Consider the following 144,179-nt stretch of genomic DNA (forward strand, 5'->3'; position numbering starts at 1 on the left):
TAAAACAGGGAAATGATTCTTCCAACTTTGCTGTTTGTATTCAATATTGTTTTGGGTATTCAAAGTCCTTTGCTGTTCCATATTAATTCAAGGATTGCTTTTCCACTTTTATAAAAAGGGATAAGGGAATTCTGATAGGGATTCCAACGAATCTATAGATCACTTTGTGTAGAATTGTCATCTTATCAGTAATAATTCTTCCAATCCATAAACAAATGTGTACTTCCATTTTTTAGCTCTTCTTTGATTTCTTTCAGCAATGTTGTAGTTTTCAGTGTGCAAGTCTTTAACCTTGAATAAATTCATTCTTAGGTATTTTATTATTTTGGATGCTATTGTGATTGGATATTTTTAAGTACCTTGCTTGTGTATAAAAACACAACTGATTTTTGAATGTTGATATTGAACTCTATAACTGTAAAATTTATTGTCTCCAATATTTATTTTGTGGATTCTTCAGGAATTTATCTTTCTTTAATGTTTTTAATTTATTTTTGAGAGAGAGAGAGAGAGAGAGAGAGAGAAGTAGAGAGAGAGGGATACACAGAATCCGAAGCAGACTCCAGGTTCTGAGCTGCCAGCACAGAGCCTGACGTGGGGCTCGAACTCATGAAATGTGAGATCATGACCTGAGCTGAAGCTGGATGGTTAATGGATGCAGCCACCTAAGTGCCCCTTCAGGAATTTCTGTATATGGGATCATGTCATCTGTGAATAGAGTTTTGCTTTCTCCTTTCCGATGTAGATGCCTTCTTTGTTATTTTTCTTACGTAATTGCTCTGACTAGTCCTTCCAGTAAAATGTTGAATAGCAGTGGTGAAAGCAGACATCCTTGTTCTGTTGATGATTTTAGGAAAAACATTTTGGTCTTTTATCATAATGTTAGCTGTGTTTACCATAAATGTGCTTTATCATGTTGAGGAAGTTATCTTGTCTTCCTAGTTTGCCAAGTATTTTTATTGTGAAAAATACTTTTTTTGAATGCTCATACTGCATTAACTGAAGTGATCATATGTCTTTTTACTTCACTCTCTTAATATAGTATATTACACGATTGGTTTTCTTATGTTGAATCACTCATACATTCCTGGGGTAAATCCCACTGAGTCATAGTGTATAATATTTTAAAAATGCTGTTGAACTCAGTTTGCTGGTATTTTGTATCTATATTTGGATTTTTTGTATCATATTCATAAGGGATATTGGTGTGTAGTTTTCTCTTCTTATGATGTCTTAGTCTGATTTTAGTATCAGGCAATACAGTACTCATAGAATGCAAGTTAGGAAATGTTTCTACCTCGTCTGTTTTCTGGAAAAGTTGAAAAAGATAGGTTCTAATTCTTCTTTAAATGTTTAGTAGAATTACAGGGCTCCTGGGTGGCTCAATCAGTTAGGCATTCAATTCTTGATTTCCATTCAGGTCATGATCTCATGGTTGGTGAGATCGATTCCCACATTGGGCTCTGTGCTGACAGCATGGAGCCTGCATGGGATTCCCTCTCTCCCTCTCTCACTGCCCCCTGCCCCATTTGTGCACATGCTCTCTCTCTCTCTGTCTCTCTGTCTCTCTGTCTCTCTCTGTCTCTCAAAACAAAAACTTGGAAAAAAAAAAAAAGCTTAGTAAATGTTTAGTAGAATTAACCCGTGAAGCCAGCTAGGCTGGACTTTTCTTTGTTGAGAGGTTTTTGATAACTGATTCAATTTCTTTACTTATTACAGATGTTGTTCGATTTTCTATTTCTTTTGAGTTGGTTTTGATGATTTATGTGTTACTGGGAATTTGACCATTTAACCTAGATTATATAAATTTTTTTGGTGTGTAATTAGTTGTTCATAGTACTTCTGTATAATCCTTTGTATTTCTGTAGCATCACTACTAATATCCTCATGTTCATTCCTGATTTTATTTATTTGCATCTTCTTTCTTATTTTCTCTGTCAACCTAGCTAAATGTTTGTCAATTTTGTTGATCTTTTCTGAGATCCAACTTTTGTTTTATTGCTCTTTCTGTTATTTTTCTATTATCTATTTTATTTATCCTCACACTGATCTTCTGTCTTTCCTTCCGTTAGCTTAGGTTTTAGATTGTTCTTTTCTTTCTACTTCTTTAGGGTATAAAATTAGGTTGTTGATCTGAGATCTTTAATCTTTTTCAATGAAAACGGTATTAACTGGTATAAATTTCCTTTGAGGACTGCTTTCTCTGTGTCCCATAAGTTTTGGTATGTTGTGCTTTTACTGTCATTTCTTTCTAAGCATTTTCTGATTTTCCTGTGATTTTTTTTCTCTGACTCATTGTGTGTGCTGTTTAATTTCCATATATTGTTAATTTCCATATATTTGTTTAATCTCCATATATTTGTTAATTGTTAATTTGTTTAATTTCCATATATTTGTTAATGATTTTTAACTTCACTCTGTTAAAAATGAAGATACTTTCTATGACTGAAAAGATACTTTCTATGACTTCGGTATTTTTCAGTATATTGAAACTTGTTTTGTAGACCAGCATATGGTCTCTTCTGGATAATGTTTGATATGTACATGAGAAGAATGTATGTTCTGATGTTGTTGGGTATAGTCTTCTAAATATGTTCATTAGGTCTAATTGGCTTATGGTGTTAAGTTAGTTCTTTCCTTATTGATCTTCTGTCCAGAAGTTCTATCTATTATTGGAAGTAGGGTATTGAAATCGTCAACTATTATTTTAGAACTGTCAGTTCTGTGTCCTTCCATTTTGTTAGTGTTCATTTCATACATTTGAGGGCTCTTTTGTTTGGCGTTTACATATTTTTAATTGTTATATCTTTTAGATGAATTATGCCTTTTCTGAGTATATAATGTCTTTTTTATTTCTTGTAACAGTTTTTGAGTTAAAGTGTATGTTGCCTGATATTAGTAAAAGCTACTAGCTCTCTCTCTCTCTCTCTCTCTTTTTTTTTTTTTTTTTTTTTTTTGCTATTTGTATGGAATATCTTTTTCTATCATTTCACTTTTAACATCTTTGGGTTTTTGGATCTAAAGGGAGTCTCTTACAGACAGTATATAGTTAAATCATGTTTTTTTTTTTTTTAATCCATTCTGCCAATCTTTATTTTTTGATCCACTTACATTTAATCCATTTTACATTTAAAATAATTACTGATAATGAAGAACTTACTTTTCTCATTTTGGTACTTGTTTTTAAAAATTTTTTTTTGTTAATGTTTATTCATTTTTGAGACAGAGAAAGACAGAGCATGAGTGGGGGAGGGGCAAAGAGAGAGGGAGACAGAATCCAAAGCAGTGTCCACGCTCTGAGCTGTCAGCACAGAGCCCGACGGGGGGCTCGAACTCATGGACCACGAGATCATGACCTGAGCCAAAGCCGGACACTTAACTGATGGAGCCACCCAGGTGCCCCGGTACTTGTTTTTAATAAGTGTTATGCCTTTGTGTTGTTTGTTTCTTAAGGATAGTTTCTAGTAATTTTATCCATTAATGAGTATACTTTAATGTTTTTTTCATGTTTTTTGTGAACTGTATGTTTTGGATATTATGACGTGGTAATTCTAGAATTTTTTTTTCTTCTTAAGTGTTTGTTTTTGTTTCCATCTGTTCACAGTAGCTGTAGTTTTGTTTAGTGACTTTTCTAAACACTTTTTATAATGTCTCTGTTCTTCATCATGTGTGGTCTCTGAAGTCTTTGTTTCTTTAGTCACTGTTTTGACAGATATTTCTTTGAACACAAGAATGGACAAGAAAGAGTGAAGAGGAGGAGGAGGTGGAGGTGAAGGAGGAGGAGGAGGAATTAAGAAAAAAATTTCTCCCATATTTTGTAGATTGGCTGTATGCTGAGATATGCCTTTCAACACTTAGACCATTTAGAACTCTGCATTGCCCTTCACTTTCTGCTTGGACTAATCCTAGAGACCAATAAGTTGACAGCTTAGAGTCTTCTCAAGTCTTTTCAGTGTGTGTCCTGCCTCGGGCATGTGCATGACTTTATAAATCCCCATATATAGGGGGAATATATAGATTTCCCATATTTTCTTCACAGGCTTTCATCACTCAGTTGTACTGCCTCAATTGTAATCTTTTGCCCTAGGCAGCTGCCAGTGGTTCATTTGTCTTAGGATTTTTCCTTCCCGAGTGAGGTCTGGTTTGGACAAAACAAAGACAAGTGCCTCACCTTGGTCCTTTAGTGAGCTCCCAGACAGAGTTAAACATATTCTGTGTTAATAAGCCAGATATGCTCCTCAGAGGTCCACAGTGGCTGGTGTCTTCACAACTGCCATTGAGTTGGGAGGAAGATGGAAAAAGAAGAAATAAAAATGTCACAAAGCTTTCCTACCTCATGTGACTGTTTTCTTGATTCAGAGTTAATTACTATTTTTCAGAGTTCTGACAAAGTTAATTCTGACAGCTTTTGCATGATTTTTTTTTGATGCTTCTTTGGAGGGATGGGCCCTTAGAGCAGCCTACTCTGCTGTTTTCAGTGTCATCACATATTTGGCATTGTTTTTAACATACGTGAAATATTTAACTTTGATAATAATAATATGCTACTAAATCAGAACACTCATTTTATTTTTTTAGCAAATGATTAGCCTCTTTACATGTTTAATCTATTTGGGCCTAAACCGAGCATAGTAAAATACTGAATGCAAAGGACACAAATACCTTTCTGCAGTCTTTCCATATCTGGTTTTATTTTTTTCTGGAATAGCCAGTAATTCAGGTAATTTACTATTTCCCTACTGTAGATGGGTAACACACCAAAAGCAAATTTATTCCTTTAAATGTTTGTCTTTTTTTCCCCTATAAGTTAAATATGGGAGATGTTTTTAATTTAACCAGAGATTTTTCACTTGTTACTCAGTCCATCAGGTAAACATTTGTGCATTAGAAGATGATATAAACAGCTAAACATCATTAAGCACAAATAACAACGATGATAATTGAAACAATTTCTTTTATAGGACTTCACTAAGTGAATTATGTGATGACGAAGATGACAATGTCATCTTGGCATGTAAACAACTAAGTGTAGCAATCAAGACAAAAAAGACATTGGCAATGTTAATCTTTACCTAAGTACTGGGATGCTGGAAAACAGAGATGGTCAAGAAATTTTACCACCATTTTGAGTTTCAGAAAATGGCTTTCTAATAGAACCATTCTTCCTCATCCCACTTAGCTAAGACTTACAGATGACCTCCTGTTTACCTATAACAATCCTACACCCACCCACCCATCAAATTCCTTTCCTTGCCTCATAAATGGTTAACTGAACTGTTTTCCTCTAGTGACCAATCTGGACAAGATACATACTAACTTGACTAAACTTTACTCAGGTTTCTGCCTTCCCACAGGTCCCCGACTTTAATCCGCCCTTTGTCTCCTGCTGAAAATTTACTGGAAGCATTCACTGTTCCAAATCAACTGTCTAATCTCAGATCAATGACGGGCTATGTAACCAAAGACATTCCCAGATGAATTGTCCAGCCACACCACAAATTCATCCCATCCCCCCATACCTGATTCTTTCTAGCCTTGTTTATTCACCCTTAGAAATTAAAAATCCTTTTTCTGGCTACCCTTGAGACTCCTGTAAATCTCGTGGTCAGAGCATTCTCTCTATTGCAGTCTCTTTCCCTACTGCAGCTCCTCTTTCCAATTATTGCACTAGTCCTTTTGATAAAATCCCTCCCTATCTAAGTCTAGATTTGTATTTGATTTGGCAGCACAATGTTGTACTAGAGAAATAAAAGGTATTACCTAGCTGAAGTGTAAATTCCACAATTTATTGAACTAATTACAGAAATATATCCTAGCAAGGAAAATTTGTATTTAAATATCTAAATTCTCAGTAAGAATTCTAACATTTTTCTTATTAAAAATTGTATGTGAAAAACATTTTATCTGGAAGAATAGCCATACTAAATGACTCAAACAATGACTACCTTTGATGGAAATGTTAATGATATTTTTTAAAGATAAAAATCAAAGCCAATTTAAAATGATATAACGTCATACACCATAGCAGTAAGTTTAAATCTTGAAAATGGTTTCAGAAGTCTAATTATTCTTAAATGTTTTATGTTGTGCCCAGTTACTGTGTTCTAAACGTCCTATATCATTTTGCTTGTAAGAAAACAGGTTCTGAGAACATTTTTCATTTCTCCTGAGACTGGTAGAGACAGATATATAGGAACTGGGTTACAGGGTATTGCAAAACAAATTCCATGTGGAGTAAAGCACTCCTATCAATTTCACCAGTTCATCTAGATTTATTGCATGTGTCCTCATTCTCCTTGTTTGACTTCATTAACTGCAGCTTCCTGTGATCTTGGATTTGTGTTTTCTGTTGTGTATAATGGGAGCCCTCTGTTATGGACTCACCCATCTCTGTTTCTGCTTTTATTCTTGGCTGTATTGTGGCATCAATCTAGATTCTCTCCCAGATGTGATCTCAGTGAGTATTTCTCCTTTGCTGCTCCTAATTTACTGAGTTTTCAGACACATGAGAGGCCAGGCTTTACTGATGGTACAAAGCACATAACTTCCAAATGACTTTGGTGCAGATGTGAAGAAGGGATGATAAAAACAATGAACAATGGCTTTTCTGACGTTGCATGGGCAAATAATAGGTTTCTTAGGCACTAATATTAAAAAAAATTAGCTAAACTGCCTTTACCAGAATGATTGTCAAATACACAGACACACACGTACTCACACACACATACAAGCATACACCCAATTTACATCCAAGTCTCTTATGTATCTAAGCCTGACGAACATCTATCGGGTTGCATTTTGCTGTTTCATATCTTCATTTTCTTTTACATAAAGGCAGCTTTAGATGTTTACTCTGGGTTTATTGCATTTGTACAGAAGTCTTGAAAATTTCTCTGAGGGGGATGGCCACACACTGTGTTTTCTTTTCCCTAAGAATGCTAAAGGACAGTTGTAAGCAGACTCTTGCTCTAGGGAATTGAAAGTTCACATTTAAATAAAATATATTTCAACGAAAAAAATTTTTATTTTTCCATTATACACAATTTAATAAATCGCTGATTTGGATAATAAGTACAAATCTAGCCTCCTATACTTTTATCAATAGATTCTTCTTTGGCTCAGAATGATTTTAAAGATAGCAGAGAAAATATGATTCTACAGTTTTGCTACAATGCTTCTAACAATACAAATTTATCACAAACTCTATATTTTGACAAGTCTGTAGAGAGGAGTGTGCAGTCCTGCAAATCCATCTCTTGATTTAGTAATCTTCAGCATCACCAGCACAGATGGCGAGCAGAGCTTTCTCATAATGCCCTGAAGCAAAGTTCTGAAAACAAACAAACAAACAATGTATTTGAAAGAAAATGTCTTAGTATTTCTAAAAAAGAAGCGTCAGTCCTCTGAACTATAGTCAGAAAGATCCATGGGCCATTAGTGTTTCCAAAATTGTTGTCTTTTTTCATCTAAAGATTTAATATGTCCTGAGAACTATCCCAGTGGAAGTTATTGAAAAATAATACCATGGTTATAGGCAATAGAACAGGGTTTCTATAAAGTTGATTTAACCCTGATGTGTATTTATAAAAAGAATAACTTACAGTAGAATTAAATCTCCTCAACTTTAGGAAGAGGTGTCCTAATATTATTGTTATAAATCAGTTTAGAGTCTTGGAGGGTAAACTGGCAATATGTTTCCAAAGACTTAAAAATGTTTATACTCATTAATGCAGTAATTCCACTTCAAGAAATATATTCTAAGGAAATAATGATTAATTATTGATGAACACAAAAATTTACATTCAAAAATATAGACAACTTTATGTATGATAGTGAAAAAGTAAAAAGCAATATTTAATAATGTGGGGTAGTTTATGTATTTTATAACTTATACAGTGGGATACCATAATTCAATGAAAGTATTCCTTTATGTAGTAAAGCATATTAATGTTTACATATGTTTTTAAAAAGACAGAACCTACAACATTTCATTACTGGTTATCTGTGGTAGAGAATAAGGCAATTTTTATCTTCTTTTTATGGTCTTCTATAGTTTCTAAGTGTTTCAAAACAATAATAGCAATAAATAAATGGAATCATAAAAACTAAGTTAAAAATCAACTATCATATTAACATTCTCTCACACAAAGTCATGTAATAATAATTCACTGCTTTAAGTGCACGTAGTAGTGTTACATTAATTATATGTAAATAACAGTAGACTTTGAGGTGGCTGTGGCTAATTGCAGTAGTTTATTTGTTTAGAAAATGTATTAGGACAGGCAGTTCTCAAAGTTTAGGATATTGAAGGTAGGGGCAAGGAGAGTTTTATCAGAACCAAGGAATAAAATTCCTCTTAACTGTTGCATCAAGTCCTCCATTTGGAAACCAATTTGGCCACAAAAGGCCTAGAGGGCCATCTGGGTTTTTGTGGTCCTTTGGTCCTTGGGCTGTTATGTTGCTTCTGGATCACTCTTTTAATAAACTAAAAAGCTATTTTATGCAATTGAACATTTCAGTGTAAAACAATTTGTATAAGGAACAACATCTAGCTGTGTGCAAAGCAGAAGTGAAGATACATGCTCAGGGCCCTGTGCCTGGTTTAATGCTCTCCTGGTGCCATCCTCAAATTCTTTATAAGTTTTTGAAAGAGGAGTCAGACACTTGAATTGCAGATTGGGTGCCCCAAAGTACCTATCTAGAGCCCTATATAGTCTAATAATTCTTTGCTAGGTTTTATCAAAATCCAGACTAAAGTTTAGACATATCAGGATGAAGAAATGGACTTGTTCACTTCTGAATCATTGCTGCTTTGCCCCTTAAGGGGTAAAGAGATGGGTGTGTACACAAAGAATTTTATGTTACTACCAACGTTAAATTCCTCCAAATTACCAGTTTATGGGATTGGACTGTCCGCCCTGCCTTCTATAACAATATGGGAAGAGAGCTGAATTGACCTAAGAAACCTCTTCACAATTAGTGTGGTCTTTTTGTAAAATGTATTTTTCCTGATACTGATCATGCTTCAAAATTTAACTGATAAAGCACAATTACACAAGTAGGGATGAATAACAATTTTTGTTCAAAACACATCAAAGAGAAATAAATTCTGTTACTGAGGTAAAGGGATTTTCTCATTCAGCACCTGTCGGTGCACTAAAGGCTGTCTGATGTAAAAAAGTAGATTATCTTTGTTAGAATAGTTAAATTTTTATTTTATTATTATTTTTTTTAATATTTATTTATTTTTTAGAGAGAAGTGCAAGTGGGGGAAGGGGCAGAAAGAGAGGGAGACAGAAGATCTAAAGCAGGCTCTGTGCTGATGGCAGAGAGCCTTATGTAGGGCTCGAACTCCGGAACCATGAGATCATGACCTGGGCTGAAATCAGACACTTAACCAACTGATCCACCCATGTGCCTTATTAAATTTTTAGATTCTAATGAAGTTGTTTATATTAAAGCTCTTATTTCAGTTTCAAAAGGGACAAAATATGGGTCAAAATAAATCATGTGTAGATTTACCTTAATGTCATGAAATAGGGATTTTCCGTATCTCTCTTTGTATCGTTTCCTGATGGTCATCAGGTCTATTTCACTTCTGGCAATTAGAATCCTGATTACGGTTTTATTATGGAAACCAAAGTCCTAGAAGATAGAGAAAAGGAGGGAAAAAATTAGAAAATGGTAAAAGTTAATCTGTCTAATATAGACTCATCCTCTTTTCTGTGACTATTTATTCCTCCTGTGATCCTCGAACGCTGGCATTGCGATCTGGGAAGTGCCCGAGTCATACTCCCAGTGTCCTCTGTGACTTCTCCCTCTCTCTTACTGTGTGCATACCGTGAAGCAGTCTACCTATTTGACTTCTTTCATTTGCTTTACTAATTTATTTTGTTGAAGTATACTTGACATACTATTGCCTATAGGTTCCAGATGTACATCATAGTGATTCAGTATTTTATACATTACAAGATGATCCCCCAAATCTAATTTTTTACCATACAGTTTTTTGCCATATAGTTATTACAATATTACTGACTATATTCCCTATGCTGTGTGTTACATCACCATGATTTATTTATCTTATAACTGGAAGTTTGTGTCTCTTAATCCTCTTCAGCTATTTTGCCTATTCCCCCACCCCTCTCCTTCTGTGACCAAGTTTGTTTCCTGTACCTGTCTGTTTCTGTTTTGTTTATTCATTTGTCTTGTTTTTTAGATTCTACACATAAATGAAATAATATGGTATTTGTCTTTCTCTGTCTGACTTATTTAGCATAATACCCTCTAGGTCCACCCATGTTGTTGCAAATGGCAAGATTTCATTCTTTTTTATGGCTGAGTAATATTCCAGTGTGTGTGTGTGTGTGTGTGTGTGTGTGTGTGTGTGTGTGACACATTCTTTATTGATGGACACATAGGTTGTTTCTTGGCTATTGTACATAATATTACAATGAACATAGGGGTGCATATATCTCTTCAAATTGGTGTTTTTGTTTGCTTTTGAATAAATACTAAGAAATGGAATCGCTAGATTGTATAGTAGTTCTATTTTTAATTTTTTGAGGAAACTCCGTACTATTTTCCACATTGGCCGCGCCAATATACATTCCTACCAACAGCGTATGAGAATTCTCTTTTCTTTACATCCTTGCCAATCACTTGTTATTTTTTGTCTTTTGACAGGTGTGAGGTGATATCTCCTGTGATTTTGATTTGCATTTCCCTAATGATTAGTAATACTGAGCACCTTTTCATGTGCCTGGTGGCCATCTGTATGTTGCTTCCAGTGGGACTGCTGGAGCTGGTGTGTGGGTGAGAGGCCCAAGGCATGCTGGGCAGCTCTAGCAGGCTGGGTAGAGCACCTGCACCCTGTTCATGTCTCTGTTGTCAAGGTGGAGGGGGAAGATGAAACCTGGTGCTCGTTCACACCTCTGACCCTGGAGAAAGTTCCAGCAGTTCCTTGCCTATTTGGTGACTACTTTAAGGTTAATGGATGAATTTCCTTTACTTATAGTCTAGTTGCCCTTTAAACTGCTGTTTCTTCACTGTGCCAAGGGCAGGTCAGTCTGTGCATGGGCCCCTCAGTGATTTCCCTTCCTACTAAGGTCTTTGTGTCAGGATTACTATGTTTCCAACTCTCCCATCTTTCTCTATGTTGTGAGAAACATTATCGTTTGTTGTGCAGAAGCTGTTCAGCTTTCAGTTCTTCAAGAGGAACTGCTCTCTGTGTAGGTGTAGATTTGGTGTGTTGGTGGGAGGAGGTGAGTTCAGGGTCTTCCTACATCACCATCTTGGGACCCCTTTCTATTTTGCTTCTTAAATGCCTTGTGATTTCTATTTCCATTGCCACTCCCTTGATGCTGGCCCTTATCATTTCACCCTGATTCTGCAATAGTTCCTTTCTTTAACAGCCAACTTTTACACTGTCTCCCTCACACTGCATTATGAAATGCAAATCTGATCATGTACTCTTTCTAGGTGAAAATTCTTCTAGGCCAGGGAGGCAGGTGGGTTTTGAATTCTGTTAGATGAACATTGGTATGTCTGAGTAAGACAGCAATTGCATCTTTATTTTATAGTCTATTATTAAAAATCGTAAAAATAAAAATTCCAAATATTTGAAATATTTGCCGAATTTAACTCAAATACTGAAAAATACAAAAATCAACTTCTGTATACTAGCTCCAGAAGGAATATTGCTTGACAAACCAATTTCGATTTGTCTTTTCAAATGGAGTAATGGGGACATCCAGTGGCCAGTGAGCATAATTTTTTTGAGCATAATAAAATTTTTAATGTCTGAATGTTTTGGGAATAGACCTGCCGAATAAATTTTCATAATTTGATGTGATTCAATTAAGTGATTTTACCCAAGTTTCCATATTTCAGTTGTATATCATTCATTAGAGTGTACTGGAGAAAAATCTCTGTAGATGTTCTTTGATTAACAGTAGTATAAACAGCTTTGGCCAATATTTTACACTCGAGGTTATCATATATCAACAACTCAATTATTCGAATATACAATCTTCTTCTTTACCTCCAAACCAGTTGTGAGTACACATATCTTTATTTTTGCATTGAAAGACACACAGAAGGAATAGGATTTTTATTCATTATGAGAATAAGTAGCCCTCTTCTTGGGCAAATTTGGAATCAGAGTAATTGTGCTTCTTTTCCCATGGTCATTCACAAGTGAAACTTCATTCTGGTTTTGGGGAAGGACACTATTGAAATTGTTCAATAGCATTGCCTGATACATTATTTAATTTTTTAAAAATCAAATAAACCTTTTCTGCTTGGAAATAGAATAAAATAGGGGAAGGCCATGAACATTAATCTTCCTTCTGTGTTCTGAGGATACACAGGTTCTTGTACGTAAATAAAAAATACTCTTTACACAAGATATATAATAGAAGTATTCTTGAATATTATATTATCCCAACATGCTAGCTACTTTTAATGAACTTGTCTGTAAAAATTACTTTGGTGATAAAACACTATTAAAATTGTTGTATTGCTGACTTAAAAAAATAATTTTCACTGAATTTTTGAAGCCATGATACATATGCAATGATTCGTATCAGAACTTTTCTTTTTCAAAATATGGGTCACACACGTTATGAATAAAGTGTGCATTGTCTCATGCATTTAAGTGTTTGTTTCTTTAAAAACAAATGCACCAAAAGATGTGTGATTGACTATCACACTAAACTATGAAAGCCATTCTCATTTAATTATAAAATAGATTTAGAGTTTATTATTGTCTAGCCATCTCTTTTTAAGTGTTTTTTAAGATAGCACTTTATGTTTAAAAATAATTACTAACATTATTTTGTGTTTTATTAAAACACTGAATTCTATTTTTGAACCGTATGCAAATATATTCATTTCAAACAAGAAATGCTCAAGTGAAAAAATGTATTATACACCAGAATGAGACCCACCAAAGAAATAATGCTCTGCTTTCTATACAAATTGAGTTACCTGAGAAGTATGACTCCTTGGGGCCTATCTCCCCCATGTGCTTTAGTTAGTGATTTGAGAAGGTAAACATGGTTTCTGGAGAAATTTTAAAAAATACGTGGGTCATACTTACATGGATTGCATTATATAGCCTATAAGCAAAGTAGGATGGTTTGTCTCGAACACATAGAACTAGAAAAAATCAGAGAGAAAAAAAGAAAGTTTGAGAGTGACAGTATGTATTTTCTTCAGAATTTGGGAAACAATGAGAATACTTCTTTCTTTTTCTGTTAAAGTCCTGGAAGAGTGATACTTTTTGAATTCTCTGTGGGATCCCTCATTGTACATTGCAGTAAAATTTCCACATTTAGAATACTGGTAAAACCATAACACATAGAAAAATATAAACCAACAATATTATAATGATTCATTCAGATTTTCATTTAGTCTATCTCTACCTCTTGGAGATCTGTAGTTCCTTTGCATAGCCTAGAGAAGAAAAATGTGTGCTCTTTATTTGAAGATTAAATAGATCACTATTACAGATTTTTATTATTGTATAATTCAATGTGCAGTTGGCTCATTTTCCCAAACACTATTTTTTTAAATGTTTATTTATTTGTTTTGAGAGAGAGAGAGAGAGAGGAGAGAGTGAGCAGGGGAGGGGCAGGGAGAGAGGGAGAGAGAGAATTCCAAGCAGGCTCTGCATTGTTAGCACAGAGCCTGATGCAGGGTTCAATCTCATGACCTTGAGATCATGATCTTCACTGAAATCAAGAGTGGGATGCTGAACCAACTGAGCTACCCAGGTGCCCCTTCCCAAACGCTATTTTTAATCCTTGGTAGACCTGTGAGTAGGCCTGAAGTCTCTTAAAGAAAAACTGGATGGGCCATAAGGGACCTATACCAGTGTTAGGAGTCATCTAATCAAAGCATTATGGCATTAGAACTACCAAGAGCCTAGTGAACAATTGTCCTTGATAGAAGTCAATTGATGATCATTGACAGTCAATAATGTCTATTTGAGTAAGTGAATAAATTAATGAATAAGTAGCGTATGTGAGGCTTTAACTTTTAGGCAAAATAAGATAATCACAACAGTGTTTTCTCTATAATTCAAACGCTAATTTTAGGTTGTGAGACCATGCCTTCATCTTTTACCTTTATTTATAACTGTGAACCTCCTAGCACTCCCGAGTCATTGCTAGAATGTGGGCACTTTAAAGACAGGGGCTTTTGTTGTGGCTTTTGTTATTTCACTGTTCCATTTGTAGTGCCTAAATCAATGGCCAGAATGGTAGATAACTCAGTAAATGTTTATTGAATAAATGAATGAATCAGTTACATTGTTTTCTGGTATTTCTCATGTCCAGTATTTCTTCTCACTCACTGCTGTGTTTGTGGTGTGGTCTACAGTGGAAAAAGAGCTATCCTGAAACTCAGATGACATGAAGTCCTAGTCATAACTTTGTTGCTCATTAGTTGGCAGACTTTGAGACCATACTAACGTCCTTGGGCCTTGTTTGTTCCATGAATTGTAATAAGATACACGGTAATTAAATTATGTTGAGACTTAGCCAAAATAAAAGCACCCTATCCCCAGAAACACATACAAATATTCATATATTGTATACTATTTCAAGGATTTCATAGAACCCACCAAATCTTTTCATGGAACCCTAGCTTCAAACTCCTTTCCAAGCTAAGCTATACACATTCTGTTACCTATCATCTTCAATGCCCATGAATATATATCTGTGCCGTTCTAGGAATGGAAAATCAGACTGTCCATTTATTCAACAAATACAAGTGATTACTTGATGTGTTCTTTATGAGGATATTTTACAAACACCCTCCATTTGTAGGTCCTGCAATGTGTGTTGTCAAGTCACAGCACAGCACAAGGTACAACATGGGTAATTTAATAGTAGTTGTTAGGAACAGCTACTACTGTTTACCTCTCTGTGGGAAGATATCTTTTCTTTGGAAAGAGCTGGAGGTATGTCTCTCTCACAATAGCCTGCAGAAGTCACTACTAAGTAACAACTTGGTAAATCTTTTTTTTTTTTTTATGGTAGAACTTACCCCTAAAGGCAAAATATTAGAGACAGTGACAAAAAATTATTTTCCTCTTGGAAAAAAGAAAGCCATATTGCTAGGATTTATCTGCTCCTTAAAAAGGGAATGGAAGTCAGTAATGAATTGAAAGGTGTGAGATCCCAATTACCTGAGAGAATATCTGAGAATTCGGTGTTTCCTAGTATGAAAGTTGAACCAGTTACTAGGGAAGGGTATTAGTTCATTAAGTTATCAACTTGCCATGTTAGTGCATTGCGTCAATAGCTAATGTACCTTTCCTGTATAGAATTAACATCCTTACTAAATAATTAAATTCAGGGGAAAGTGACTCAATGAAGAGCATATTCATGCATCTTTAATTCAATCAGAGCTAATTAGCATTTATTCTGGGATAAAAGGTCTGCTGTACACCAAATAAATTATTACTTACCAATTGCAACTAGCAACTCTTGGAAGTATCCATCATAACATTCATTAATGGCATCTACTAGGTCTTGCCCAGAAATATTTTGAAATTCCTGGAAAACTTCAACAAATTGATAAAATTCAAAGGAGAGTTTATACATATTATAAATTTACAACATACATATTGATTAGATTGCTATAAATAGTGAAAGTAAATAAAATATAAAGGTGCAGGTTGAGTGGGAGTAGGCTGTCTTTTACAAATTTTCAGAGTGTTTTATACAAGTAGAAACAAATTAATAAATAAAAGGAACAGAAAGGTATAGAAGTCAAATAAAGTGCCAGCTAATATTAATGCACCTTTAAGACCCATATGGCAGCTTTGCATAGATCATGACATTAATAATAATCTCCTTGACTTGTAATGGACTAAACTATGTTCACTATAGTCTCTTCAGGACAACACATAAAATGCCTAATAGGAAATAGCTAATATATTTGAGTAAATTCTCCATCAAAAACAGAGATTATTTTAAAAGATTCAGTACTTAAAGATTATATAATTCAGTTATTAGAAAAAATAAAATTATAAGAGAACTTAATTCCTTAGTAATGTCATTAGATGAGACAGATCTGTATAAACATAATTCAAAATAAGCACTTTTGTCATAGCTATATGAAACATTTCCCTTTTCTTTCTGCCAGTTAACAACTTGCTTTTTATTACACAGTCAGTTAAGTAGCTGAAAAGGAACTTGATTAACAATTACCCAGCCATAGTTGTTGATAACTTTTGTTGCACAGGATCATTTGCAGCATGGTTTTGTGTTCCCCTGTCTTCTGTTGACAGGCTTCCCACAGGACCTGAAACATCATACAGCTAGGAAATAGCACCACAACCACCTCAGACATTTTAACAAAGGTTTTCCATAGTCATTTTGAGATCTGGTTCTAGTTACCATTGCATCCTGAGCAGCCATTGCAGGATCTGTGTATCCTTCTTCTCTGTTTCCCTGCAAAATAAGCACAGGTTTTCCTTTGTAAATTTTCTTAATTAACGGTCCATATAGGATTATTAGGACAAAAATCTTTGATAATTCCTGAGAAAATTCTATCATTATTTGGAGTCTACATTTGTTGAACGCTATATGAAATATCGGTCTTTTTTAAAAAAATGTGGCGTTTTTAAATGTTTATTTATTTATTTTGAGGAGGGGTAGAGAGAGAGGGAGAGAAAATCCCAAGCAGGCTCCACACTGTCAGCACAGAGACCTACACAGGGCTCCATCTCATGAACCATGAGACCATGACCTGAGCTGAAATCAAGAGTTGGATGCTTAACTGACTGAGCCACTCAGGCACCCCTAAAAATGTAGGCTTCATTTTGTCTTTGCACTGGTGGTAATCTTTAAAAGATGTTAAAATGCTTTTCACTCTTCCAGCTCTCTGTGCAGAGTCTTCTTCCCATCAAACTGGGCATCCAAGGTCTGGCAGTGGGCAGTACAGGTGGATTTAACATTATTAGAGTGAAAGAATGAGTATGAATATTCAGTCTCTGACCTGTAAAATAGGATATATATGACAATAAAATAATGATTAAATCCAAATTTTGTGTAGTAAGAATGTTTTGCAAATTTGTTTCATGCCCAGCACTACCACCCCTTTATGACCAAGGCAATTGAAGAGATGTCCATCACAAACAGGCAGGAAAGATGGCTAGCCAGTGCAGCAGCCTCTGGTCCCCAAGAATTATGATGGAAAGAAGGGAGAAAGAATTAGGAGAGATATGTATGAGACAGTTCATTTAACCTTTCCCTTGGTTTGAGATCTGGAGGGAAGGCTTTCTTTTTCTTTTTCTTTTTTTTTTTTAATTAAAAAAATTTTTTTCAACTATGCTGAGAGAACAGTGAAAATAGGGTGGCTTTTGCTCCTATCTTCTGTTTGAATTTTGGAAATGGCCACATTGTAATGAACTCAGGGATATAACAAGATGGGGCAGAGGAAAATCGAAATACAACTCTCTTGAATTAATATCAATCCCTAAATAGGATTAATGGACTACTTATCTGCTCCTGATGGAGAAAATTTCTCATCTGGATCAAATTTCTTACCTGTTCTTGATGGAGGAACTTGTATGCTAGTTGAGAACCTGGCTGGGGAGGCTGACAGATACAGTTGTTTTATAACCATGGCAGAGACAGATTGTTCTAGTAGCCAAGAGCTATAAGGTGGACTATACTGGTGGATTGTGTGGGACCTAGAATTTAGGGGGATTATTCAGCTCCAGTGAGAACAAAGCTGAGGCTAAACCATCATAGAAGGTTACTTGGCTCTGATCAAACTGAGACAGAAAAAGGATCATAAATTGACCAGCTGCATGGTTTGGCAGCTAATGTTGAGAAATGCTCGTATCCTGGACATCTACATCTCATAGGCTACATGTCCAAAGTTGCCCGGAACCACCATTCCATAGCCAAGATGAGCAAGGATGGAGGAAGTATCTTCATGATCTGAGGACACTATCACTCTCATAAAGATATCTCTTAAAACACACACACATGCTTCTCCACCAAATGCTCTCTTGGTGAGAAGGAGAAGGGATGGCCAGAAATCTGACAGTTGAGTATTTAACTTAATAACTGTGTAAATAATATTGAACATGGACTCACATTAACTGTTCAAAGTATTGTATGGATTAAATTTGCTATGTTAATATAATTAAATATTAGGTTTCCTTGCTAACCAAAAGCTGGAGGTATATGAGAAAGATCAATTTATTCGTAAATAAATACACTATACACTTTAGTGAGTCAATGTGTAACCCTGGAAAATTTAATATGTTTTATCACAACTTAGAAGTTGTATCAACTAGAATTATCCAGCTAAGGAAAAGTTGATACAAACTTATCATACACATTTCTTCTGCCTCATTTCATTTGCCTAAAATATTAGGTGACTAAGACTGCATATGTGTAACTCTTACTTAAAAAATTTGTGTATTATTATTATTATTATTATTATTATTATTATTTTTAGAGAAAGAACGCAAGCAGGGGACAGGGGTAGAGGGAGAGAGAGAGAATTTTGGGATCCATTCTGGGGCTTGATCCCATGACCCTGGGATCATTACCTGAGCCCGAGTCACCCAGGCACCCCAAAAATCTGTGTATTTTTGTAAGCAAGTGTGTACATATGGGCAAGGAATATAAGACAACGCTTGAGTGTGAACATAATTTTATTAAGTGGTAGAATTATGGGAGTTATTTTGCCTTCATATTGCAGAAGTTTTAAGGTGCAGGGATCTTGGGGTTGTATAGTTTTGTCTCTTATCTTAAAGATAAAAAATAAATAGGCTTACAGGTACTAAATGAATTCCTCAAGGTCTTATTATTAAGAAAAATATGATTATTTGATTTCAGTGCCATTTCTGGCCTGAGATTTGGTTACTATACTCTTCCCTTAGCCGAAAGAACTCATTATTTTTAGATAATATCCTCTGGCCAGTCTCTTATGGCTTTAATTTACCCAAGCAATAAATGACTGAAAGCAATAAATGTGCTATATCTTCTATGAACATATGTTGTTTCTTTAACAATATAAACTTATCATGGAAATTCATAGTCCTCATCTTATATGACCTATCAGTAGGATTTGATGCACTTACTCTCTCTCCTTGCTATGCTTTCATCACTGGACTTGCAGGATCCTGCCCTCTCTTTTTCCTTCTGTTCTATTTCATTGGTTACTCCTTCTCAATTTTACATATTAATCCCCTTTTACTTTTCAGTCTCTTAATACTGGAGTAGTATTAAGAGTAGTACTTAAAGTACTTAAAATACTACTTAAAGTAGTATTAAGTAGTACTTAAAACTGTAGTACACAGTTTTTGGTCTTTGTCTGTGTCTATAATCCTTCCCTTGTTAATCTTAACCATTCATGTGGTTTGTATGCTATCTGCTTTGTAGTGATACCCAATTTTACATCTCTAGCTCAGATCTATCACCCAAATGTCAGATGCGTATATTCTAAATGCCAAGTGAACATCTTCACTTGGTTTTCTAATATACATATTAGACTCAACATGTTCAAATCTATCTTCTGGTCTCCCTCTAACTCAAAGACCTCTTACATCCACGAGATCTTCCACATCTCATTTTATAAAACTTCATAATTTCATAATTCCTCTTGCTAAGACTAAAAACTGAGCAATATTTTATTCCTTCTTTTTTTTTTATAAAGTTTATTTATTTTTGAGAGAGAGAAAGAGAGAGAGAGAAAACACAAGTGGGGGAGGCAGAGAGAGAGGGAGACACAGAGTCTGAATCAGCCTCCAGGCTCTGAGCTGTCATGCTGAGCCTGACATGGGGCTCAAACCCACAAACTCTGAGATCATGACCTGTGCTAAAGTTGGATGCTTAACCAACTGAGCCACCTAGGCACCCCTTATTCTTTCTGTTTTACTTTTAAATCCTCTACCCAATTCCTGAGGAAGTAATATGGACACTACCTTCAAAACACATGCAGAATCTGGGCACTTTTCATCACTGCCAGTGTTCTCCTATGAGTCCAAGTTAACATTATATCTTGACTTTGTTGATCATACAGTATCCTTACAGGCTTGTTTCTATTCTGTCTCCCTACTTTTTTTTCTCAACACAGCATCTAGTGTGAATATTTTAAAGCATAAGATCATAATATTCCTTTTCTCAAAACCCAGAAATGATTTACCTTTCCCCATTTCATTCAGAGCAAAAGCCAAAGTCCTTAGAGTGGCTACAGGTTTGACCTAATTTCATCACCTGTTACTTGTCTGACATTACCTACCACTACTATAGTACATTCCTTTGCTTGCTCAGATAGCACCAGCTGGCTCCTTGCTATTCTTTACAACCATCAGCCATTCCCTTGCCTTAGAACTTTTCTCTAACTTTTTCCCTTTGCCTGTATTGCCCTATTATAGCCATTCATTTGCTAACTCATTCTTTTCAAATGTTTGCTCATATCTCATCTTCTCGAGGACATTTACCCTGACCAACCTATATAATATTGCAGCCTACCTACTATGCCCAGCCCAACAGTTTCTATCCCCATTATCCTACTCTGTCATATCTTTCATCACTTTCTAACATTCTATATAATGTACCTGTTCATTATGTTCACTAGATTTCTCTTTAATTGTTCCTATTCCCCCACTACAATGTAAGCTTCTTAAGGACTGATGTGGTCTTTGTCTCTATTGTTCATTGACAATTCCCAATTGTTTAGAACCATGCTTGGCACATTGTAGGTACTTGACAAATGCTAACTGAATCAATACTAAATGAGTGGAGGAAAGATAAAGAAGTAGCTTTTAGATAGCACAATTCAAAGATCAGTTATATTACTATAGCTTTGTAATATAACTTGAAGTCTGGAATTGTGATATCTCCACTTTTATTTTTCTTTTTCAAGATTGCTTTGACTATTCGGGGTCTTTCGTGGTTGCATACAAATTTTAGGATTATTTATTCTAGCTTTGTGGAAAAGCTGTTGGTATTTTAATAGGTATTGAATTAAATCTGTAGACTGCTTTGGGTTGTATAGACATTTTAACAACATTTGTTCTTCCAACCCATAAGCATGCAACGTCTTTCCATTTGTTTGTGTCATCTTCAATTTCATCAATGTATTATACTTTTCAGAGTATAGGTCTTTCACCTCTTTGGTTAAATTTATTCCTAAGTGTTTTATTATTTTTGGTGTAGTTGTAAATAAGATTATTTTCTTAATTTCTCTTTCTGATGCTTCATTGTTAGTTGTGTGGAAATGCAACAGATTTCTGTAGATCAGTGGAACAGAATAGAAAGCCCAGAAATAAACCCACAATTGTATTATAATATATCTAAAATATATTATTATAAATATATATTCCTGAGAAAATGGAAAGAAAAGCAAAACTAAAATTTTGGGACTACATCAAAATAAAAAGCTTCTGCACAGCAAAGGAAATAACCACCACAACTAAAAGATCACCTACTGAATGGGAGAAGATATTTGCAAATGATATATCCAATAAATGGTTAGTATCCAAAATATGTAAAGAACTTAAACAACTCAACACCAAAAAACACAAATAACCAAATTAAAAAATGGGCAGAAGACCTGCACAGACATTTCTCCAAAGAACAAATCCTGTTAGCCAATAGACAAATGAAAAGATGCTCACCATCACTGATCATCAGGGAAATACAAATCAAAACCACAATGAGATATCACCTCACACCAGTCAGAATGATTAAATTGAACAACACAAGAAACAACCAGTGTTGGTCAGGATGTGGAGAAAAAGGAAACCTTGTGCACTGTTTTTGGGAGTGCAAACGGGTGCAGCAACTGTGGAAGACATAGTGGTTCCTCAAAAATTTAAAAATAGGGCTATCCTATGATCCAGTAATCACATTACTGACAATTTACCCAAAGAATATGAAGACACTAATTCAAAGGGATATATGCACCCCTATGTTTACTGCAGCATTATCTACAATAGCCAAGATACAGAAGCAGCCCAAGCGTCCATCAATAGGTGAATGGATCCTGAAGGTGTGGTATATATATAATAGAATATTATCTAGGCATAAAAAAGAATGATATCTTACCATTTGCAACAACATGGATGGATCTAGGGAGTATTATGCTAAGAGAAATAAGCCAGTCAGAGAAAAACAAATACCATTATGATTTCACTCATATGTGGAATTTAAGAGACAAAACAAATGAACAAAAAAAAAAAAAAAAATAAAGAGACAAACCAAAAAACAGTTACCAGAAGGTATGTTGGGGTAATGGGTGAATTAGGTGAAGGGATTACGAGGATACATATCTTGATGAGCACTGAGTCAACATATGAAATTGTTGAATCACCATATTGTACAGCTGAAGCTAGCATAACACTGTGTGTTAACTACACTGGAATTAAAATAAAGAATAAAAAAAGATCAGTTAGAAGATGTAGGAAGACTTTCCAGATCACTGAAGTGTTCTTAGTGATTTCCAATCAAACTATATAGCTAAGTAAACACCTACGCTTACAAAGTTTGTGGTAAATATTTAAGAATTTTCTGCAGTTCTGGGTATATGAAATATTTTTTGAAACATAGGATTTTTGACATTAAACTTGAAATGGTGCTTGTCTGTTTACTTCTTCGTGCCGTTAATTACCCAAAGCACTTTAAACAGACTGGTAGATTAAAAAAAATATGAATACAGTAAGTTTGTGATTTAGTTTTTTCCACCAAGGCAGAGTCAAGCTGATTTCATCATGTAAAAAGCCTAAGACAGCAGCATGGTGTGTGTAATTGATGGAAATGTCAAAGAAATGGCATCAGTGAGTATAGAATTTGGGTTAGGGGCAAAGTAAAACTGTGAAAAGAAGAAATTAAGGGACTTAAAATCTAGCTGAAAATATTTGGACAAGGTAATTTGAATACAGATGATCACTGAAAACTCATGGCAATACATCCCCTGTGGTCGGTCTCACTGTACCAGTTTGAGAAACCATTGTAAGGAAAATCCAGACAGCCAAGCATCCAATTGGGTAGTTTCCATTCTTTCTGTGAAAACATTTATCATCTCCAGTGTGATTTGCATATGCTGATTAATTAATCTCCAAGTGATTATTTTTTTTTAATTATTTGACAGATAATTAGATCTCCTGTAAATCTAGTTTAATAAAAGCATGCACGAAGTGTTGAAAGTCCATTTAATGATTGGCATTCGTTTTCAACAAGATGTTCTGGCTGAGTTGTTTCCTTATTAGAAATATCCCTTTTGGAAAATACTTTAAAGATTAAGTAAAAAATCTCTCCCAGGAAATATGACAATAATTTTCAACACTTTCATTTCATGAATACCTTAAGGCTCCTATGCTCCAATTCCCTCAATCTCTATTAATTCACAAAAAGAGGTGTGCTTAATTTTCATGATGTTAAAAAGATGAAAGCCATGGACAGTCTTTAGTTTGATTCTGAAAATAAAAATGTAGAGGGAAGTAGTGGTTGTAATTTCAACAATTGAAGAATTTTAAAGTACATGTATTGGGAGGGAGTTAAAAGAAGAATGGGTTCACATTCCTTAAATTACAAAGTAAATCTCTCTAATCTGAATCTCAAGAAGGTTAAATAATAAATATAAGGACATAGAACTGATTTATGATAGAGCCAAGTGGAAAAGAAATATAGAGTGTTGCACAGAGTATATCTATCTATCTATCTATCTATCATCTATCTATCGCCTATCATCTACCTATCATCTGTCTGTCATTTATATATACACCGAGAAAGGGAGATTGAGAAAGAGAAAGAGAAAGACAGAGACAGACCGACCGACAGACACACACACACACACACACACACACACACACACACACACAGAGTGAGAGAGAGAATAATGGTCCTGACTACAGGGTGAAAGATATTTGTTTACACTGAAACAGCCGTCAGTTATCTGGTCAAAACTCACCAGCTCTAAATTGCACAACTCTTTAGGAAGAAATTCCATTTCTTTTTTGTAAAATGTCTGGACAAATTCTCTCTGAAGTGGTGTACATCCCAGATAATGGTCAGAAGTGATAAACTTTTTCAGTTCCCTAATTCACTTTTTATCCTTTCCCAACCTTCTACATTACTGATCCAAATGCTAAATCAGAAGCTCCCGACTGAACAGCCACTGATGTAGAAGTCAGGAGTCAATGGAAAATCTTCAAAGTATTTAAAAATCTAAGAGAAATTATATATTTTATTAAACAGTGTGAATTGCCATGAGACTTCTGGCCTTCAAAAAAGCTATTATTAAAGAAGATTGTACTAAGATATATCTTTATGTTTATTACTTCCATTTTCTATGTAATGTAATGTAAGTAATTTTTATGAAATCCATATTATTTTATACCTATAAAGTGTGTTTTACATTTTAAGAGAAATATACTGTGAAACCTTATAAGTATATAATCTTTAAGTAAACTAATTTTCCTTGGCTTATAAAATTTAAGTCTCTATTCACCCTCATTTTTTGATATTGTCTGTTGGAAGGAAAACTACTACACAGAAAAGCTATTTCAAAGTTAAACACACACACATAATTTCATGTTTGAACTCTGGAAAATGAAATTAGGAAGTAATACTTTATACTATAAAGTCATAATCCAAATTAGGTAAAATCCCATGGTGACATAAATCAGTGTGTTGTTTTAAAATATGTGTGTCTATGTAGATAATATTATTATACATACAAGTACACATATATACTTTATCAATAATAAAGCATTATTGTTTAATTTCAGGAAAAAGGAAGTGTGATTATGAATAAGATTGATTGCCCTATTACAATGAGAAAACACTGTTCACTGACTTTTTCCTCCATGACTTATTTTCTGTCATGCTAAATTTTCAGAATGGTGTGTTTTATTTTTTCCTGGAATATAAGAATCTTTGCTTTAAAAAAATATACACTGCAATCTTGATTATGAGATGTCGGTACTTTTAAGTGGCTTACAGTTCAACCACTGAAGAGGTACAGAAATTTTAAGAGGTCATTTGCATATCGGTCACTGACATTTTGTCAAGTAGAAGTAGAACTGGAGTGGAGTCAGATGGGGTTGGAGTTAGGAGAAATTAGATTTAAACAAGGCAGGGATCGTGCACTTAGTCCTATTTCCATATTGGCTTTCTCATTCAGTATATGTGTAATGGTAATCTCTCTGAGCCGCAGTTTGCTCATCCCTGCAAGGAGGGGTTATAGCCATTGATTGGGTTCCTTGGAAAGCTGACTCTGAGATGGAGATCAGCACATCGTGCTTATTATGGAGTGTGCTTGGGAGCAACACTCATGGAAGGGAGAAGAAAGAAGCAGGATTCAGCAGCAGAAGCTCGACTGTGATATAGCTCTAATGGAATGCAACGTTATCCTAATAACATACATTTGTTTCTTACTAGAGAATGTATATTTTTCTTTAACAAGTTTTTTAAATTTTTTTAAATGTTTTTTATTTATTTTTGAGAGAGACAGAGAGAGGGAGATTGGCAGGTGAGGGGAAGGGAGAGAGAGAGAGAGGGGGAGACATAGAATCTGAAGCAGGTTCCAGGCTTCTGGCTGTCAGTGCAGAGCCCAATGTGGGGCTCAAACTCAGAGACTGTGAGATCATGACCTGACCCGCAGTTGGACACTTAACCTACTGAACTACCTAGGCACCCAAAGAATGTATATTTTTCTTTAATAAATTGAAATAAATTTCTATTTGGATGTTAAGAAAATAAACACTTGTTTGATATTAAGATGGAACTCATCGGTTTACAATGGAACTCTTGGCTTTCCTCTATTAGGGGCAATGGCTATGCCAATATGAATTTCTGACTGGAAACTGTTGTTTTAATTTATATTTTGCAGCCTCACTAGTTGAAAGTTTAAACTGTTTTTTTTTTTTAACATTTATTTATTTTTGAGAGACAGAGAGAGACAGAGTATGAGCAGGGGAGGGCAGAGAGAGAGGGACATACAGAATCCTAAGCAGGCTCCAGGCTCCGAGCTGTCAGCACAGAGCCTGACATGGGGCTTGAACCCACAGACTGTGAGATCATGACCTGAGCTGAAGTCAGATGCTTAACCGACTGAGCCACCCAGGTGCCCCTCATTAGTTGAAAATTTAAAAAAATAATGATCCTTTTAAACTGAGAGAATGTTTTGTTTTGTTCTGTTTTTGTTCTTTAGGTGTTTAGTTTTTATTTAAATTCCAGTTAGTTAAGACACAGTGTAACATTAGCTTTAGGTGCAAAACACAACGATTTATTTATTTTTTAATTTTTGTTAATGTTTATTTATTTTTGAGGCAGAGAGAGACAGAGCATGAACGGGGGAGGTGTCAGAGAGAGAGGGAGACACAGAATCTGAAGCAGGCTCCAGGCTCTGAGCTGTCAGCACAGAGCCCGATGCGGGGCTCGAACCCACGAACCGTGAGATCATGACCTGAGCCGAAGTCGGACGCCCAACCGACTGAGCCACCCACGTGCCCCAAAACACAACGATTTAATACCTCCATTTGACACCCGTGGTCATCACAAGTGCCGTCCTTAATCCCCATCACCTATCCAACCCATCCCTCCACCCACCTCCCCTCTGGTAACTGTCAGGCAAACCAAGTTACAGACTTAAAAAAAATTTTTTTTAAGTTTGTTTGTTTGTTTATTTATTTTTGAGAGAGAGACAGAGAGAGTGAAGGGGGAGGGGCAGAGAAAGAGAGGGAGAGAGAGAACCTCAAGCAGGCTCCACACCGTCAGCATGGAGCCTGAGGTGGGGCTCAAACTCACAAACCATGCGATCATGTCCTGAGGCAAACGAAGAGTCAGACGCTTAACTGACTGAGACACCCACGCGCCCCAAGTTACAGACTCTTAACTACAGAGAGAATGTTTTAATTAAAATTAGTCTTATGACATTTAAGAGTTAGGAAATATTCAATTGACATGCTGTCAACAGAGATCATTTTTTAAATTAATCATTATTATTAACACTTTTCCCCATAATGACTTCAACCTCTCTCACAGGTTAAAATAAGTTTATTTCTTCAACAGTTTACACAGAAGTGTATAGCTGAACTATGAAAAGACAAACTATCACTATCCATTGATGTTATAATCCTAGAGATCTGAACCTCAAACCAGGACTTGATTAACTGAGGTTGGTGATACGGGCAGTTTTATGACTGTGCAGCAAAACCATGCAAATCCAAATCACACCAAAGGAAAACCAAATACAATGAAGCAAATTTGTGACTTTATCTTTAAAAATTGAAAATTTTAATTTAATTGAAAAGTCAGTGGATATGACTGGTACATACCACCTTTCTCATGTGAACAGTTTGAAGAAATCCAATCAGTCCAAAACAGCCATCTCTCCTCAATTCGGGGCAGTTAATATCTGGCTTCCTCAGCAGTGTTTTCCTTCGGATTTTTTTATTCCTAATTCAAAACTGATAGTAACTTGGACACACACACCCACATAAAAGGACAAAAAAGAATTAAAATCCACGTTGCCTGGCAATGACTGGATAGTTAGTGTTCCTATCTAGTACTTTTATTCATTCTTTAATCCAATCATATAAAATGTGTGTGAAGCACAATATGAAGGTTTTAAACACAGTAAACACATATTAGGGGAAACTACACCTCTTGTGTTTGATTGGATCTGTTAACCCACCCCAAATAAGGAAGACAGCAAAAGGACATAATAAGAAAGGAAGGAAAATGAAGTAATTTAAACTTGCACACTGCTATTGATATTTTAGAGGAAAAAGTTATTATTAATAGTCATTTCCTCACTTTAACTATTTTTGCATACAGACTAGTTCTAGACAGGGTAGAGATAATTCTCAATGCTTATCTTGGGTGATGTAACACAATAATTTCAGAAACAGAGACAAAGCTGTCCATTTTTTAAAAAACAAAGCTTTGTAGAAGTAAAAAAAAATTAGAAATCTCTGTAAGGTAAATATTTGAATTTGTAATTTTTGGGGAAAAAAAGTCAGCATATGACTATGGGTCTATTTTCCTGAAGAGCTGGGGAATACTCTGTCTTTTTTTCCTAACCTGAAGTTTCCTTGTTTCCTTTTATTTTTTTAAACTTAGCTGGGACATCAAGAATTCTAACTGCTTTCTCTGTTGGAAGATGGCCAGTAAGACAATCTGAATAATAAAAGAGAGGGATTGTTGATAGCTTTTTCTTGCCTAAATACATGTCCCTTGCCTCCTGCTGGGTTTTCTCATGGTTTTTTGTCTCACTTCAGCGTATATTCAGGGTACATCTGATTGATTTGATCAGTACAAACTCAATGAGAATGGAATTAAGAAATTAAAGAGATGATAAGAAGGGGAAACTAGTTTTTATTCTTAATAAGTTAGATTCTCTTAATTTAAGTCACAAGCGAGGCTCTCACTATGTTTCTTTCCACTTGTTGTGGTAAATTAGCATGACACGTGCAACTTAATTTTTTCCTACTTACATGGAGATGATAATAGATAAAGTCTTCCCAGTCATCTCTCATTCTGCCAGAAATTTCCCTGTGGCTCTCTATTGCTTACAGGAACCTCGTCAACCTGGCAATGCCAGCCAGCAATTTAATCAGACAATTTTTCCTATTTAGCAGGAGTCCTTCGAGTGAGCCAGCATGCTCAAGCAAGACGTTTCTACTTACCCTGAACCACCTCCTTCCTCTTCCCCAGGTGTGCAAATGATGTTCCTTTTCTAGAATTCTCATAGACCTATTGTATATTAAGCCTCATTTTTTACTGCAGCAAACATTGAACTTTATTCACTCAGACTTTTAAAAGAATTTGTTCTTTGTAGCATTTATTTCCAAAAAGTCTGACTTGCTTTTTATGTACCATATACTGAGCCTAGTTCTAAAACTGTAAACTGTAAACTCATGATTGGGAAACTACTGGGAAAGGCGGATATGCAAACACATCTCACATTATGTGGTAACACTGAATAAAAATACATAAGACAGGCTTAGAGGAGAGCAATTCCTGTGAAGTAGAAGAAGACTTTGAAGGGTATGTTCAATCAGAGGCCTGATGGGAAACGATTATTCCCACACTAGTTTTCACACCAGCATTTTTGAAATTTGCTTTGTTGGAAAACAATCAAGCAATCAATCAATGAAACACAGGTAAATGTTGGACAATATTTTTTAACACACACATGCTTTATGTATGCCAAAAACAAAAGAGAAGGAATAAAAGATTAAAATAGAGCTGGGTTTTTGTTTTTCTCATATGAATTAATTATACATGTTAAGATTAGTTATATAGAAATTAAAAATACTGCTAATATGTTCAGATTAACATTGTATAATATGTATATAGTATATAGTGTGATGAACGTCATCATTCTACGAGTTAGATTAGAAGTAGGGCCAAGAAACTTTCACACAGTGATCTTTCAAAAGATCACTTAAAATGGTGATATGTCAAAAAACATAAAGCTTGGATAAAAATGTAAAGACATTTACTTTTAAAGTACTTATAAGAAATAATGCAGAACATTTTTATTTGTTTTTTTGTTTATATATTGCTCTCCTTTTGAAAATTCTCTTTGTGCCCAATATAGTCATCCTCATAGACTTCCTGCTTATTGCCAAGTATATCTTCATCCTTCCATCTTCTGTTGCTCACTGGCCTGTCTTGGTTTCAGTTTTCAAGTCTCATTTTCACACTGATAGGTGATCACCAAACTTATTTCATCTTCTTTGAGGACAAAAAAACAGACTATAAGGGGAATTAGCTGATGGAGGTCTAGCCAATGAAATGTGAGCAAAAGTGATAGATATCACAGTGAGGTCCATAAAAGTTCCCATGAACAATCCTCCACCCTCTTTCTGCTTCTGTAGATTGTGGATTGGAATGATGAAATTAGAAGCAAGATGTGAAGATGGATTAGCCACTAGATGGAAAAAGAATGAGCCTCTGAATCACTTTTTTTTTTTTTTTTTTTCTTTCAACGTTTTTTATTTATTTTTGGGACAGAGAGAGACAGAGCATGAACGGGGGAGGGGCAGAGAGAGAGGGAGGTCTGAATCACTTTTTGGAGGAGAGCTGTAAGCTGATCAAGAGAGCCCGTTCTGGTCTTCATGTGAGTTTGATAACTGTCATTTACTGTATGCTTTTGGCCATGTATTACAAGAAAGAGATGAGCTCAGCAAATAATTGCCTGGTTTGCAAGCTGAAATAAAAGAGGTAGAGAGAAAGTCCAGATATTTGGTGTCCCTAACAGTTAAAAGGGGGAACCACTGATTCCAAGCAATGTAAGCTGGGACCTGAAGAAGATTTGAAAAGCAAACACCTGTTAAGACTCAGCCCTGCAGCATGTATCTGACTAAATATGTTATCTGAGAGGACTTCCAAGGAACTGGCTTTTAGTTGTGAAAAACAAGAGGCATGGTCAGGGAGAGTGCAAGGATGCAAAGAAATAGGTCTAGGAAAGAAGTTCTGGTATGGCTAAGTGGTATACAGTATTCACTGGAATCAATTACATTAGACTTCTTCCAAGTTTCTTAGAGATTTACATTTCCCAAAACATCGTAAATCCAGATTAAAGAAAAGTGTGCTACTCAAGCTGCAAACAAACTGTTAGATGTCTACATTTGCCAAAACTGAAATGTGAAAGAGATATAAGCCTCACGGAGGATATACTCCACAGCACCACTTCAGATAAACCTGAACAGGACAAAGGGCAAGGAAGAACATCTCAGAGTTTGGCAATAGTGGCCATAAAATGTTGAGGCTAAAAAAATTTCCAGGAACTCATAAAAGCAATTGAAACCAGAGTGGCTCAGAGAAAAGGAAGAAAGGACATTCCATGGTCCATCCCATATTTTCATCTGATGATTCTGACTCCCCTCCTGAGTGTGTGGGGCCTTGGACTCCTGAAGGACCTCAGGCAGCATTCTTACCCTACTCTTCTCCCTCTTGGGTCTTTCTCCATCTTTCTACATATCATTCTTCCACCTTTATTCCCTAGAAGGGCTATCATTTATTCTTTTATCATTAAAGACAATGGAATTTTTTCTTAATTTTACATCCCCATGTAAAAAAGCCTATCTACCTACAGTTCTTGGTGAAATTTTATGCTAGCTACTGACTACTCAGTTATGTTCTTGACATAAAGAGAGAAGTTTCGGGATTTTAGAAATGCTTGCTTCATTACACACACACACACACACACACACACACACACACACACACACACACTCATATGACGTAAAACCAAGCCAAAATACTGGTTCCTAAGACACTTTTTCCAGTTTGGACATCTAGCTCTTCTTTTGTTAGTAAAGAACTGAATATTGATTCTCTTTACGTTCCTGAGTGCCTTTGCTGAATTGGATGACAGATTATATAAGACAAAGGTTAATTATATCTAAAAATATTATTATTGTTACAATGCTAATGTGTGGGATGTTTTTAAGAAATATTAATTGGATAGAAATAATACCATTTAGTCAGTAGATAAAAATAAAATGTGTCAAGTTTTAACTTGAAGCAGTATTCCTTTGTGTTCATGTATAATACCACGGAATTTTCTGAGGTAGAGCTGAGGATCAGATGCTGGCATGTGTGAGTCTATAGAAATAAATTCAAATTCTGGATTTCTACTTATTAGCTCTTTAGACAGAGAGCTAGAACCTAGTAGGTTTTGTTTGACATCTTTTATTTATAAAATGCTTATAAGAATATTTATATTACAGTATTTTGTAGTTATTAAGTGAGAAACATGCTACTACTAGGCTATACTAGGACCTCAGAAGTTAGTATGCACCCAACCTGTTTAGTAGCTTTAAAAAAATAGAAATAGGGGCGCCTGGGTGGCTGGGTCGGTTAAGCGTCCGACTTCAGCTCAGGTCATGATCTCACGGTCCGTGGGTTCGAGCCCCGCGTCGGGCTCTGTGCTGACAGCTCAGAGCCTGGAGCCCGTTTCAGATTCTGTGTCTCCCTCCCTCTCTGCCCCTCCCCCGTTCATGCTCTGTCTCTCTCTGTCTCAAAAATAAATAAACGTTAAAAAAATTTTTTTTAAAATAAAAAAATAGAAATAGAATTATAATTTCTCATTAGAATTATAATTGTAACTAATATTTTAAATCTTTTAACTACCTTATAAGGTATAAGTACTTATGTATATTTCTATAATCATAACATCTTATATGTAGTAGATTTTTTTGAGAATAGAAATGGTATATTATTCATATTTGTTTATTTCTATATCCAAATCAAGTTTCTATTATAGTGGTTGGAATTTAGCTGGCATTAAGTAAACATTATTATACAGAATTTATTGTTAAACTGGAGTTTTCTGTTCTATTTTTTGAAAAGGAAACATATATTTTTTAATAATGCAAAATGGTGTGAATTTTTGAATTTCATACCTGGACCAGGTTCATGAGAGTATCCCTGAAGTGTCCTGAGGTCTCTGAGTAAATGTCCTCTTGAACGTTGCTGTTGTATTCTGGGGAAAAAAACTTCCATGTTAAAGGTATGATTTATTATAGAACCGCATAACAATGTGCTTTGTATAAGTTAATGCTATTGCCCCAGTTGTGGGTGGAAAGCACAGGAAATACAATCGATCTGTTGACATCTCTTTGTCTTGAAGCCAATTTTCTAAACAGTTCTCCAAAGAAATGTGGTAACTAACAGTAGCATAGGCACAGGTCTGTTTTCTTAAAAAAACGATTATCTTTATTCCAAAATTGAAAAACACTATTGAAAGTCATTTCACATTCTCTAATTCTCAAAATTTGCTCTTATGCATTCTATTTCCATAAACTGCTACCCAGCCCAGCACTTTCCCCAGGTGCTCTGTCTCGTTTTAATATGTAAAAAAATGTTTATTTATTTTTGAGAGAGTACAAGCGGGGGAGGAGGAGGGGCAGGCAGAGAGAGTGGGATAGAGATAATCCCAAGGAGGCTCCATACTGTCAGCTCAGAGCCCCAACGCAGGGCTCCAACTCATGAATCTAGAGCTCACCTGGTGAGATCATGAACTGAGCTGAAATCAAGAATCGTATGCTTTGGTTAAGCTTCCGACTTTGGCTCAGGTCATGATCTCACAGCTTGTGGGTTCAAGTCCCATGTTGGGCTGTGTTCCAACTGCTTGGAGCCTGGAGCCTGCTTCCGATTCTGTGTCTCCCTCCCTCTCTGCCCCTCCCCTGCGCACGTTCTGTCTTTTTCTCTCTCTCTCTCAAAAATAAATAAACATTAAAAAATTAAAAAGAATTGGACGCTTAACCAACCGAGCTACGCAAATGCCCCTCATTTTAGTATTTTAAGTGAAGGTTCTTACTTCATTCCCACTGGGAAATACCCCTTGTTTTTGTTCAAATGCAACAGAGCTGACTGTCTAGAATATTTTCTTGATATTCAATGTGAGGCAATACATGAAGCAATGCAATTTAAAGCATTAGCTCTTTTTAAAAAAATAATTAGCTTATCTGCTCTTAAAATGTGTAGAAATTTGATTTTGTGATAGATCACAGTGATGATGAGATTTATGCAAAGTGAACTAGTTACCCATATTTGTAGAATTTGCTAAGTGCTCATTGAACTTAGCCTTATTTCGTCTATATACCTGGTCTCTTCAGGGTAAGCAATAAAATGCTCCTGAACCACAGTGCTGGCATTTACCTGTATTAATGTAAGCACTCACCTCATAGAAACTTGTAGTTCTTTTCCTGGAAACTTTGCTTAACTTGATTGTGCAGAGAATTGTTTCATTTTTGGTAATATAATCATCAGTTTTACTCAGTGAGTTGATTGGTCTTGAGTAAGTGATATATCAAATTTAAGAGTGTCTTACAAAAAAACTTTAAAACACATAAACTGAAATATTTTGTGTGTTATTTGAAAAATATGAAGTTTACGTGTGTGTAAAATATATGCACGTATGTATATTTCCTTACGCAAATAGTAGGCTTCTCGCATCTGGAAAATTTCTCCATTTGTTCTTGAAGCTAAAATATCAATGAGGCAATTCTCTTCAGTGCCTGCTCCCTGTCATACAGAGAAAGAGAGAAATATAAAGGCATTTGTATTGGGAATAATAGTGCATCTTATGTATAATAAAGATTTACAACATTCCTGATATTCTGAGAGATGGCAGAGAGGAAAGAAAGGATGTTTGGGATAAAGATAGGTCCTATTCAGTTCTGGCTCTGCTATTCACTAGCTGCTTGACCCTGAGGAGATATTATTATCTGAAATCCTATTCCTTCATTTAGAATAAAACAACATGGGACTTTCTAAATAATGTGGAAAAAGATGTTTGAACAAGGCTCATGGCACTGATATTTTTGCTGCTAGAATATCATTCTTTGGATAACTGAAATTAGAACCTGGGTCTCCTAGTTTCCTAAAGATACTTCAGGGACCACTCCCTGCCTCTCCCTAAATGTGAAATTTTGTACTATTGGTCTAAACATTAGGCTGGGTGCTTTTTATGGTCTCTTACAGCTATATGGACAGATTTTTTCTCTGATTTTTCTCTGTTGTCATAAAAACAACACATATTCCAGAAAATGTTAGAAATCCTTACCATTCCATGTAATATTGATAAAATGTAACAGTTTATCTAAACAGTAACATATGACTTCCTTCTTATAGTTGTGGTCACATCATTTTGCAAGAGGTAGGAATTGCCATATGCAACTTCAAAAAAGCGATTAGTTGAAATTCATATGAATTTTATACAATGTCTATTCTCATCTGCAAATATGATGGCCAAAATCCAAGTTCCCTTAATTTTTCCCCTTTCCTGTCTCCTGTCACACATTGTTTGCAGACTGCATAATCTGGTCATTGGCAGGAATTGTATTGGAATGACTGCAATGGTTCTGCAGGTGTTTAATATCAGCAGTTGGAAGATGTTAAAAAGCCTTTTGTACCCAATCCCTAGCCAACAAAGTCTCTATCAAATCTGTAGTCAATTTATTTCACGGAAATGACTTTTCTGTAAAGAATTATTATAATTCTTCAGAAGTAAAAGTTTTATACTTTAAATTAAGAAAAAATGTAATATTTATTTATTTATTTTTGGAAGACAGAGAGACAGAGTGGGGGAGAGGCAGAGAGAGGGAGACAGAATCTGAAGCAGGCTCCAGGCTCTGAGCTGGTCAGCACAGGGCCCCGTGTGGGGCTTGAACCCACCAAGTGCGGGATCATGACCTGGGCTAAGTCAGACGCTCAACTGACTGAGCCACCCAGGTGCCCCAAAAAGTTTTATACTTTTGAGCAATAGTTTTTGGAAAGGAGTAACTTGAGGTTACAAAAATAAACAAAGATATCATCTATATTTTGTCTCTGACTCAGTATCCCACTTTTACTTAGTCCAATGTTTACAAATAGTTTGAAGAGGTTCACATGTTTTATAACATTTTTGCTTAATATATGAATGTGTACTAGGGAGAGATAAATATGGACAGCCCTGGAGGCTTATTTTGTTTTTTTGGGTTTTTTTCGTTGTTCAGCATAGAGCTGGGTCAGTGAATCTGAGTTTGTGCAGCAAAAGAATAGGCTGATCCAAGCTCCTGGGCTCTAGAAGCCCTCTCTTCCTAACAGGGTCACTTCACCTGAGCACAGCATCGTCACTGTTTTATTTATTTATTTATTTACTTACTTACTTACTTATTTTTTAACGTATATTTATTTTTGAGAGACACAGACACAGTGCAAGCTGGGGAGGGACAGACACACAGGGAAAGAGGGAGACACAGAATCCGAAGCAGGTTCCAGGCTCTGAGCCGTCCGCACAGTGCCGGTTGCGGGACTCGAACTCGCGAACTCAGAGATCATGACCTGAGCCGAAGTCCAGCCACTTAACTAAGCCACCCAGGCGCCCCTCACTGTTTTGTTTTTGCTCAGATATTCTCTCCCCCACTCCTGATCACATACAGGAACATCACAGGGCAGTTCCCTCTCTACTGAAATATTGCCCTGCACTTGTTACAGGTATATTTTTGTATCAGAATAGTACCTTCATGGCATGCCAGAGTTCATGAGCATCATAAGAAGGTGGCGGGTACATGAGGCCAACCATGACATCTTTGAAGTGATCTGAAAGTTTCTCCTTCAGGTCACCAATTAGGTCCTATGGGTGGAAAAGTAAATACTTTTATTATATCAGGTACTAACTTTACAAGAGAAATGGGATAATTGCAGAAAGTCTACTAAGATGTCCTTTCCTATGTCATTTCACATAGTAAGAAGCCTGGTTTTGCATTACAGGAGTGGATGGACTTGATGGGTTTGAAAGTGTCTTATGTAATCATATCTCTGCATGAGAGGTCATATACATGGACATTCTAGTCATGTAAATACAAAATGATCATCTTTCCCTAATCCCAGCCCCAACTTCTGTGTTGATCTCATTATGAAAATAAGTAAAATTTGAAACTAAAAACATTATAGTTGAGAGTTCTTAGTTTTCTTATATGGAATTAATGAAACATTAGTCCTTAAATAAAATATACATTTTATTTTATCATTGAAGCAGTATCTATTAGCAGGAGTTCATGGTTATACTATTGCCAAAAAGCTGTGTAAATGAATTGAGTAATCTAAGAACTTTCATCAAATAGCCACGGTAATACATTTGTTTAAAATATTGAAAGTTAAACACTTCAGGAGAAAAACAAGCATGCTGAATTTTAGTTCTTGGAATACAGATTATAGAAGTATAAAATTGATCATTTTAATTTTCACTTTTATTTTATTAGTGTAGACTGGCTGTTTAAAAATGTGAATGTTAAATGCATTTTTTGTAGGGTTACAAACATATCTGAAAGATGTTTAAAACTTAACATTTCTTGCTAAAATATATAGAGTATATTCAGTTGTACTTTAAAAATATGCAATATTTTAGTTTTGAGGTGATTCAATAATAGATTCAAGCAAAAGCTGCCAATAAGACATAATAAGCTTTGTTACAATAAAAACAAAATAGTCATAATTTTCATTTTATTTAGTATAATCTGACAACATCATTCCTAGATTGTGGATTTTCTTATTTAGCAAATAAAGCATTTATCCATAAGTTGGTAACCAGTAATGCAGAGAATCTATTGAATTTTTGCTAGGGTCAATGCAATTCATTTAATGAGCAATTAATAAATGCCCAGAGTTGTGTCAGATGCTTGGAGTATATACAAGAAGCATAAGATCTCCCCTTCCGTGAAACTTATATTCAATTTAATTCCCTCATTATGCACCAGTGACTATTTCTAATTTCTTTACCAAATAGTTGTTAAGGTGATGTGAGCCAAGCTTTCTTCTAGGTATTGGGGCTATATCAAAGAATAGAATATATATAAACATATGAGCTTGTGAAACTTATATTCTTATGCACACAAGAGCTCAATAAATTTTTTTGAGTGAAAGATTGCAGTTATTCAATACTGTTTGATTTAATACCATTTCCCAGACATAGTGGTAGGTGCTGGAGAATTGCAACACAGTCTCTGTTTTCAAGGAGATTGATATTCCACAAACCCAGAGGTAACATAAGTAAAAATGTGAGCTAATACATTTTCTAAGGCTTTCAATATCATTTTTCACATTATAAGATCCTAAAGCAGTAGTACAAAACAATTAGATGAATTCAGGTAAGAGATCAGAATGGATTTATAGGATTACAGAACCAAGTTACGTTTAGACAAGGAAGGACATGTAGCACTGTGACAGGAGATGGAGAAGCCATTTGTAAGGTTAACTTTATGTGTCACCTTGGTTGGCCCACAGTGCCCAGATTTTAGGTCGTACATTATTCTAGAGGTTTTGTGTGAACATATCTGGTAGATGAGTAAAGCATTAGTCTCCAAAATATGGGTGGCCCTCATCCAGTTAGTTAAAGGCTTTAATAGAAAAAGGCTAACATTCCCCAAAGAAGGGAGAATTCTGCCTGCAGACTGCCTTTGAAATTGAACTGCCAACTCTTCCCTGAGTCCCCAGCTTGGTGGCCTACCGGACAGATTTTGAGCTTGCCAGTCACCACAATCATGTAAGCTAATTCCTTAAAAAAAATCTCTCTTTAGATTGACAGAGATTACCTTGCTCTCTTTGAACAGTTTTCCATTACTGTTACAAGAAATATTGAGCTCCATGACATTGCTATAAGGTCCTACATGATTTGGACAGTGAGAGAGTGAGTGTGGGAGAGGGACTGAGGGACAGAGAGATACACTCTTTCTTTCTTTCTTTCTTTCTTTCTTTCTTTCTTTCTTTCTTTCTTTCTTTCTTTTCTTTCTTTCATAGGTGGGAGGAGGAAGTGTGGATCCTGATGGAGGGGCGGGCCCAGGATGCGCTGGGATTTGCTGAGTGTCAGGGGTGGCTGGGAGAATGGCAGAGAGAGGCCTGCGGCGCTATGGCCATACCACTCTTCCCAGAGAGAGAGCCCCATCCCGGGAGCTCAGAGTTTTAAAAGAGCCAAGAGCCAATCGGAGATTCCTGAGAGGATAAACACCTGGTGCCCCAGGTGTGGCAGATGCTCTTCCCAGACTTGTCCGGTAGGGAGTCTTACTAATGCCACCTATCAAGCAGGTATGTGCATATATGCATATGCTGTTGGTTCTGTTTCTCTCCAGAACCCTGACTAATCCACATTCAGGAAGGTAAGTCAGTCAGTAAAAGAAAAATGCAGAGCCTGCAGGGGAAATCCTTGTACCTGTATATCGGTGTTTTCCTATGGGGCATGAATAAGTCAATCTGTAGAGACTGAAAGATCCACTTGAGGAGAAGATGGGTATTAAACTAGACTTTATAGCACAGAATTACGTGATAACTGGATCTTGGCTCCTGTGGGAACTCAGGAACCATGGAAGCTTTTGGTGACAAAGGAACTCTAAACCTGTGTCCCATTAATGCAACAAATAATTATGGCTTCTTAAAATGAAGATTTTTTTTTTTCAATGTGCATCATCAAGAGATACAAATCTTGATTAAAATATTAGCTATTTTAGCCTTTCCGGCGGTGACGACCTGCCCACGAGAACATGCCCCTTGCGAAGGACCTCCTGCACCCGTCCCCGGAAGAGGAGAAGAAAACACAAGAAGAAGCTCCTGGTGCAGAGCCCCAACTCCTACTTCATGGACGCGAAGTGCCCAGGGTGCTACAAAATCACCACCGTGTTCAGCCACACGCAGACGGTGGTGCTATGTGTGGACTGCTCCACCGTCCTGTGCCAGCCGACAGGAGGAAAAGCAAGGCTCATAGAAGGATGCTCCTTCAGATTGAAGCAGCACTAAATGCACCCTGAGTCAACATGAGTGGGGAACTATCCCAATAAACAGATTTTGGATTAAAAAAAACTAGCTCTCTAAACTTTAATTTCAACCCCTTACAAATTTAAAATGTAGTATATTTTATATAAAGAGGCCTGTGCCCTTAAAATTATTTCCATAAATAATTTCCCATCATTTTGTTATTTTAAAAATCTAGGATACAATACTTCTTTTCTTAATGGTCTCTTCCAGATTAAAAAAAAATCTTTTAAAAAAGGAATCAAATATTCATGTAGGGGATCTATGAGAGTCTGCAACAGATCGAATAACTTTTTTTATTTAAAAATTACTAAGTAATTTTAATCACTCTTCCTCTTCCTCACCTTCAAGTCAAGTCTACCTTGCACAAGTGTTTTAAGGATGAAGTCAAGTAGGAGTGGGACTAGGGTCTGGACAAGCTACATTCAAACTTCAACTTTGCCCTTAAGATCATGCTTTCTGTCCTAGACATGGAAATAGAGAGTTTAACTCCCTGACTATACTGTCCTGGCCAGGCTTTCTTTGCTTTCTCAATCCTCTGCCTGTTCGCCCTCTCCCATGCCCACCTATAGCTCCTTCCCAGTAATCAAGTCCTGGCTAGTTGGACTAGCACATGATTGAGATGTTTCCTTCAATGTGGCCTGTGATGTACCTCTTCAAGAATTTGTTCTCTCATTACAACACAATTAACTTCAAAACTAACAATAAAAATGTATCTAGAGAATCTGAAATATTTGGAAATTAAAAAATATACTTCGACACGATGTAAGGATCAAATAATACATCATCACAAGGAACTTAGAAAATACTTTCAATTTGATGAAGGTGAAAATGCACATGTTATAATTTGTGGAATGCAGCTAAGATAGTGTTTGACAGTAAATTTCTAGCTTTAAATATTTACATTAGAAGAAAAACATATGAAATGAATGATCCAAGATTCCACATCAAAAAAACAAAAACTAGAAAGGGTAAATTAAATTCAGAATAAGAACAAAGAAAATAATAACAGGATCAGAACCCAATAAAACAAAAAATTGCTAAATACTAGAAACTGTTAATAAAATCAAAATCTGATTCTCTAAAAAGATCAGTAATGCTAATAAAATTTTAATTGGGCTGATTAAGAAAAGAGAGGGGTGCCTGGATAGCTCAGTTGATTAAGTGTTTGACTTTGTCTCAGGTCATGATCTCACGGTTCTTGAGTTCGAGCCCCATGTTGGGCTCTGTGCTGACAGCTCAGAGTCTGGAGCCTGCTTTGCCTTCTGTGTCTCCTCTCTCGCTGCCCCTCCCCTGCTCATGCTCTGTCTCTCTCTCTTTCTCACACACATACACACAAAAATAAACATTAAAACTTTTTTTAAAAAGAGAAAAAAGAAAATACAAAATATCAATATTGGGAATGTAAGAGTGGCTTGTTTTTGGTTTTTTTTTTAAACTTTTTTTAACGTTTATTTATTTTTGAGACAGAGAGAGAGAGCATGAACAGGGGAGGGTCAGAGAAAGAGGGAGACACAGAATCTGAAACAGGCTCCAGGCTCTGAGCTGTCAGCACAGAACCCGACGCAGGGCTTGAACTCATGGACCGCGAGATCATGACCTGGGCCAAAGTCGGACACTTAACCGACTGAGCCACCCAGGCGCCCCTGTAAGAGTGGCTTGTACAAATACTACAGACAAAGGAAAAAAAGAGAAATATTATGAACAATTTAATAACATTAAATTGTATTAATTAATTTATTTGTCTTCGGGAATAGTAATTAGTGATTCATCACTTACATACAACATCCGTGCTCATCCTAACATCCTCCTTAATGTCCCTTGTTCATTTAGTCGATCCCTCCATCCAACACCCCTCCAGTAACCCTCAGGTTATTCTCTGTATTTAAGAGTCTCTTATGGTTCATCTACCTTTCTGTTTTTATCTTATTTTTGCTTCTCTTCTCCTATGTTCATCTGTTTGGCTTCTTAAATTCCACATAAGAATGAAATCATGTGATATCTGTCTTTCTCTGACTTATTTCGCTTAGCATAATATACTCTAGTTCCATCCATGTTGTTGCAAATGGCAGGATTTCATTCTTTTTGATTGCTGAGTAATATTCCATTGTATATATATACCACATCTTCTTTTTCCACTCATCAGTAGATGGACATTTGAATGCCACTAAATTTTAAAACTAGTTGTAATGTGCCAATTTCTTGAAATATACAAATTATCAAAGAAAACTCAAGCAGAACTTTGTACTCAATCTGAATTTCTTTATATTAATTAAAGAAATTAAGTTCATAATTAATCCCACCTTGCCAATCTTTAGACCCCGGTGCAATCACTAATAAAATCCATCAGACATTTAAGGTAGAAATCAAATCAACTCTACACAAAATCTTGTAGCAATGATAGATGAAAGATGACTTCTCAATTTATTTTATGTGGCCAGTATTGCTCTAATCCCGAAATCCAAAAACTTCACATGCAAAGAAAATTGCATGTTGATATCCCTTATGAACACAGATGCAAAAAAAAATGTGGTATATCCAAATTTTATAAATTAAATCCATCAGTATGTATAATATGTCAAAGGAATGATATGTAATGACCAAGTAGGATTTGTCCAAGGAATGCAAGCTCAGTTTACACTTGAAAATCAATAAATACAATTCCTCATTTTAGCAGTATAAGGAGAAAAGCTGCATGATGGTATCAATGGGTGTAGCAAAGGCATTTGAAAAAGGTTAACACATAAACATAAGAGAAACTCTTAGGGAAGAATGAATAGAGGGGATTTTAAATTGATAGAGGGCATTTATAAAAATGAGATGAAGCCTAGTAATGAAAAATGAATGCTCATATCCTAGGACTGAGAACAAGGCAAAGATACCTGCTCTTACTACGTGTATGTTATGCAAGAGGTATATACCTAAAAAGAAAAGCTAAAACTCTAATGCTTGTAGGAGAAAGCATAGGAACAAATCTTTGAGTCGGTGTAGCAAGGAATTCTTGGACAGTACATAAAAGTAACAACCCATAAATGAAAACAAAACAAAACAAAACAAAACAAAACATGATAAATTTGACTTTGTCAAAATAAAAACTTCAATTCTTCTAAGAAGATCACAGGTGTCACTCACATATTTGACAAAAGACTTGTGCCCAGCGGGTATAAAAATTTCTTAAAACTCAATAATAAGAAGACAATCTGATAAAAATACTCACAAGGGATTTGGACTGATACTTAACCAAAAAAAAATAAACAATTGGGGAATAAACCCATAAAATGATGCTTAACATTAGTCATTAGACTAATAGGAATTAAAGCCACAATGAGATAACACTACACGTTCTCTTCAGTGGCTAATATTACAAAGACTGATGATATCAGGTATTAGCAAGGATGTGGATCATTTGGAACTATCATATTAATACTGGTAGGAGTATACCACTTTAGAACTCTTGTAATTTCTAATAAATATAAACTGCATGAAATCCACTCGAAGCATTAACAAATAAATTTAAAGTTTATGAGTTCAGAACATGAATGTTTATGGCAGCTTTATTCATGACAACCCCAATTGGAAATCACCCAAATGTCCTTCAACAGGTGAATGGATAAACAAATATTGGCATATACATATGTGGAATAATACTCAGCAATAAAAAGGAAATGAACCAAGAGTCTTACAACATCTATGGATGTTAAGAACTATGTGCTGAGAAAATGAATCTGGACACAAAAGAGCACATATTACATGATCCTACTTATAAAAGTTCTAGAAAGACAAAGTTAATCTACAAATACAAGAAAAGAGAAGAAATCAGAAGAGATCACAGCTGGTGCTGTGAGCAAGAAGTTAGCAGAAGATGGCCTGCAAAGCGGGGGAAACAAAATTTTGGGGTGTGAGACATGCTCTATATTTTGATAGTGCTTGTGGGGACGTGAGTGAGAACTCATCAAAGTGTACTGAAATGAGTATTTTATATAACTTGTGCCTCAATATTGTGGATTTTAAATTTTATCTTAACATGTTATTTTGGCATCTACAAAAAGAATGTTTTCTAAAGCTCCCATTTATTTAACTCTTTCAAATACATCCTCTAATCTATTTGTGTGTCATACTAGTTAATACCCAGTTTCAAATTGTCATCTTATTTAATAGTTTTTAGCATTGTTTTCCACACTAGAATTATACACCCATCATTAATGCTGGTGCCATAAAACAATGATTCTTTAACTGGGCTGGGGTTGGGGGCCATATGAGAATCCTAGGTGAGAGGAAGAGTTTGAAAAGCTCTTTGGATGAGTAATGTAACAACCTGCCTGAAGGTAGGATGCTTGTTCTTTTATTCCAACTGAACATTACTGAAATGGAGAAAAACAGGACATAATGCAGTTAACTCTAGCTCTCAACAAACATTGAACTGATTTGAAATCTCAATGTTTTAAAAGACACTTTGGATGTCAGTTATTCCAATATGCCTTCTAGTTCAGAGAGAAAAGGTCCTAAGAATGGAGATTTAAACAGAGGAGTGTGGTGATTGTATTAACCACTAAGATTTAATGTTTACTCTCTGTCAGACAGGATTCTGAGTATTAGAATAATTGTAATAACTCATTGCAACAACCCTATGAAATAGGAAGTATAAACATCCCATGATATAGGTGAGAAAATCATGGCACATAGAGCTTAAGTAGCAAGTTTCACGTAGCTAAACAAGTAAGTGATGGAGCCAGGATTTGATATCAGCCATTCTGGCCTTCTTGTCTCCTTTTCCATGTTATGTAGGCCATAGAAAGCCACTAGTGATATATCAGCAAGGTGATGAACATATCATATAGGTGGTAAATGTAGTATTTATGAACTTTTAAATGTAGCGGCAGTGCATTGAAGGTTTAAATGCAAACGGGTCAATGTAATATACTTTTATTGTGAGAAGATATTGGTACTTGGCAGTTGATGGAAAGGTAGAAACATTAGCATTATCTCTTTTATGGGCCTTTCTATAACTCTAAGTGAAGCTGATTATTTCTTTGCCAAAACTTCTCTAGCTTTTCATTTATTATACCAGATTTTCATGACTATATTATATGCATTCATTTCTCGCCAAAGTCTGTCAGGACATGGACTTTCACATAAATTTTACTAAATTCATTTATCTATCTCTATATCTATCTATCTCACAGTACTGAGTATATGATGTTCAGAGTATATGGTATATATAATTTATAAACGAATATATAAACAAGTGCAAGAATAAATGAATGAATGCTCATTCATTTAGAGAAGACCCTATCCTACTGATTATTTGTAAAGGATAAAGTCAATGTTCAAGCTGATAATCACTTGGGTATTGCAGGCAAGTACTTTATTTAATCTTTAGTTACATTTCTTTGATCACCATCCTTCCCAAATATTTATAACAACATCTTCGGTTACTTTACATATTATGCCATCCTATGGTAATACTGAACCCAGATGTACGCATTCCACTGCAAACTGAGATTAGTAGGGCCACTAGATGGCGCTGGCATATCTTTGTTGCGTAACTCAGGTGTGCATACAAGCGAGCACGTGCGTGACATGGCTATCGAAACGGATTGTATAAAAGATGTCAATGAAATTATATAATTTCAGTGAAAGAAACAGTATCAGACATCATATAATGCCATTAGAGTCTACCAGCTCTGGAGGTAAAGTATTTAGGTTTGAATCCTGGCTGTGGAAAGTAGCAGCTGTGAGATTGCAAGTAGGTTACTTAACGTCATTGTGTCTGCTTCCCTATATGTAAAGTGAAAATAACAGCATCTACTCACGGGTAGATCCAAGTATAAAAATATTTAACTCAAGTGAAATCCTTAAATTTTTTTCTGGCACGTATTAGGTACTGAAAAAAATGTCTTTTCTTCAAAAATTATTAAATAATTTGCTGCGGATCAAAATGGCTAATACCAGACTGTCTCCCACTCTTTCCTCTTCCTTTCTGTCTCTCTCTTTCCACATCAGATTTTATCTGTTATATTGTATTTCCCACAACTTTTAATAATATCCAATTGTCAGTAAATTCTATTGTCTCGAAATGGAGGATTTCTTACCACCCCTCACTGCTACAGACCTCATCCAGACCACAATCCCCACTGCCCTGTGTTAATGTAATAACCTCCAAATGAGTTTCCCTTCTGTCTTTGCCCCTGACAGTCTCCCCTCAACACACAGGACAGTGTGATCCTGTAAAAATACAAATCAGATCAGTCACTCCTCTGCTGGAAATGCCCTTTCCCACTCTATACTCCAGGATAAACTACAACTGCTTTTGTGTAGTTGATCTCAGATTAATAACAGATCTATTTCCGCCTCAGGGCCTTTGCTTTTGCCCTTCACTCTTCCTTGAATGTTCTTTCATGTGGCTCACCCTTCCCTGACTTCTTAATGAAGCTTGCCTTTGTCACACTGTTTTAAATTAAACCTGGTTTCCCCAGCACTTGCTATATTTCTTACCAGGCTTTCATTTTTTTTTTTTTTTTTTTTTTTTCCATAGCACTGTTACTTTCTAACATGACACATTTTACTACCCTTTTTTTTTTTTTTTTTTTAAATCTGTCTCACCCAGGTAGAATATAAGCTCCATTATGGCAGGGCTTTTGGTCTTTTTTATTCATGGCTACTTCACCAGCCCCTAAGAATGTGCCTGCTACAGACTAAGAACTTACACAAATTGTTATAAAATGGATAAATGAATGAGGACCACTTATAATTCAAGAATTATTTGTTTGGAGTCATTCTTGGCCATTCAAAGATGAACAAGCCAAAGTCCCTCTCCTCAAGCAGTTTTATTTAGTGGAGGGGCAGAAACACAGAAATTACAATTACTTTGCTATGCAAAATGTGCTAAGTGCTATCGTAGTAGAAATTGTATGATATCATCAGGACATCTGGAAGGAGAGATTACTTTCCGTGGGGAAAATAAATATTGAATAATATGTTTAAATAGTTAAACTTTGCGTGTTCAAAGAGGAGCCTTCAAATAGGTGCTCTAATTAAAGCCTTAAATTCTGGCTTGGAGTTATATAAATAACTTTGTGGATGCAACCTTTGGAGTGTTACTTTCCTCAGCCTGACTGCCTCTGCTTTCGTGTTTGCCAAAGATTTGCCCTAAAGGGACTCTGTGGGAATCACAGCTTGGCCTTGCATTAAGCTAATGACTACTTGCTTTTCAAATTGAGCTGTTCTGTGCTACTGATGAAACTGTAGATTACCCATGGTGCAGCTCTTCTGACCACTCCATTTAAACTAGAAGTGAAATGGCAGTTTCCTCTTCCTTGTTCTTCACGCCTTTACATAATTATGTGTAATCAGGGGCAAGAAGTAGACAGATGACTAACATTTTGCTTGTCTGAATATGCTCAGGGGAACATTTTTATATGCTTTTAACTTATATGCCTTTTACTCTTATCGTAAAAAAGGATACTTGCTCTTTAAACACTCAGTGATGTAAGCCTATATAAAGTGTGCCCAATATTCAATTCTACCTACCCCAATATTCATTGTGTAAATATTCACATGGTTTTATATTATATTATAAAAACATTTATGTAAGCTGCATCATCCTAATAGTAAGTGAATATTCTTTTATAGATGTTTTCATAGTTACTTAATGATTCAATTTTCATTGGAAATTTGAGCTAATTTTTATCTGTTAATGATGATAATGCTTTGGTCTTCTGGAGAAACATAGTATATTAAAGCTAAAACCCTCCCCTCTAAATACCACAATAAAAAAATAACACACACTGTTTTAAGTATGCTTGATTTCAGAATAAAGAAACCCCTGGGTGTAAAATCCAGGGGATAAAATGAAAACCAGAGGATAAGCAAATCAGCTGACCCTTGGAGATGATTTTGCAGGTGACTTGGGAGAATAGAGATTGTTTTTGAGAACTATTTGTTTTGGATTTCAGTGCTCAGTGTGGAACATTATATGAGGACAGGAGAGCATTTATGGGGCCAGTGTAATACAAGGAACTAAGTAAGTCTGAAACCTCTATGAGGTTGGGAACCTCAAAGGATTATACCTTCAGTTAAACTATGAACTAGGAAAAAAAAAAACAGCACTCAACATTGGAAGATGAGCAGAAAGCTCACCTTTCATTGTCTGGGTTAAGAAGAAGGATATTTTCCTTGAGAATCCAAAATAATAGAGCTGTGTCTCCCTTGGGCATGACTTTTAAATTTATTCTACTGTACCCGATGGGCTGAGAACTCCATGAAGAGAAATCATCATGAAAGTTGATCCAGGGCTGGTGATTCTCCTGGGACGCCAGGAAGAAGCAAATGCCAGACAAATCTAGAGAGATTCTCTGACTCTTCAGGGGGGAGAAAAAAAAAAAACCTCACTGCAAAAGATGAGCATCACTTTAAAAGTTCTCACAACAAAAATATCTGGTATGTACTTAGAAGCAATTTTCCAGGAGGACAGACAGTGGACTCTACAAATGGCAGAATTAAAACCCTGTCAATTTGAGACGATTGATAACAATCAGAAAGAACACTATGAAAAAAAATCACACTAAAAAATGGCAAATAAAATTCTAGAAATGAAAAGCTTTTAGAATTTAAAAACACAATATATATGAGGAGTATCTAATAAACAACTGACTTGGAATTAATGAATTGGAAAAATCTAAAAAATTCCACAGAGACAGGCAATAAGTAGATGATATGAATACAAAGTTAAGAGACTTGGAAGACTGAATGGCAAGAACAAGCTTTTGTTTAATAGGATTTATAGCAGGAGAGAATGTGGACAATACCAGGGAGACACTACTTAAAATATCATATAATATGTGAATCTTCAGTTATTTAGATAAAACCTATTTACTAATACCGTGAAACTGCAAAATATTAGGATTTTTTAAAAATTGTTAAAGCAAACAGAGAATTAAAGGTAATCTATAAAGGAAAACTCTTAATGAGAGAATGGATTTCTCAAAAGTTATCAGTGAAGGCTAGGAAAAAATTTAAAATTATATCTACAAAGACCAAAGAAAAAGTGACTAGCATTCAGCCTAGAATTCTATAGCTATCTAAGTTAATATTCAACCATGAAGAAAAAAATAAATAAAGCTCTTCCTAAGGAAAAGAACTGAAATAATTTAATAATTATTTATGATTTTAGAAAAAAAAAACTGCTAAAAAGTGTCCTTTGGAAAAATGACATTGAGGCCAGAAACATGGAGTTAGGTATTAGAAGAAAAATGAAAAAAGAAATAAAAAATTGTGAATATAACTGAAGAAGCATTAACTCGTCAAAAGCATAATGATGATTAATTTGGGGGAGTATAAAGCAAGGTGGAATAAAAATACTCAACAATAATTCCCTGAAAAATTCCCCTAGCTCTTATGTTAATGACAGGCAAAGACTTAAGAGTTGTTACCATGAAGAATCCATTCTTCATGTACTACAGAATCCATTTCAAAGATGGACTCATTAAAAACCATTTCAAAGATTAGCCAACTCCAAACCAGTCAGAAGGACCAAATTCTGTGCCTGCGGCCAGAAAGAAATGTGGCTCTGGCTACTGAGTCCAGAGCGCACAAAGTTGAAACATGGTTTCAGCAGTGATGAATTCCCCACCTGATGTAAAGCTTGTGTAGGCCAAAAACATTGAAGTTCCTTTGATCAAGGTGGACACAGGTGACATACCGAAAATGAACACCTCACTTATTGTTGCAGATCTTTATCCCCTCATGTGCCTTGTCTTTCCTTCCCTTCTACCGTAGCTTCTGTTACTTTCAGGAGAGTAATAATTAGGAGTGGGACCAAGGTCTTCCTGTCCCACTGTGGACTAAAGGGTTCATGACTGTCTGAGTATGTTGGGGGACTTTGGGGAATGGAAGGACTGGACTGAACTTTTTATGAGTTTGTTGGCTATAGCTGCCAAGGTAACCATTCTATGTGGACCCATTGGTTGAATTTGGGTCTCCTCCAAATTCAGTTGATGGGTGTGGGCAAGGTTTGCAGTGGAAAAAGGGAAACTAAAACAACTTATTATTGAGGTCCTTTGGGCTAATGTCACTGTACCGTAATCTATTGTTGAATATGGCTGGAATTTATGTTTATTTGTTTCTCTTGGGAATGCTGATAAGTACCAAAGAGAATGCTCTTGATAAGAAATGAGCCACATATAGTGCTCTACCTATAGCAAATATGGGGAAGGTCTTATAACCCCAATAATTCCTATCTGCTACACAACTCTGTGACAGATGGTCTGCCGATGGGAACCTCTGGCAAGAAAAGGCAGCATCCCAGAGGTGCCTCTTGGCATTTTAAACTTGTCACCTTCTTCATACAACTTCTGGGTATCACTTTTAGAAAGCAGCAGTTGTTGCTTGCTGACTTGCTACTGGATTCTTGTAGAAATTGAATGCCTGATGTATGGAGGCTTGTGACTTTTGTGCCTGATAGTCTCATTTTGATGGGTCAACTGGGACTCAATGACTAGCAAAGTGGGAAGAAATCAGCACGTCTCATCGAACGGAAATGGCATACTGAAGAAAACAGCCCGCCTGGCTCCAGGAGCATCATGAGTTTACATGAAAAAATGGCAGCTATTCCTTTGGGGAAACTTTAACCCTACTCTGCTGCTTGAAACAAGATGCTGAATCAATGCGGACTTCAATCAGTTGCCCTAAGTGTCCTGACCTGGTTTATTGATGGTTCAGCAATAGCTGTGAAGAACCAAAAATGGACAATTTGTGTTCCATGGGCAGAAATCAAGAAGATTTTTTTCATAGTTCTGACCAGTATCATTTGTGATAAACATTTTATCTTTTTACTCACTCTTGGGCTGTTAGGCCTATCTCTTTGGTTTAACACTTGGGAAAGTACAGATCCCACATGAAAAAGCCTCAAAGGTTTCTTTGTGGCTGTAGTCTGTCAAAATAAACTGTGGTTGCTGGTAGGAACTTTTGTGTCACTTGCATAGATTTGCACACTAAGGGCTTTTTCCTTGATGAGACCAACTAGAATCCAGCTACTAATCAAGCCTGTGTTGCCCAGATTATGCTGTTCCTACCTGGATCCATCATCATACTGGACATGACAATACATATACCATCTAAAGCAGGCATGTTGTATTTTGTGTATCTGACACCAAAGTTACCATTGCTTGCCACTGTTGTGAGTCTAGTCAAACTTGATTTGCCTTATTCATTGTGAAGGAAACTATCATTCACAGGGCTTGGCTGATGTATTTCTTCTGACTTGGTCCCCTCTTGAGGTTATTAGAAGTCCTTTTATCTATTGTCACTTTTTCAAGTGATAGCGCTGCTGTCCCTGTTCAATCAGCTGACTCTGGACACAATTATGGTCCTTGAAACTAATCTGTGTCATGTGTTTGACTTTCCAGACTACCTGGTCTAACCATGGTATAGTTTTTATTACAAAAGCCACTCAACAGTAGACTGATAATCAAGGTATTTGATGGATCTTCCATAGTCTCCACCATCCATAGGCTTCTGGTATTGGTGATAACTGATTGATTCAATGAGATTTCTGAGTCTGTTTTCCTTACCTCTTTCTGATGTACATAGTTTAGTAAGGCAGTTGGTCACTGAATACAGTTTTCCCTCCTGAATAATAATCATAATGAAATGGGGGGAGAGGGTTATTGGGATGTTATGATATCATGATCTATCTATCTATCTATCTATCATCTATCATCTATCTTACGTCCCCCATTCCTGGCACAGAGCTCCTAAAACATTGTAATTTCCTGATTGGAGTGAGAGGAGCATCTTTTGTTATTCATAGTAACCCCTTTTCAACCACAATTGAGTTTATGCTAATGAGATGATCTTAGAAGAATGGGGCTAGTTGCCAGAGGAACCAACCATGTGATTATTGGGTTGTAACCCTCAGCCCTACTCCTGATCTCTAGGGACTAGAGAAGGTCTGGAGACTGATTTATTCAACAATGATCAATGAATGATTCGATCAATCGTGCTTGTATAAAGAAGGCTCCATAAGAACTCTAACTAAAGAGGTTTGAGGTGCTTTCAGGTTGACAACCACATCAAGGTGCTGGGAGAGTGACATGCCCAAGGAGGGCATGGAAATTCTGCATCCTTTCCATGTACTTTGCCCTATATATCTCTTCCATTTTGCCATTCCTGAGTTGTGTCCTTTGAAATAAACCAGTAATCATGAGCACAGCACTTTCCTGAGTTCTGTGAGCCATTCTAGCAAATCATCAAACTTGAGGAGGGGCTGTGGGAACTTACACTTTACAGCCAGTCAGTCAGAGTATAGATGACAATCTAGGACTTATGGTTGGCATCTGAGGTGGGGGATAATTTTGTGAGACAGTCCTTGCCCTGTAGGGTGTGTGGTAACCCTGGGTAGTTAGTATTAGAATTGTTTAGTTCGAGGAAAAGAATCCACACATTTGGTGTCAGAAGTGAAGTGTTGAATTGCGTAGAAAGAAACAGGAGTTTTCCTATAATTACGCAGATAAATTTTGAAAATTTGGGATTCTACCCTGACCGTTCTCTGGGCATGATGATTTTTTTCCTCTTAACATTGTCAACCTCAAGGTGTGCTGGTTGGTCTATACTGTGGGTGGTAGCCTAAGCAAAAGTGGGTGAAGAATTTCAAAGAATTCTAGCTCAGCCACCAGAATATCTCTGGACTCTTTAGAGCCTTGGATCATAAGGATAAGTTGAGAACACTGCTTGTGTGACATAGTGTGTTTTTTAAAGTTTTATAAAAATGCCTTTGTCCCTCCCGCACCTGACCCTCCCAAAAGAAAGTTTGGGATGTGAGTTGGAAATAATAATAAAAATGCTGAAGTTACAACTACAAGAAAAGTGACAATTTTGTTTTTTTTTTAAATTTTTAATGTTTATATTTGAGAGAGAGAGAGAGAGAGCGAGCATGAGCGGGGAGGGCCAGAAAGAGACTGAGACAGAATCTGAAGGAGGCTCTAGGCTCTGAGCTGTCAGCACAGAGCCCAATGCCAGGCCTGAACCCATGAGCTGAGAGATCATGACCTGAGCTGAAGTGGGACCTTAACCAACTGAGCCACCCAGCCACCCCAAGAAAAGTGACATTTTTCTAATGGTGGAGCAAGAACAACAACCTTGCATCTGGGGAGGGACTACCTAATCACACCACTTTGTCTTTACACGGTATTGAAGACAGCCCCAACTCACTGGCCAAGATTGTTATGGATGATGGACTTGCTCTAAACTTCCTTCTTGTGGGCAAAGGTGAAGTCTGTGCCATTGCTAATACATCCTCCTGTATCTAAGTAAAAATTTCAAACCAAGTGGAAAAGTCATTACTAAAACTTAAGAAAAATCCGCTCAGCTTTTTAAGATAAGTCCTGATGATTTATGGAATTGGTTGAGTTCATTGTGTTCAAACCCCCGTGGCGGCATTGTTGGAATCAATACTGCCAATTGACCTCCCCTTGTTGCTTGAAATCCTTTGATAATTAAATGTTGTATGAGACAAATTGATGGATTTAGTCTCAGCCTTTGTTAGTCAGAATAATAGGAGTGGTTTAGGGATTGGTGTGTTCATAGAAAAGAAAGTCAATAGTGAAGATGGCATAGAAATCAGGGGTGAGGTTGGGAGACAATTTTCTGTAGGCCTCGTGTTTCTAAATGTTATGCAGAGTGAGGCACTGACAGCCTTTGTTCTAGACTAACTTTCCAAGGATGTTTATACAGTGAATAGCATCATGAGAGATATAGTGTTTCCCTTATGAGCAATGGGCAGCCATGCATTCTGCCCATTAAAACTGATTGAAGTTTCTGATCTCATGGCTTCTCTTCTGCAGTGCAACTCACTGCATATGCAAGCGTTATCTGGTCATCTTTGCTTAGACCTTTGGGATTAAAGCTCAGGGAACTGTTGCAAAAATTCTGACACTCTGGTGACTGCTATTACTCTGAGTGATAAACTGTATTTTGTCTTTGACCCAGGAGTCTCCAGTATCTATGTTAACTTGGTTGGTTAGCTTGCTATCTTGTAGGTTAAAGTCTCATACCTTTCACAGTTTTGGACACAAGATTGTACAACATAGTGTGAAATTAATCCACATATTCGGAGAAAATGTTTTTAGTCTACATACACAAAAAATAACTAATGTCCAAATTATGTAAATAGCTACAAATCAATAAATGGCAAGCTACTGAAAGAAAAATACAGAGAATATAGAATTAACTTAAAAGGAGAAGAAACCAGGATGTAAAGAAACATGAAAAGATGCTCAACATTATATATTATCAAGGAAAAATGCAAGTTAAAACCATGGAGAGATCCCATTTACATCCATAAAATTGGCCCAAACTTCTTAAGTTTTATGAAGATTTGAGGGAAATGGGAGCCATTATATATTTATTGCAGGTGAGAGTGCAAATTTACAGAACTGTTTTAGAGAGTGTTTTGAAGCCTAATTAGGCCTGGATTTAGCAGTATCTAATTTTCTTTCTCCTTTCTTCTTACTTCCCGCCCTCCTTCCCTCCTTTCTTCTCTTCTTCCCTCCCTTCCTGGCAGAGATTGTATGCTATTTTCAAGAGAAATAATTGTTCAGGCTGTAACAAGCATATACAGAGGTTTTTCTAAACTGACAAAATTTTTACTGATTCTATAGAAAAGCTTCTTGAAATTATAAATTATTTTCCTGGTAGTTAAGTTTCATCAAAAGGGGTGTATGTAACTCATTATATATTTGAAAGTTAAAGTAGTTATACTATTTCAAATTACTTAATTCATGCTTATAAAATTGGTCTGTGATAAATTATGTAATGAATTCAATAGCCTTTTGAGGCTAAAACTACATCCACCCCCTCACTTCTACAGTAAAAGTGAGGATAGAGGAAAAGATACCATACTTATACTGGCACGAGTGACATGATAATTCTACCTCTGAAGTAGGTAAGGTAATTTTCTAGCTGGCTACTTCCTAGGTATGTTGACAATTCAAGATCAATATTTTTAACCATGAACCTGAGACCTAATAGGAAAAAAAATTGTTATGAGAACAAGATGGATCTGAAGAGTGAACTTGAACTCTTCATACATTCACATCTCTGTGTTGAGTATCAACTGCATTAGTCTACTCAGGCTTACCATAGACTAGGTGGCTTAAACAATAGAAATTTATTTTCTCACAGTCTGGAAGTCCCAGATCAAGGTACCAGCAGGGCTGGTTTCTAGAGAGGCATCTTTTTTTTGTTTTTTGTTTTTTGGCTTACAGGTGGCTGCCTTCCTGTTATATCCTTGCATGGCCTTTCCTCTGTGCGTGCACTCCTGGTATCTCTTCCTCTTCTTATAAGAACACCAGTCCTACAGGATTAGGTCCCCACCATGATCACCTCATTTAACCTTGATCATCTCTTTAAAGGCCCTGTCTTCAAGCACAGCCACTTTGGGGGGTAGGGCTTCAACATTTAAACTTTGAGGGGATGCATTTGAGTCTGTAACACCAGCTATGTGCCTGCCACTGTAGTGAACAAAACAAAGATGCCTCTCCTTGTGGGGCCTGAGCTAGGGAGAGGTGGAGTACAATAAATAATAATTATAGTATGTTAATAAATTATGTAGCTTGTTAGAGGGCAGTAACTGTTATAGAAAAAAGCAGAGAAGGTGAAAGGGATCTGGAGTGCTGGCATAGGCTTTGGGGTAGGTGACAGTTTTTTTCTTAATCGTTTAAAAAATGTTTATTTATTTTTGAGAGAGAGAGAGAGAGAGTGCGCGCGCGTGCGCGCGCGCGCGCGCGCGCGCGCGCATGAGTGGGGGAGGGGCAGAGAGAGAGAGAGGCAGAAACACAGAATCTGAAGCAGGCTCCAGGTTCTGAGCTGTCACCACAGAGCCCCAAGGCAGGAGCTCAAACTCACAAACTGCAAGATCTGAGCCCAAGTCCTCCACCTAACCAACTGAGCCACCCAGGCGCCCCAGGGGAGGTGACAGTTTTAAACAGGGCAATCAGGTTAGGCCCTTTTGAGTAGCTGACATTGAGCAAAGCCTTGAAGAACATCAGGCAGTCAGCAATATAGATATCTCCTCTTGTTAAATCTGGTGTTCATTCAGTTGAGAACAAGAGGCACTTAGTGAGAAGCTTTGAAAGACATGATTCAGAGTCAGAATACCTTGGTTTAAGTTCTAACTTTGTGTGATTCAGGGCAAGTTAGCCTCTGCACTAAATTACATAACCAACACCACACTTTTAAGGAATTCCAGATGCCAGGACATTCCAGAGCTGATCATCCCTGTTTCAGATGAAAACTGAAAGAACAAATTACTTCAGTGATGCATTGGAACCCTATTCGGGGATCACTGTCTAATTGCTAAACTTATCAGGTATGCGTAGTTTATCTGCTCAGCCCCAGAGGCCTTTCATTGCTCCCTTGGTTTCACTACACTGGCTGTAGCATAGTACTTGCTTTGGTGTGGAAGATCAAGAATGACCTCATTAATTATATTGATAAATATGTCAATCAGAGGCATTCCAAAAGGCTTTTCATTTGACTGTAGGGATTAGTGTGGCTTGGGCAAGGAAAAGTTGTTGATGAAATTCAGCTGTTCTTCACTAATATAAAATATCAAGAATTTATGGGCCATGCCTAGAATTGCACTTTGCTCAGCAGCTAGGAAAATAATTCTGTGAAATCTTGATTATCCATACCAATAAAAAATAAAAATATCAAAGACTAACATACAGGAAATCTTGCCACAGAAAGGGAAAGGTAGCAAAAAGAGACACCTTGGCCAAATGGAAGAAGTAATTCTCAAAGGGAACAGCAGAGGAGATCAGGAAGCCCTAAGTGAAGATCAGGCCAATTGACCTGGCAGCAGCTAGAGCAGGGAATGAGGGAAAAGAGAAATTTAGGCAATCTATGACTATTCATTAAGTATAAAGTGGATAATACAGGGATGTCCCCTCTTCTTTTTTAAACAAAGTGTAAATAGGCAGAATATAATTCCTTAGATTCCCTTATTCTATAAATGAAATGCACCTTCTTTGTTAGACCCTGGACTAAGCTCTGGAGAGTAGTAGCAAATAACCTAGTCCCTGATTTTCTAGAGGATTACAGTCTAGTCATCAAGACATGACAGTAAACCCACACGACCCAGCGTGACAAGGCCCCATTATGTACAGGGAACTCTGGGGCCCTGGAAGGCAGCACCTAGCCCGGGGCAGAGGGTGAGTGAGACAGGTGGGGAAGATTTATTGGAGCAGCCAAAACTAGGCCTTCACACTATCATTCAACAAAGATAATTCAGCAATCTCGGCATGATAGACAGACATTTGCGCTCAACTCGAGGGATGGATGAAATGCATTCCAACTTTAGAGGATTTGGACTCTGGTAAAGGGAAACACGTACAGACAAGTTCACTAGCGTGTCATTAGGTACCGAGGGGGAAGTTATATAAAGAATGCAATAGCAGCACAAGTCTGTTCCACTGTGTTTGGGGTTACTGGTGTGAGGAAATGCCCAGTATCTGGGGAGATGAACAGGTGTGCAGCTTGGGGAGGGGGGGAGTCAGGCCACTGGAGTAGATGAAACACCCTGAACGAAGGTAAGGGAGCAGGCACAGATAAATTGTAGAAATATAAGTAGATCAGTTTGTCTGCATTTGATGGCGTGTGAAGAAGGGGGAGAGGGCTTAAAATAGAGAATAAAAAGCAAGGCTTTGTTGGCCCGGGGAAGGCCTTGGTTTATTCCGCGGACCTGTGGATATATATGTAAGGGAGAAACAAGATAAATATTCAGGAGCTAAAGCCAGAAAGCAGAAATCTAGAGTTGGAATCATTCTGGCTTCAGTATGGAGGATAGTTAGGAGTAGGAAGGCACGAGGGTGGCAGGTATCAGTTAGGAGTTTCACGTTAGCCTGGGTGCCAAATGAATCAAGACTGTGTTAGTGAGGAAAAAGAGAAATATGAGAGGAAAACTAATTTTCAAGACATGATAACTGATTGTATGACAAAGATATTTTGGAGGAAAGGGGCCTGCATGACTCCTTTTCATCCGTTGGTGCAATTGGGTGATTAGCCAACCTTTTCCACGCGTTATGGATTATTCAGCAGAAGGTAGGGTTTAACAAACTTTACAACCGTTGAAAGTATAAATTGCTTAATAGATTTTACATTCCTTGAGTGGAACTACTACATTTCTTAATCGTTTTAATCTGTTCTGGTGTAATTTTGTAGAATGTGATGAAAATGCTTCAACCTAAACTAACCTGATGTATAAAATGTATGTAAACCTTTGGGTTAAAAAAATACTGAAAAATGACCACTGTTCTAGTGGTACGCATATTAAAACAATATTAGATTTGCAATGCTACAACTTTTATGGTTTTTTGCATTCTCTTTCAAAAGAAAACGAGCACTGGTGTTACTGGAACATAAGCTAAGGTAGCAGTTTTACTTGGGGGGGGGGGTTGGGAAAAAGCATAACTGGTTTGCTTCCGTGGCATAATTCGACTAATTTCATTAGTAGTGGTAGCTTCTTCGATTATTAGTTTATTCTACAAGAGAGGGCTATCCTTTATTCCTGTATTATAGCTGTTCAAAGACTGAGGTTTAGAGATGGAGTGAATTTATAAGAGCTAACTCTATCGAGAAAGTTTTATGATAGTGTTTCATCAATAATGCTCAGTTGACAAAGTAATTGCTATTCAGGCCCTTTTGGCCTGAAGAGTTTTTGTTCTGAATCTGTGGTTTAAATGCATAACAAAAGAAAGGAATCTTTAATGGTACTTGCTTTGAAATTAGAATGTGATTACTTTAAAGCACTAAGGATAGTTTTATTGCCTTAAACTATTTTTAACTGCCATTCTTTTTTAATGGTCTCTATAACTGCATGCTGTGAGAAGAAAAGCTAGTACAGAATTCACTTTGGTTGAGAGTTAGGTGAAGACCTGTGGGGAATTGCAGGAAAGATCTTATTTTTTTGACCTAGTGATCATTAGCCCTTTCCATGCCTTCCCTAAAGCTTGACACAGGGGTGTTTCCAGCGCAACATTTTTAGCCTAATTGGACCAACCAGCAGTGTAAGGCCACCAGAACTTTGATTTTATGAAGCTGAGTGAGTTTTGAGAAAGGACTGATGGAGTCAGTGTGAACATGCCTCACACATAGATACGTCTTTCTTACATTCCTTGAAACATGTTAGAGGCATAGGAACTCTGTGTCTGATATACAGTGGAGTCTGAGATCTTTGTAATCTGCAAGACTGAAAAGAATAACAGTATCTGTTTTCTGAGAGTGTTGTCATTTCCCAGGAGTTTGTCCTAGAAATAGGTCAAGATGAAGAGACCCTACCCGGCCATACATGCTCTGATATGCCTCTGCAATCATCACCCTTTGTGCGTTACAACGTTGAGTTAGAATGTCGATCAGCATGTCTTTGTCACAGCCTGGAAAAGAATAATATTTGAAGGTTAGTAAAGTTGCTACTTTGTAGTTTGGAAGAACCCATTATCTAAGGATCAAAAACCATTGTGCGAGCATTTTCCCTGATGGTACTTTAAAGCAGTGAGCAATTTTAACTAAAATTGGAAATCACAGAGCAACACTTGATGAAGGCATGGTTCTTCCTATCTCTCAATTTGGTGCTTGCTATTACTACAGACTTTCCTTTAAAAGGATCCAATTAAAAAATACAGAGGAATAAAAAATATGGTCTTTTCTTCAGCCATCTCTCCTACCCCACTGAAAAAGGCTTCCTTGACTTTAGGCTGATTGGTGTTTAAAGGAGTACATCTTTCTCATTTAAAAGATCCTTCCTTGTGGAGAAAGAAATTATGAAAGTACAAGGGATGTGTACCCTTGTGAGGGACTGTGTGAACCTCTCATGGTTTGCACAGAATATGGTCTCTCTCTCCTGCAACCGAGGCTGTTTCTGGGCTGTATGAGGCCTCCATTTCCTTATACGCCAATTCATTATACTGATATAACACCCGAATGCACAACTAGTTTAGATAAATTTAGTTCTAATTACAGTCATAGCAGAGTGACCAAGAAGGCCTTAACATTTGCCTCAGCTTGACTAAAATTTAGACAGGTTTCTTTCTGACTATAAGCCCTTGCTTGATCTCCCCTTCTGAGAGCATTTACTTTGGAAAACTTGCAACTGTAATTTCATTTTCCTTTGAGATATAAATCTTCTGTCAAATCACTTCCCAGTTTACAATCCAGAAATGTCTTTCCCAAAAACTTGGGAGCCATCCCTTTGAAATATAATCATCAAGAAAGATAAGAATTCCTATCTCCAAGTCTCCGTGGGAGGGTTAAGAACCTAACTTTCTTAAGTACTAATTAGCAAACACAGATGGCCTAATCACATTGACAAACACCCCCGACTCCCAGGGTTCTCCAATACTTTTCAACTGGTTCACTGCCCTCCTACCACTCTGCTTAAAAACTCTTGCCATTTGTTTCAGAGGAACGGAGTTCAGTCTTTCTCCTCTGTTGGTAAAGTCTTGATTTCTGTTGCAATAGTCTTGAATAAAGTCTTCCTTGCCTGTTTAATTCTGTGTGGTACAACTTTTCTTTGACAAAAGGAGATATTTAATGGAGATGAGGAGAAAAATGAATTGAAAGGCTAGAATGTTAAGCAGATCATCTTTTGGGAAATTAAAGCCATTCTGGATGCCCTTAGGTTCTTAGGAAAGCTGAGTCAGGTGCTGAAATATCCAGTGAATGAGGGCTAGTGACTAGGATTTACATAGATAACTACGCCCAGTGAAACAAAAGGAAGAGGAGGATGTTTTATGCAGGTGAGAGAAATGATCTGAAGGTGTAAAATGGAAGGAGAGAGGCAAAGAATCAGCTCCAAAAACTGAAATTTATGGTTTGTGAGAGGCAGAGAGCATCGTATTCCCCTGGGCTTAGCTGGTTAATGCGTTGGACTCAAAGGATGTTAAGTAGTTCTGTAGGAATCTGTTAACTTCATGATTGGAATTCCAAAGCGAACAAATTTTTAATAATAAATAGAAGATTTTTAAATTATATCTATTGTCATTTTTACTATGATCACACTTATATAATTATTATATTCTTCTGCTTTTTGTTGTTCCATTGAGATTATCTACAACCTACCTCTGACTGAATCTTCATTTTTCAAAGTGCTCATACCAATTCTTGCTCATTTATTTTTCCAGGATATTTCAGATTAACTTAATATGGACCTCAAAAATGTATTAAACATTTTTAATTCAAATAGCTAAATTTAGGAATCCATGTGGAAAGTTGTGTTTTTGTCACTGTATTTGCTAAGTTATTTCAGTGTTTTTCTTTTCTAAAAGACTTAGTAAAGGTTTGTAGAGTTTTTGAAAATGACAAGAAACTTTATTTTGTTAAAAATATTCATATTTGCGGGGCTCCTGGGTGATTCAGTCAGTTAAGCATCCGACTTCATCTCAGGTCATGATCTCGTGGTTCACGAGTTAGAGTCCTATGTCGGGTTCTGTGCTGACAGCTCAGAGCCTGAAGCCTCCTTCTGATTCTGTGTCTCCCTCTCTCTGCCCCTTCCCTGCTCACTGTCTCTTTCTCTCTCTCAAAAATAAGTAAACATTAAAAAAATTAAAAAAAAATCATGTTTGCATGTCCGTTGACATTTAAAGTTACATCATTTGTATTTTGTTTCTTAACACATAATTGCATAATTAAATAAATGATATTGAATTTTTGTAAACATAAAATTGCCTTGTATTCAGAAAAATTATTGAACTCATAATTTTTAGTAACTTTTTAGTTGATTAGCTTAGATTTTGAGATACAAATAATATACTTTGCACATAATAAGAATTTTGATTTCTTCTTTACAGTAACTGTAAGTTTTTCTTTCTTACCTTATTACATTATGACAAGAATTTCTAGATAATTCTTATTTTCTGGTTTAACAGAAAAGCATGGCATCATGAACCATAGCAGTTTTGTAAGCTTTTACAATATACAGTTGATTCTTGTTATTTGTGGTAGTTTTCTACATAGGTGTCATGAACACTGAATTAACAGATACTGAACTATTTCTCTGAGGGGAAATATACAGTTGTGTTTCTACAACCTCTGGTCACAACATTTTTGTCAACAGAAATGCCATTTACATTACATATATTTGTTAGCCAATGTCCTGGTAAAACATGCCTGTCTCATCAGCATTGAAAGCCTTCATTTCCTCATGTATAAAATTTATATTTTTTGTATAAAATTTTTCTGTATAAAATTTAAGAGGTATTTTTAAAGAATATCTTAAGGAGGTATTCTTCTACAGCCTACTAATCTACAGAACTTGTTCAGCTGAAAGTTTAATAGTTTTATGCTCTATCACCTTTTGAAACATGCAAGCCATCTAGCACTTTCAGAAAAAAGCTGATAGTTACACTTTTTTATACTATTATTAGCTTGTCATCTCATGAACTCACAAATTTAACTGCTTTTCCATAGCTTCATAACATAGAACAGATGTTACTTTAGCATTTTTCTGGACAGCTTCATGCATTGATCAGTGAATTTTATCTTTTTTTCAGAATGTACTATATTAGTGATTTATTCACATTGATCTCATGGCCAACAGCATTAGAACTCATGTCTGAATGAGGCTTATCCGATGCACATGTTTCCTCCATAATATTTCTTCTTGTGTTTGGGAACACTCACCAGCACTTCAGCACAACATTTCTTGGGGGCATTTTAAAGAATACAATCACCAACCAAAAGCATAAAGATGCAAAAAATGTAGCATTAAATAGACTACAAAAAGAATATTTGTTAACAGTATGAGAGCTGTGGCAAGGAGGCAAAGCATCATTTTGTCTAATCTTAGCTGGTAGTAGGTACTCTGGTGACTCAAAGTTTTCATGTCTCTGCACATGTCTGTTAATGACCATGAAAACACTACAAATATTGATTTTGGTGTTATAAGTAAATTTTAGCCAGTAGGCAAATGGGCAAATGTGGAATCTATGAATGATGAACATTGACTATATGGTCAAATAGGTAAAAGTGTCCTACGAGGCAAGAAAATACTTATTAATAAAATTTCAAATTATATCTAAATAACTCTGAGTGGCCTACACAGATAGATTATAAGTAATGAGATAGAGGAAGATATACTATGCTAACATGATGAAAAAAAAGCTGGAGTAACTATATTATTTTTAACACAAAAGACTTCAGAAGAAGGAAAATTATTAGGGATAAAGAGGGCCATTCCATAATGATAAAGGGGCCAATTCTCCAAGATGATATTATAAATCTTAATGTGTGTGAGCCTGATAAAAAAGCATCAAAATACATGAGGCAAAAACTGATAGAATTGCTAGGAGAAACAGATGAATCCACTATTTTATCTGGAGTTTAATGTCTCTTTATCATAAATGGATAGATTCAGCAGGCAGAAAACTTGTAAGAACATGGTTGAAATGAACAACATCATCAATCAAGTCGATATAACTGATATCTATAGAATACTTCATCCAACTGCATCCAAGGAAAGCAACGGATTATTTATTCTTCTATAGCTCACATGTAACACTAAGACTACATAAAATATACCTTAACTGGTTTAAAATAATAGAAACTATGCAAAATATTCTCTCAGACCACAGTGGAATTAAACTAGAAATAAATAACAGAAAGATAGCTGGACAACTCTAAAATTCCTGGAGATTAAACAACACACTTGTAAATAACACATGGGTCAAAGTAGACTCAAGAAAATTTAAAAAATGCAAACCAAATGAAAATGAAAATATAAGCTATTAAAATTTGTGGTATGTAGCAAATGAAATGATTAGAGGAAATTTTGTAGCATTGAATAAATATGTGGGAAATTAAGAAAGACCTAAAATCACTAACCTAAATTTCCACCTTAAGAAATCAGAAAAAAAGAACAAATTTAATCTAAAGTGGGCAGAAGCAAAGAAACAATGAAAATTAAAGTAGAAATCAATTTAACTGAAAACAGAAAATTAATAGAGAAAAGCATTTAACCTGAAAGCTCATTCTTTGAAAAAAATCAATAAATTTGGTAAGCTGCTAGCCAGGTTAACTAAGAAAAAAAGGAGAAAAGATATAATTACTAATATCAGAAACAAAAGAAGATATGTTATCACAGATACTATGGATATGAAAAGAATAGTAAAGGAATACTAAGAACAACTCTGTGCCCTCAAATTTGATACTGTAGATGAAATAGACAATTTCTTCAAAGACATAGTCTACCTAAACTCACACAAAGAAAAATAGACAATATGAATAGGCCTATGTCTTTTAAAGAAATTAAATAAATATTAAATAACTTGTCAAAACAGAAAGCACCTGGGCCTGATGGGTTCACTGGTGAACTCTACCAATTTTTTTTTTTAATTTTATTTTAGAAAGAGAGCATCAGTAGGGAAGAGGAGCAGAAGGAGAGAGAAATTGAGAGAGAGAGAGAGAGAGAGAGAGAAAGAAAGAGAGAGAGGGAGAGAAAGAGAATCTTAAGCAGGCTCCATGTTCAGAATAGAGCCCAATGAGAGACTCGATCCCATGACCCTGAGATCATGTCCTGAGCTGAAATCAAAGCTGTATGCTCAACCAGCTGAACCACCCAGGTGCCCCTCTACCAAACTTTCAAAGAATAAAATTATATGATTTTTTTTTACAATCTCTTCCAGAAGATAGTAGTAGAGGAAATACTTCCTAAATCATTCTATGAGGTCAGCATTACCCTAATACCAAAACTAGAGAAAATATTAGAAGAAATGAAAACTACAGGCCAGTATCTGTCATGAACACAGAAGTAAAATTTCCTTAAAAAACTGGTAAATTGAATTCAATGTTGTAAAAAAAGAATTGTGTATTATGACCAAGTGGTGTTTATTTCAGGTATTCAGGTCTTATCTCAGTATTTGAAAATCAATTGGTATAATTGAATAGAGAAAAAAAATTGTTGACTGTATCAACAGATGAAGAAAAAGCATTTGAAAAAAATCCAACACATATTCAAGATGAAAATTCTGAGTAAAACCTATAGGGAGCATTATACTTAATAGGGATGAAGACTGAACAAGGCAAATAGCATGGACTGTTTCAAAAAGATTAATTTTGACTTGTATGCAGCTTTGTCAAAATTCAGGCATGTAGTTTAAAAATAGTTCAGGTTGTCCAGTATCTCACAGGGATGATTTGGAAATTATATTTGTTAACTGAGACAAAATAAACACAGTTGTTCTAAGATTACACAGATAACAAAGATAGTTTCGACTGGTAAGGAACTGGATACTGAACTGCACTATTAAGGAATGTTAACTGAGAGTTATTCCTTTTTAGTATGATTGGTGAATTTTTATACAACTTAAGACAATTAAAAAAAATTTTAAGTTTATTTTTGAAAGAGAGAGACAGAGTATGAGTGGGGGAGAAGCAGAGAAAGAGAGATAAAGAGAGAGAGAGAGAGAGAGAGAGAGAGAGAATTCGAAGCAGGCTCCAGGCTCTGAGCTGTCAGCACAGAACCTGACATGGCACTTGAACCCATGAGCCATGGGATCATGACCTGAGCCGAAGTTGGATGCGTAACCAACTGAGCCACCCTGGTGCCCCACAACTTAAGACAATTTTTGTTAAAACTGCTCATTTTCTGGGGCGCCTGGGTGGCGCAGTCGGTTAAGCGTCCGACTTCAGCCAGGTCACGATCTCGCGGTCTGTGAGTTCGAGCCCCGCGTCAGGCTCTGGGCTGATGGCTCGGAGCCTGGAGCCTGTTTCCGATTCTGTGTCTCCCTCTCTCTCTGCCCCTCCCCAGTTCATGCTCTGTCTCTCTCTGTCCCAAAAATAAAATTAAAAAAAAAAAAACGTTGAAAAAAACCTGCTCATTTTCATTTGCTTTTGGGTATTTTTTTTTCTTTCTTGTTTTTCTAAATAAAGCACAGTAGCCAGGTCAAAAATCAGCAAGTGAGACTACATTAAATTCAAAAGCTTCTGAAGAGCAAAAGAAACAATTAACAGAATGAAAAAACAAACAAAAAAAAAACTATAAGAAAGGGAGAAAAGATTTGCAAATCATATACTTGATAAGGGATTACTGTGTTGTGTACTTGAAAGTGTCTAAGAGAGTTAATATTAAATGTTCTCACCATCACAACAAACAACACAGTATTCTTAACTGTAATCACAATGCTGTATATTAGATTCCCAGAATTTATTCCTCTAATAATTGAAAGCTTGACCAGTAACTCCCCATTTCCCCACCCCTCAGCCCCTGGTTGTTTTCATGAGTTCCGCTGTTTTAAATTCTGCATATAAGTTATATCATACAGTATTTGTCTTTCTGATTCATTTGCTTAGCATAATGCCCTCAGGATTTATCCATGTTTTCTCAAATAGCAAGATTTTCTTCTTTTTATGGCTGAATAATATTCCACTGTGTGTGTGTGTGTGTGTGTGTGTGTGTGTGTGTGTGTGTGTAGAGAGAGAGAGCGAGAGAGAATGAGAATCCCGTTTTCTTTATCCATTCATCTGTTGATGGACACTTAAGTGGCTTTCATGTTTTGGCTATTATGAAAATACTACAGTGAATATGGGGGTGCAGATATCTTTATGAGAGAGTTACTTCATTTCCTTTAAACACCCAGAAGTAGGATTGCTAGGTCATATGGAAGTTCTGTGTTTACTTTTTTGAGGAACCTCCATACTGTTTTCCATTGTGGCTATACCAGTTTACATTCCTACCAGTGGAAATTCCCTTTTCTCCACACTACTTGTCTTTTTGATAGTAGTCATCCTAACAGGTGTGAAGTGATATTTCATCATAGTTTTTATTTGCATTTACCTGATGATTAGTGATGTTGAGCACCTTTCATGTACTTATGGGCCATTTCTATGTCTTCTTTGGGAAAGTGTTTATTCAGGTTCTTTGCCCATTTTTAATAGAATTATTTGTTTTTTGCTATTGAGTTGTATGAAATTCTTCTGTAATTGATATTAATCCCTTGTCAAGTATATGATTTGCAAATCTTTTCTCCCTTTCTGTAGTTTGCTTTTCCATGCTGTTGTTTCTTTTGCTCTTCAGAAGCTTCTAGTTTCTGGCTGCTGTGTTTTATTTAGAAAAACAAGAAAGCAAAAAAAAATACTCTAAAGCAAATGAAAAGGAGAAGTATTAACAAAAATTGTCTTAAGTTGTGGGGCACCATAGTGGCTCAATCAGTTAAGTGTCCAACTTTGGCTCAGGTCATGATCTCATGGTTCAGAGTCATCAGGATGGATAGATGTTTAAAGCATTTTGATCTGTGTTCTTGCTCTGGCATGCCAGAGTGGACAGTATGCAATCAAAACCAAAACCTCCTGAAATTCTTCAGTCTAAAACACTGACAAGCAAAAAATTACAATGGTCAAAATGAATCCATATTCTGACCCTCCAGTTGCTATGACAGGAAAATTGAAATTGGAGCAAAGAAAAATTTTTTCAGTGAATAGATTGATCTATAGTTTTAAAGCAAAAATTACTCTCCTGTAGACCAAGTTAATCTATAACTTTTTGTTAACTTGTCTCTGTATTTTTTCTATGATGACTGATATTTTAAAAGGCATGAAAGCTTGCAAACTCCTAAAGTCAACTTTAGAGAGCATATTTAAAGTCCTTTATTGTTTTCCTCTGAGATTCTGCTAGTGAATAAAACACAAAAATGAGCATGCATGCATGTGTTCCTGTGCATGTACACACATACACACACACACACACACACACACACACACACACACACACACAGCATAGTTCTCTTAAAGGCGACCTTATCTTTAAAGTTAAGAGCTTAATTTCTTATGAAAGGCTTTGCATGTTCTGTGCAAACATTTCGATATTTATCTTCATGCTCACCTGAAGTCTTAAAACAGGTTTTAGTTAAGGAAAATATATGGATGTTTAACAGCTCCATTTCGTTTCTTTTTTTTTTTAATTTTTTTAAAATGTTTTTATTTATTTTTGAGACAGAGAGAGACAGAGCATGAATGGGGGAGGGGCAGAGAGAGAGGGAGACACAGAATCGGAAGCAGGCTCCAGGCTCTGAGCCATCAGCCCAGAGCCCGACACGGGGCTCGAACCCGCGGACCGCGAGATCATGACCTGAGCCGAAGTCGGACGCTTAACTGACTGAGCCACCCAGGCACCCCTCCATTTCGTTTCTTAAAAATTAAATCTTTCTAAAAATAACTCAACAGTTTTCCTCCCTTATCTCTATATTCCTTTTCTAAACTCTAGATTCAATTCATTGAATATCCAATTAAGAATCCGCATGCCAAACTCTATGCTCTGGGAACTCTCTGAAGTCAGTAGTGACACAAAAGGACAAACACAATGAAAATGAGATTGGGGGTGACTGGATGGCTCTGTCCCTTAAGCATCTGACTTTGGCTCAGGTCATGATCTCACAGTTCATGGGTTGGACCCCCGCCTTGGGCTCTATGCTGACAGTTTAGAGCCTGGAGCCTGCTTTGGATTCTGTCCCCCTCTCTCTCTGCCCCTCCTCTGCTCATCCCTCTCTCTCTCTCTCTCTGTGATAATTAAACATTAAAAAATTAAAAAAAAAAGAAAGAAAGTGAGATCAGTGACATAGGAATGCAGGAGAGGGTGCCCCAGAGGTTGGCATGGTTTGTTGGGTCTGGAGTCCCCAAAGAACAATTCAAAGAGGAGGAACTATTTGAAGAGGATCTTGAATAGAATTTGGATACAAAATAACAGGAGAAGAAAAAAGCATTACAGGCAGGGGATTATTGGACTAGTTTATAGAGATGTGGAAAAGCAGATCCAATTTGGGGAATAGCAGAAAGTCTGATTTAGCTGGAAATGGAAGTAGCAAAAAAAAAAAAAAAAGGCTAGAAAACAAACAAAGGCAAAGAAAGATGTTTTTCCCCAGATTAAGGTTTTTTGGTTTGGGGTTTCATTTAGTAGTTAGTGGTGAGACATTTAAGGATTTAAGATAACAACATGTGAAGATCAGATTTGTAATTGAGAGCACAAATTAATTTATCCATTATTGTCCTTTTCTATTATTTTTCTTCTTATTCTAGTTCATTGCCCAGCTTTTTGTTTTAATCCACATTTGCCTTCCACTAGACATCAGCTATTTACACCCATATTATAATATTAAAGCAAGGTAAAATGAAAAAATTACAGTAAAAGATGATAGAAATGATCTGGCTTACCAAATCCTTGGAGTGCTCCCTCTAGCATTTGGGCATCCATTATGGGGTTGAAATTGGGAGCTGGGAAGATGGTTCCTTGCACCTGGTGGGAAGGGTGAATGAAAAAGAGATTGCACTGTTTTACCAGAAAGATTTCAACAGTTCTTTTTGCAGATAAATGGAAATAAAAATACATTCCATATATTTAAATTACTCTAAGACATACACATACATCTATTAGACAGATGTGTTAATTGTATATTAATTGCATGGAGCAAATTTGGTTGTTGTTTTTTAATCCACTGGCCTTATTATATTGACATCTATCATTCATCTAGGAAATTGAGACACTAGAACCAATAGTAGAAAATGTGAAAGCCAAATAAATATAAATCTTTGTAATAAACAGTAAACATTTTCTCAGGAGTTGATGGCTGTTTTAGAGAAACTGAAGAGAGAACTCTATTGGGGGGGATTCATGACATTCATATGAAATAGAAGTGGCACTTGCCACCATAGGTTTTTTATGCATCAGGGACCTTAAAATCATGTTAGAGAAAACAGAAATATTTGAATTTGGATTATGGGATTCATAAAAATCTAGGTGATATAGATAGGGCAGAGATAGCTGAAACTTGCAGCTGCAGAGGAAAACATAAAAACGTGACTGACATTCCATTTAAATTCTCTCTCTTGCTAATAATAAAATGGCAGAACATTTGTGTTGGGCTTTGAATACACAGTCTATTATTTCAGACAGAGCCAGCCAGGACTAGGCACTGTAACATCATACTCAGCACAAAAGAATTGTCAATCAAAATTTATTAAGAATGGGAACTCCGCCCCTCCCCTCCGTTTGTTGTCAGTGTGGCCAGAAACATCGGGAGAAAAAGCCTTCCCCTAGCAAATGGGTCTACTAGGCCTTGAGAACTCAAGCTTTCACCAAGCTCTTCTGCAAGAATAATATCTTAGATGAAGATGAAGTTTTCTAGTGCCCATTTTCTAACAGTAGAAAATTAATTAATGAGAAGACTGCACCATCATTTCTAGTCCAAGAAATATACATATACAAATACCAAAATATTTATGAAAAGATTTTGGGGGGTTAAGAGCATTGTTCATTTGAATTAAAACTAAAATTTAAATTCTGTTTGGATTTCATTTGACTAATATTAATGATCATGAGGCTGTCTATTTGAAGGAGACTGGGAATCAATTGTGCTATGGCCATATTTTCATAAGTACAGCCATGTTAGGAAGACATCCTTCTTAATTACATATATGGCAGATGTACATAATTAAAATGAAAATATGGTATGCATCTTACATTGCTAAAGTGCATGCAATTTGCTTCTGATATTCAAGTTTAGTGGAAATGATCCAGAGACTAATTTCTCTTGAGCCAATCCTCAATTCTGGGAGCTATTTATTAGGAGACAATATGAATGTTACCTCCTTTATCCACTAACCTGTTCCATTGGTCTCTATTAAGAAGATAGACTTTGATTCTTCTTTTACTTATTAAATGCAGTTTATTTATTTTTTTTTCAATGTTTTTTATTTATTTTTGGGACAGAGAGAGACAGAGCATGAACGGGGGAGGGGCAGAGAGAGAGGGAGACACAGAATCGGAAACAGGCTCCAGGCTCCGAGCCATCAGCCCAGAGCCTGACGCGGGGCTCGAACTCACAGACCGCGAGATCGTGACCTGGCTGAAGTCGGACGCTTAACCGACTGCGCCACCCAGGCGCCCCTTAAATGCAGCTTAAATAGCAGATTCTAATGTAAATTCCTAGGTTGAGTTCTCCTCACCTGAAGCATTTTTTTTTTTGAATCTTGTTATCCTAGAAAAATGAAAGCTTTAAACTTTTGAGAGAACAGCCATCTATTGAATGTGAAAATTGTTTTCTGCTATTTGTCATTGCCTTTTTTGTCCACGTAGTTCTTTCTCAGTTTTTTTCCCCCATTGGGAAAATAAAGTGTTTTTTTGAGGCATGGAAAAGAGATACTGTATTTCCCCTATTTTAGGAGTTGGAAGATTTGTTTGGATAAGTCTTGTGTGGACAATACCATTTTTTTTTTTTTTTTTTTTGCCTTGGAGACCTTAATTTTGCTGTCTGCTATTAGCTAATGGGCTGTTTTAAAGTATAAAAGACAAAATGTATTTGAAAATAAGACATATTCTTAAATGGGGTAAGTTAATCTAGGCAATTTTAAGCACAGAGTATGCAAATTTTCACTACAAAACATCTCATTACTGGCTAGACTAGGATCTTTCAGAATTTCTATTGGAGTGCTATAAAATAAGTGCTATAAAATAAAAGCATATACCTTTATAGGGAAGAAAAAAAAACTCTAAAATTTATAGGTAAAGGAAGTTGTAAATGTTTATAATGACTTATCAGACACAATCTGTAGGTGAAAGAGGTATTTTTTCTTGTGTTAATCCTTGTACAGATTAATAGTGCAACATACTTTTGCAATATAATGTAAAAATTACTTTCTTCTTTTTTCTTTATGGTTCTCATATTGTTTGCCATTTAAACTCATTATTTTCTTGTCAGCTGGCATTGTTAATATGCTAAAACTCTTCTGGAAAAAAATTCAACACGAAGTAAAGGAAAATTGTAAAAGCTTAGTAATTCACAAAGCACAATTTTTCTAGTATGTATTTGTCATTTATGCCCATTTATATATCATAGCAGAACATTTTTTTATTTATTTTTAAAGTTTATTTATTTTGAGACAGAGTGCATAGTAGAACATTTTATTTATTTATTTATTTATTTATTTATTTATTTACTATTTTAAAAATTTATTTACTTATTTTGAGAGAGAGAGAGAATGCACGGTGTGGAGGGGGCAGAGAGAGAGATGACAGAGAGAGAAGCCAAAGCAGACTCAGTACAGAGCCTGATGCATGACTCAAACCTATGAGCTGTGAGATCATGACCTGAGTTAAAATCAAAAGTAGGACACTCAACTGACTGAACCACCCAGGCACCCCCATTATATTTCTTTTTATGCCAATTATTATGTTTTAATTAAGCTAAAGTGAGCAATATTATTCCATATAAGGCACACACTTAATGTTCCTTTTACTTACTTTGTCATTGTATACTAGTTTTGTCATTTATTTATTTTTTTATTTATTTAGTGAGAGTGAGGAAGGGACAGAAAGAGAGGGAGAGACTGAGAGTCCCAAGCAGGCTCCACACTGTCAGTGGGGCGCCTGATGCAGGGCTCGAACTCACGAACTGTGAGATCATGACCTGAACTGAAATGAAGAGTTGGGAGTCTTAACTGACTGAGACACCCAGGTGCCCCCTGATTTTGTCTTTTAATGATAGTATTTTTCCAGTTTTATTAAGCTGTAATTGATATATAACATTGTGTAAGTTTAAGCTGTATAACATGATGTTTTGATATATGTATATAATGCAAAATGATTGCCACAGTAAGGCTGATTAACACATTTATCACCTCACAGTTTCATTTTCATTCTGATAGGAACATTTAAGAGCTACTCTTAACAACTTTCATGTATATGATCTAATATTGTTAACTAAAATCACCAGGCTCTATGTTAGATCCCCAGACTTTTTCTCCTTATAGAAACTGGAAGCTTGGACTCTTTGACCAACATCTCCCAATTCCACACTCTGCACCCCCCTGACACATACCCCTGCCAGCCCCTGGCAATCACCAATCTTTTAATGATCATTTGAACTAAACTGACCAGTTAAGTCTATTGAAACAGTCAATTATACGTTTTTAATTTTCTTCCCTGAATTAAATAATTTGAAACAAAAAAGATTGATTAATGGTTTGGGGCCATAAAACTTTTTCAAATGACTATGATATAACTATAGGTAGATACTCATCTATTTTAAGGTAATTTGATCTTTCCTTTGGATATTTTCCCCAAAATCTGTGCTCAACCGTATTCTATACATTCCTTAATACACAATATCAGTCTCTCTGATGAAATTTATGCTGACCATTTCTTTTACTAACTCCCTAGCATTTACTGCATTTTTATTTAAAATCTGCACTTTATGTTTTCCTATTTGCTATCTATTCTTAAAATGGGGAATTTCACTGTGTCGTATAGAGTACACATCGTTTTATAACATATTGCCCTAAGTATTTATTCTTTGTCTTCATTTCTTATCCTTCTAATTATATTTTATGTCCCTTGACCACAGAAGGCATATTAATTCTATGTCATGATTTTCTATGTAGTGAGATCTCTTTTTAAAATATTCTCATCTACTGGTGATGTTACTTAAGTTAAATGATTTCTTAAAAAATAAAATATTTGGCTGAATGACCTGGCTTTATACACAATTAATATAATAAAACTTTTTTATTTTTTTACAAATACAGACCATATATGAATTAAGCAGATTCTTTTAGTCATTATATTTATCATATTTATTGTTTTGTATTAGGAAAATTGAACAGAGACAAATAAAGGAGACAGACAAATAAGAATTACCCTGGAGAAGAGGTGTAGGAGAGGGAGATGTTCCTAGTTTGCTAGGGCAAAAAATTTTTCCAACCACATGTATGAGCAAGTAAGTGATCTGGGAAGAGGGAGCACAGTAAGTCTTGAAAACTGATTCATGTGAGAAACAGAGGATAGAGGCGAGGAGTGGCAAAGGCAGGATTACTAAGGGACATCTAAAGTCTTTTTTGGGGGGAGAGGATCAAATCTTTTTTATAATTTAAATATTTATTGATTTTTGAGAGAGAGAGAGAGGAAGAGAATGAGCACAAGAGAGGCAGAGAGAGAGGGGGGAGACATAGAATCTGAAGCAGGCACGAAGCTGCTGTCAGCACAGAGCCTGACATGGGGCTGGAACTCATGAACTGTGAGATCATGACCTGAGCGAAGTCAGAGGCTTAACCAACTGAGCCACCCAGGTGCCTGTCAAACGATTTTATTGAGCAGCTTTGAGGGAAGGTCAAAGGGGAGGAGCAGAAGGTGACCCTACGTCCTCTGTCAGGCCAGAATCTTCCCAGCTTCACAGTCACTGAAAAGGGACATCTAAAGATTTTTATTTTTATTTTTATTTTTATTTTTATTTTTATTTATTTATTTATTTATTTATTTTTATTTTTATTTTTTTTATGTTTTTATTTTTTTTAATTTTTTAATATATGAAATTTACTGTCAAATTGGTTTCCATACAACACCCAGTGCTCATCCCAAAAGGTGCCCTCCTCAATACCCATCACCCACCCTGCCCTCCCTCCCACCCTGCCCTCCCTCCCACCCCCCATCAACCCTCAGTTTGTTCTCAGTTTTTTTTTTTGTTTGTTTTTTTTTTTATTTATTTTTGGGACAGAGAGAGACAGAGCATGAACGGGGGAGGTGTTCTCAGTTTTTAACAGTCTCTTATGCTTTGGCTCTCTCCCACTCTAACCTCTTTTTTTTTTTTTTTTTCTTTCCTTCCCCTCCCCCATGGGTTTCTGTTATGTTTCTCAGGATCCACATAAGAGTGAAACCATATGGTATCTGTCTTTCTCTGTATGGCTTATTTCACTTAGCATCACACTCTCCAGTTCCATCCATGTTGCTACAAAAGGCCATATTTCATTTTTTCTCATTGCCACGTAGTATTCCATTGTGTATATAAACCACAATTTCTTTATCCATTCATCAGTTGATGGACATTTAGGCTCTTTCCATAATTTGACTATTGTCGAGAGTGCCGCTATAAACATTGGGGTACAGGTGCCCCTATGCATCAGTACTCCTGTATCCCTTGGATAAATTCCTAGCAGTGCTATTGCTGGGTCATAGGGTAGGTCTATTTTTAATTTTCTGAGGAACCTCCACACTGCTTTCCAGAGCGGCTGCACCAATTTGCATTCCCACCAACAGTGCAAGAGGATTCCTGTTTCTCCACATCCTCTCCAGCATCTATAGTCTCCTGATTTCTTCATTTTGGCCACTCTGACTGGCGTGAGGTGGTATCTGAGTGTGGTTTTGATTTGTATTTCCCTGATAAGGAGCGACGTTGAGCATCTTTTCATGTGCCTGTTGGCCATCCGGATGTCTTCTTTAGAGAAGTGTCTATTCATGTTTTCTGCCCATTTCTTCACTGGGTTATTTGTTTTTCGGGTGTGGAGTTTGATGAGCTCTTTATAGATTTTGGATACTAGCCCTTTGTCCGATGTGTCATTTGCAAATATCTTTTCCCATTCCGTTGGCTGCCTTTTAGTTTTGTTGGTTGTTTCTTTTGCTGTGCAGAAGCTTTTTATCTTCATAAGGTCCCAGTAATTCACTTTTGCTTTTAATTCCCTTGCCTTTGGGGATGTGCCGAGTAAGAGATTGCTACGGCTGAGGTCAGAGAGGTCTTTTCCTGCTTTCTCCTCTAAGGTTTTGATGGTTTCCTGTCTCACATTCAGGTCCTTTATCCATTTTGAGTTTATTTTTGTGAATGGTGTGAGAAAGTGGTCTAGTTTCAGCCTTCTGCATGTTGCTGTCCAGTTCTCCCAGCACCATTTGTTAAAGAGACTGTCTTTTTTCCATTGGATGTTCTTTCCTGCTTTGTCAAAGATGAGTTGGCCATACGTTTGTGGGTCTAGTTCTGGGGTTTCTATTCTATTCCATTGGTCTATGTGTCTGTTTTTATGCCAATACCATGCTGTCTTGATGATGACAGCTTTGTAGTAGAGGCTAAATTCTGGGATTGTGATGCCTCCTGCTTTGGTCTTCTTCTTCAAAATTACTTTGGCTATTCAGGGCCTTTTGTGGTTCCATATGAATTTTAGGATTGCTTGTTCTAGTTTCGAGAAGAATGCTGGTGCAATTTTGATTGGGATTGCATTGAATGTGTAGATAGCTTTGGGTAGTATTGACATTTTGACAATATTTATTCTTCCAATCCATGAGCAGGGAATGTCTTTCCATTTCTTTATATCTTCTTCAATTACCTGCATAAGCTTTCTATAGTTTTCAGCATACAGATCTTTTACATCTTTGGTTAGATTTATTCCTAGGTATTTTATGCTTCTTGGTGCAATTGTGAATGGGATTAGTTTCTTCATTTGTCTTTCTGTTGCTTCATTGTTAGTGTATAAGAATGCAACTGATTTCTGCACATTGATTTTGTATCCTGCAACTTTGCTGAATTCATGTATCAGTTCTAGCAGACTTTTGGTGGAGTCTATCGGATTTTCCATGTATAATATCATGTCATCTGCAAAAAGCGAAAGCTTGACTTCATCTTTGCCAATTTTGATGCCTTTGATTTCCTTTTGTTGTCTGATTGCTGATGCTAGAACTTCCAGCACTATATTGAACAACAGCGGTGACAGTGGGCATCCCTGTCGTGTTCCTGATCTCAGGGAAAAAGCTCTCAGTTTTTCCCCGTTGAGGATGATGTTAGCTGTGGGCTTTTCATAAATGGCCTTTATGATCTTTAAGTATGTTCCTTCTATCCCGACTTTCTCAAGGGTTTTTATTAAGAAAGGGTGCTGGATTTTGTCAAAGGCCTTTTCTGCATCGATTGACAGGATCATATGGTTCTTCTCTTTTTTTTTGTTAATGTGATGTATCACGTTGATCGATTTGCGAATGTTGAACCAGCCCTGCATCCCAGGAATGAATCCCACTTGATCATGGTGAATAATTCTTTTTATATGCTGTTGAATTCGATTTGCTAGTATCTTATTAAGAATTTTTGCATCCATATTCATCAGGGATATTGGCCTGTAGTTCTCTTTTTTTACTGGGTCTCTGTCTGGTTTAGGAATCAAAGTAATACTGGCTTCATAGAATGAGTCTGGAAATTTTCCTTCCCTTTCTATTTCTTGGAATAGCTTGAGAAGGATAGGTATTATCTCTGCTTTAAATGTCTGGTAGAACTCCCCTGGGAAGCCATCTGGTCCTGGACTCTTATTTGTTGGGAGATTTTTGATAACCGATTCAATTTCTTCGCTGGTTATGGGTCTGTTCAAGCTTTCTATTTCTTCCTGATTGAGTTTTGGAAGAGTGTGGGTGTTTAGAAATTTGTCCATTTCTTCCAGGTTGTCCAATTTGCTGGCATATAATTTTTCATAGTATTCCCTGATAATTGTTTGTATCTCTGAGGGATTGGTTGTAATCATTCCATTTTCATTCATGATTTTATCTATTTGGGTCATCTCCCTTTTCTTTTTGAGAAGCCTGGCTAGAGGTTTGTCAATTTTGTTTCTTTTTTCAAAAAACCAACTCTTGGTTTCGTTGATCTGCTCTACCGTTTTTTTAGATTCTATATTGTTTATTTCTGCTCTGATCTTTATTATTTCTCTTCTTCTGCTGGGTTTGGGCTGCCTTTGCTGTTCTGCTTCTATTTCCTTTAGGTGTGCTGTTAGGTTTTGTATTTGGGATTTTTCTTGTTTCTTGAGATAGGCCTGGATTGCAATGTATTTTCCTCTCAGGACTGCCTTCGCTGCATCCCAAAGCGTTTGGATTGTTGTATTTTCATTTTCGTTTGTTTCCATATATATTTTAATTTCTTCTCTAATTGCCTGGTTGACCCACTCATTCGTTAGTAGGGTGTTCTTTAACCTCCATGCTTTTGGAGGTTTTCCAGACTTTTTCCTGTGGTTGATTTCAAGCTTCATAGCATTGTGGTCTGAAAGTATGCATGGTATAATTTCAATTCTTGTAAACTTATGAAGGGCTGTTTTGTGACCCAGTATATGATCTATCTTGGAGAATGTTCCATGTGCACTCGAGAAGAAAGTATATTCTGTTGCTTTGGGATGCAGAGTTCTAAATATATCTGTCAAGTCCATCTGATCCAATGTATCATTCAGGGCCCTTGTTTCTTTATTGACTGTGTGTCTAGATGATCTATCCATTTCTGTAAGTGGGGTGTTAAAGTCCCCTGCAATGACCACATTCTTATCAATAAGGTTGCTTATGTGTATGAGTAATTGTTTTATATATCTGGGGGCTCGGGTATTTGGCGCATAGACATTTATAATAGTTAGCTCTTCCTGGTGGATAGACCCTGTGATTATTATATAATGCCCTTCTTCATCTCTTGTTACAGCCTTTAATTTAAAGTCTAGTTTGTCTGATATAAGTATGGCTACTCCAGCTTTCTTTTGGCTTCCAGGAGCATGATAAATAGTTCTCCATCCCCTCACTCTCAATCTAAAGGTGTCCTCAGATCTAAAATGAGTCTCTTGTAGACAGCAAATAGATGGGTCTTGTTTTTTTATCCATTCTGATACCCTATGTCTTTTAGTTGGCGCATTTAATCCATTTACATTCAGTGTTACTATAGAAAGATATGGGTTTAGAGTCATTGTGATGTCTGTATGTTTTATGTTTGTAGTGATGTCTCTGGTACTTTGTCTCACAGGATCCCCCTTAGGATCTCTTGTAGGGCTGGTTTCGTGGTGACAAATTCCTTCAGTTTTTGTTTGTTTGGGAAGACCTTTATCTCTCCTTCTATTCTAAATGACAGACTTGCTGGATAAAGGATTCTCGGCTGCATATTTTTTCTGTTTAGCACACTGTAGATATCGTGCCAAGCCTTTCTGGCCTGCCAAGTTTCAAAGGAGAGATCAGTCACGAGTCTTATAGGTCTCCCTTTATATGTGAGGGCACGTTTATCCCTTGCTGCTTTCAGAATTTTCTCTTTATCCTTGTATTTTGCCAGTTTCACTATGATATGTCGTGCAGAAGATCGATTCAAGTTACGTCTGAAGGGAGTTCTCTGTGCCTCTTGGATTTCAATGCCTTTTTCCTTCCCCAGTTCAGGGAAGTTCTCAGCTATAATTTGTTCAAGTACCCCTTCAGCACCTTTCCCTCTCTCTTCCTCCTCTGGGATACCAATTATGCGTATATTATTTTTTTTTAGTGTATCACTTAGTTCTCTAATTTTCCCCTCATACTCCTGGATTTTTTTATCTCTCTTTCTTTCAGCTTCCTCTTTCTCCATAACTTTATCTTCTAGTTCACCTATTCTCTCCTCTGCCTCTTCAAGCCGAGCCATTGTGGTTTCCATTTTGTTTTGCATTTCGTTTAAAGCGTTTTTCAACTCCTCGTGACTGTTCCTTAGTCCCTTGATCTTTATGGCAAGAGATTCTCTGCTGTCCTGTATACTGTTTTCAAGCCCAGCGATTAATTTTATGACTATTATTCTAAATTCACTTTCTGTTATATTATTTAAATCCTTTTTGATCAGTTCATTAGCTGTTGTTATTTCCTGGAGATTCTTCTGAGGGGAATTCTTCCGTTTGGTCATTTTGGAGAGTCCCTGGCGTGGTGAGGACCTGCAGGGCACTTCCCCTGTGCTGTGGTATATAACTGGAGTTAGTGGGCGGGGCCGCAGTCTGACCCGATGTCTGCCCCCAGCCCACTGCTGGGGCCACAGTCAGACTGGTGTGTGCCTTCTCTTCCCCTCTCCTAGGGGCGGGATTCACTGTGGGGTGGCGTGTCCCGTCTGGGCTACTTGCACACTGCCAGGCTTGTGGTGCTGGGGATCTGGCGTATTAGCTGGGGTGGGTAGGCAAGGTGCACGGGGGCTGGAGGGGCAGGCTTAGCTCGCTTCTCCTTAGGTGATCCACTTCAGGAGGGGCCCTGTGGCAGCGGGAGGGAGTCAGCACAGAGTTGGGTGTTTGCGAGGAGCGAGCAAGTTCCCTGGCAGGAACTGGTTCCCTTTGGGATTTTGGCTGGGGGATGGGCGGGGGAGATGGCGCTGGCGCCTTTGTTCCCCGCCAAGCTGAGCTCTGCCGTCCGGGGGCTCAGCAGCTCTCCCTCCCTTTGTCCTCCAGCCTTCCCGCTTTCCGAGCAGAGCTGTTAACTTATGACCTCCCAGACGCTAAGTCGCGCTTGCTGTGGGAACACAGTCTGTCCGGCCCCTCCGCTTTTGCCAGCCCGACTCGGGGGCTCTGCTTGGCCGGCGAGCCGCCCCTCCGCCCCGGCTCCCTCCCGCCAGTCCGTGGAGCGCGCACCGCCTCGCCGCCCTTCCTACCCTCTTCCGTGGGCCTCTGGTCTGCGCTTGACTCCGGAGACTCCCTTCTGCTAATCCTCTGGCGGTTTTCTGGGTTCTTTAGGCAGGTGTAGGTGGAATCTAAGTGATCGGCCGGACGCGCTGTGAGCCCCGCGTCCTCCTACGCCGCCATCTTTGAAGATTTTTATTTTTAAATGTTTTTTTTTAATGTTTATTTTTGAGAGAGGGCGCGCGCGCGCGCACACACACACACACACACACACACACACACACACACACACGAGCGGGGGAGGGGCATAAAGATTTTTAAGCATGAGAGTAAAAGGATGACACAAAAAGAAGTGAGGTAGGTAGCAGAGGTAGGTAATTTAGAAACCCAGTTGAGATATAATGCACTCCTGAACACAGATAAACAGCATGTTCTTAATACAGATTGCTTGGTTAGCTGAATGTGATTTAACTTACTAATTGTTGAGATGTATTTTAACTGAATGCAGTAATAGTATTTAGTCTTTTGGAATGGTCAGAGGCTGTTGTTTGGGGTGTTTTGAGCATATATACCTCTTAAAGTGATGTTCTATTTTATACTCGTGTTAGAGCAAATTGGGAATTTCAAAAAATCGGACACTTTCAGATGTGACATGAAAAATGTGCATACGGTAAAATTATCTTATTTATCTTGCTTTGAAAATTGACAGATTTAGAAATAGTATCACTTGTCTAAGGCAAAATAAATTCTAATGCCTGTCATTTCCATTTAAATTCTTACCACAAGGTAATCAAAATATAATCTTTGCTTCTAGTCATTTGTGAATTTAGGTTTTGACAGAGGAATACAAAATACTCCCTTTTTAAAAAACAGAATAAACTGCCTCATGAACTCACTAAGCAGAAGAGCATGAGTAATTTGTAGATTTAAAGTTAGCTCTAGAATCTCCTCTGAGTAAATAATGAATAGATTTCTTTAACTGACAGAAAAATTTTTAAATTATTTCCTGGAACTGAATAAAAACTGAGAAAAAACACATATATTTTGCTCATGAGGTTGATAAAATTATTTGCATCATCTCAGATCAATAGGCACATCAATAAGTATATCATATTTCACTTATTCACAGCTACCCCAAGGGCCAGGGTCCGTAAAACCATATCCCTCCAAAGTCAGCACTCATAAGCTACCTACAGTTTAATCCTTTTTCTCATGTGTCTTTTGAGTTATACTCATATTGAGAATCTGAATGCCTTAAGACTTTTAGGCTGAAATATTAGCCGTGCATGTTGACGATTTCATGGACTGGATGCTTGTTAGAATATAGGTTTCAGTGAATAGTTCAGCATCATCAAAATACCTTGGTTTTGGTGTAGTGGAGATGACAGTATCTCCAGTTAATTTAGTGTTGAAAAAATTTTTAATAAATATTTTAAATTTATTTTTGAGAGAGAGAGAGAGACAGAGAGTGAGCTAGAAAGGGTAGAGAGAGAGGGAGATACAGAATCCAAAGCAGGCTCCAGACTCGGAGCTGTTAGCACAGAGCCTGATGCGGGTCTCAAACTCACAAACTGTGAGATCATGACCTGAGCTAAAGTCTGATACTTAACCAATGGAGCCACCCAGGTGCCCCATTACTTTAGGATTTTTAGAACTCTAAGAGAAAATCTACAGAAATCTTGGGATTCCCTTTCCATAGAGCACTTCCCTTGAACCAGACATTTATTCATCTTTGGGGCATTGGTCCTTGGCTCAGGCCCAAATGCATTAAACTCTCCTGAAGGTATTCAGCCACCTAATCTCTGACTTCTATCTGACAAGAGTTTTCTGATGGGGTTTCAGTGGCTTTAAACACAACACTGAAAGGTGGGTTGACAAGCATTGTTCCCCTCTCTCGCCCTCCCACAACTATTGTGCCCTTCAGTCCAGTCCTGTCAGCCCCATCCTTACAACATTATTCATGTGATTCTCCTTTTTAAAATTTCTGTCACTACTGCTTTAGTACAAGACTTTACCACTTTCTTTTGGTTTTATTTCAATATGCTGCTAAGTAGGTCCAATTTGCCTTCACTGCCAGGGTGATCCTTCTAAAAAGATCAAACACATCATTTGTCCATGACTAAAAATTCTTCTTTTTTTAAAGTTTATTTATTAATTTGGGGGAGAGAGAGAGAGAGAGAGAGAGAGAGAGAGAAAGAGAAATACCCAAGCAGAGCCTGACACAGGGCTTGAACCCACAAACTGTGAGATCATGACCTGAGCGAAAACCAAGTGCCAGATGCTGAAACGACTAAGCCACCAAGGCGCCCCTCCATACCTAAGATTCTTAATACTCAAGGCAATGCTTCTCAATATTTGTTTTCTACTGTGGTGCACAGAATGGATGATTTTCACATAAAAGAAACATCCCTGGGAACATCTAGGGTTATGAACACATACCAGGATGCTGGCCTTATTGACATTTTATTTTTGCCTGCTCAACAGAGTATATTGTACTGTTGAGTGAAAATCTCATATTAGAGAGCAAAACATGAATTGTAAGTAATGGAAATTGTAAGCAAAGGATCCATACTTTGGATTATTAGCATTAATGGCAGTATTTATTATTTTCAGTGCATGGTGCAACTCATTCCTGTGACTGAGAGTAGATGACTTGTGAGGTTTAGTTCAGATGTTCTAACAGAGTGAACAGTGTTCTTCATGACCTCGTCCTTTACTGTCTTTGTGGGTTTATGTCTTATTTTCTCTCTCCCGAACCTCTCAACTCCCATACCATGGCATATAGCCACACACTCCAGCCAAAAGAGACAGCTGTATCTTATTTGTTCTGTTCCATAAATTGGGAATATTCCCCTTCTCCTTGCAACATACACATTCATCTCTGATTCATCTTATGATTTTTGTAAACATCTATTCAAGATTTAACTTTTAGGCTTTAGCTCCAGTGTCACCTCTCACAGGGAACCCTTCCTGATGCTTCCAGTAGAACTGTCTGCTCTTTCCCTGGTGTCTACAATTTTCCTAGGCCAGAATTGGAGTATATCCTGTTAGAGCACCAGTGATGTATCAGCCAAACATATTCATTTCTAACTGTACCAAGTTTCTAAGAATAATAAATCTTCCTTTGTTTTGTTGAGAATGAACCTTAATGTGAGTAGTTGTGCAAATTTGGAGATTGAACTGTCCTTATGAATAAAGGAAGAATATTTGGATTTCCAGGAAACAATTTGGGAAGAGATGTGATAAATAACAAGAATGGATAGTGAGGTAGAATTACTTTCTGTGATTTCTCCCTGCTATTCACAATTTTTTCATTAATATTTGTTAAAAGGTATTGTACATGGAATTTTTTTTCAGACTGGGGAAAAGGAGGAGTTATCTGGGTGAGTCTGGGTGAAAAAAAATAATGCGTTGCTGTGTAGGCTCATATGGAGAAAAGATGTTGACAACATAAGATGTTACAAATTTAAAGTCTAGGGAAGGCTTCAGACTTTACGTTACATAATCAGAGTATTTAACGCAGTCTCATGTGTACACCCTCCACACAGACTCTGGCTTATGTGTCCTCCTGGTCCTTCAAGACTTGAACTCCCCAAAGACATAGATTGTGTGGTGGTATTTTATTAGAGGTATACGCTGTATATGATTTGACAGCATTGCTGATTTAGCCTTTGCAGAGTTTTCAATAGATTGTAAGAATTTTGATTTCACCAAATTGGCTTGAAGTTTGGTTAAATATGACATGTTCACATTAGTTCTAAGTGCTGACTTTTAGTGTTTAAAATTCACAGCTGTAATTGAGTTCTACACTATGTAATGTTATGACTGGGCTTAAAGTTTATGTGCAAATTCCCAGTTAAATTACTTAGTAGGCAATGCAATAAAAAGGTAATTATTTCCTAATCACCTTATCTCATTCAGAAACACCCTCTCCCTTCTTTTATTATCCTTATATTTCTAATGAGATTAGGAGGCTTGGAAACAAGGTGAAGATGTCACTGATCCAAAGAGACTGCAATTGACATGGACTTTGGAGACTGGGTCTTATTAGTGGAAGCTGAAAATGGAGGATAAATAAGTTGAGTAACTAAAAGAGAATGAATCTGTATAAAAAAAATTCAAGGAGAAAAATTGAGATTATAGGGGAAATAAAAATATTTTTAGCGTGCACTCTAGAATACAAGAATGTGATCTTTACTATCCTAAAAGACTTAAACTTGGAATTTAGTACAGTAGTATAGGAAACGTTCTCAACTTTTAACTCTAAGTACTTAGTACATCACTAATGTATTTTTAGTCAAAGTTTGGAATTAACTTTAATATTATCATAATATAGAATGAGACAATTAGCTTGGTGAAATATATATGTAGATATACATAAATGTAGCTCTTAATTATTGTAGTCTTATAGGATTTAAATATTGTAGGTCTTGTATTGAATAATTAGATAAATTATTTTGTGGTCACACTTGAAATAATTTCTTATTTTTATGCAGATATTTAGTGCATAATTTAAGGCACCCTAAACACTAATTTATTTTACCTTTACATATAGGTTACATATAATAGGTTATCATATCCCCTGTCAATTTATTCAATTATTTGATTTAATCAGAAAATGGAAATAAACAGTATGTGTAATAGATTGTGCTATGTACTATCATTAATTTTACTACTGTAAATTAAATGCATACAATAACTGATTTAAGGCAGATGAAAACTTATATCACAAAAATCTAATAAAATACTGTAGAATTTGGAGGAAAGAAATAGTCTAGCATAAAATAAGAGAGTTTAAGGGAAGTTTTCCTGAAGAAGTTTTGAGGCAATAATCTCATGTTTAATTAGATTTCAACAAGTGGAAATGTGTTGCTTGGAAGTCTCATGTTTTTTTTCAGGAGGCTCTACCTCATTTCCTGAGATAGTTTTATGAGTTAACATTATTCCTGTTTTGCTATTTCATATTATTTCTAGGCTAATTTCCTCATCACAATTACAAATAGTATTAAATTCTTGGAGCTAAGAGAACATAAGACCTATGAGAGAGAGTCCTACACATCATAGAGAAATATATATCTTACCATACATTTATATTATTGTATATAATGGTTCTAAGGAAAATATTAGATAAAAATAAAGCTACTTATAGTGAAATAGAAAAACAAGCATTATAGATACTAAATGCTTTCAACTAGTAGAGTTTTTATTATCATTGATCATTTGCACAAATATTCTGTATTAGCCAGATAGTTTAGAACTAATGGTATGAAATAGAATACAAAAAACTATGAATAATCATTTTTATTTCTTGATGTTATCTCTTTTTCCAAATAAATAATAGAATATGACATAAAGGTATCATTACACATTTCAACAATATCTTCAGAATTATTTTCTTCTCACCTCATATTTTAAAAAATTTTTTAAGCAAATCTCTGAAAACCTCCTTCCACATCATGAAATGGTTTTGAGGGAGAAATTCTCTATAGTAAAGAATATAATCTATAAGCTTAACATCTTTCTTTGAGTGAAAAACTAGAAGGATTCTGAATAATTTAGGCAATAACTCCCCATTAGTTAGTATGACTTATTAGAATAGACAGAATACTTGTAATATCGTGCAATCCCTCCTGCTTCAAGACAGCAATCACATTACAATCACTTTACCCTCAGATTGGTCTAAAGGATTTTTCAGGAGATAAGAGCACAGCATAAATCAAAGTGAATAAGAAGAACCTGCAGGGTTACAATAGCTTCTTCCCCAAAATAGAACACACGGCTGGGACCACAGTGAGACCGATCATCAGATGATATTCTACATAATTATTTCATCTGAAATAGAGGAACTTGTGTTTTTATAGGATCTTTTTGAAAGCTCTGTTGTTTAATGTCCTATGCTAATAAGGCTAAATGTGCATTTTCCCTTTTCTTGTACAGCTTTACAACAGTGCCCAACCTTATACAATGGCAGAGCTATACACATAGGTGAGTCCCTTGTTCACAAGAAGCTTAGTACTTAGCTCATAAGACAAAGATTATAAGAAACGTAGAGTGATGTGATTTATTCCTGCTAAAAACTGGAAGACTAAAACATGCATTTATTATTTAATAGTCTGGCGCATTTTTAAAAAAAGTTATTTTGGAGAACACACTATGACTCCAATTGTTCAAGTATCATTTTGGGGACTACCATTTCAGTATTGCTTTTAGAGCTATTTGAATATTTATCAGTTAATGATGGATTTGATGTTTCTAATTAGCCATAGGCAGGACTAATGAAATGAAACTAATACAGCTGGATAATTCCCTTTTTTTCCCTTGTTGAAAAAATACACTGTGAAATTAGTGAATCTGGAGGCAATTACTAAAATTAAGTTAAAAAATAAAAATGTGATAGTAAATTGCATATAGTGTTTCATTACCCTATGTATCAATAAACAGAACTTCACTTAGCTCATAGGTCACAAAAAGCATGGATTAAAAAATGTGGATGGGTTTGGCTTAAACCTATCCCAACTTCTAGATATTTGTCTTACTGAGCACTGGTCTGTAGTCATTCTATAGAAGGAATGAAACAAATATCTAAAACCACCATCATACCATAATGGGATCTTTTCTTAGTGTTTAGAATATTTTATAGTTGCAAATCAATAAAATTTCCTCTATAATAATAAACATATGAAATGTAAAAATATTTCCTTTTGTTAATTTACAGTTACTCTCAGATATATCTTATCTGGTAGCTTAGTCACAGAAAGGTGTTTATTTTATTTTACTTTATTTTATTTTATTTTATTTTATTTTATTTTATTTTATTTTATTTTATTTTATTTTAATTTCTTTTATTTGTAGGTATCTGAAGACACTAATTCTTTTTTTGCTCTATTGTTCTGATGATAGAGAAGGCAGTGGTAAACATCTCACCTCCACTTCTTGTGAAAATAAATGGTTACTAACCTTTTACTAGGTTAATATAACTGGCTTGGAGGGATACTACAAATGTACTCAGAGGGAGAGATGTAGGGAACGAAAGCTGGAATAAGTGAATTTGTGCAAAATCTCCAAGTGACTTAACCTCTAGTCTTAGTCTTTAGGTATCATTCATTCTTGTCAGTAGACTGTTCATCACTCATTGACTATATACTTAGAGACTTAAAAACACAAAATTCTTTCTCCACTTGTTCCATCTACAGGGGTTGTATCCCACTCAAACACTAAACTCACTTTATTTTTTTAATTTATTTTAATTTATTTTTTAATTAAAAAAATTTTTAATGTTTATTTTTGTGTGAAAGAGAGAGAGAGTGTGAGTGGGGGAGGGGCAGAGAGAGAGGGAGGAAGACAAAATCTGAAGCAGGCTCCAAGATCTGAGCTGTCAGCGCAGAGTGCAATGTGGGGCTTGAACCCACGAACCATGAGATCACAACCTGAGCTAAAGTCCGGCGCTCAACTGACTGACCCACCCAGGTGCCCCAACACTAGACTCACTTCAAATTCTGCCTCTTGTGTGAAGTCTTTTCAGATTGTATCAGTTATTATTTATCATTTACGTCTCTATTATACATGGCCTTACAGTTTTTGCATTTGTCTTTTCCTCTACATTTTAAACCTCTGGAGGACAGGTACATTTTTTTTCTTGCTTTTCAAAGCTTTTATGCTAGTGCCTTAGGTAGAAAATGGGCTCTTGGAATGTTTACAAAGTACAAAAATACATGTGCCACAGTGACATCTTTAGTTTACCCAGTAGTTTTTAAAATTCATTATTCATATAGCAAGCTATGCTCTATGTATTTTCACTTTCACTTCCTTGGTAATCACCTCAGCAGTCTTATGAGACCGATAATACTAATCTTATTTCACAGATGATGTGACTATGAGGCTGAGTAAGTTGTTTAAAGCCACACAGATAGTGTGTCATGAAGCCAACACTCAAATCCAAATTTAACTTCATGGCTAGTGCCCTTTCCATTATAGCTGTAATTGATGTAAAATAAAATAGCATGTATTATTGAGGCTTTTTTTCATTTTTGCGAAAGAAATTTCTATTTGAAAAGGATCTTGCAGGTAAAAACAAAACTCTAAAAGAATAAGCTCTTACTCTTAAGTCAGTTCTAAGAGAAAAAGAAAGATTGTGTATGTGTGTGTGTGTGCGCGTGTGTGTGTCTGTCTGTCTGTCTGTGTTAGAAGGAGGGATCGAGAGAATACGAAAAAGCCAAAAATACAGTCCCATTGTCTGGATCACCAAAAGACATTTAAGAACAGTGTCTAATATTTAACCTCAAGGTATTTGCAGAACCCCAATATAAACCCTTCCTGTTTACCATGAACCACCACCCCCCCCCCATAAAGTTTGGTTGGGATGACTTTTTTGTTGATGGTATTTTGAAAGAGTGAATGAATCAGGGTCGTGTCCATGATAACCATAGAGAAGAAGTGGCATACATGGGCTAGACTAAAAAGAAATGGAAACATAACTTGAAGAGATCTGTTAATTTTTATTTCCTGTGTTCCTCTAGCCTCAGGCAAGCATCTTTAGGGAGACAGAGTCACAGAGATAATATTTTTAGTGGCTTAAATTTGAATCTTAAAGGACAGTATGACTTCAGTTTATATCTGGGCTACGCTTGCAAAGAAAATACGTATGTATTGTATATATATTAAAAATAAAATCAAACAATCAGCTAACACAGCTAATGATATTAAGATAACCCTGGTTACATTATTTTTTCAAATGATGCAGAAGTATTTATAAAAATGAACCAATTGCTAATTTAGTCACTATGAAGTTTTTATTTACAATTTAGTGAATAGATGTCAAGGAGTTTAAGAGAGAGAGGAGAATTGAATTCACCCACACTGCCTCTTATAATTAAGATCTGAAAGTGTCTTTAATAACATGACTATACTCTTTTATGAAACAATTTCTTGGGAAGATATGATGGAAAATAACTTATCTTAATAACAGATGGTATTAAGTTTATCTTAATAATATGTAATAGAAGACTATTAAAGTTAAGCTAAATAGAATAAAATTGATAGCATTGAATGACTACTTACTCTTTAAGAGTAAGTACTTGCTCAAGATAGCCAATTCCTACTCCCTGGAGTCTGTGCATGTTAACCTTTTTTGGCAAAAGGGACTTTGAGGGTGTAATTTAGTTAAAGATATTGAGATGGAGAGAATACCTAGGTAGGCCATAAATACCATCCTAAATGTCCTTATAAGTGGGAGGTAAAGAGGGATTTGATGATAAGAAGAAGGGCAACATGATGATGAAAACAAGATGCTATATTGCTAGCTTTGAAAATGAAGGAAAGAGACATGGCCCAAGGAATGTGGGAAGCTTCTAGAGGCTAGAAAAGGCAAGAAATCATTTCTTCCATATAGCCTTCAGAGGAACCAGCTCTACAGACACCTTTATTTTTGCCTAGTGAAACTGATTCTGGATTTCTGGTCTCCAGAACTGTAAGAGAGGAAATTTATATTGTTTTAAACCATTAACTACAGTAATTTGTTTCAATAGAATAAGTAGTTAATACATTCACACTGAAATCTTATCTTCTGTGTCCTCCAATTTTAAATTCTTACGTCACAAATTTACCGAATCAAGCCCCCATCCCCTCATCCAAAGACACACCTTAAACCAAATCTCCAAATTTCATAAACATCCTGCCTTTCTCTGTCTACTCTGAGATGCAATAGACTGTCAAGGTAGACTTTCCCCTCAGATTTGCTTCATCTTCAGAGTGTTTTGATAGCATTTTTGGGGAGCTAGCATTTGATAAGGTATGATGAGGAAATGTGAAATAACATTCTGTCTGGATAAATAAAAGGTAATGTTTTAGGACTATTATAGTTCTATAAGTAAATAAAGAATATCACAAAGTTACTACAATGGAATAGGTATAGCATTGTAAAAGATGATAGAAGAATTTCATGTGACTGATATCAATGAAGATTATAAAAGATTGTTATTACTTGAAAATTCTGTTCATAGCCTTTTAGAATATTTAATCAGAAAAAGATATAGTGATCAGATTATAAATTATGAAAGAGAAAAGCATGGAGACATAATTCAGGATGTTACATTTAATGTATATACATCTGAAGAGAGCAGAACAAAGGAAGATAATAACAAAGAAAAGAGAAAAAAATTCAGGTAATGAAAGAATCACATCTTTGTGAAAAGTGATCATCTCAAATTGGGGAATATTAATGAAGAAATCAAGGTTAACAGTTAAGACAAAACAGACATATTCAGTTTGCTTACAAAGGAATAATCAAATTGGGATCAGAATTCTCTTCCCCAAAGTAAATGTTAGAAGGCATTTGATCAGTCTTTCTGGAACTCAAAGGGAAAGATCTAGGATTTACAAGTTTTAAAGCCAGCCAAACTATAATTTAAGAGAAAGGGCAAAAAGAAGAATTAGCATTTACATATCCTTTCTAAAACCTAATACCTAAGAATGATTTCAACCCAGTGAAATCTGAATCAGTGTAACATAGTCAAGTGAAGAAAGAAGTAGTTTAATACTATTAGTACCACAATCCAAAAATTGTCAACTCTCATTAAGTTTTCAATTTATACCAAGAATTGTTGTAAAATAGTTTATATTACCTTATTTAACTCCCAGTAATTAAATAAACAACCAAATATACAAACAAGTGAGGTTGGTACTATTGCCACAGATAAAGAAATTGAGATTTATAAAGGTTAATTTCTGTTTCTAGTTTATATGGTGAGTAAATAATGGTTCCCAGATTCTGACCCAGATGTGTCTGATTCCAAAGCCTGTGTTCTTAATTGCTAGACTCCATATATAGAAGAAATACGAATGGAAAATTTTTATCATTAAATAATTAATATACACTTAACGTAATAGATTTGTCAAATAAGGAAATCTCTGACCAAGAAAGGTTAAAAAGTAATTTATGACCTTATTGTCTACAAATTATTGTTAAATATTTTAATGGTTATGTTAAAAGGAAACACCTGTCAAGTATCCTTTTTGTGCTTTTCATATCTTTACATATAGTTGTATTTTCCAAATGGAAATATATATTACATATTATGTGGTAATCTGTCTTTCCATACCAGGCCATTCCATAGGAAATACCTTAAAGTCTATTCTGCTGTTTTATTACCTTTGAAGACAAAAATATCATGGAGCAGGGGCACCTGAGAGCCTTAGTAGGTTGAGCTTCCTGTTCTTGGTTTTGGCTCAGGTCATGATCTTGGTGTTCATGAGTTCAAGCCCCATGTTGGGCTGTGTGCTGACAGTGTGGAGCCTGCTTGGGATTTTCCCTCCCTGTCTCTCTGCCCCTTCCTGGCTCTCTCTCTCTCAAAATAAATAAATAAACTTAAAAAATATCATGGAGCAGATCTAAAATATACTATTAACCTTTCTTGTGAATGGTCTAATTAATAATAAGTTCTCATAACAATCTTTTAATTTTATTAATAATATATTATTTAAAGAGAACTAAAATGACATTTGAGTCTAATGAACATATCCATGCCCCAAATAAAATAATGTGTAAGTGTATTTTGCAAACTATAGTATTCTGGAGGTGAAGGAGGCATTTTGCTTCTTATTATTTGTATAGCTACTTTGTAATTTAAATAGTACTTTTATATTTTTTATTTAATTTGAAGTTATCAACAAGGGTATATCTGGCAAGCTAAGAGTTTTTTATTTCAATATAACATATAAAAATGACTCAGCATTTATACAAGCCTTTGGCTTAGTAATTGGCAACTCAGAATAATAGAATTCTGACTTTAAACTTTTTCAGTATATCTTATTTCTCAATTCTATTCATTTTTTATTTTTTGTTGATTATATTCTCTTATTTCAAAACATTAATGCTGCTTTCATATTTATTTCTCAAAATTGTTAAAAATATCGGGGTGCATGGGTGGCATCCCACTTTGGCTTAGGTAATGATCTCATGGTTCATGGGTTTGAGCCCTGTGTGGGGCTCTGTGCTGACAGCTTGGAGCCTGAAGCCTGCCTCAGATTCTGTGTCTCCTTCTCTCTCTGCCCCTCCCCTGCTCATGCTCTTTCTCCTTCTCTCAAAAATAAATAAATGTAGGGGCGCCTGGGTGGCTTAGTCGGTTGAGCAGCCGGCTTCAGCCCAGGTCATGATCTCGCGGTCTGTGAGTTCGGGCCCCGCATCGGGCTCTGTGCTGACAGCTCAGAGCCTGGAGCCTGTTTCAGATTCTGTGTCTCCCTCTCTCTGACCCTCCTCCGTTCATGCTTTGTCTCTCTCTGTCTCAAAAATAAATAAACGTTAAAAAAAATAAAAAATAAATAAATGTAAAAAAAATAACTGAAAAATTTTAAAAAATGGTTAAAAATTTCTAATGCATATAATGTAATCTAGAGGGCATAAAACATAGTAACATTTTTGGAAGGTTAAAGGAGAAGCACAGTCAGTATAGGATCTAAGTGATTGCTCATATTCATGGAACACATACAGTCCAGGATTTCCTTCTTAAAATAGAAATTATGTTCATATTTAATGTGTGAAGACCTGGATTAAAAAAAAAATTTTAATGCTTATTTATTATTGAGAGACAGAGAGACACAGAGTGTGAGCAGGGGAGGGGTTGAGAGAGGGGGAGACATGGAATCTGAAGTAGGCTCCAGGCTCAGAGCTGTCAGCACAGAGCCCGACGCGGGGCTTGAACTCACAAACTGCGAGATCATGACCTGAGCCAAAGTCGGTCGCTTAACCAACTCAGCCACCCAGGCACCCCAAGAACTGGATTTATTAAAAAAAAAACTTCTACAAAATGATGTTTCAGCTCTTATATGAGTAGTGATTCTAAAATTTCAACAATTTGCCTTTGATATTTTTAGAGAGGTTAGTTACCTGTATTCTCAAAGCACAGTAATCTGTTTCACAAATGGAATCAGCCTCCCAGTAATTAAAATTTCTTTAGCTTTTAACAGAAAAATCAATGATAATGTTATCAAGTGAACCATATGTTTTTGAAATGGTAATGAGAAAAAGAATGGCATCTCTTTTGCCTACCATTTTATTTCCTTTTAGGACAATGAAAAACAACTCTGGAAAATATGGTGTTCTATTGCCAACCAAATTTACCTTTGTATTAATTCTTGGTTCTAGCTGGTTTTACATTTTTTCCTTTCTCTGAGTTAATATTAACTAAAGGAAGAGAATATGATTTTAGGAAAAGCCAGTTTGCTGCTAAATAAAATCTTGACTGGGTAATCCATAAGTAAGGTCGTTACCTACAGAATAAGGAACATTTATATTTCTGTATTAAAAGAAATTTAACCCAAACAAAAGTTTTAGAATTTTGGAAATAATCTTTATACACACATATATGTGTATATATGTAAGTGACTAATATCTAATGCAGAATTAAAGTAATAGCCAGATTCTTTAGGGTAATATTTGCTTTGAACTGTTTTAAATCAATGTCCTACATGGCATTTTATTATGTTTAGTGTGAGTCAAGATGTACAAATATCTACAAACAAGAAAAAGAAAGAAAAAATGAAGAAAATGGTATCATAATAAAGGTGGAAGACATTCATTATCAGAAGTTTTCTTTATAGACAATAGTTGCACATCTAGCCATGTTTTGCTCTGGGGATGAAGGGGACAAAGGAAGCACATTGTATCTTGACTGGTTTTATGTCAATTTGGTTCACAGCTTTCTACTTCGTTAATGAAATGCATTGATGGCATTAGAGTCAGGAATCCAAGATAAGTGAGATATCCTAGCTAATTTTATTAATAGCTGAAATACTTACAAAGTGTGTAAAGTATTTTAATGTAATTTTTAATTTCTTATTAGTACTTGCTTTTATAAGGACATTGGACTTAAATTTTCTTATGCTTTTACTCATAAAAGTTCGTCAATATTCTGATAAATACCAATGAATGATTTCATGGTGAACTATATATCTCAGAAGTCATCAAATGTTTAGGAAGTAAAAGATGATTCAGAAAATATTGATGGTCACTAAATTATATGGTAAGGTGCCCCACCACTTTTTTTAATTTTTAAAGTAATCTATCAATCATTTGCCAAAATGATACCAGGATTGATTCAGGAAATGATTACCATCCACATAAAGGGGGAATCCAATCTTGTTATTTTACTTTTTAATATAATACACAACTTATTTTTGTACTTTGAAGCATTGGTAATGCACCTAAAATTTTTGTAATATCTATTCAAGTACAATTCCATTTTTTGTTTTAAATTGCATTTGGAATGTTTTACATCACTTCTCTTCATTAAAAAAAATGTAATAGTTAAATGTAAGAACTAACGCAGTACTAGTATTTAGATAATTTACAAATATTGAGAACATATGCTAAAGGGACTAAACTTCATTAACACTCATATGGTATCTTATATCAAAAGGAAACTCTGTGCCAAATAAATATGGTGTGTTGAATAGGAATCAGTTATGAGTTGCTCCACAAAGACATATATTAATCTCCTTTTTGGAAAGTGAGGGCTGACAGAAATATTCATTTGATAGACAAATAATAGAAAAAAATGGCAAAAAGTTTATATAGCACTATAGCAGGATTTTAACTTTGCTCCCTTTATAATTCAGTTTCCATTGAAGCTCTAACCTGCTGGCTAAACATTAGCTGCCAAGTGCATCCACATTCCAAAGTGAAGGATAAACCAGCTGGGTGGCTTTTGCAAGGAAGATTCTAGAGACTAGTTTTGTAACACTTAGCCACTCACCAACCTTGAGGGATTGAATAGGCTCAATTTAAAACTATAGATGGGATTTATTGGGGTAGAAGTGATAGTCTCTGTGAGGCCTTTCTGTCATGCTACGGGAAGTGAGGTGAAAGCTGGATGGTAATGTAATCATTAAGGAGACCACATAGAGAACTTAATATATGTTCACGGAGTTTGGGGAACACAGTGGATTCACACTGGGAAAGGCTAAGGGTAGACTGCATGGATAACTAGCTGTTTTAAGTGAGGAGGGGTGGCTTCACAATGAATGCCTGAACTCCAAGAATTTATTGTATTTTCAGAGTTTGTCATGCTCCCAGAGTTTGTTGGGACATAGGATGTCTTGAGTGTTTATCATGGGCCAATTGAGAGACACAAAATAGGAAGAGTTAGTCAGTAAGTCATTTTCAAGGATCTGGCTCCAAATCTTCCCTCAGAAGGACTGTTAGGAACTCTTAAGAGCAGACTGATAAATCAGGAGAAGATTCCTGGCAATGAGAGGTAGCCTAAAAACCTACTGTGATTCCAAAGAAACATCTTCCATGGCCAGAGAGCATCAGTGCTATGTGACTAAAATACCTGTTAAATAAAACCAAAGATATTCCTGAACATTTCCCCTACATACTCACCCTTCCCTAATCCTGGAGATATTGAAAGCCTGTTAGACTGCTCTCAGGTGTGAAAGACTGATCCAAAGAAGGATAAAAGAGTCAATCTTGATCTTTTTACTAATGGAGGATTTTTACTAATGTCCTGAAGCTGGCAGGAGCAGGTGAGGGAGAGAAGCTTTAATCAAAAAGAAATATTCAAAATTTTTGCATTGCACATAGACATTTTTAATTTCTATAAATTTTTGTGAGTGAAGTGACTTATTAATATTTAATTAGGTAAGAGTAATAAAGTCATGATGTCACCTATGAACTGAATTTTGCCTGTCCCAAATTCATATGATGAAGCCCTAATCCCCAACTTAATGACATTTGGAGGTAGAGGCTTTGAGAGATAATTAGATTTAGTTAAGGCACTAAGTGTGGGGTCCCCAGGATGGGATTAAATATCCTTGTAAGAAGAAAAAGAGACCAAGACAGAGTTTCTCTCTACCTTGTGAAGACTCAAAGATAGCCTTCTGCAAGCCAGGAAAGAGGGCTTTCACCAGATATGAATCTGCTGTCACCTTGATCTTGAACTTCCTAGTCTTTAGAACTGTGAGAAATAAATGTCTGTTTTGTTAAGGTACCCAATTCATTACATTTTCTTATAGCACTCTAAGTAAGCTAAGACAGGACCTATATGGGAAACTAACCCTATAGAGTTTAAAAGGACAGTGTAAGAATAAAAAAAGCCACATATATAATTGTTTCTAATTAATAACCCAAACTTAATTGAACTACCTGAAAAATTATTCTGCTGTTTTCCAAAAATACCTGTTAAACAAAGGATGAATAATATAATAGTGCATTAATTTATATTAATAACGTGTCAGAGATATTCATTTAAAAAAAACTCTAAAGCTTAAGTTGCTTTGTATCTTTCACTGAAATTCTTTGTTCTGTTTCACCCCATTACCTCTCTTAATTGACTTTCTCAGTCTATATTTCATTCTCAAAGAAATATTTAATAATGAGAAGTGAAACAAATTAATAGCCATTTTGACTACCAATTACAAAGCTTTGTTCCTCCTGTTTTTATTTTACATCAAATTGGATTATTCAATCTTTCATTTAAAAATAATTTTTTTAATGTTTCTTTATTTTTGAGAGAGAGAGTGAGAGAGAGACAGAGCATGAGCAGGGGAGGGGCTGAGAAAGAGAAGGAGACACAGAATCTGAAGCAGGATCCAGGCTCTGAGCTGTCAGCACAGAGCCCAATGCGGGACTAGAACTCAGGAACTATGAGATCATGACCTGAGCCAAAGTTAGACGCTTAACCAACCAACTGAACCACTCGGTTGCCCCTTCAATCTTTCATTATTAATCAAGTAAATCCATACCTTCTCTTTTTGATTGGCCTGCTTATGCCATTGCCAGTGGGGTCCATGTGAAAGAATACTGATATGGCAATGATTTCATAGTATACTCTGTCTTTTGATGACTCTCCAGAGAGAAGTTATGAGGTCCCCCACCTAATGTGGAGTGTTAACTCTTCTAGAAACTGCATGAAGTCATTGCTTTATGCCACTGATTTAAACACCTCCATCTCTCTATCTAATGCATCTTTGTTCTCTATTATCATATTCCTGAGTAGAGGAAGGGGGCATGAAAAGAAACATACATATATCAAGTAAGTGAAAAATTAAAACAAATATCATTCTAATATATAACTAGGAAGCATCTGATAATTACAGTCTCTGGATATTGTAAAATATAAAAGGTAACCAGTAAAAGTTAGGACCTTCTCTTTCTTTCCCTTGTTGATGAACACATAGATCTCACTAGAGTAAGGCTGGCTTGATTTCTCTTGAGTTGTTATGAAGATTAATGAGATATATTACAGTCAGTAGTCATTATTATTAATCTTATTCCTCTTCCACCTCTTCTCCATTATCATCATTAACTTCAACCTATAATCCCACCTAGGTTTTAATTGTTCTTATGAGAGTGTCATGGGACACTATCATTTTCAAGAATCATTTTGATACAAAATTAGAGTTGTAAAATATTAAAACTTGTAGTCTTTTAGGTACCCACATACATATTTATAATATTTTCCCATTTCTTATGTATCTTAGAAATCTATAAATTCATAATAAATGCTTTAAAATATTATTGATCTAAAACTGTTTATATTGTGAAACATTCAGAAGATAATCACACATCTTAGCAGCTTTCAAGACCATATGGAATTTTTCCCTATCAAAGACTAGAGAAACAAAGTCATCGATCTACATTCAACATGCAAGTTTGGCATCTACAAAAGTCAATTTTTTTCAGCACTTAAACAAAAATTAATAGCATTAAATGCATATGTTAAAACAAAAGAAAGTTCTCAAATAAAAATTTTAAGCTTTTATTATAAGAAATTTAAAAATAATAGAAAATTATACTCAAAGCAAGCAGAAAGTAGGAAGTAACAAAGACAAGAATAGAAATACATAAAATTTAAGCAGAAAAACAAAGAAAATAAATGAAAACATAAGTTTATTCTTTGAACAACAATAAAATTGATAAAACTCTAGCCAGACTAACAAAGAAAAATAGAGAAGATACAAAATATAAATATAAAAATATATGAGGAAATCACTATCAAAAGGAATGCTGTGAGCAATTCTATGCCAATAAATATGATAATTTGAATTCCTTGACAGACAAAAACTATCAAAACTCACTCAAGAAAAACAAATAATATAAAATGCCTGATATCTGTTGAAGAAATTGAATTCAGTTAGGCAAGGAAAAGAACTTCAGGGACATAATTTTACTGGTGATTTCTACCAACCACTCAAGGAATAAATAGTAATCAATGTTACTGAATCTTATAGTAAACAGAAGATAACACTTTCTAACTCATTGTATGAAGTTGTAATTACACTAGTACCAAAAAGCCCCCAACATACAAGAAATAAAACTTATAGAACAGTAATCCTTATGGACAATGATGCAAAAATACACAACCTAATGTAAGAAAATTCAATGCAAAGAATGTGTAAAAAGAATAACATAGCATGACCAAATGATGTTTATTCCAGGTATGCATAGCTGATTTGACATTCAAAAATTAATCAATTTATATAATCACATTAATAAACTAAGAAGAAAACCCATATGATCATCAAAACGTGCTGTAAAAACTTTCAACAAGTATAACATTCATTCATGTGTAAAATCCCAACAAACTTGAAAGAGAAAGCAACTTTTTAGAAATTTAATTTATTATTACTTTTTAGAAAGCAACTTCTTTGTTTTATTTTTAAAATTTTTTTGACGTTTATTCATTTTTTGAGAGAGAGATGTAAACTCATGATGTAAACTATGAAAATTATAAAACATTAATGAAAGAAGTTGAAGACAACACAAGCATATGGAAAGACATTCCATTTTCATTGATGAGAGGAATAAATACTATCAAAATGTCCATACTACCCAAAGCAATCTACAGATTTAATGCAATCCATATCAAAATACCAATAGCATTTTTCACAGAACTAGAACAAATGATCCTAAAATTTGTATGGAACTACAAAACACCCCAAATAGCCAAATCAATCTTAAGAAAGAAAAACAAAGCTAGAGGTATCACAATTCCAGATTTCAAATAATATTACAAAGCTATAGTAATGAAAACAATATGGTACTGGCACAAAAATAGACACATTGATCAATAGAACAGAATGGAAAGCCCAGAAATAAACCTAAGATTTCATAGTCAATTAATCTTTGACAAAAGAAGTAAGGATGTGCACTGGGGAAAGACAGTCTCTTTGACAAATGGTATTGGGAAAACTAGACAAATACAGATGAAAGAATGAAACTGGACTACTTCATGACACCATACACAAAAATAAACTCAAACTAGTTTAAAGACCTAAATGTGAGACATGAAACCATAAAAATCATAAAAGAGCATTGGCAGTAATTTCTCTGACATTGGCCATAACAGTATTTTTCTGTATATGTGTCCTGAGACAAGGGAAACAAAACAAAATTAAAGTATTGGGACTATATCAACATAAAAAGTCTCTGCACATCAAAGGAAACAACCAACAAAACTAAAAGACAACTTACTGAATGCAAGAGGATATTTGCAAATGACATATCTGATAAAAAGTTACTATCTAAAATATATAAAGAATGTACACAACTAAACACCCCAAAAACAATCTAGTTAAACAATGGACAGAACACCTGAACAGACATTTCTCCAAAGAACAAATTCAAATGCCAACAGACATATGAACGGGTGCTCACCATCACTCATCATCAGGGAAATACAAATCAAAACCACAGTGAGATGCCACCTCACACCTGTCAGAATGGCTGAAATCAGCAATACAAGAAACTTGTGTTGGTCAGGATGTGGAGAAAATAGAAACCTCGTACAACTTTGGTGGGAATGTAAACTGGTACCACCACTGTGTAAGACAGTATGAAGGTTCATTAAAAAATTAACAATAGAATTATCAAATGATCCAGTAATCACACTAGTGGGTATTTACCCAAAGAATACAAAGACATTAGTTGAAAGGAATATATGAACCCCCTATATTAATTACAGCATTAATTAATTACAGCATTATTTAACAATAGCCAGACTATGGAAGCAGCCCAAGTGCCCATCAATAGATGAATGGATAAAGAAGATGCGAGATATATATACATATATATATATATATGTATATATATATGTATATGTATATATGTATATATATGTATATGTATATATGTATATGTACAATGTATATACAATGTATATATATATGTATATATACAATGGAACGTTATTCAACCATAAGAAAAGATGAAATTCATGATTTCACTCATATGTGGAATTTAAGAAACAGAACAGTTGAACAAAACAGATGAACAGAGGGGAAGGTGGGAGAAAAAAGAGAGAGAGAGGGAAACCATAAGGGACTGGTAACTATAGAGAACAAACTGAAGGTTGATGGAATGGAGGTGGGTGGGGGATGGGCTAAATGGGTGCTGGGTATTAAGAAGGGCACTTGTGATGAGCACTGTGTGTTATATGTAAGTGATGAATCACTAAATTGTACTCCTGAAACCAATATTACACTATATGTTAGCTAACTAGAATTAAATAAAAACTTGAAACAAAAAAAATAATAAAAGCAAGAAGAAACAGAGCAAACATTAATGAAATGTTGCCATTTGCAACAACATGGATGGATCTAGAGAATATAACCCTAAGCAAAATAAGCCAGTCAGAGAAAGACAGATGCCATATGGTTTCATTTATTTGTGGAATCCAAGAAACAAAATAAATGAACAAAGGAAAAAAAAAGAGAGAGAGAGACAAACCAAGAAACCACGAAACAGACTCTTACCTATAGAGAACAAACTGATAGTTACCAGTGGAGAGGTTGGGTGGGTGATGGGTGAAATAGATAAGCAGATTAAGGGTATACTTATCTTGATGAACATTGAGTTATATATAGAATTGTTAAAGCACCATATTGTACACTTGAAACTAATATAACACTGTATGTTAACTACACTAGAATTAAATTTTTTTAAAAGGCATATATATTGGACAGAAGAAACAAAACACACTTGACAATAATTAAAGAAGACATAACTTAATGGAGATATATATACTATTTTCATGGCTGAAAAACTTAATATTGTTAAGATGTCAATTCTCCCCAAATTGGCCTGTGGATTTAATACAATCCCAATAAAAATCCCAGCAGCATTTTATGTAGATTTGAATAATTGGATTCTAAATTACCCATGGAAATGCAAAGGACCTAGAACAACTGAAACAAATTTGAAAAAAAAAAAAGGAAGAATAATGCTGATTTTAAGAATTGTTACAAAGCCACAGTAGTAATGATAGTGTGGTGTTGGCTAATGTTGTAGAAAAAGAGATCAATGGGATAGAATAGGCAATCTGACAATAGAGCTGCATAAATATAGACAAATAGCTTTTGACAAAGTTGTAAAGTAATTCAATGGAGAAAGAATAGTTTTTCCAAGAAATTGTCCTTTAAAAGCTGATGTCCATATGAAAAAAAATAAAGTTTGACCTTACACACCTTACACAAAAAATAACCCCAAATTGATCATAGCCCTAAATATTAATGTAATTGTATAAAATATCTGGAAGAAAATTGTATAAAATATCTGGAAGAAAATATTATCTGGAAGAAAATATCTGTATAAAAATAGGAGAAAATCTGCATGACTTTGGGTTAATAAAACAATTTTTAGCCACGACAACAGAAATATAATCTATAAAGAAAAAAATACATTGTGTGTGGGGGGGTACCTGGGTGTCTCAGTTGGTTGGGCCTCTGATCTTGGCTCAGGTCATGATCTCATGGTTTGTGGGTTTGAGCCCCACATCGGGCTCTGTGCTGACAGGTCACAGCCTGAAACCTGCTTTGGATTCTGTCTCCCCCCTTTCTCTGCCCCTCCCCTGCTTATATTCTATCTCTCTCTGTCTCTTAAAAATAAACAAAACGTTAAAAAAATTTAAAAAATACATGGGGCTTTGTCAAAATTGAAAACTTGTAATCTGTGGAAAACACTCTTAAAAGAATGAGAAGGTAAGTCATAGAGTCAGAGAAAATATTTGTAAATCACCTTTTTTGTAAAAACCTTTTGTTCAAAGTATATAAAGTCCAATAAGAGATCAACAAAAAAACCTGAAGTAAAAAATAGTTAAGCCTTATGGAAGACATATTCCCAATGAAGGTATAGTAAATAAGCACATGAAAAACTATTAATATCATAATACATTAAAAATACAAAGTAAAACTACAATGAGATACTGCTGCAAAATGTTGTCAGTGGTATGCAAAATTGTACAGCCATTTTGGAGAAACAGTTTGGCAGTTTCTTATAAAGTTAAACATACTCTTACCATATAACCTGGCAATTCCACCCCTAGATCATTATCTAAAAGAAATGGAAACTTATCTTCACACAAAAACCTTGAGTTTTCATAGAAGTTCTATTTGCAACTGGTAAAAGCTGGAAACAACCCAGGTCTCTTTCAAACTGAATGAATAAACAAATTATGGTACATTCATTCAACAGACTACTATTCAGCAATAAAAAGATACAACTATTGATTCATGCAACAACTTGGATAAGTGTTAAATTCATTCTACTAAGTAAAAAGGTTTATTCGTAAGGTTTCACAGTCTTGAATTTATTTATGTGACAATCTGGAAAAGGGAGCACTAGAGGAATGGAAAACAGATGAATATTTGCCAGGATTTGAGGGTTTAGGGATGTGGTTGACTATAAATGAGAAGTGTGGAGGATATTTTGGATGATGAGAGTCTTCTATAAGGAAATGTAGTATTGGATACATGACTCAAAAATCAAACAACTGTATACCGCAAAAAGCATATTCTGTCACACATAGAGGAATCCAACAAGGAATGCAGATTGTAGGAAACAAATCTAAATTACCAACAAATCTCATAAACACAGTAAAGTGGGTTGGAAGAAGGGACGCGTCCCAAGTAACTTTGGCAAATAGTATTTAACCGGATATTGTGAAGCAAAAGATGAAAAGAACCCAATGTCGTGTTGTTGGCAAAATTGTTTCTCACAGGGCTGTGGCTTGGTACATTTTAAGGTATGTATGCTAGGGTCCAGCAAATAAGCATATATTTTAGATATTGACATTCACAATTTTTACTGTGAGGAATTCTAAATAATAGAGGAGGTTAAAATTTTGGTGCTGGGTTAGACTGAAGTTGTCAATAGGAAGAGATAATAGCCAGAGAGAGAGAGAGAGAGACAGACGGTTGGACACACACACACACACACACACACACACACACACACAAAGGTAGGTAGGTAGGTAGATAGATGGATAGATAGATATGTAGGTAGATCGGTAGATGTAAACATACATATGTGTATGTATCCAAACACATATGTACAGAAATAAATATAGATGCGTGCAGATATATAGGTTAGCATTTTCAGATATTTCATTGCTCTGTCACCTTAAAGAGCTTATAAACAGTGATGCCCCTGTAGCAACGAGCACACCCAGCATCCAGATCTAGGTTTTTAAGTATTATTATTCAATGAAGGGCATCAGGGCTCCTTGGAGAAGTGGTTAATTCCAGGACTGGGGCGGGGGAAAGTACAGTAGACCATGTAGTGCACTAGAGTACATTATACCTATTCTAACAATTAGTTCCTACATCAAATTTTAGATTACATGAATTTCCTTTTGAATACATTTCCTCTCTAAATACATGAAGGGAATTAAAAAAAGAAATGAAAGGAAATAAATATAGATCATAAAGCTGCACTCCTGCATCTTTTTTTAAGAGAGCATATGAAGCATAGTATTTGAGAAGGAGGCTGACTCACCTGTTTCTTGGTTTTTATTGGCAGACAAGTTATACATAATCCTGTGATTCTGAGAAGGGGTATTATTTAATACTTACTTTCCTCTGCAAATAAGTTAAATGACATTTTCTGAAACCATTTCCATCTCTGAAGCATTGAGATTAGTCTACATCATTATTTTACATAAGAAGAAGACCAAGTCCACTAAATCATAAAATTAGAGAACATTTAATATCTTGAAGGAGGAAGTGGCATATCCACACACCATCATCCTACTATTCACCATAGGATGAAACAAAATATGAACTGTAGGGGAGTGAGACAGTGAAGAGCTTCTAGTGGACGTTATGCTGTGATAGGTTCAGTTGTGACCTTGGTTGCACAAAACAATCTTCATTTCAAAACCAATAATTTCGGCTATCTTGAGGGTTCATAAATCTGACCCCTTTTTGCTTTGAAGGGACTACTGTGCTCACTATAAATATTTACTTTTTTATATATGAGCTGCAAGCTTGATTAAACACGCAGTAGTCAGCACAACAGGTGATGAAAAGTACACAGGGTGTGTGTGCCCCCAGGCACCAGTGCCTCTATCTTATAGCACCTTTGTCTGGTTTCTTACTTACCCTTTAAAACACTGATATTTTGAGACTGACAGCTAAATGACAGTCTAGAAGAATGTGTACATATATTCAACATCTCTAAAGAATTGAACAATAATTCAAGAAGATTACTATTGTAGTGATGACAACAACACAAGACTCTCCAGCTGTAAAATACCATTGTTTATATATTTTTAAAATCATTACTAATACACATTACTTAGAACAATGTGTCTACTGGGGTTAAAGTGGTTGTTTTTTAACTTGAAAAATAAAATACTACAAATGTTGCAATTAAGAAATAGGATGATAAAATACATTAAGACAGCTTATTGCTTTATTATAAATTTCCACAAAATAAGGAAGAAAAGCCAATCCAAAGCAGCTTGAGTAAAGCTGATTCCCACTTTATCCATAATAATACATAACCTATATCTTATGTACAAATAGCCTATGATTATTTTTATGTTTTTACATGATACTTATTATACTGTTAACATGTTTTTCTGGTTCCTTCTAGCATAATTACCAGAATGTCTGAAGAAGGACATAAATAGAAGAGTAATGGGAAAAGAATATATTTATAATTATGTGTTGTGATAAGATGGGATGTTGGCAAAGAAAATGGGTCTTAAGAAACAGTGTTTTTAATTCTTTGAATGAGAAAAGCATGTCCACAGGTTATAAGCAGAGTTTTAAGAATCTTTGGAGACTTTTCAAAAGAGGCTGAGTCAGGGAGATTGATAGCATGAACTCTGAAATACTTAAAAAAAAAATCCTGCAATCCATTCTTTTTTGGTGAATCAAGCCAGGATATTCCTGATTACAAGGAGTTTCTGCTGATAGAAGAAATCTATGGTAGATAGAGGGCTGGGTGTTGGTCTCGGAGGTGTACTACAAAAGGACAAATCAGCCAGTAATGCCCTCTAAATGATGTCTTTCTATTTGCTTTTTCCATTCCACCTAGTCCCAGAAATACATGACTCATTAAAATAACTATGAGTCTTGTTACTCAAACATAATTTCTTAAGACTTCAATCTTGTGATTTAACAAAAGTAGTATAGTTTTAAAAGTGATTTGCGGTAATCTGATGACTTTTTTTCCTGTGGTATCTGTTAAATAGGTTGATTAATTACAAAAATTAAAAATATAGTTAACCATATTTTTTCTGCTGTGACTTTTACAGCTCTTTGTGTTCTTTAAACTTGAAGAGGGTTTGGGTTTAACCTAATGTTTATTTTAATGAGTGTACTGTATCAATGTTAATAGCAGAAATATAATGTCAAAATAACTTCCTGAAAAACTTTAAAATCATACAGACACTCTAGAATTTAAGATAAATCAACAAATCTAGACAGGAATGTCAGCGCAGTATCATCTTCCACAGGTGCTATGATCTGTATACTATAAGCATTTTTGCAAATGGAAATGATTCTACAAATTTGTTTTATTATTGTTCTTGCTATTATAATAAATACTCTAAAAATGTGTAAACCAGGACAAAATTTTTCTCACAGTCTCCTCTTTAATGTTTTTTAAAAAAATTTTATTTATTTATTTATTTATTTATTTATTTATTTATTTATTTATTTTAAGAGAGAGCAAGACAGCAGAGGAGGGGCAGAGAGAGAATCTCAAGCAGGCTCTGTGCTGTTAGTGCAGAGCCCAGTGTGGGGCTTAAGCTCACAGACTGTGAGATCATGACCTGAGTTGAAAACCAAGAGTTGGATGCCCAACCGAGTGTCTAGGTGCCCCCCTGCTCTTTTTAAAAAAATTTTTTTTAATGTTTACTTATTTTTGAGACAGAGAGAGACAGAACATGATCAGGGGAGGGGCAGAGAGAGAGAGGGAGACACAGAATCCAAAGCAGGCTCTAGGCTCTGATGCCGGGCTTGAACTCATGAACTGCAAGATCATGACCTGAGCCGAAGTCAGATGCTCAACTGACTGAACCACCCAGGCGCCACAGGTGCCTGTTCCCTTTTAATGTGTTACCTCTTATTTCACGACTTTGTTGAATTCTGGAATAACGGTATTTCCTATACATCACTGGAATACAGATTTCAAGAATGCAGAGGTTTTAACAATCCTATTCACTGTGGTATCCCTAGTACCTAGAAGTGAGAGCAGAGATGGAAATAAGAGAGACCAGATAGGAAACTATTGCATAAAGTTGGCAACTGATGATGATGGTAGCTTGGACCAGGGTAGTTGTAGTGGAAGTACTAAGAGGTGGTCAGATAATATATTGTTAATGTAGAGCCAAAAGATTTTGTTAATAGGTTAATTCTAAGGTATGAGGAAAAGAGAAGAGTCAGAGACTCTTCTTCTTTTCTTTCCTTTTCTTTCCTTTCTCTCCTTTCTTTCCTTTCCTTTCTTTCCTTTTCCTTTTCCTTTTCCTTTTCCTTTTCCTTTTCCTTTTCCTTTTCCTTTTCCTTTTCCTTTTCCTTTCTTGCCTTGCCTTGCCTTGCCTTTCTTTTTGACCTGAGGTGCTAGGTCAATGCAGTTTCTACTCACTGAGCAGACACCTGGTTATGATTCTGAGATTCTAGCATAGATGTTAGGTTGACATATAAATTCAAAGAAGGCTCTGTGTCTACATTATAGACATTATTTTGGATGTAAGGAAAAAATGAGTGGCTATAAAAAGGAAAAAGATAAGTTTCAAGAATTGAACCCTGGGATATTCCTGGCAAAGGAGACTGTCAAACAGCATTCACATATCTAATAAGATGAGGATGAGAACTGGGTATGGGAATCAGGGAATCAAGTCACTGTTTATATTCTTAAGGACAGTTTAGGTGAAGTGAGTGAAAACCCAATTAAAATGGATTCAGAGAGGGGCACCTGGGTGACTCAGTTGGTTAAACATCTGACTCTTGGTTTCAGCTCAGGTCATGATGATCTCATGGATTGTGGGATTCACCGCCGCCTAGAGCTCCATGCTGACACCATGGAGCCTGCTTGGGATTCTCTCTCTCTCTCTCTCTCTCTCTCTCTCTCTCTCTCTCTCTCTCCCTCTCTCTCTCTTCCCTTCCCTCACTCGGGAGCACATGTGCGCTCTCTCTCTCTCAAAATAAACTTTTTAAAATAGATTCAGAGAGAATTGGAGTAGAGGAATTGAATATATTGAATGCAATGAACTTTTGAAGAATTTTACTATAAAAAAAAGAATTTACTAGTAACTGGTGAGGGAAGTTGGATTATAAAATATTTTTACTATGGTAGAAGCCATTTAAAAATAAAGATTATGCTGAATCTAAAAGACTATATATTTCCATTCATGAAATTTTGATGTTATTCAAATTTGTTAATAAATTTTATTAATGCACACATATATTGTGTGTATGTATGTGTGTTTGTGTTTATTTTACTTTTATTTTTTAAAAATCTTTTATTTATTCTTGAGAGAGAGAGACCTAGTGCAATCAGGGGAGGAAGAGAGGGGGGGGGGGTGGGAATCTGAAGCAGGCTCCAAGCTCCGAGCTGTCAGCACAGAGCCCAATGCAGGGCTCGAACTCACAAACTGCAAGATCATGACCTGAGCCGAAGTCAGATGTGTTAACCGATTGAGTCACCCAGGCGCCCCTGTGTCTGTGTTTATATACAGGTGAATGATTATACACATATATATGTGTGTATGTGTAAACTTAACTTGCTAACAAACTTAACTTCATCTCTAGAAGTAGTGCATTGGCTACTGAAGGGCAGGGCTTTTGAGTTAGAGTAGGTTTAAAACATTGGAACTGTTGCTACATAAACACTAATAATAGAGCACCTTTTTGAGGTGTTTTATAGTTGTATTTGCCCAGCCCTTATATTCAAAAGCAATCGATAGCTATTATAAGGGGGCTTAAACATTTTTTTTTAATTTTTTTTAACGTTTATTCATTTTTGAGACAGAGAGAGACAGAGCATGAACGGGGGAGGGTCAGAGAGAGGGGGACACAGAATCCGAAACAGGCTCCAGGCTCTGAGCGGTCAGCACAGAGCCCGACGCGGGGCTTGAACTCACGAACCGCGAGATCATGACCTGACCCGAAGTCAGCCGCTCAACCGACTGAGCCACCCAGGCGCCCCGGGGGCTTAAAAATTTTAACAGCATGCTTATATATTGCTTCAAGGAAAAAGTTACTACATTTAATTTTTCCAGTTCAATACATATTAGTTCAACAGAGGCTTCAGAAAAAGTTGAAGCATAACTAGCATGATTCATAACTTTTGTTGAATCAAAGTGTGTAAAGTTCAGACAATGTAGTCTTGTGATAGTAGAAAGCAATCTAAAGTATGAATAACCTTTCATTAATATTTGTTCAGTAAGTCATATTGCAGATAAATAATCAAAGTCAGAGTTTTTGGATGGAAACTTTTCTCTCAGGAATATCCTTCAATAGAAAAAGCCTGATTTAAAAATAATCTTGCCTAATCAACAGCTCCTGCTCCCGTGGGAAGTCTTCTCAGCTTGCAATCACTCCTGGATAGAATACCCTGAATTTGTTTCTGATTTACTGAGTGCTCTTCCTTCACTACCTCTAATTCACTGCTAAGTGCCAATGCATTTGCTCCCTATTGGTTGGGCTAAAATGTAGAATGTCAGGTTGCCCACACTAGACGTTGTCTAAATTGCTGTTTGGCTTTGATGCTCTTTGGTGAGCACTTTTGGGAAAAATTTATGAGTAAGAGCATCTTTGTAACAATACTGCTGCTGATTTTCTACCTCTTAATGGCGTTCCCAAAGGACCTACTTTTTGCCTTGTAACATGAAGTCAGTAAGTATGTAGGATCATCACACTTATGCAGTTTTACTTTTTGTGTGTGTGAGAAATGGTTTTGGAGTTAGACAAGATCCAATATCACCACTGCTTGGCTTTTCACTTGGAGGAAAGTACTGACCTTCTCTGAGCCTTAGTACATTCATGTAGAAAATGGGGATACTTTCCTTGAAGATTGTGAAGACTAAAAATAATGTATTATAGAACCACTGAACAGAATATCTGGTGTCTCCAAGAAGACAAAATTTTTGCATGTTAAATGGTATTCTTATGGAAAGATTTGCTGTGAACAACTAAATTAGACAAGTTATGTAAAGCTCCTGATGTATGGTAGAGATTCAGATAATTTTAATAATTGTTTTTCTACTTTAGTTATAATACATAATGTTAATTCAGATATGGACTATGATATCAATATGTTGTATTTCTTGTACTGCTCCTAAAATTAATATTTTTCTATCAATCAATAAATATGGTAGAAATAAAATATTGTCAAAAGGCTAGGAAAAGGAATAAAGATTAAAGTTTACTTTGAGTCAAAAAGGAAGAGTATAAATCAAATAAATCTATCTATAGTAAATTAAATGCTACTGTGTAAAAAGGGGGATTAGTTGATGACACAACAGGACAAAAGCAGCCAACAGTTTCACTAGAAGAATCAGGCCAATATGTTTGGAAGAGGCAGTATATTATAGTGGATAAAATCTCAAATTATAATGACATAGGGATGACTGGATTTAGATCCTGGCTTTGGCAAATATATGTATTTTAGTACTCTACAATGCAATTTCCCTCAATGTAGGGAGGATATTTTAATAACATCTTCCTGAAAGGTGATTTATATCTGACTAATTAATAAAACACCTCCAGACTTGCCATAATCATTTAATTAAATCTTGCTTTCAATAGACAGCCTTATGGTCAAACACATAAGTAAAATACACTTATTGCATTAAAGGTAAATTTACCCTCTCAATGTAGCTAACCCACTTAAACTACTTTAACCATTAAGGGTTATCTAGCTCCTTAATTCTAGAAAGTAATTTTAAAGGATTACATATGATTATTTCTTACAGAAACATAACTACTTTTCTATGATTCTTGCCTGTTGCTTGACTTACATTTAAATTTTCTCTATTAAAAATTTTTAAAAATTTTTTAACGTTTTTATTCATTTTTTGAGACAGAGAGAAACAGAGAATGAGCAGGGAAGGGGCAGAGAGAGAGGGAGACACAGAATCCAAAACAGATTCCAGGCTCCACCCTGTCAGTAGAGAGCCTGATGTGGGGCTTGAACCCATGAACCACGAGATTATGACCTGAGCTGAAGTTAGCTGCTTAACCAACTGAGGCACCCAGGCAACCCAAATTTTCTTTATTTTTAATTGATATTAATGAATTACTGCAGTGGCTCTCAAAAACTGGTCACATATTTTTATCAATCATATAAGTTCAGATGTCATATATTGAATAGAAATTGCTCAGTGGAGGGCCTTAGAGTCTGTTTTTAAGAAGCAATCCAGTGAAAATTCATCCACACCATAAGAACTTCTGCTTTATTGCCTATAGAAGAACTTGTCTTTTGCTTGAGAACCCCAGAGCCAAAGTAGAGATTAAACAGATGAACTTAACCTCAACTGGTGGTCTGTAAAGAGACCGAATTCTAATGCCTGGGCCATATATCTTAAGAAAAGAAATAATTGCTTTAAAATAAAATGAGATTGATTATGTAAAAACCATTCAATGCTCAAAAATACTTAAAAATGAATATTTCAGTCTCTTTAATCCAACTCTTTACTCTTTGATATTTTTATCTGCTCCAGAACCATGGCAAATCATCGAATTTCCTTAAAATCTTGTCATCACCATAACTTCTAATATTCCTTGAAATATGACTTAAATATTCTCTTAATGTTCCTTTGATAAATTGGCGTATAAGACTGTACACAATATACAGAATATAATACCATTTCCAAATAATTGTACTTGAATGAATGGAAAGGGACAATAGCTTTTTACAAATTAAATCATTTACCATGCTGGTCTAAATTACCTAAGGACTCCTATTTCTCTGTAGTGAAATGTAACTGCTGCATAATTAATAAAACAGTAATGATAAATCTCAACTGCCAATGAGATCCTAAAATCTCATGATGAAATTAAGGTTTCTTAAGGCAACAGTGATGGGAACTGGACACATTTTAGATGCTCATTCAATATTTAATTTGAAAAACAGAATAAATAGAATTTTCTTGGAAATTGATACTTTTAAAATAAGTAAATAATATTATTTTTGTCCCAAAGTTAACCAAATAATTATGCTGTTATTTTTTTTGCATAAAAAATTTGCAGTAAAAAATAAAAAGCTTCCTAAAAACTTTTTCTATGAGATAGATTTAAAAAATATCAACACAGAACACAATTATATATAATATCTAAGATCATGTGAAACGGCTATCTTTTAAAAATGAATATTTAGATAATCTGGGTTTTTGTAGTCTCTTCAAAAGTTTGTGGACTGTTAGAGCAGTTGGATTGAAATGTTTCCAACACGAAAACAAAATACATTGCTTAAATTCAACAGTCATTCAAAAATAAACTATTTTCTGAAGATATTATAGATTTAAAATAAAAATTAATTAGTTAATTTTTAGTTTCTTATAGAAGTACATATCGAGAAAAAATCTTAGACTTCGGTGAGAATTCAAAGTCAGGTTACTTATGAAACAAGAGCATCTAAATTGCCCTTATGGAATAATTACTTCAAAATTAGAATGGGATTGAGATTTACTAATATTATCTTCATTTAATAGTTATATTGAACAAGAAGTATTGAAATAGCCATTATACTTACATAATCTCCGCAGAACATTTTGATGATGGTGGTTAACTTCAGAGTGGATTAAAAAGAGTTTTACTAAGTGATCAATGGCATAGACTTGCTTTCCTATGTAGCTAGAAAGAATTGAAGTTCACTGTTCAATCAAATTTATATGTCTACCATTCACCTCAGATTCTCAGGAAAGAAAACGTAGGGTCAATTCTGGATACAGCATGTCTCAAGATACAGTATTTACACTGAACTATCGGTCATAAGTGAGTAGGCAGAATTATTGCACAAAATAAATAGAACCCCAGTCCTGTGTTGATTTAAGAAACATACATTAGCCAACCAATGAAAGAAGTGTAATCTTTAGAAAAAGCAGATGACTTATGGAAAGGTAAGTTGATTAACCACAAAGTTAATGATTTATTTTCTGTGTTATCATTTTTAGATATTGTTTTAGGTACACTGGTCCCTAGCTTCATGTTTCAAACTGCTACTAGGTTCTTTGTGCATCTATACCATTCTTTAAGTATCTTTAACTACTATATATCTGGTCTTAAATTAAAAAAAAATGTATTTAGGTCAGAATTGAATACCCAGCAATAAGTCTTTGGAGAAACCATATATATTCACCATTATTTTCACACTCCATATATATTTTTATTTTAACATTTAATTTTATTATATTTTAAGGAAACGATTTAAAAAATACCTTCAAATTCTAAAATATTGTTAGGAAATATCTGTCCCTATAAGCTTCATCTATTATTCCAGACATCACAAAACTAATGTGTATTATATCATTTTACTGCCATTTAGTGAACAATATAGTGTTCCTTTAGGCTATAAGATTTTTTAAAAACTTAAAAATGAATTACAGATAAATAATTTTTGGTTGAAAGAACAGAAAATTACAATAAGTATCAACTAAGCAGCATCCATAACTACTTTCAATCTGATGTTATATATGGTTAAAGATCATTAAGCAGGATTTCTTAATGTAATGTATACCATGAGCAGAGAAATATCTGATATCCGCAGTATTCAATTCATAAGTCTGATTAATTTAGTAATATACTTGGTACCATTTGAGATGTAAAGAAGCATGATGCCTGCTTTTGAAGATGTTGTAATCTGGTAAATAATTCTATGTACATGTTGTGTTTTCTCTGTGTATATTTAAAAAGCATATAGTAATTACTAAGTAAGTTTATACTTGTACATATAGGATTCAAAATTTAAAACAAAAGAAAATGAGTTTTTCAACTAAAAGTATTTTCTTATGATTATTTTTAAAAGCTGTGTGATTTGTGGCTCTAATTAAGTGTGTCAGTGTGAAATGTGAATTGTGAAAATACTTGAGGCAAACATTTTCTCTAATATTATCACATAACTGAGAGAAAACAGATTTGATAATATTTCTTAATTTCCTTTCAGATAATGATTATTTTACTTGCACTCATCATTACTTTATGACTTAGCTTTTTAAAAATGTATTCAATTAGGTGTGCCTGGGTGGCTTAGTCAATTAAGCATCTGACTTGATTTTGGCTCAGGTCATGATCTTATAGTTCATGAAATTGAACCCCACATTGGGCTCTGCACTGATAGCGTGGAGTCTGCTTGGGATTCTCTCTCTCTCTCTCTCTCTCTCTCTCTCTCTCTAAATAAATGAACATGTAAAAAATTTTTAAAAAATAAATAATGCTTTCAATTAAAACAATGATGTCTGGGATTTGCTTTATAACAGTTCATGCAAAAAAAGGTGTGGGAGATATTAATTCTGTATGGCAAAATCTTGAAAGTTGTTGGGGAGATGGCAGTCCATTAGATAATTAGGTACTTCTACTTTATTATTTTTGAAAATTTTCATAATAGTTTGAGTTTGGCCTATTCACTCATTTATATGTAATTTGAGTACCTAATATAAAAACATTTAAAATATAAATATAATATATATATATTTATATATATATTTGCTTGAAACAGTTATTGTTAGCATTTATTACTTTGTATTTTTATATTTTTATTTTTTATATTTTGTTTATATTTATATTAATTATATAATTTAATTATATAATTTAATTATATAATTATTATAAATTAATATAAATTATAAATAATAAATTTATAATAAATAATAAATAAACAAATATTTATAAATAAATAGATAAATAAATATATAAATGTATAAATATAAATATATTTATATATTATATAAATATATAATTTATATTTTAAATTTAAATTTATATAAATAAATATAAATATAAATATAAATAAAATATAAAAAATAAAAATATAAAAATACAAAGTAATAAATGCTAACAATAACTGTTTCAAGCAAATTTACCTCTACTCGTGAATTTAATTCTTACAACAACTCTATGGACTATGTATATTTTCATGAGGAGGATACTGAAGTACTGTGTAGTCAGAACACCTCCTAAGAAGTGGTACAGTGGAAATTTGAGCCTAGGCAGTTCAACATCAGAACCTATAACCTCAGTCTCTGTGCTAATACCCATATTCTGTTAAGGAATAAAACAAGACAACTATTACATAGGACAAAATTAAAAAGCATATTTCTTAATTCAAAGGTATTTATATTTTGGTAGATGGGTAAAATTCATAGAATACAAGATGAGAATGCTAAGCGCCATAAGCAAGTTACCTAATACAGTATGGGCAATTTCCCAATAAGCAAGTACATTAAGACATAGCATTTGAAGTGTGGCTTAGAAATTGAAGGCAAAAGCCTTCCGTTGGAGAAACCAAGGAACAAACACTCAGGGATAGAGAAGGGAGGTAGGAGGTCTCAAGTGTGTACTATAATTGTCTTAATTCTAAATTTTACTTTGAATAGGTAGTTACATATGGCCTTTATCAACATTTTTTCCACTACATTTGAGCTAAAATTCAACCTAATAGGTACAAAGGAGAAATACTAACAGCATTCAATATCTTGGAATTAATATTGTCCCCTGGTCATAAATCAGCATATATTGGATCAGAAAGAAGATATGCTAAATCAGTCTAAAAAGACAGAATGACTCCTAGGCCAAGAAGACATGGTTGTAACCTCTAAAAGTTAATGATTAAAAAAATATTTGGATAAATCCAAAGGCAGGTGGATTAGTTAGAAAAGCATAGAAAAATTGGGTAAGTATTGGTATACCCACTAATTGCTTATGTTAGAGGTGCATCGGCCTGAATACCAGGTATGTTGTAGATTATATTATTGTTCACAATCATTCACTTTCTTCATTTCTGTTATATGCGCATACTTTTATCTACCTTTGATTTGGGGTTTAGCCATGTGGCTTGCTTTAACCAATGGAAAATGAGCAGGTGGTAGTATGGTATATCTGAGCACAGACTTTTAGATACATGGAGATTTTCTGCTGCTCTTTTCTGTTGCTTCTGCTCTCTTGCACCATAGGAAATCCACAACCTCTTAGATCTGGATGAACTAACTAATGCAATCCCAATGTTGGCAATATTTATCATGTTATTCTGGCTGGAAGCCTTTCAACATGAACCCTATGATTTTTTTTTTTTTATTTTTGAAAACTATTCACCAGGGAATCTTCTAGATAAAATTTAAATTTCTGTGTAGTATGCCATGCCAAACAGTCATTTAATCCTTCTTGGGTCAAAATTTACATCATTCATTCAATTTATTAGCAAATATTTATTAGGCAACTAATACATGCCTAGAAGTACTAGGTGCTTGGGATACTTCACTGAACGAGACAAAGATTCTTGCCTTGTGGTGCTTATATTTATTAATTAATAATTTGGAATTCTTATTTTATACATGATTCCAAAAAAGTGCTATTAATGTAAATTGTTTAATATAAATTTTTATATACTTATGTATAATAACACTGCCTCCTTGAACACCGCAAAATGCCTAAAACAGTTGAGGCAAGGTGGCTTTATATAGAACAAATTTCTTTCCAGTAAGACAGTGGCCTTCAAACTGTTTCATCTCAATATTCCCTAATGAATTTTGAAAAACTGTACCTCCTTTTAGTTGCAGTTTACCTTTCTACTCATCTAAAAGCATCCAATGAAATCCAAATACCATAGCAATTCCATTCCCATTATCATATAAAAAACATACAATAAGCTCTTATTCAAGAGTTGAATACTTAGCATCCTTCCTCTGCCACTCTGAACTCTGATTTCCATTCTACTTCCCTTTTAGATGTTTATCACGAAGTCATTTATGTTTGAATGTCTCTTGGAGAGGTCATTTTATTAGATTATGTGTATACTGGGGTGCCTGGGTGGCTCGGTCAGTTAAGCATCCAGTTTGGGCTGAGGTCATGATCTCCTGGTTGGTGAGTTTGAGCCCTGCACCAGGCTCTCTGCTGTAAGCACAGAGCCTGGAGCGTGTTTCGGATCTTCTCTTTCCCACTCTCTCTGCCCCTCCCCTGTTTGCATTCTCTCTCTGTCTCTCTCAAAATAAATAAGTAAATTTTAAATAAACAAACAAATAAATAAATACGTGTATACATTCTTTTTTTTTTCTGAGCTAGCTTGTAAAGCTTTCCATTTTCCTTTAAGCCAATAGCTCTTTTCCAGTAATCTTTGTTATTTTCATACACAAGTTTAAATTGTCTACAATTAACTGCATTCAGTTAGAAGTGTATTACTTGCTAAGTTTTGAAGGTGTAAAACCGAAACCATTATCAAGATTCAAAACATTACCATCACCCACAAAGGTGTTCCCAAATCTCTTTGTAGTTTCTCCCTCCATCCATCTCTTGCTCTAGGAAACCACTGATCTGTTTTATGCAACTATAGATTAGTTTGCTTTATCTAGGATTTCTTATAAATGGATTCATATTATATGTACTCTTTTTTGTCTGGATGTGTTTAATAGACTATTTTTGAGATTGATTCATAATGTATATACCATAATGTATATTCATAATGTAAGCAGTTCATTCCTATTTATTGCTGAGTAATATTCTGTTGTGTGGATATACTACATATTGTTTACCCATTTACCTGTTGATCACCTAGCTATTATATAAATAAGGATGCTTTTATGCCAACACTTCATATTATCACATTATCACCTTTAAAAATTTTAATTATATAATTGTGTAGTTATATCACATTGTGCTTCTAATTCGCAATTCCCTTATAACTAAGAATATAGAGTATCTTTTCATATACTAAATGTCCACTTTTACATCTTCTTACATAAATTGTTCAAATCTTTTATCTATTTTCCAACTGAGTTGATGGTGTTAGTACTGAGTAGTAAGAGATCGTTGTACATTCTAGACACATATTGCTTATCATCTTTGATTCACAAATGCATGCTTTCAGTGTGTGCCTTGTCTTTTTATTTTTGAAATGGTGTCTTATGGGGGCACATGCATGGCTCAGTCAGCTAAGCATCCAACTTCGGTTCAGGTCATGATCTCACAGTTCATGAGTTTGAGCCCTGCATTGGGCTCTGTGCTGACAGCTCAGAGCCTGGAGCCTGCTTTGGGTCTGTGTCTCCCTGTCTCTCTCTGCCCTCTCCCCCTCGTGCTTTGTTTCTCTCTCTCTCTCTCAAAAATAAATAAACATTAAAAGAAAAGAAATGGTGCCTTATGAATACGGAAGATTTCTTTATTTATTTTTAAATTAATAAGTGGACAAAGTCCAATTAATAGTTTTTAAGTTTATGCTCTTTGTGTTTTAAAAGATTTTTGCTTATTCCAATGTCACAATGTTTCTTTTAGAAGTTGATAGTTATTTTTTACAAGATATATGATCTATTTTGTGTGGTATAAAGTAAGAGTCATGCTTTATTTTTTTCCCACAAAAACTCAGTTTTACAGCACCATTTGTTTAAATGATTTTTTTTCTCCATGAATTTGTCCTGGCATTTGAGTCAAAAATTGTTTTACCATATATGTATGGGTCTATTAGTGGACTTTACATTATGCTCCATTGACCTGATTGTCTTTCCTTTCACCAATATTACACTTTCTTAATTAATAACTAAGCTTTATAATAAGTGTGAAAATGAAGTAATGTGAATTTTCTAACTTTATTGATGTTCTTCTCTTCCTCTTCCTTTTTTAATTGCTTTGGCTCCTGTGAATTATTTCCATTATTTTATGAATCTTAAAACAGCTCATCAATTTCTTTTGATTGGGATTTTACTGAACTTATAGGTTCATTTTGAGGGGAAATGATCTCTATACAAGATTTAATTTCCTGATTCATGAATATAGTGTATTTCTCAATTTATTAAAGTCTACTTTTTTCATGAATATTTTTTGTTTTCAGTACATTAATTTTATCTGAAATACCTTGCATTTTCTGATTCCATTGAAAATCATATTGTATTTGGTATTTTATTTTACAGTTATTTAGTATTAACAAATGATACTGCCATTGATTTATGTATATTTACATTGCATTCTGTGGACCTTGCTAAGTTAATTTGTTAGTTTTTGCAGCTCTTTTGTAAATTTTTAGGGCCAGTTTGAACAGGCCAGTTTGAACTGGCCAGTTTGAAGAAAAAAGATAGTTTTACCCTTTCTTTTCTGAACTGTATTTTTTTTTTATTTTTTTATTTTTTTTAACGTTTATTTATTTTTGAGACAGAGAGAGAGCATGAACGAGGGAGGGTCAGAGAGAGAGGGAGACACAGAATCTGAAACAGGCTCCAGGCTCTGAGCTGTCAGCACACAGCCCAACACGGGGCTTGAACTCGCGAACCGCGAGATCACGACCTGAGCCAAAGTCAGACGCTTAACCGACTGAGCCACCCAGGTGCCCCAGAACTGTATTTTTTAAAATTTATTTTTCTTCATTTTTTTGGCTAGGAACTTAGTGTAATTTTGAATAAATGGGAGAGCAGGCATTCTAGCCTTTATGGATCCTAGAGGGAAGTATTTAATTTTTTATCTTAAGTGTATTATTAGCTATGGTCCTTAAAAGATACTTTTTCAGTTTGACGGTGTCTCCTTCTATCCATAGTTGACTAAGAGGAACTTTTTTTCATTATGAATGATTTGTGGATTTTTAAATTTTCTTTTTCTGAAGGTATTAAAATAATCAAATAAACTGTTTCCTTTATTCTATCAATATGGTGAGTTATACTAATTTATTTTGAATGTTAAATTAACCTGTATTCCTAGAAAATAACTCTGCTAGGCCATAATGCATTATATTTCTAATATATTATTGAATTTGATTTGCTAATATTTTCTATAAAAATTGCAACTAATATTTATAAAAATATGATATTGGTATTTTCTTTTTCATAATTGATTTGTCTAGCTTTTTTATCAGAAGAATAGTAACCTCATAAAAATCAGTTGTGAGGTGTTTCTTTTTCATCCAGTTTTAAAAGAATTTATGTAATATTAATATTTTTGTGTCTTTCTTTAGTATTTGGTTGATTTCACTAGTGAAACCAAACTTGTCTGGAGTTCTTGGAAAATTTTATTTCTATTATGGACTTAATGTCAACAGCTATTCATATTTCTATTTCTTCTTATATCCAAATATTTACAATAGAGGCTTTGAGGTCTTCTCTTAAATTCATGTGTGGGCTCACTTAGAATTAGTTTCTACTGACTATCTACTGAATATGTGTCACATTTTGCTGTTTCTTTGAATGTCTAGTAATTTTTGTTTTAAATTTCCAGCTGCTCTTCCAATCCTAAACTCATTTCTGGTATTTTGACTATGTAACATGTTTTTTGTTTTTTGGTTTTTTTTTTCCTGTTTGCATCATTGTAGCTGTGGGGTTTGAGAGAGCTAATAACCCAAAAGCCACAAGCTTAGGCCCTAAACCCTAAACTAGGCCCTCAAATTCACATTTCTTATTGTTTAAGAACTGATTTTTGAAAGTAAAATTTCCTATGGCTCTGTCTGATTTTAGACAATTTCTAGTATCTTTACATAGGTGACTTTTTGTTTTATCCAGTTATTATAACTGTCATCCATTATAATTATTATCTATCTATAATGATTGAGTCTATACAACCACGTTACTTGGACATCAGTACTGGAAATTCTCCCTTTATACATCGGAATTTAATTTTTTTAAATCCTTTAAAAATTTTATTTATTTGCTTATTTTAAGTAATCTCTACACCCAATATGGGGCTCGAACTCATGACTCTGAGATCAAGAGTTGCATGCTCTACTGACTGAGCCAGGCAGGTACCCCCACCAAAAACTTGCTAGAACTGATACACAAATTCACCAAAGTCACAGCATACAAAATCTATGTACAGAAATCTGTTGCATTTCTATACAGTAATAATGAAGCAGCAAAAAGAGAATTCAAGGAATCAATCCCATTTACAAGTGTACCAAAAACCATAAGATACCTCGGAATAAACCTAACCAAAGAGGTAAAAGATCTATACTCTGAAAACTATAGAACACTCATGAAAGAAATTGAAGAGGACAAAAAGAAATGGAAAAATCTTCTATACTCATGGATTAGAAGAGAAAACACTCTTAAAATATTTATATTACCCAAAGCAATCTACGCTTTGAATGTAATCCCTATCAAGATACCACCAAAATTTTTCACAGAGCTAGAACAAACAATCCTAAAATTTGTATGGAACCACAGAAGACCCCAAATACCCAAAGCAATCCTGAAAAAAAAAAAAGAAATCTGAAGGCACCATGATTCCAGACTTCAAGCTATATCAGTCACGAGGCTCTAGTCATCAAGACAGTATGGTACTTGCACAAAAACAGATCAATGGAACAGATCAGAAAACCCAGAAATGGATCCACAACTATATGGTCAGTTAATCTTTCACAAAGCAGGGAAGAGTATCCAATGGAGAAAAATCTGTTCAACAAATGGTGCTGAGAAAACTGGACGGAAACCTGCAGAAGAATGAAACTGCACTACTTTCTTACACCAACACAAAAATGAACTCAAAATTTATGAAAGAACTAAATGTATGACAGGAAACCATTAAAATCATAGAGGACAACACAGGCAGTAACCTCTTTGACGTAGGGTGGAGCAACTTCTTACTAGACACATTGCCAGAGGCAAAGGAAACAAAAGCAAAAATGAACTATTGGGACTTCATCAAGATAAAAGGTTTCTGCACACAGAGACAATCAACAAAACCAAAAAGCAGCATATGGAATGGGAGAAGATATTTGCAGATGGCATATTAGATAGAACGTTGGTATCCAAAATCTATAAAGACCTTATCCAACTCAACAGCCCAAAAACAAATAGTCCAGTGAAGAAATGGGCAGAAGACATGAATAGACATTTTTCAAAAGAAGATATCCAGATGGCTAATAGACACATGAAAAGATGCTAAACATCATTTATCATCAGGGAAATACAAACAGAACTACAATGAGGTATCACCTCCCACTTGTCAGAATGGCTAAAATAACAACACAGGAAATGACAGATGATGGCAAGGATGCAGAGAAAAGGGAACCCTCTTACACTGGTGGTGAGAATGTAAACTGGTGCTGCCACTCTGGAAAACAGTATGGAGATTCCTCAGAAGTTAAAAATAAAACTACCCTACAACCCAGCAATTGCATTACTAGGTATTTACCCAAATGATACAAAAATACTGACTTGAAGGGACATATGCACCTGATGTTTATAGCAGCATTATCAACAATAGTCAAATTAAGGAAAGAACCCCAATGTCCATCAACTGATGAATGGATAAAGAAGATGCAGCACACACACACACACACACACACACACACACACAGGAACATTACTCAGCCATTAAAAGTAATGAGTCTTGCCATTTGCAATGATGTAGATGGATCTAGGATGTGTTATGTTATGCAAAACAAGTCAGTCAGAGAAAGACAAATACCATGATTTTCCTCATATGTGGAATTTAAGAAACCAAACAGATGAACATAGGGGAAGGGGAAAAAAAGAGGGAAGCAAAGAAAACTATAAGAGACTCTTAACTATACAGAACAAACTGAGGGTTGATGAGGGGAGTTGGGTGAGGGATGGGCTAAAATGGGTGATGGGCATTAAAGAGGACACTTATGATGATCACTGGGTGTTATAGGTAAGTGATGAGTCACTAAATTCTACCATTGAAACCAATATTACATTGTATGTTAATTAACTAGAATTTAAATTAAAACTTGAAAAAAATTTTTTTAATTTGTTTTTCAAATCCTGTCAACATAAGACTCTAAGTGTTAAAATTGTTTCTTCTTGAGAGATTTCCTTGGAGTAACAGTGCACATTTTGCCAAAAAAATTATCTTTAAAATATATTGTAATATAATGAAATAGATAAATTTCTTTCTCAATAAGTACATGTATCCAGGGATGAATGTGACTAACAGCCATGATGAGACAGTATAACATACATTTTAGTTTTACTCTTTTAATAGGTGCAAACTCTGAGAAGGTGTTCAGATAAGTACTTTGATAAGAATGGTACTTTTGTTACAAGAATGTAACTCAGTTCCATAAAGCTCTGAGTGATATGAACATTGTAATTTATTATCAAAATATCAGTTTATTAGCTTACAAATATATTTGGTTCAGAAGGATTTGCTATCCAGTCATAATAATCATTCATCTCAATTTCTAGTAAATTTACCAAAAAGCAAAACCTCTTAAATGACTATTGAATTTGCTCGTATTCTTTTCTTAAATTTGCTCGTATTCTTTTCTTAGATGCATCTTGTTGTCAGAGTTAAAATTAAACATAACTGGAAAAAAGCAACTCTATAAATAGGAAGATTTTTGGTCAAACTTTCTGTTACTAGGTAACAAAGACCTATATATTTATGCTAATGTTTAATTTTATTTCTTATGGTTAATTACATTATCTTTTAGTCCCTTGAAAAGTCTTGGCAAATGGACAGAAGACAGACATTTTAGAAATATTATATAGGTATATTAATAATTTCATATCATGTTTGAACATAATTAAGTTTCTGGCACCTGGGTGGCTCAGTCAGTTAAGCGTCCAGCTTTGGTTCAGGTCATGATCTTGCAGTTCGTGAGTTCGAAGCCCATGTTGGGCTCTGTGCTGACAGCTCAGAGCCTGGAGCCTGCTTTGGATTCTGTGTCTCCCTCTCTCTTTGCCCTCTGCTCACGCTCTGTCTCTCTGTCTCTCTCGCTCAAAAATAAATAAACATTAAAAAAATCTTAAAAAGATAATAATTAAGTTTGTAATTTTGACTTTGACAGAGTTAGAACAGCAATAAATATCTGAGAAAAAGTAATTACTCTTATTTTAAATGATGATTGTTTTCCAAAGTCCTATGTCCCAGACTGGAGTGAAGGATATTTTGTCCTATATCCATAGTTAAGTTGATGTCCTTTTTAGAATGCAGATTTAGGTACTTCACAGATATTAACAATAATGAAGTGGGTAACTATTGAGCCATTAAAAAGTACAAAGCTTACAAATCGCACTAATAATTCTTGCTAAGTCAGTTGTTTACTGTAAAATTAGCATGCTTGTGTTATTTTGATCAATCTAAATCTAATAGATATGTGGCAAAATGTTTATGTGCAGAGAGAAATATATATGATCACATCACAAAGAATAAGGAAAACATATACACAATAAAAACACTAGATTGGGTACAATTTAAACATGTGACTGAAAATATCAAGTGTGTGATAACCAATTCTGAAAATCCTGCTCAGCTTTTCCACTCTCTTGAAGACTGTCACTTCAAGCTTCATCAAACCTCAACCCCCTACACTCTTCCACATTTCTACTTTTTATTATTTTAATTTTTAGCAGATGCCTCTCTTATTGTCTCATTGAGGAAATATCCATTAATATAATTCATGGAGTTTTTGTACATCATGTGCATCTGTACATTTATATTCTTCCTCACCACCTGTAATGATGGTTGTTTTTCCTAACTTAGGCCCTTTTCCTATCTGTATCCAAGCACTTTATTTATGCATTCTCTCTTAACTTATACAAGGCCTTTAATCTTGAAATCATTCCATTTCTACTCATCATCATCATTTTATTCTTTTAATATTTCCATTAGCTCCAAAATGTGTCATAGCAACTGTCATTTAAAAAAGCAAGCAACAAGGGGCACCTGGGTGGCTCAGTTGGTTAAGCGACTGACTTCAGCTCAGGTCAAGATCTCATGCTTTAGGTTGGTAAGTTTAAGTCCTGCTTCAGGCTCTGCAATGACAGATTGGGATTCTCTCTCTCTCTCCCTGTCTCTCTGCCCCTTCCCCACCTGCATTTTCTCTCTTCCTCTCTCAAAATAAACTTAAAAAAAAAAAGGAAGCAACCAACCAAGCAGAAAACAAATTCCCTTGATTCCCCATTCTTTTTTTTTTTTTTTCCTTAATGTTTATTTATTTTTGAGACAGAGAGAGACAGAGCATGAACGGGGGAGGGCCACAGAGAGAAGGAGACACAGAATCTGAAACAGGCTCCAGGCTCTGAGCTGTCAGCACAGAGCCTGACGTGGGGCTCGAACCCACGGACCGTGAGATCATGACCTGAGCCGAGGTCGGACGCTTAACCGACTGAGCCACCCAGGCACCCCCTTCATTCCCCATTCTTTGCCAGCTATAACTCCATTTTTCTTTTCCTCTATATAGGAAAACCTCCTTCAAACTGATATCTATACTGTCACTCTCTACTTTATACATGCTTTGTGTCATTTCAGTCAAGTTTTCCCCCACTACTCTGAAACTGCTTTTTTTCATGAATGATGGTCATCTTTGCAAATCTAGTGGCTTATTCTCTGTTTTCATCTTATCTGTAATGGTTGTCATCTAGGTCTCGTCTTACTACTTTGGTCTACCCTGAAGCATCAGCGAGTCCTATCGATACTATCTTTATCATATATCCTGAATATGATCACTTTCATCCCTTCCACCACTACTGTCTTAATCCAAGCGGAGAGTACCACAAAATCTTCCTCACAGAGCTTCTTTGACAACTTGTTTTACTAGATAGGGTCCATTCTCTACCCAGGAACCAGAGTAAATTAGATATATTACTCATCTTTTCATAATCCTTCAGTGACTTCTGAAAACCCTTCAAATAAAACTCAAACTTCTTCCCAGTATAAGGCCCTCCATGATCTAGCCCTATCTTTCTTTCCTCTTCTCTAACCTCTTCTCCCATGGCTCATTCTACTACAGACTGAATGTCATCTTCTTGATGTCTTAGAGACATCAAGCTTGCCTCTTACTCAACCTTAGCAGTTAACATTTTACTTGCTTTTCATTTATGTAGACCCTTGATCTCCATGTTTTGGCAAGGGTGACTCTTTCTTCTCATCTAGACCTTTGCTTAAATATTGCCTCCTTAGAAATATCTTATCTGACCACTGTGTTTTTAATAGACCCTTTCACTTATAGCCCTATTTCTCCCTTTATTTTGTTTTCTTTCTTCATCTTCTATGTAATGAAAATGATATTTTTCTTTTATTAAAAAAATGTGTCTCTACCACTGATTAAGCCCTATGAAGACAGATGATTTCTTAGTCTTACAATCAGACTCAACATAAAATAGTGTATAAGATGTAAAAAGCACCCCAAAAGTATTTTTTGAATAAATTATTTTTGATTTTCTCAGAACTTAGAACTGAGGACAAGATCATTTATCATGTTGGTGGGGCCATTAGACTTTCCCTAGTGACCAAGGAAAACTCTTAGGTACATACAAATTATTAGTTAGCTTAAAGACCAAAATTATGTGTCACCCAAATCCATGTACCATATTTTTAAAACATTTATTGTCCTGCAATTTTAAGAATATGATTATTGGTCATCCTAGCTAGCAATCTCTATAGTCTCACTTTTTGTATACTTCAAGATTCTTTCTGAGCAAAATAGCAAAAATTATCTTTCCTAAATTATATTGCTTATTTATTGCTTATAATGATAGATTTTTACTCAGTGTACCACGTGTCCTATTCAAAAGAACACTTCAATTTTTATAAATTGGCAATGATAACTGATGTTGAAATGTAAGTACTTTTTCAAGCAGATTCACATATAATTCACAACATATATCCATGTCATGGATAAATGAACAAAATGTGATTTTAAAATTATCTTTATCTCTGCACTTTGGACATATTCTGATATTATAAAGCCCATTTAAGTTTCAATCTAATTGGAAGTTTGCACTGACCCTTTCCATTTTGTAGCAATAGAATTCATGAATAAAAATAACCCATTTTTAATTATTTTTCAAATCAGATCTCCAAATCCTTATAGAAGAAATTTAATTAAAAGCCAAGGAAAAAAGTAACATACTATAAAATTATTTTCATCACTTTGAAAATTAGATTCTAGCACATTAGTCATGTATATTAAATTGAAACAAAGTTCATATTCCTAGAATAATAATTTTTATGTATTTCACAGAGAAGTCAGAGAATCATTGTCATTAATGGAGAAGAAATAGTGCTGTTAAATTGGTCTCATTTGAAATTAATATCAAAAACAACATATACTAAAAACCAGTATCAAATATTTCTGCATCATATTTAGCTTTTGGTTTATAAATACCTTTTGTTTTGAAATAAAACATATGATACATCTCATTCATCTGGGACATGGTTAACCTGGTAATAGAAACATGTGTTCTTATAGAGCAAATGTGGCCAAAGTAGAGCCTTAAACTTGATTTAAGTTTTCTTGAAAACAGAAAATAAAGCTCATATCGTAGTATGAAAATATTCTGTTTTCAACAAATACATATGCTAATCTTTTTCGTTGAAATAAGAAATATAGTTTTGGTAAAATAACAGATTCTGTTTTGATGTGTGAGTATGAAGTAATTAAAAAATAAACAGTAGAATTCATATGTCCAAGTATGTATGGCTCTTCACCTTGGGAGATTATACACTGATTATACCACTGATGCCATTGTTCCAGTGATAAAAGAATATTGTTAAGTACCTAATGTTACAGCTTTGTTGTGAACACTGTAAATGATTTAATTTATTCCTCAAAACAGTCCTATGAAGTAGGCCTTATTGGTCCATAATATAGATGGAGATTGAATAGATTGAAAATTAGATTCAGATAACCTTTGTATAGGTTTTTAACAAAGGTAAGGACACAATATGGAAGGAGAAAGAGACTTTGGGGAAGAAGTAGGGGCCTGTTTATCAGGGTCCTTCTTGTTTGCAAGAACCATTATTGTGCAATTTGAACCATTGAACCATTGGTTCAATGGACCATTGAACCATTATTTGTGCAATCTACCTCGCTTTGGGAGACCTTGCTAAAAGTTTCTGCTAAGATCTTTTATGTCTCTCTGCTATGTAGCTAAGCCAGGCTAATAGCTAGTAATAGCAGTTATGGGTTATTGTGGGAGTTAAATGGGGGTTATTTTAGAAATGCTGCATTTTGACACCCACCTCTAATTCCATGATAAATGTCATACAGCACCCCACACTGGTGTTCCTCTGTCTTTCAGTTATCTTGGGCTCATTTTCTGGACCATTTTGCAGCTCCGTTGGTTATTACTCAGGAATTGGCAAAAGGCACTTTTGCTGATATCTAGTTCCTCTGATGTTGCAAGGAACACTCAATTTTGCCCCTTGACCAGATTTATCTTTTATCTCTTTAATTACTGTATTGCCATCAACACTCAACAGTGTAGCTGCTTTCTAGATTGAATGCAGGTTGGGCTGGCCTTCTACCTTGTTGATGACCATCTACAAACCATACTGCTTTCTAGGCACCCTTTGATAATGTGGCATAGAGAGGGGACCATTCTGTTAAATCCTTATATAACTCCACAGTGAGATGTAGGACCCAAAGGGATGGTAGCTTCCTGTTCACATATGTGATAAGTACCCTAGTAGTCATTATTATTGTATGTTCTTTTTTTAATCTTTTTTAAAAAAGTCCGTTTATTTTGAGAGACAGAGTGAGAAAGAGCAGGGGAGGGGCAGAGAGAGAGGGAGAGACAGAATCCCAAGGAGGCTCTACACTGTCAGCACAGAGCCTGAATTCACAAACCAGGAGATCATGAGCTGAGCTGAACTCAAGAATCTGACAGTTAACCTACTGAGCCACCCAGGCGCTCCTATTATGTGTTCTTGAATACACTGTTTTCATTTAAAGAGGAAATTTTTCTCTCCGTTTTCTTCCATATGACATAATCCACAAAAATGGATATCTCAAGTCTCAAAATAAATTTAAGTTCTCTATAATACAAACAGTTTCAATCAAAGCCCCAATAACAATAATAAGCTGCGTTATTTTCAAATGATGCACTTTCAAGTTTGTTACTTTCTAGTCCAGAGTATTAGCAGCTGCCTCTGGGTGGCAATAATGGACTTTTAATGAACACTTCCCAAATCGTTTGAGCATGGGGAGAGAGGGGCTTGTCTTGAGATGAACGTGGGAAAGTAAGGTTATAAAGGGCTTGATCGTGCTATGTTTTTTAGACCCTCCAAAAAAGAAAAAAACCTTACTGTCTCTCAAAGCCCTACTCAAATTTAGGGTTTTATTTTTTTTCCTTTTTTTTTTTTTTGGTAATTTTATGAATAGGGGCTAAGAGATTTCTCAAATGTTTTGTGTGATTTCTATAGAAACTGAAAAACTTATTTTAGTGCCTTTTGTTCTGATTTTGGAGTTGACAAGAATAATAAATTATGTTTGTCTGAGGAATGTCCTAGTCACCCTTGTCCAAGAGATGTCTAGGCACTTTACCATTTTTGTTAGGCCTTGTTCTTTAGTTGAGTTAATCAGCCATCCTCTGGGGTCATACGACTAACAATAAGTTATAATTTTAGCATAAGGTTCAGATTGATATATAAATATTATATCATTAATATAATACGTAACCATACTTTCCAATTGAATCAAGTCTGTCTCTAATACTCACAATATATAAAGAATATATACAACAAAAAATGGGGATTGGAACTTAATAGACATTTCTCCAAAGAAAACTTATTATACAGGGGTGCTTGGGAGGCTCAGTCAGTTGAGTGTCAGATTCAGTTTCGGCTCAGGTCATGATCTCATGGTTTTATGAGTTCGAGCCCTATGTCAGGCTCTGTGCTGACAGTACAGAACCTGCTTGGGACTCTCTCTCTCTCCCTCTCTCTCAGCCCCTCCTCCTCTTAGGCTGTCTTTGTCTCTCTCAAAAGAAATAAATTAACTTAAAAAAAAATTTTAAATTAGAAAACCTAGTATACGAATGTCAAAGAGGCACATGAAAAAGTGCTCAATGTTGTTATTAATCAGGGAAATGCAAATCAAAACAATGAGATATCACCTCACTCATTGCCAATGGCTATCATTAAAAAGAGGAGATTTTTTGGCTATCACCAAAAAAATTTTGGTGATGGTGTGGAGGAAGGGAATTCTTGTTCACTATTGGTGGGAATGTAAATTGGTATAGCCACTATGGAAAATGGTGTGGAGGTTTCTCAAAAAATTAAAAATGGAACTGCCATATGATCTAGCAATTCCAATTCTGGGTATATATCCAAAGGAAATAGAAACAAGATATTGAAGAACATGTATTGATACATGTTCACTGTACCATTATTCACAATAGCCAAAGTATGGAAACAACCTAAGTGTCTGTCAGTATATGAATGGGTATAGGAGATGTGGTTTATATACACAATGGGGTATTTTTTTTGGCCATGAGAAAGAAGGAAATTATGCCATTGTGGCAATATGGATGGTCCTTGAGGGCATCATGCTAAGTGAAATAAGTGGGAGAAAAGCAAACACTCTATCCTTTATGATCTCACTTATATGTGGAATATTCAAAAACTGAAGTCACAGAAACAGAGAGTAGAATGGTGATTACCTGGGCTAGGGTAAGGTAGGGGAAATGGGAAGATATTGCTCAAAGGGTATACATTTGCAGCATGATGAATAAATTTTGAGGGTTTAATGTAAAGAAAAAATAGCTTTACCTCATTAGGCATAGCAATAGCAGAAGAATTTAAATATCTTTGTGAAAACACAGTAAAAGCATAATTTTCCATCCATCTCACATGAATGTAAATTGGCCTTGAATTTCTTTATGAGTAGAAAACATTAGCCAAATTGATCACAAAATTACAGTCTCCCTTAGCTTGTTGCACAGTTTGAATATGTAATATCATATTGTGTATTCCTTGTGGTGTGGGCTGTTATTTATTAAGATTTCTGTAATCTACAGTGAATCTCTCCAGGATTTATCAGCTTTTCTCACAGATCATTAAATAAGGAATTTGTGGGTATTGATATACCTGCATCTAAAAGAACTTTAATTAAAATCAGAATTTCTTTATGCACCCCAGGTATCCAACCCTAGTCTTTCCTAATGGTTTTAAATTATCCACTTGATTGGGCTTAGATCATTTTAAAAGTTCCCATCTACCATGCTCCATTAAAAAAAGAATGCAAAACAGATTTTCAAGACAACATTTCCCCAATAATTTGGGTAAGGTAAGAGTCTCCATTTGAAAATTACATCTGTTCCCATAATACGTTCTGGCAGGATAAGACAATCACACGAAACTTTGTTAATAAATTCCTATATTGTAAGCCATACTTTTACCTGTATCCTGTACAAATGCTCATTACATCTCTTCAGATGAATTACATTGCCTGTTAACTTTTCATTATTCCATTTAATATGACATTATATTGGGCACCACTGTCCAGCAATCTAAAGTTTCTTCACCACCCTCAGATCATTTTACCTTTATTAATATTAGCAGCCTTGCATCCCTTGCTAGGGGTTTGAGCTACGTGACTTTGGCCCCACTATCAATTGGGAGTCATATTCTTTACTTTTCTCCCACCCAATTTTAATTCCCATTGACTCAGGAATTATAAATTCCTTTTTTAAATGGTAATCAGAGTTTTAAAAAATTATTAAGGCTAGGAAACATTGAGCAAATCTGTCACAGTCTTTGCATAGTTGGTGGGGCAGTCAGATCACCTAATCTTTATACAGTGATTCATTAAAATTTTATTTATACTATTTACAGTCTCCTTTTTTAGTGCTGTTTTATTATTTTTTATTTTAAGGAGAGAGCACCATGTGAGTGGGGAAGAGGGACAGAGGGAGTGAGAGAGAGAGAGAGAGAGAAAGAGGGAGAGAATATCTCAATCAGGCTCCACACTCAGCACAGAGACTGACATGGGGTTTCATCCCACAACCCTAGGATCATGACCTGAGCTGAAGTCAAAAGCAGACACTTAGCCAACTGAGGCACACAGGCACCCCAGTGCTATTTTAAATGACTCTTCCGAATACTTAACATTCAGTTTGAGTTTTTTTTTTAACTCCTTTTATTCTCATTTTCTTTCTTTTGAATAATCATAATTATTTGTCCATCATTAGTTTCCATTTGCATTAACTGGGCAAGGAGTTCTCCCATAGTTCTCCTCACTTCATCTTGTCCCTAGAACAATTGAGTTCTATCAGGAGTTCAAGCAGATGGAGCCTCTTCTATCAAAGCACCAACCATATAGAGTTAGAGAACTGTAGCTATAGAATTAGGAGAAATTTGAGAGTTACCAGAACTAATCAAAGTTACTTATATTCTCTGCATCTCAGTGGCCTCAGAAGAAGTATGCTTTAATATTTAAGGATAGATTTGAACAATTGCCCTGTGTAGGTTTGTGTTATTTACCTTCCTTTCCACAGAGCTTAACAAATTTGGAGTTTGCCCCTCTCTACATTTCTGCAAAAGCTTCAGTAAGTGAAGGTCCTGAGTAAAACTCACATGCTTCTCCAACAGTATCTGATGTAAGGGAAATAGCTCTTTGATTTCCTAAGCATAACGGTTGATTTCCGTAGAGGTTCAGGAATGACTTTGGAATCATCTACAAGGTAGCTTAATGACTGAACTGAATATGTTTGTGTTTTTGTAGTCTCTTGATGTTCTCCCCAATTTGTAAACTTTTAGTGGTTTTTGTTCTTATAAGGACCATATGTTAACCAGAACAATTACTTCCAAACTCTCACTGGCATTACAGGCTGAATCACATGCAGTAAGTCTGTGGCCATAGAAGCCACCAGCTGTTTCTGTTACTATATTTTTCTCCAGAAAAGACAAAAGCAGCCAAAGTGCGTTATGCTTGGTTGACTTGCCGTCTTTTTGAATTTTTTCTGTAAACTTATTTAGCGCTTTGCCATAGCCAAGGATCTGTGTCTCCAACATCCACTGCTAGGCATTCCGCACAAAGATGGTTGCATTTGTGCACCTTCATGCCAGGAATGGGAGTGGGGGAAAGTCATCTGGTGGCGATGGTTCCTGACCTCCCCTCTCTTCATTTTTTATTCTTCTAAACTGAGCCCTTCACCATTACTTAAATGATAAACTATGCTATCTGCATAAATTGCAACAGGTCAATTATATATTGAAAATACTCCAAAGATTCCACTTTTTAATAAAGGTGGGAGAGCAGTAGAAAGATGATGGGGAAGCACCAAGATCCAGGAGAGATTTCCAGGTGCAGCTTCTCAAAGTCTTTCTCATTTGCACAGAACATATTTCATCTCCAGATTGAACGATCATGATGTGTCTGATAAATCTTAGTTTTGGGAGACATCCCTAAAAGTTTCCAGTGGGATTTTTAATGCCTCTAATCAATCAAAGGTGTCTAACTGGAAATACCAGGTGTAAGCCATGAATAACTTTACCAGTTTGAACTTTAAATAGTACGTTGTAAGTTATTAGTTATAACACTTGCTTCCCTTATTTTGACCTAGAGTCTGTTCATGAGCTTGGGTGGCTCAGTCGGTTAAACATTCAACTTTTCATTTAAGCTTGGGTCATGATCTCATGGTTCATGGGATAGCAGGGCTCTGTGCTACCAACATGGAGCCTGTTTGGGATTCTCTCTCCCTCTCTTTTTCCCCTCCTGTGCTCTCTCTCTCTCAAAAATAAGTAAACTTAAAGAAAAAAAAAGTCCATTCCAGACTTCCAGTTGACTCCAGAGATAAGCATAGAGGTGGCTTGCTTCTGCTATAAAATAACTCTTTTACCCAGACATACTAAGGCACAGGAAGCCTGGCCAAAGTTTACACAGTTAATAGGTAGTAGAACAAGATTTTTTAAAGAATTTTTTTAATGTTTATATTTGAGAGAGAGAGAGAGAGAGAGAGAGAGACTGAGTGTGAGCAGGAGAGGGGCAGAGAGAAGGGGAGACACAGAATCCAAAGCAGGCTCCTAGCTGTCAGCACAGAGCCTGATGCGTGGCTTGAGCTCATGAACTGGGAGATCATGACCTGAACTGAAGTCGGACGCTTAACCAACTGAGCCACCCAGGTGACCCGGCAGTAGAACAAGATTTTGAACTCAACATTCTGGCTCTGTGGGCCTACACTAAGCCCTAAGTCCTTGGAAACATTTCTGTAGTATTTTTGTAATTATTATAGAGTCATTTAGAGTCTCAGAAGACAAAAAGTGGCACTGCTAGTATACAATTGAATCACTCTCTATGATTATTGAATTATTACAAGTGTATTAATGAGGTTTAATACTGGATAGAGGCTCTAAAACACTGAATGGAGATTTCAACTTTCAATGAACTCATAGGAGAGGAGAGTCAGGAAGATGTGGGGTCTTGCAAAGCTCCATTGATCCTCACTGCTATTTAACTTGGCACCAGATTTATGGGTTAATCCCAGCACAGGACACAGTGAAGCTAACCTGGTCCTTGAAGTAGATCACTTAGAACTATCACCTGCAGCTGCTTGCAGGGTGTGAATACATCAGAAGCAGCAAGTGGATGTCTGTGCTTCACAGGGACTCATAAGGAAAGTGGCTCAGGCAATTCAAGTCTCCCAATAAGCCAGACCTCAATTATGTTTCAGTTTTAGGCATATTTTTATTTTATGTAAAGCTTTGCTGTTAACTACTTAATTTTCTACCTTCACATGTGTATAGGCTTAGTCCTGTAACTAACTCCTAGTTTATGTAAATTGTGAAAACAAATAGAGTTTTTTCTTTTATTTCTCAATAAAATTATTACTTTCTCATGTATTTATTTTAAAATGATGAGATATAAATGTATGATTATTAATGAGTATAATTTGATTAATTTCTTGAGGCTATATCCATTATGATGCAAGTTTATCTTAATGCAATTTTCTTTTATCTTTTTAAAACAAAGCCAATGATGTCAAGATATTAAGCTATATTAAAGTACATCAACAGGGACAATATTAATAGTTTTATTAATATGAATGTATGGTCAAGTCTATTTCCTCAATAATTTCTAGCTCTATTGGAAGCTAACTTCTTATGAAAATATGGGAAATGTATAGGAGCCACGTAAAAGTAACAATAGTTCATTTATTTCTAGCCCACTGTACACCTCAGTTCTGTTAAAAAAATACATCATAGGCACACAAATTACTAACAGGTAAATATCACTGTGAAGGAATGGTTCCCTAAATGTGGCTGTTAGATCAATAGTGATATTTCACTTGGAAAATTGTAGGAAATGCAAATTTTTTGGTCCTACCTCAGACCTACTGAATCAGAAGTTCTGGGGGAAGAAATCTGCAGTTTTTGTTTTAATCAAATGATTCTGCTGAACACTAGCATGAAAACCGCAGCTTTCAAGGGTAATTGTTCTTCCCACAAATTGTCAAGAAGTAGGATTTATAATTCAAGGAAATCTGCTCTTTGTTTCCAATTTCTACTCTTCTCCAAATATTAATCTTTCCTCATAGCCTTCTTCTCATCTTGAACTTGGCCATGACAGGATGGTACCAAAGTTGTGTTATGGCTCTCAGAAGTAGAGGTTGGGCCAAGGGCAAATTCGTCTGGGGATGAATGAAGAGGGGTGGGTATAGTGTTATAAACTAAGAGTGAAGAACAGGTATAGTGAGAATGTGGAGAAAAGAGAATCCTTGTGCACTGCTTGGGGAATGTAAACAGGTGTACCCATTATGGAAAACAGTGTACAGGTTTCCCCCAATATTAAAAATAGAAATACCATAGGATTCAGCAATTGCCCTTCTGTGTATATACCCAAAGAAAATTATGAAAGCAAGATCTTGAAGAGGTGTCTCCACTCATATGTTCATTGCAACATTATTGAAAATAGCCAGGATATGGAAACAATCTAAATGTCTTTCAATAGATAAACAAATGAAGATGTGTTGTATATAAACGGTGATGTATTCAACCATGAGAAAGAAGAAAATCCTTCCATTTGAGACAACATGAATGGGACTGGAGGGCATTATGCTAAGTGAAATAAGCCAGACGGAGAAAGACAAATACTACATGATATCATTTATATAAGGAAACAAATGAAAAGGGTTAAATAAATAATAAGTCAAACTCACAGAAACAGAGAAAAGTGGTTGCCAGGGTCTGAGAGTAAGGCAAAATAGGGAGAGGCCAGCAAAAGATACAAACTTTTAGCTATGAGATGAGTAAGGTCTGTGGATCTAATGTAACATGGTGACTTTAGTTGATAACACTGTATTGTATTACTGAAATTTGCCAAAAGGGTAGAATTTAAATCACACACACACACACACACACACACACACACACACACACACACACAAAGATAAATATGTGAAGTGATGGATATGTTAACTAAATGGTGGGGGGGAAATCTGTCTACAATATATACATATGTCAAATCACCACACTATTCACTTTAAGCATCTTATAATTTGATATGTCAATTGTACCATAAAACTGAAAAGGACGACATAGAGTGAAGGCTTGAAATTGGCTATGCTTTCACAAAGTTGCTTTGGCTCTCAAGCCAAGACCTGTAAAAAGTGGGCAAATAAATCACAGGAGGTGTAAGTTTACATTATTCATATAATTTGCAGTTTCACCCAGCCATCCCAGCCATTTCATGAAGGGCTTTGATGTGATAAATAGCAGGACTATCATTCATCAAAATCCTGTCGCTGAGCCCTGTGTGATTCCAGTCACTTACTGGTGGCATATTTTTGTCCAAGTAATATAACGTCTCTCAATTTATATGATCTAACTTTTTATGATGTATTACTGAACATCAATCTAGCTTATTTATTGTGGGCTCTTTAGCTTTATTTAAATAATCATATACCTTTATTTAATGTGTCATAAATTGTGGAGCCAATTTAAAATATAAAGCTGCTAGATTTTAATATATTATGTTTTATTACCACATGTATTTTCACATGGCACCTTATCACATGCAACACATTTGCCCATGTGTCTTTCTTCATGGGGCCATGGAACAAGAGTATGTTAAACTGAAGGGCATCCATATGAAAACTGCAGTGATGTAAACACAGAGCCAACTGCATGCTGGCAGCTCTCTTCACATAGTTACTCTGTGTGGTTGTGTTGAAGATAAGCTCATGGGTTTTAAAATCATTATCACTGTTTGGGGCGCCTGGGTGGCTCAGTCGGTTAGACGTCCGACTTCAGCTCAGGTCATGATCTCACAGCATGTGAGTTTGAGCCCCACATAGGGCTCTGTGCTGACAACTCAGAGCCTGGAGCCTGTTTTGGATTCTGTGTCTCCCTTGCTCTCTGCCCCTCCCCCACTCACACTGTCTCCCTTTGTCTCAAAAATAAATGAACATAAAAAAATTTAAAAAAATAAAATCATTATCACTATTAAATAAAGGGCAGCCATTTTTAAGAAAGTGAAAGAAGCAATTTTGTGTAGTTTGGATTCTATTTTTTTTTGACTTGAGGGAAGAAATAAACAGCAATCTTTCTGCCCATGAAAATAATGTGGCTGCCACTTTGAACTCTAATTAACCTAAATTGACATTTTGCTTATTAATTTGCATCTTGATTTGCCCTTTCTTCTGGCAAATCTTTAGGAACATGAATTTCCATTATTTAAGTATCCATTTAATCATTTCCCCCATCACCTATTAAATCATCTTCATTTATTAAAATATAGATTTAAAATGTGAAAATGGTCCTTTTAATCACGTTAAATTCAGAACTTCAGAGAAAATGCACAAAACATATCAAGCATTCACTGTTTACTAATTTAGTTGAAATTAAGTAGACACATCAATAAAACAAGAACACAATTTTGATAAAATGCAGTATATTTCTGTACACAGACTCTTCATGAAAATCTCTTATGTTGCTCTTGAATTACTCTGAATGCTGAATATTTCCCAAAAGGACATTTGTGGTTATGACTCATACATATTTTAGTTGTGATAAAATATGTGATATTAGAAATTGATGATTTGCAATTGCAGTAGACTGACTTTGCCAATGGGAAAAGACATTCTTGTTGTTTATTGATCAGTACCTATTCTAGAACAAATAGGAAAGAACAAATAATGAAGAATAGCACTTGAGTCATGATATGCTTTCATCAAAAGGGAGAAGATTTCTTCATACATAATTTTTATTTAATTTTTTCTTGTAGATAGATTTTTGGATTTCTTTCATTTTTTAAACTGCCATAGATCTAAAATATTTAAATATATAGTAGATATTGTATTTGCAATATATTTTTATAAAATATGCTATTATTGACACAATTTGTTGATGTCTTGATGTTTTCTTTGTATTTGTTTTGTTTGGGGTTTGTTGAACATTTTGAATCTGTACGCTTAGACTTTAAAAGAAAATGTTTAATGTTTATTTATTTTTGACAGAGAGAGAGAGAGACAGAGAGAGAGAGAGAGAGAGACAGTGTGTGAGTGGGGGAGGGGCAGAGAGAGAGGGAGACACAGAATCTGAAGTAGGCTCCAGGCACTGAGCTGTCAACACAGAGCCTGACACGTGGCTCAAACCCACAAGATTATGACCTGAGAAGAAGTTGGACGCTTAACTGACTGAGCCACCTAGGTGACCTGTAGGGTTACAGTTTTTACATTATTTGTAAAAATTTGGCCACTTTTCTTCAAATACCTGTTTTAGTTCTTGGCTTTTTACTCCTGTTTTTTGGATCTTCAGTTGCATGTCTGTTAGACAGGTTGATATCCTGTAAACTCTTCAGACTCTGTGTGTTAACTGCCATTTTTTCTTCGTGTGCTTCAATTTGCATAGTTGATATTAGTATATCCTCAAGTTCAGTAATCTTTCTTTCTACAGTGTTTAATTTGCTTTTCATCTCAACCAGTGAGTTTTTTGTTTCATAATTTTCAAGTTTGTTTGTATGTTTGTGTATATGTGTCTTGTATTTTGTCCCTGTCTTTTTCCTTTTTATTTTTATTATTAGTTTCAATTTCCTGGATATTTTTGCAATAACTGTTTTAAGGAACTTGACTGTAAATTCTAATATTTCTGTAATTTTTGGTCTGTTTTTATTAACTGATTTTTACACAGTTTACAGATCACATTGTCTGTATATTTGCAAGGGGAAAGAAAGATTATATGACTATTTTTATTAGACACTGGCATTGTATTTATTACATTGTCAAATATTTATATTTTCTTGTCTTTCTCTGTGGAATTTTTGGCCTTGAGTTGGCAGACATTTTTGACTATTTCTGACTTTTTCTGAAGCCTATTAGGATGGGTCTGAAGAGCTGCCAGATTAAAATATAGGAAACCCTGTCATTATGAAATCCAGATAATCAACAAATCATTTTTTTAGGATAAGTATGTCCTATGCAATACTATAAGTAAAAATTGGGACGTTGAAACTTCAGTTGCAGTATTTGAGACATACTTATATAAAGCAATGTTGTTTATCTGAAATTCAAATTGCCGAGGTATCCTGTATTTTTATTTGCCAAATTTGGCAATCCTAGGAGTAGGCTATTAGTCTACTAAATGACCGAGATATTCACCCAGATCTCTCTGCTTTGGCAGGTTGGAAATTGATCATGTCCTATCCCTATTTGACCTCTGGGAATTTTCCAGCTTATAATTCGCTGGAATTTTTGTTTGCTTGACTTTTTGGATTTTCATTCTATATGGTGCAGTTTAATTTTCAGACAAGGACTTAAGAAGAATCTTGTATACGTGTCTTAGACTCTGTTTAGTTTCCTATGACTGTAACGATTATTGCAGACATAATGGCTTAAAATGACAGAAATTTATTCTTTCATAGTTCTGCAGGCTAGAAGTCTAAAATTAGTATCACTAGACTTAAGACAGTTATAGCCATCTAAAAATGGGCAGATTTTTAGCACATGCAACACTCTACTGTCCATTCTTTAGAATGCAGATTCTTACATTCTTTCCATTGCCTATTAGCATAGATTCCATGTGCTTGAAATGACCTTTCCATTGTTCACCAAATTTCTTTTTTTAAAGAGAGAGAGGAAGAGAGAGAGAGAGGAAGAGAGAGAGAGGAAGAGAGAGGGAGAGAGAGAGACAATGAGCGGGGCAGAGAAAGAGAGGGAAACACAGAATCTGAAACAGGCTCCAGGCTCCAAGCAGCCAGCACAGAGCCTGACACAGGGTTTGAACCTATGAACCATGAGATCATGACCTTGACCAAAGTCAGAGGCTCAACTGACTGAGCCACCTAGCCACTCCTCACCAAATTTCTAATTGGCTTTCATCTCTTCTGGGAAACACTACTTTAATTCCCTTAGGTAAATAGCACATCCTCACCCTGTGTTTATCTTTTGTATATCTTTTGTAAATACCCTTTATATTCCTTCAATTACTTATACACACCATTGTGAAATTAGAACATAGTCCACAAGATTAGTTTCAGATCTGATAATTTTCTGGGAGGACTCGCAGAATTCATTGAAACTGTTATATTCTCAGGAATGGTTTATTAGAGCTAAAGGATACATATTGAAACCAGCCAAAGGAAAAGGTGCACAGGACAGAGTACAGGAAATATCTGAATGTGGAGATTCGGGTTGTCCTCTCCCTGTGGAGTCACGGACAGCCTTATTTTTCTGGTATCAGTGGGTAACAGTACACATGGAGTACCGCCAACCAGAAAAGCTCACCTGAGCCTTGCTATCTAGAAACTTTCATGGAGCTCTGTCGTGGACTATCTGCAAAGCTGACCTTCAATCTCCAGCCCCTCCAGAGGTAGAACAGATATTGTGTAGCTGATAGTAGCCCGCTGGCCCTTACAGGGGTAGAGGATAGACTGTGTGGAGCAAAGCTCCTGTCACAAGTGACACTGTTAGGTTGTTCAGTGGCCAAGGCCTCCAGGTACTGTCATCGGGCAGAACATTCCAAAGGCATAAAGACCAGCTCCAGGTAGTTGAGGCAAATCCAGATGTCTCTCCAGGTAAGTTTAATTTTTCTCACTAGAGCTTCATACATTTTATCATCTTTAGCTTATATGTTTTATAATCTTTACAAAAATAATAGCCATTCTGTAGATATTCTCATATTAATGAATAAATATTTTCAAATGAATATGTGAATGTGATATGTGTTAATTTAGTTTTCAGTATGTGATTCCTGTTTCCTGAGTATATACTACTACTTTTAGGGTGAAAGAGAAAGATTGATACATCAACATCTAAGTAGTGAACTCTATGTTTATGTTAATGATTAGCATGATTCTAATTTGAAGAAAAAACGTTTCTTACTTTGCATATGACAGAAAGTATGAGACAGAGTAGAGGGAGTGGAGCTAAAATATTAGTTCAAACCAAGGACACTGAGTTCTGAAGGATTGTTATGGACTGAATTCTGTCTCTACAAAATTCATGCGTTGAAGTCCTAACCCCATTACCTCAGAATGTGACTGCATTTGGAGACAGGGCCTTTAAAGTGATGATTAAATTAAAATGAGACCATTAGATGGACGCTAATTCAATATGCCTGGTGTCTTCATAAGATGAGATTGGGATGCACAGAGAGACCCCATGGACGCATACAGAGAAGAAAGATCATGTGAGGACCCAGTGCGAGGCCATCTGCAAGCCAAAGAGAAAGACCTCAAAAGAAAGGAAACCTGCTGATACCTTGATCTTGGACTTTTACTTTCCAGATCAGTGCAAAAATCAATTTCTGTTGTTTAAGTCACCCAGTCTGAGGAATTTTGTTATAACAGCCCTAGCAGACTAATACAAGGATCCTTCTGCAAACTCCACAAAAAGCAGTGCATTTTATTTCCAAGACCAGCCCATGAAGAATCAGTTGAGATTTAAATACAACTCAAAGCTCTAAATCCTGACACCTGCTAGAAATGGCTCATCTTGAATTGTTTACACTTACAAATCAAAGCAATAGTAGTAAATGGGAGTGAGACTTCAGGAATTCCCACTCACAGACGTCTGAAAGCCTGATGCTATTTGAGACTGCTGAGAGTAATTATACATGGGGATATAATTCTGTCACAGATATCAGCTGCTTTAAGTTAAAATACAGCAGGAGTCCTCATAGCAAAAATCATCACAATGTAATCTTGATTAAATGCAGTTAGGGATAAGTGAGACACTGTTGCATAATAGAAGGATCATTGAAAAGATATATTAATACATATGTGTGTCTAACCTTGTTGCAAAGTTGCCCGAGCCATGAGTGGGAAAAATGTAATAAGATGAGAGAGAGAAAAAGAGGAAGGGATGGAGGAGGTGAGAAAGAGAGAGAGAGGGAGGAATAAAAAGTAGTGAGTATAGGGGCACCTGGTTGGCTCACTTGGTTAGGCGACCCACTTCAGCTCAGGTTCATGATCTCATGGTTCCTGGGTTCCAGCCCCGCAGTCTGTGCTGACAGCTCAGAGCCTGGAACCTGCTTAGATTCCGTGTCTCCCTCTCTCTCTGCCCCTCCCCTGCTTGCTCTCTCTCTCTCTCTCTCTCTCTCTCTCAAAAGTAAATAAAACATTACAAAAAAATTTTTTTTTAAAGTAGTGAGTGTATATTGTATATAGCATGTATCAAGCAAGCAGTGGACATAAAGTCATTGACTAGTTATTATTGGAAACAAACTAAAATGATATTGCAGGTGTGATTAACTAACTACATGGAAAGGATTTTAAATGAATTTTGCATAGGATAAGAAATCATTGATAGTGGTTTTCAAAATACTTATGTTGCTGAAACAGTAAGTAACATGAAGTGGTAGCATGAGAAGAAAACCACAGACATGTGACCTTACTCTAAATCTTTGAGTCTAGCTGCAGAAGGACTTTCCCTTCTTTGTTCTTTCTAAGGCAAGCTGCCTGAAGAGTATTCTTTTACAAAAATATCTTGATAATTTATTCAAAAATTAATTCAAAAGTGTTTATTGACTACTTCTTTTTAAAATTTTTTTTTAACGTTTATTTATTTTTGAGACAGAGACAGACAGAGCATGAATGGGGGAGGGTCAGAGAGAAGGAGACACAGAATCTGAAACAGGCTCCAGGCTCCGAGCTATCAGCACAGAGCCTGATGCGGGGCTCGAACTCACAGACTGCAAGATCATGACCTGAGCCGAAGTCGGCCGCTCAACCGACTGAGCCACCCAGGTGCCCCTATTGACTACTTCTTCTGTGCCAGGCTCTGCTCTGAGTGATAAGGTTACAGATATGAACAAAACAGACAACAATCACTACCTCACTACTATCACAAGGTTAAACACTGAAAGAGGAAGAGCAACAACAAAATACATTTTAAAATATAAAGAATGTTAGAGGCTGAACTTGCCATTGAGAAAAACAGCAGAGCAAGGAAATAAGGGGTGCCATGCTTGGTGGAAGTTTCCATTCTAAATAGGGTAGACTTATTAAGTGTGGAAGGTGAACTCACTGAGAAAATGGCTTTTGGAAAAGACTTAGAGGAGGTGAGGGACCATATCATGTGAAATGTGTTTCAGGCTTAGGAAAGAATAAGGTCAAAGTCTCCAAACTTAAAAAGTCTCTGGCATGTTTAAGAAAAAAGCAAGAGGCTAGTGTTTATGCAGTCAAGGGAGACAGGGAAATGTAGCAGGTAATAAGGCAAGTGAGGGGAAACAATTGGTGAACTCATTCAGGGACGTGCAGGCAAGAATAGCATGTTTGGCTATCATTTTAGGAGGGATCAGGAGACAGTGGAGGTTGGCCTGAGAGATGACGTGATCTGACTTAGGTTTTAAATGAATAACTCTGATTATTGGGTTGATGATAGACCAACGGGGATAAGGAAACAAACAAGTAGAGTACTTAGGAGGCTCAAATGTAAAAACATGTCATGATATAAGCCAGGTAAATAGCATGAATGTGGTAAGAGATACTCAGAATGCAAAGGTAGAGCCAACTTGATTTCCTGCTTCAGATTCTGTGAATCTAATAAATTTAGGATATGAGAAAAAAGATGAGTCAGTTTTTGGCTTGAGTAACTGAATGGATTTAATTTCTAATAATTGATATGGGAAAAATTGAGAGTTGATTTTGGGTAGGAATGAGTATTGTTTTATCATCATTATATTATTATTATTATTATTATTGGTATATTGAGTTAGATCTTGCTAGACTTTGATGTAGAGATAAAGTATATGCATTATATTAGCAAGGCTGGATTTCTGAAGTGAGGTCAAGACTGGACATATGTATTTGGCAATCCTCAGCATATAGATCTTATTTATAGCCAGAAGACTTGATGCGTTCCCCAATGGCACTAGTATTGAGTAGTTATTTAAGGATTGAGGCTTGATACAAATAGCTTTAAGAGGGCTGGGAAGAGGGAAAAGAGTAGTCAGTGAGTAGGAGTAAAATTAGGAAATCAAGCAAAGAAGTGTTTGAAATACATGATCAAGTTGTTGTTTTTTCTTTCTTAAATGCTGCGGATAGATCTATAAAGAGGATCAATGTCTAATCATTGAATTTTGATGGAGGTAATGAATGACTTCAATAAAAGCACTTTTTGTAGGTCAAAAACCAAAGCCTGATTTCAGTGGATTTATATCCCATAAGGCTTGATGTTGATAGCAAATCCAATATAACTCAATAAAGATGTTTACAAGGCAGGCCATGGACCGTCGTCCTCTAGGGCTGACCCGAATGATGTTGGAAGAGACTAGGTAACCTATTAAGAACAGTCTTACTATAGTGATGGATTAAGATCTAGGACAAACTGAATTTTTAATGGGAGTATTTGGGAAAGGTAATGATTAACACAGGGGAATGCTATTTAACAAATTCATTGAATGGGGGAGGCTGGGTGGCTCAATCAGTTAAGCATCCAACTGTTGATTTCGGCCCAGGTCGTGATCTCATGACTTGTGAGTTTGAGCCTCGCATTGGGCTCTGCACTGACAGTGTGGAGCCTGCTTGGGATTCTTTCTATGCCTCTCTCAATGCCTCTCCCCCACTTGCTCTCTATCTCTCAAAATAAATAAATATTTTAAAAAATATTGAATGAATGGGAAAATAATTTTTGTGTAGTAAACATTTCAAGGATTCTTCATTTGGACCGTTCTTGCTTGCAAAGAGGCAGATTAGTGGTGTTAGGAAAAGATGCATCTGAGGTTTTTGATATCATTATTTGTCTTCCTTTGGTAGAGAGTTTGAATGGAAACAAGCAAAATAAAACCTACACAGGGCCACCAAGTTCATGGATTATTAAATCCATTCAACAACTTTTTTGAAAATTTCTGCAATACGTAGTTGAGCTCTCCTCAAAAAACAAAAAACAAAAAAAGGTTGAGTCTTTGAATATATTTTGGTTTGGAGGAATTTTGTGACATTATTATGGAGGATTAATTAGCACTATTCAATGCATCACAGATTTTGTCACATAGCACTGTACTAGGCACTGTCTTGTTCTGCATAAAGAAATTCTGCCTATATTTTATAACCTCTTGTAATCAGTAATACTTTTTACAAGTAAGACAATTATCTAATTCTTACCCAGGTATGAGTTGGTTGTAGCTTAAGTCTGTTCTGTCTTAATCTGATCACTGTCCAAAAATTAACTTTCTTTTTTTTACTGTTTATTTATTTTTCAGAAAGAGAGAGTGGGGAGGGACAAAGAGAGAAGGGGA

General features: G+C 35.6%; 1 protein-coding gene and 1 pseudogene across 1 annotated transcript; one reads left to right on the forward strand and one right to left on the reverse strand.

Annotated features, from left to right (window-relative positions):
• Nucleotides 1-7,261: 7,261 nt before the first annotated feature.
• ANXA10 (annexin A10) lies at nt 7,262-69,934 on the reverse strand. The gene is made up of 12 exons (XM_007097203.2): nt 69,926-69,934; nt 68,478-68,559; nt 58,620-58,714; nt 36,004-36,117; nt 33,935-34,025; nt 32,402-32,481; nt 16,413-16,466; nt 16,224-16,317; nt 15,479-15,574; nt 13,103-13,161; nt 9,523-9,645; nt 7,262-7,330 (listed from the first exon to the last, which is right to left on the reverse strand). The coding sequence occupies exons 1-12, from the start codon at nt 69,932-69,934 to the stop codon at nt 7,262-7,264; spliced, it is 966 nt and encodes a 321-aa protein (XP_007097265.1).
• Nucleotides 32,461-39,332, forward strand: LOC107181058 (annotated as a pseudogene).
• Nucleotides 69,935-144,179: the final 74,245 nt, after the last annotated feature.

This window comes from Panthera tigris, chromosome B1, assembly GCF_018350195.1.
Source record: "Panthera tigris isolate Pti1 chromosome B1, P.tigris_Pti1_mat1.1, whole genome shotgun sequence".
In the NCBI taxonomy this organism is placed as follows: domain Eukaryota; kingdom Metazoa; phylum Chordata; class Mammalia; order Carnivora; family Felidae; genus Panthera; species Panthera tigris.

Excerpts from the sequence above, each read along its gene's own strand:
- ANXA10 (XM_007097203.2), bottom strand. Across the intron at positions 34,026-36,003 it reads AACTCTGGCATGCCATGAAG|GGAGCAGGCACTGAAGAGAA; the intron begins GTACTATTCTGA and ends TCTGTATGACAG. Across the intron at positions 13,162-15,478 it reads AGAGTTGCTAGTTGCAATTG|TTCTATGTGTTCGAGACAAA; the intron begins GTAAGTAATAAT and ends GATTTTTTCTAG.